The sequence below is a fragment of the Pituophis catenifer genome, unplaced genomic scaffold, assembly GCF_029215685.1.
Source record: "Pituophis catenifer annectens isolate HBS135680 unplaced genomic scaffold, rPitCat1.0.hap2 SCAF_6, whole genome shotgun sequence".
NCBI classification, from domain to species: Eukaryota; Metazoa; Chordata; class Lepidosauria; order Squamata; family Colubridae; genus Pituophis; species Pituophis catenifer.
In genome coordinates, this window is record NW_027256886.1 from 59,692,631 (window position 1) to 59,836,809 (window position 144,179).

General features: G+C 37.0%; 1 protein-coding gene across 1 annotated transcript; it reads left to right on the forward strand.

The window, feature by feature from the left end:
* The first annotated feature begins 3,934 nt into the window (after positions 1-3,934).
* PTPRE (protein tyrosine phosphatase receptor type E) lies at positions 3,935-119,544 on the forward strand. The gene is given in 23 exon segments (XM_070946447.1): positions 3,935-4,029; positions 4,031-4,069; positions 4,071-4,179; positions 44,475-44,497; positions 71,562-71,668; positions 83,829-83,931; positions 84,255-84,328; positions 85,899-86,035; positions 91,389-91,479; positions 100,265-100,341; positions 100,459-100,495; positions 102,173-102,270; positions 103,204-103,323; positions 107,583-107,746; positions 109,078-109,213; positions 111,143-111,292; positions 112,278-112,371; positions 112,586-112,662; positions 113,859-113,993; positions 114,982-115,107; positions 116,797-116,948; positions 118,520-118,655; positions 119,459-119,544. Coding segments are annotated over 23 exon segments (2,355 nt in total). The 3' UTR covers positions 119,534-119,544.
* Positions 119,545-144,179: the final 24,635 nt, after the last annotated feature.

The following is a 144,179-nucleotide window of genomic DNA, read 5'->3' on the forward strand; positions in this document are numbered from 1 at the left end:
CCCACTCAGTCACATGACCTCCCCAGCCACACACACCCAGCCAGCTATTAGGGCAGAGAACCGGTTTTTAAAAAAATTGCAGCCCACCACTGCTCTCTCTCTCTCTCTCTCTCTCTCTCTCTCTCTCACACACACACACACACACACACACATTCACAGGTGCATATTTCAGCAAGCCAGAGTGCCAGATCTTTTCTAAAAAATTAATAACAGCCATTCTAGTTTTCTTTGTGAGTGAAATAAGAACACTGTAAAACTACACCTAAACATAATTAATTAATTATTTGGAAACTTTCCTAGCAATAATTATTGACAACAACAAAAAGAGACTAGATTCCTTCAGTCTGCAATTTTTAAAATGCTGATGAGCATGAAAATCCTATAGAACTTTTGAGAATGGTGTTCTGATTATGTTAAATATACTTGCAAATCATCCTATGGAGAACAGTAGGCCAGTTTGTTTTGCATCTGGTAGGATAAAATTAGTGCAAAATCCATCAAATTTATTCAAGCCAGAGGGCAAGGCAGTAATGTTCTCGAACAGAAAGAGAGATCCAAAACTGTGATAAATTGACTGAAAAATAAACGTGTTTTTACTGAGATGATACTACATCAGAATGTAAGCCATGAAATGAATAATGTGTTAATGAAATTATTTATTAAATGTCTCTAGTTTTTCTATTGCCAAATATTTGCACACACAAAACAAATTTTGATGGGTGTGCCTCGTGGAATAGTCTAAAGACATGCTATAGCCATGACCTATTTATAAACATTACACAATAAAAGTTAATATTTAATATAATTAATAATTAATGTATTGTTTTTTAAATGTATATTTATTGAGGATTTTTCACAAAATAAAAAGCTGATCTAAAGAAAATGATAGGAAAGAAAAAGAAAAAGCAAGAAGCAAAACTAGAGTTATGAAATAGAATGGCTTAAATTTCTCTTTAACAGATATTAACAAACTTGTCATCTCCCCAAGAAGTCTTAACTCTTCTAGAAATCTCTTCGACCCTTATTTAATTCTCATAGTAATTAATAACGGTGATTGTAAGCTACAGGCACAGTGATAAAGAAATAGCTCAACTGCTGAAAATACTCCATCCACTTTCAGTCCACCCTAAAAAGTAACTTAATGGGAAGAAGCAATTGATCTTTTCTCTACTTGTGAAGTAATTCTTGTCCAATATTTTTTTCCAATGAGTCCTCTTTTCTCATTTGGTGGCCAAAGTATTGGAAAAGACCAGTTGGATCATTGGAAAAGACCCTGATGTTGGAAAAGATTGAAGGCAAAAGAATAACAGAATAACACAGTTGGAAGGGACCTTTGAGGTCTTCCAGTCCAACCCCCTGCTCAAGGAGAACCTACACAATTTGAGACAAGTGGCTAGTCTCTTCTTAAATGTCTCCAGTGTTGGAGGACCACAACTTCTGAAAGCAAACCATTCCACTGGTTAATTGTTCTCACTGTCAAGAAATTTTTCCTTAGTTTTAGGTTGACAGAGAACGGAATGGCAGAGGATTACATGGTTAGATAGTGTCATTGGCACAATGAATATGAATTTGGAAAAACTCCAGTAGACAGTGGAGAACATGGCGGCTTGGCATACTTTGGTCCATGCGGTTGCAAAGAGTTGGATATGACTTAGCGACGAAACAAATAACAAAGTAATTCATTATGAAGAAAAAAAAAATGGACATAGAGAACTTTGTTCAGCTAAAAGAAATAAAAACGGAGTTGCAAAGTAACTTTAAAATTTGAAGTGGGGAATGGAGAAGAACATACTAAAAATAACCATAATTTTTAAGTAACTGTGGAAGGATAGAGTTAGATTGTGAGAAAGAACAACACTGATTATGCATTTCTAACCACAGTCCAACCTACTGTATCTTTAGATCTACACACAGGTAAAGGGTTTAAACATTACCTGATTTCTGTAACCATAGTTTTAAAATAGGCCACAAAGTCTATTTACAAAGCACAATATGTGAACTAAGCTGGGAGCATCAAAGCATAATTTGTTGGTTGTAGATCAAAAGATGCTTTTGATAAAACATTATTAATAGGGTTTGAAAAGATGTGTATGAGCGAATTTTTGACATGGAGATAGTTTCCCTAATTATTCTTTCCAATTTCCTTTTAACTTATATCCATGAATCTTGGCCAGAAGAAAGCCTAATTCATACAATAAGTAGACAAGAGGAAATTGCTTTTTTACAACATTCTGGATCACATGATCCGTATCCAGTGGGATGTAAAGATGTAAGAAAAATAACAGAAAATGAAACACACAAATTGGCTAAAGACAGTGTTTACATTAGAACTGTAAAAACAAGTTTATTATATACATGTACAGAATTCTTTGATCAAAGCAATAGACTAGATGATGGTTTGAATGATAGCTTACACAATCACTTATTGTCTAGAGCTGAAGTTGAGTATGACTCCAGGTGATATGCACGGTTTGACAGTGCTTTTTCCTCTGAATAATTTTCACCTTCCTAGTCTAGTCAATAATTCCTGATAGAGAAACTTGTCTGGGTTTGGAAGCTAAGTGGGGCTGAATTTTGTTAGTACTTTGAGGAGCAAATGCCAGAGCTGGATTGTCAAGTCAAATGAGCCTCTCAGAAGAAAGCCGTGGCAAATGACATCTGTTTCCTGTCAAGAAAACTCCATGAATGGAGTCAGCACCAGGAAATAAGCTAGGCCTTAATTTTTCCCATCCAACTGCTACCCAAACTTGACTTGGCGTCAGAAATCAGCCAAAGTCTTGCTGTCAGAGTAATGTAAAAATACAGGTAGTCCTTGACTTACAACAGTTCATTTAGTGACTGTTCGAAGTTACAACTACACTGAAAAAAGTGACTTATGACCATTTTCCCACACTTAGGACCATTGCAGCATCTCCATGGTCACGTGATTTATATTGGGATGCTTGACAACTGACTCACATTTATGACTGCTGCAGTGTCCTGGGATCATGTGATCACCTTTTGTAACATATTGATGAGCAAAGTCAATGGGGAAACCCGATTCACTTAACAATCATGTTACTAATTTAACAAGTGCAGGGATTCAGTTAACAAATGTGGCAAGAACAGCGGTAACAGGGGGCAAAATTCACTTGACTAATTTCTCACCTAGCAACATAAATTTTGGCCTCAGCTGTCATCAGTTGTAAATTGAGGACTCCCTTTAATAATTCTTTCTCCTCTTCTCTTTCATATCCCCTCCTTCATATTAGGCAGGGAAGCATTTTTAGATGAATATCAACACCCTCTAGTTATAGGAGAGAAACCTGTCCTTTTCCAGTGAGCCTTTGAAGTAGGGCCTGCCGCCGCCGTCTGTCTGTGCAGTCTCTTCCTGGCTATCCTGACACAGGTGCGAAAAGGCTGCTGCTGTTCTCCAGGTGCCTTCTTCCCAGGCAGAGCAGGTAAAGTATCTGCAGCTGCTGCTGCAACGGCGCCTCTCCGACAGCAGGCGGCTCCTCTGCTCCGCTGGCACCGCCTCTGAATTTCGGCTGCACACAGAGGCAGGCAGGCGGGCAAGCGAGGGAGAACGGAGGAAATTTCCTGCTTGGTTGCGAACAGGGTTCCTGCAGCCGCGTCGGGTAGGGTGAATGCCTGGGCGTCCCCTGCTTGCTGCCTCGGTTCGCAACCGGCGGGGTGAGGAGGGTATGAGGAGCCGGCGTGCCTCGACGAGCCGAGCTGGGCGAGTCCCTGGAAGGTAAGCGAAGCGAGCAGGCGGCGGGACACGAGGCCGGGTGGCCAAGCGGGGCAACGGGGTCTGGCTGGCCGCCGCCTAAGCTCTCCCCACAGCCGGGAGTAAGGCCAGCTCCGGCTGGTTTGTTTTTTTTTTTCCTCCAGCGCAGCCAGAGGTCGGGACGCGGAGCTGGTTTCTCCCACCAGCCCGGTGGCGCGCCAAGGCATGGACCGACTCGACCCCTCCTCCCCTTCGCCGCAAAGAGGCTCCGGCTGCCCCGGGGCAAAGCGTGCCCTGGCAGGGAGGCTGCTGAGGAGGCGAACGGGGAGAGGCTGGGGCGCCGTGCCCCGCGTTGCCTTTGCTTGCTTGCTTGGCTGGCTGCCCGCCCGAGGTGGGAGTGTGAGGAACGGAAATGGCATTTCCCTTGGCAAAGAAAGCGCCATGAAGGAGGGAAGCCAAGCAGTTCCCAGGCAGGTGGTGGCCGGGAAGGAAAGTCGAATGAATTCGACTGGTGAATTCGAATGAAAAGCGAGCCCAGTCAGCTGCCTAGGCAGCAGTGAGCTTGGGGGAGGGGGCTGGGGGGGGGAAGGACTGCCATGATAAATGGAAAGGTCTCCATCCCCCTCCCTTTTTTTTTCCAGGTCTGAAGGGTATGTTCTTGGTGTCCTTCTTGGTCTTAGCTGGCTTTACTTGAACAAAATTAAAGTTTTTAGGGATTTCAACAGGGTCACATCACATTCCTATGGACTCCTCCCTCCTGCTTTACCTCAGACCTGAGAAGAGGAATAAAAGCAAATTTGCATTTAAACTACAATGAGGGATATAATCTTTGGCATCCAGCTAGCATTTTGTTTCCCCATTTTGAGCGCTTAGCTGTTTGCATGCATCCATCAAACTATTGGTAGATAAGGTTAGGTAAAGGGCAGGGAAAAAATATTACAATCTTCTAAGGTAGTTCACTCCTGTCCACGTGATTGGCAGTGGTGTGAAATTGGAATGGAGACATTGACCCCACCATCCTATGCACACCATCCTATGCACACTTCTTCAGAAGTATATAGTTGTATTCTGTAGTGAAGTTTCCCTTTTAGGTGACTTGAAGATGGTACATCCATACGATTTTGGGCTGGGAAACTTAGCAACCTAATGCTTTCGGTCTCTGCACCTGAGATTTTGATGTGTGAATGCTGGCTCTAGTATGACACATTTTATAGAATGCTTTGCTTGCAGGCTAATTCTCGAGATTAATTAGTGTATTACTTTGAAATTTTTAGAGATTAACTACTGTACTACTGTGAGATGGCCAGGTTAACGGTGGCACCACATTTGATTAATAGCATATCTTGCATTTTGGCTAAACAAGGGAGCTTTGGGGACAGTTAACAAAGATACATTTGTAGTATGGCTTTTGGCCGAGGCTTTTTATTGGAGTTTTTAACTGTTATTCATCTCTTACATCCTAGGAAGGTATTTTTTTTAAATATATATTTTATTTTATTTTATTTTAGCCTATAGTTTAGCCTATTTGGTATAATGGAATCTGTGCTAAGCACCTATTTGATATGCTCTGATTGCATTTCTTTACTTGTTGTGGTATTGAACATAATGTGTAAAAATCTTTATATTGATTTGTGGAATTTATTTTCTCAGTACTTTTCTCTGGAATGGAGAAGCCTGTGTTTAGATGAGTAATGGCTGAGATTCAGTACTGTACTATTGTTCTGTTAGATCTTAGGTCTCCTGTATAGAGAGTCATTTAGATGGTTACAGGTTAATTTAATTGCCATTTTCAAATATATTCTGTGTTATAATAAATATATCTCACAAGACATTATGGATATATATTACCACATATCAAAAATCTAAAATTGAAGATGATTGACTTATAGACCAAACCTATTTATTTGTGATTATTAAATCTAGGTGTTTCTATATAGCATTATAGTACACAAGATATTCAGCCTTGAAGAATTCATGTAAGTTTATGAGTGTTTCGTACCTTATATTAAGGTTATTATATTATATGGCCATCCCCAAATGCTTAACAGGTTGGTGTGTGTTTTATAATTACAGCTTTGAGGGTTTAAAACAGTACAATAGCTATGTCATCAATATGGTCATTTTAAAGTTGCTGTTAAAAATCAGCAATATTTTAGCAGTGAATCTGAAGAAAAGGGAAAGGGAGCAACATGTAGTATTCAAGTTATTCAGTAACTCAGTTTCTGTCTGAACCCTATTTAACTCACCACCTCTTTAGGTAATTGTTTTTCATCTTTATTGTTGTTATAGTTAGGATTTTTTTTCTATGTGACCATCTTCAGGTACTTGAAAAACACTTTCATATTCTTCCTGGTTTTCTCAAGGCTAAGTATATTGAGCTGCTTCAGTCATAATTTCTAGTTTGCAAATGAGAAACTAAGAATCAATATAAATGTTTATGCCTGAAGCTGGCCATACTCACTGAAGTTTGTGTCATTCAGAGCTATAGACTTCTAAGACAGAATCCATACATTATGAAGAGTTTGGGACTGCCAATAATGAACATTTTTTTTAAAAAAATTATATTATTCTGTGCCATTTCCCCCAGAATCAGTGGTAAAAGTTACTTCTTATTAAATTTATATGCTACTCATCTCACTCTGAAAAGCAACCCAGTCTCTTGGCATGGTTTTGTACACTGCAGTATTGGAAGAAGCGAGTTGCATGGAATAGGATTAGACATGAGGATTGTGTGATGATGTAAAGAGATACATTTTGTAAGGTGAAAGATTTATATAACCTGATGAGAAACCAAAGTATTTAGTAAATGTCACATGGTGCTAGAAGTTGGCTTTCGAAGTAGTCATGTATTTTTTAATATTTAATAGTGGTCTGGGATTTAGGTCTGTCTTTTTGTAATATATTACAGAATACAGAAAATTGGTTTCAGGATTACAATATATGGAAAAAGTAAGATGCAACAATCTAGAATTATAGATACAATTGCCAACCTATGTGGCACTTTTGTCAGCCAATATAATATGTTCATGTACCACTGTTATGACTTGCTGTTGAAAATCAGGAATGATATTATATCAGCTTTCATCGTGTTCCAGGGCTGCTTAAATCTTTCAGTATAGAGCAATCTACTACTATCAGTTTTGAACAATCTGTTATAGTGTTACTTAATGAGTTTTTCTTGTGATTTATAAGAATTGTATGCTTGCAATACTTGCAAAGCTATCTATGGTCTGGATAGAAGTTGGTACAAAACTTGAAAGCTGGTAGCTATTTTTGCTAGATGCATGTTATGGGTTTCTAGTTAAAAGTGGGAGCAGTAATAAGTGGGAATCTACATGTTATGGTTTTTATGATATATTTGTATTTCTATCCTTTGTTTTATGCTGATTATTGTGAGCCCCTGACTCCATGATTGAGGTAACAAACAAGTGAATAAATAAAGGAACAAATTTAAAGTAACATTTTATCTTTATATTCATAAATTTTAAGAATGCTGTCCAATTAAGGAGCAATTTATAGTTCTGTGATTATTTTACAATCACATCTTGTAGAGCAAAATTAAGATTATTGTGTGGGTCACTGAAAGTGGAAATTGTTCATTGTTGCATTTCATTAATTCCTGGTATTTAAACTCCCTTAGTACTGCACTAAATAATCTTACCCTGTTGAGTACATAGCATATGATACTTAGGGGCAATAATGTGACAAATGAATTTAATTAAATCTAGTATCCTTGCTGGGTATGTCTAATATGTATACATATTTTTATGCTAGCATTACAGTTTTTTTCTTGGTTGGAAAAAAATAAGACAAGTTTATATTTACCAGTGTAACATTATTGTTTCATTTTGTTTATGGATCAAGTAACAGCAAGATTATAACTGACACAAATTTAAAAAGGTTTTTTTCTACCCCTTTATTATGCAAGCCATAGTATACTGTAGTGTAATAATAGAGTGTCATGAAGAATCTTGGTAAGAAAAAAAAATGCTTATAATCTCAGTATATATCTAGCCAATTCTGTTTTAGATAATCTTTTGTGTTTGTAAATAATTCCATTAAATATTTAATTCTAAGAGCTTTGCAGTACCTGGGCATAAATGAATAGTCAAATAGCAGCAGTAGCTACTTACAACTTCTTTAAGAAAAGCCCAAATCAATTATCTCATTGGTTCTGAATTTGAAATTTTCATGATTCATCTAGATCGGGGTATAAAACTAGCAGCTTGCAGGCCGGATGCCATGCCCGCCCAAGCTCTGCAAATGGGGAAAATGTCACATGACAGCAACGTGACAGGGCAAGTTTGACATCCATGATCTAGATTAAAAAGAATGGGATGGAGATGGGAAGATTGCTGTAAAACAATTACAGAGTTACATATTATTGTTCTGGAACATTTTTAAAAATTTGCATTGATTTCTGTTCTGTTCTTGGCATTCAAGTGTTATTAGTGCCAAATGAACAGATGGCTAAGAAGGGTAAAAAAGAAGCCCATGAATACATCCTTGTTGAGGTCCAGGGTTCTGATTATTTGAGCATAAATTCATTTCTCCATTTGATCTAGGACCCTAAAAAGCAAAGTCACAGTTTTCATGGAGAACAGATGAGTATATAATTCATTTTCAGCTTCAGCTAAATATATGCAGATTAGAAAAGAATTGCAGGACTATTCCCATAATCCCTTAGACAATATCCTCCATATGTTCAGCTGAACACCTAAACGGAATAATCCAGCCTTCTATAATATTAGGTCTACCAGGATATCCCCAAGTGCCAGGCAAGTATGTGCTTGTCAGTAAATTACAGTAGCTGGGTATGTATTTTATGCTGTTCTCTGTACTTCACACATTGTGATAATCTGAAGACTTTTGAAATTGCAAAAATCTTTCATATAGCAATAGCACTTTGACTTATATACCGCTTCACAGTGCTTTATAGCCCTCTCTTAGCAGTTTGTAAACTGCCTAGTCAACATATTGCCCCCAACAATCTGGGTCCTCATTTTACCGACCTTGTAAGGATGGAAGATTGAGTCAACCTTGAACTGCCGAACTGCAGGCAGCTCGCAGTCAGCAGAAGTAATAATACTGCATTCTAACTACTGTGCCACCACAGCTCTTATTTATTTATTTATTTGTTTGTTTGTTTGTTTGTTTGTCATATTTCTATGCCGCCCACTCTTCGAGGACTCTGGGCATCTTACACCAAAGACAGTATACTAAATTGCATATTGCCCCCAACAATCTGGGTCCTCATTTTACCCACTTTGGAAGGATGGAAGGCTGAGTCAATCTTGAGCCGGTGAGATTTGATCCACTGATCTGCTGAACTAGCAGTCAGCTGAAGTAGCTGCAGTACTGCACTCTAACCACTGTGCCACCTCGGCTCACTGCACTACCTTAATACCTATGCAGTATTAAGTCATAAACAATGGTTTCTAACATGCAATGTTTGGATCCACAAACATTGTTTAATAAAAGCCAAAGATCCCTGGTTTAGCTTAGAACAGAATGGGATAACTTAGTATATGTAAACAATCATGGTCCTTTGAATGGCATTTTAAGATTTTAAATAAATGCATAGTCTACTATAGGTAGTCCCAAAGGTGCTTTTGGAAGAGGCAACTGGATTTTGTGGTTTTTCTTTGAAGACGTTTTGCTTCTCATCCAAGAAGGATGAAAAGCGAAACGTCTTCAAAGAAAAACCACACAGTCCAGTTGCCTCTTCAAAAAGCACCTTTGGGACAACCATGACCTGGATGACTGAGAATCTCTATAGATACCTACTGTAGGTAGTTCTTCAGTTATGACTGGTCGCTTAAGCGACTGTTCAAGGTTATGACCAACCATCCAAAAGGAATTTATGACCCTATTACGAAATTCTGACATTGCTATCTCCCCAATTGCATGACCAATTGTTTGGCACTCAGCTCAAAAAGAACCTTTGTGGCGCAGCAGACTAATGCACTGTTAAAGTAACACCAGCTGCCTGCAATTACTGCAAGTTCAAATCTCACCAGGCTCAAGATTGACTCAGCCTTCCATCCTTTCGAGGTAGGTAAAATGAGGACCCGGTTTGTGGGGGCAATAAGCTAACTTTGTATAAAAAAGAACATCGCTTAGGGGGGAGCCGAAAGCCCTACTAAGCAGGTATATACAAAAGTATGAAGGCTATTGCTTAACACATTGTAAGCTGCCCTGAGTCTCCGGAAAAGGGCGGCATATAAATCAAACCAATAAATAAATAAATAAATAACTGGACTCCCTTTATGGCTGTTTGCAGCATCCTGCAATCACATGACCATGATTTACAATGGATTGCAATATTTTACGGTTCCCCACAAAAACTGCCACATATAAAAATGGGTTTGCTTAAGAACTGAGGGATTCACTTAATGATTGCTGCGATAAAGGTTGTAAAATCAGATCTAGTCGCATGATGACCTGCTTTACAATCATCATGACTTATGACTGTAATTGCCAGGTTCAGATATGATTGTAAGTTGAGGACTGCCTGCACTGTGCATGTTTGATTAGAAATGAGTGTCACTGAACTAGCTATCTTAAATGTAGGTAATGATGGATCACAACCTTGATTTCCAGATCTTATGTGGGGAAGAACTCAGAATGTAGACAAGGCTGAAGAAATATGATATTCTATTCTATATATTTATACTATTTTTAATTCTGTATGTGTGTTTTCATCTCATGGTCGCAACAATGAGGATTGGGTAAAATTTTGAATTTGAATATTGACTGTAATCTTTGGTGTATAATATATATATATTAAGCTATAATAATCAGTGCAGCTACTTTATGAGCTGTTCTGAATACTAAATGTCATTTTTTTTAAAAAAAATTGATTTATATGCCGCCCTTCTCCGGAGACTCAGGGCGGCTTACATATGCTTATGTTCTCAGGTTAACTACTATGGAAATCTTTCATTCTGTATTTATCAAAAGAAGAGAAATGCTCAGGGTTTTGTAGCAAATAAGCCAATACTTCACAGTTACCACAATATAATTGTTATTTTAAAGGAATCTGTCAAGTGTGTAATATTGCTTCTTTTCCTGTTTCGAAAGACGACTCAATTAGCCAGCTTGTGATTATAGGAGGAATAAAACAAGTTTACTATCACATTGGGTTCATTTTGGGAACAGATGTATTCTTGCATAGTGGTTGCTATCATAAAAACACTTCTGCTATTAGAATGGGAGGAAAAAAAAGATTAAGAAATTTAGGATGTAAATTTTAGCAGTTTGAATGTATAAGATTATAATGGGCTGAAATCTGATCAAAAATTATTTGAATTCAAGTGGCATAAAACCAGATATTATTCTGGTCAGCTAAATGGTTGCAGCCTGTAAATGATAAAAAAATTCAAATATAAAGAAATGTCACTATTTTAAAATGAAGCATTTAAATATAGTTTGAGAACTGTTTGAGTGATAGACAAATGCTCTTACATAATGGCAGCAACAGGGGGTGAGGCAAGCACAAAATTCCTATTTCTCATAAGATAAAATGCCAAGTTAAAGAAAAACAATTTGCAAGGAAGTCAAGATGAAAATCTGTTGTGCATTGTTCTTTCCACCTCTGGATGTGTTTTTTTTAGCATGCTAATGATGAGTGTTTAACCTCCAGAACTTAGCCAGGACATTTTTAATCACAGCTTAAGCAAAATGTCATGTTACCTTTGCTTGTTCCAGTAATTGGCCCCATTTGCAAAATTCTTCAGTACAGTCGCAAATCCACACAATCTGCCAGCTAGACTAGCACTTCCAATAACTCAAGCATTTATGGTCAGCCTGTTTAGCTTCTTCTGAGAAGTGTCAAAGTAGGTGTTAACTAATTGTCATCTTAACAATGGCTATATAAACCAAAAGCATAGAAAAAGTAATTAAAATAAAGTAGCTGCGACTAAAGCGAATTCATGACTTACAAAAGCTCTTAATAATTTGTTAGCAGGTTAATAGCCTAGACTATCATAATTGTAACCTATGGACTCCTTGGTGCTCCCCGAGCTTGTTTGTTTTCTTGCAGATGTTTTGTTACTTGATTAGATACAATCTTCAATGCATTCAGGGCAGTGCAATGCTAGCTAGTCTGGCTCTAAAATTATTCTTATCACTCTTTCTCTGATGGTAGAAGTATATCTAAACATGGAATCTGCGACTCCCTCATCTGTAATTCCCAAATTCCTCTTTTTAATGTTACACTTCTGCTGGAATAAAATCTAGAGCTGATATTGCCATCCTTTGAGTTCCTTTTCGCAATCATCATACCCCATCAACATGCTTCTCCTTTGTACCGCTCCAGATTTCCTCTTTAAGAGTGGGAAACTCTGCACATAGGTCAAAATAAAGTACTGGGATGTAGTCACTTTAGAATATTCTAGAATATCTCCAAAGCTCAGGTGAGTCAACAAGGAAATAAAATAGTTTCTAGACCTGTAGGCTGGTACTTTTGCATCAGGTCAACCTCCTAGCTCAGGGGGGTCAAACTCATGTCGTCACATTGTCGTCACGTGACGTATTGTGACTTTCCTGTTCGCTAAATTGGAGTGGGCGTGGCCAGCACATGACACATCCGGCCCACAGACTGACATCCCTGTCCTGGCTGATTAAAAAACAATAATAAACACTAAAAATGAGAGGGATGGGGATCTTGTAGGAGATAAGAGCTTTACCTTATGAGTACCACATTGTAAACTCCAGTGGATTGAATATTAGAAATGTGTGCTTAATACCTTTGGTATTAAAAGAGACATGTCTAATGGATTCCAGTAGGGATGCATTCAGTGCACGTAAGCATGAATAATGAGGACAGTTAACACATGCTTTACACATTTAACAATATACTGCCTACAGCTGGAGGATGCACACATAATAATAGTAATAAACTAAACATGGTCTTGCATTGAATTGCATTTGTTAAAATATATAAACAACTCACTGATTCTTTGCTGGAATGGCAATAGGTGGGCAACATGAAACCTTTTTTCTACTGCTATGATTTTGAAAGAAATCTATTATCCAAAATGGATATTGGCCTAGGGAGGAAAACCAATTCAATTAAAAAAAAAAAGTATCTCCAGATATACTTATTTTAGAACTAGGAAATGAAAATGTTGCAATCCCTTTTGATCTAAGCACTGCAATCCAAATTATTTTTTACCTATCCCTAAATATATGCTAACACTTTTTAAAATCCTCCATGTTAAAAGAAATGTATGAATCTACTCAGAAAGGCCTTTTGGTTGTTGAACGGGTCTTGGTCTTATTCCAAGAAAAGTCTGTGTAGGATTGCAGGCTAAATGTCACATCTAGTTTAACCCTGATGGGTGTTACTTAATAGAATGTGTTTGAAAAATAAATAGTTGTCCCCTGCGTATATTTGATTACAGGGCTCTTATATTCCTTGCCCCCAGGGGTTACATATTGACACAAGGCAGCTTGCTTGCAGATTCTTATACAGAGTATAAAATATGTCCTGTGGGGAATATGGCTTTTTGCATCTGCCTGTATCTTGTTTCTGTGGTACACAAAGAGCCTTTTGAGGATCATTTGTAGCTAAATGTGAAAGATTTCATTTGTGGTGAACAAACCATTGTTCTTTGGTCACAGTTCTCCTATTGATTTCAAAAATTCTGCAAGGCTAGATTAAAGTTAGCTGCCTTTTTATGTCTCATAAATGAAACATACTATTTTAAAGCACTGTGTTTTATTTTCTGTTTATAATAAAGGTGTTTATTTGTCCAAGGCCAGTGTTATTATACTAACTGCATTTTGTTTTAATGCCAATATTGTATAAACTGATTTCTTTTACAAAACCAGTTTCCTTACTATTATTTCTATAAAATATAAACTTGGTTGATTTATAGAGGTTTGTTACTGAATATCCCATATATTTTATGGTTATTATAAATTCTAATCATGCTACATTTATAGAGAAAAAGAAAACTAATTTCTACGTTAAATGTGGACTTGTTATGACTTGAGGCTAAGGGTATCAGTCAAACTGTAATCAGTTTCTTAATTATTTTAACTAGTTAGACTAAATAGCCAAACATGTTTGTTCCAAGCTGAATCTGTACCATCAGGAAAAACAATTAGATTGTGTTTTAAATTTCATGAAATACTCCCACTTTCTAAACAGTGCAAACCAATTCATACTTGAAACAAACATGAAACTTTTTTAATGCTAATGTTGTATTCAAATGCAAAATATATTTAAGATAAAGTTCTATCCTTGAGGTTTTTTTTCAGCCTCAATAATGAATTTATTTTAATTTACTGATGTTATTTGTCCTGTTGAATTTTGCATATTTTAAGTCCAATGTTATCATCTAAATATGTGTATATATCAGAATTTAAAGTGATCATAGGTACAAATGCAGTTTACACTTAATAAATATAACTCTGATATTAGTCAGAGTTAATAAATATAATTCTGATATTAGTCCTTTATTGCATTTGTTACAATATCTATGTTCTCCAATTTTCTCAATGACTGAATTGCCAAAGTATATATATACATACTTGTGCATATCTATATATAGGTAGGATAATACTATATAGAATATAGAATTAGAGTATAGATATAGATATAGAAACTGAAACATGCTACGATAACGGTAGAATTCATGGTGAATGCCCAGACTTGGTAGCATTTATATCTTTAAAAAAATCCTCTTCTATTTAGTGAAATATGTAGCCATATATACAATATATTACATGTAGTCAGGGCATGCCCAAACATCAGACCCCGATAGAGAATTTATTTCAGTTATAGATCACAGTGCTCATATAGTATAGTGTGTACTATATTCCTGCATTCCTGCGTATCTCTTTCTGAAGCCTCATCACACGTCTCTCACACCCTCATGCACACACTCCAACTCTCACCATGGCAGCCTCTTGCATGTCCTTGCAACCTCCCCCAATTGGCAGCAGCCACTTGCCTGCCCCTTGGCCTGTTTGCAAGCCACCTGGGATTGACAACTTCCAGCTTTCCCATTAAGTTGGTTGGGAAGCCAGCAGGAATTTGCATCATCTAATGATGGTGGAATTTGATCCATAACAACAACGATTGTGGAATTTGTAGTTTTGAGGCATATAGTTGCATTTTCTGACCACATTACTTAGTGACAAAAATTACTTTTCCAAATTGCCATCATAAATCTGTACTTGTGGTTTTAATATTTTTAAAATTGTAAATAGGTCTTTTTTCTTTTGGTTATGAGCCATCCAGCATTTGGTACAAGATAAGTGGCTATATAAATGCTTTAAATAAATAAATACATATTCTCATGAATGGGATGAAATAGCTTTCTCTCTGTCTGTATGTCTGTACTTGTAGACTTGATAGGGAACATTTTCGCTACCAAGTACAGTGTTCTGTTCTCTGTAAAATAGTTAGCTGATAGCTTCTGCTTGAATAAATCCAGTGAAGGTTCAACTATGTAGATAATTGGTTCTACTATCAAACTACTTTTACTGTTAAGAATTTTTTCCTAACATGTAGTTGGACTATTCCATGTCTTGCACTTTGAGCAATAGAGAATGTATTTTGAACTTTTTGTTTTTTTTCAAGTACCGGGATTAAGGAATGTCATTCTGTGTTTTTCATTGAAAGCTAAAGTTTCTTCAATTTTTTTCAATTGATTTTCAATCTCTAATTTTTCGGTTAGTCAGCAGAAAGATTGGGTGCTGAGCTGATTGTGCTTATCCTGAACCAGCTATATGAAAATCTTATTTAATTTTGACTGAAACTTAACTGACTGATAAGAATAATTGTTAAAGGCAAAGGAATAAAACAGTGGTGAAATCCAATTTTTTTTACTACCGGTTCTGTGGGAGTGGCGTGGTGGGCGTAGTGTGGCTTGGTGGGCATGGCAGGGGAAGAATATTGCAAAATGCCCATTCCCTTCCCACTTTGGGGGAAGGATATTGCAAAATCTCCATTCCCACCCCACTCTGGGGCCAGCCAGAGGTGGTATTTGCCGGTTCTCTGAACCGCTCAAAATTTCTGCTACCGGTTCTCCAGAACTTGTCAGAACCTGCTGGATTTCACCCCTGGAATAAAAGTGTGAATGAATGATTAAAGAGAGTTGAAGCAGCACCCCTTCCAGTAACAAAAAATAAGAAATGGAGGTGGAATAGGAGGATCTCCAGAAAGTACAATACAATTAAAATCCAAATACCATTCTCACTGAAATTGGATATTGATCTAATATAACAATTCAATGTACAATGGAACAAATTAAACAGGAATTAAAATTAGAATACTGTAAATCAATATGAGTAAAGACTTTTAAGGCATGTCTGGTTTATTAAAAAAACAGTTCAAGGTATGACTAAACAGATTTCAGATTGCTCAGATGCTAGCAAGTCTTATGACACTGCAGTAAAAATGAGAGATATTGGAACAATTTACAAAGTATTATAAACATGAAATTGGATTTGACCAATGTTCCTAATAGAAAACAGAAAGAACATTTTAAGGATTCAAGGTAGTGGGAAAATGCATAAAAGAATCACTTGTCAGTAAATTTACTGAGAAAGATGTGTGTGTCCATAGAATATACAGCTTTAGACTTATGAGAATAGAAAAAAAAACCCCACAAGATATTATTATACAATTTGTTAATACTCACATGAGATATTTGATTGGTGAGCTGGAGGCAATAAAATGGGTGGGCAAGAATACGATGCATCTTTTCCAGTATATAAGCTTAGCTATTCTACAAAGAGATTTCAAACTTTTACAAAAGAACTTAGAAAACAAGGAACATCTTTAACCCTCAAGGAAAGGAGATCTTTCTATTCACTCCGAAATAAACAGAAGCCCTTTGACAAAGTTGAAGTAAGCATCATAAAAAACAGCAGTATTGCTGCTTTTCATACCTGCATTTATTTTACAAGAAATGCTTTCTCATATGTTACTAAGTTCAGTCACTTTGATCATATTGAAAAGGTGCAAACACTTTCAATATAGAGTAGAATTCCGTCTTTTGTGATATTGTCTCTTTCAGTTTGAACACATTTGTTTTTTGATTGGTATTTTCTTAAGTTTGGAGGTTTCCAGTAAATCTGCACTAGGAATATACATGTGATGTATCTGTACATTTCAAAGAGAGGAAGAAATTACATGAAATTGTAAATCATAGCATGAAAAAAGTTAAAGAACTTTTTCAAAATTGATATTGAGATTTATGATGCATGGACTAAAGAATTGGAATATCTGATAAAGGAACATCACTGGTTGCATATTCTGAAGAATATTACACTACTTTCATTGACTTAAAATTAATGCATCCCAAAAAATTTGAGTTTTTTAGACACCCCAAGAATGCATTTGAAAGGATGGGTATCAGATTTTTTGGGTGACGTTATTAAAAAAACAGAGGTCTATAGTTTGGTCGTTAGGGTTATTGGACTCTTTTTGGAACATTCTTTAAGATGTTAAAATATTGTACTGTAGTTTGTACATTGATGACACTTTTAACATTAAAGACATTTAATCTTTAATGTTATGTTGAATAATGTTGCAAACTTTGGAATCTGTTTTTGAGGAACTGTGGCTATATTAGGACATGAGATAGGCAGCCATATAAATTAGGATAAATAATATAAATGGCTAAATAGATAAATGTTTAATGTTTACATCTTTCAAGCATAATTGTACTTCTTAAATAGAAATATAACTTGCTATATTCATTATGTTTGTTTTATCATTATAAGCTATCTAAGCATATGTAACTATGTTAATAACTAATATTAACTATGTCAGCATTTTTAATTTAAAGACAATATTATATTATTGCAAAATATAAAGTCATATAAATTGACTTTTATATGTTTCTTATGTAATAATAATAATAATAATTTAATAATAATGTAAACACACACACACACACACACAAACAAGACTTATCAGTTATACTACTATATACTGGTATTGAGTGCCAGTCGTATTTTGCGAAGAGCCTTCCATCCAATAGATTCTGTAAGGCATCTATGTATTTCCTGGATCATCTCTCCTGAACAAATTAGGTTATGCTATGTATTCTTTTTTTCTCATTGGAGGCCCTCATATTATGGAACATTTGAAATAAAAGGAGCTCATTTGTATGTTGCAACTCTATGGGCTTTTTTTTCAGAGATGTTGGATCTTCTAAAAGAGAACCATTCTTAAGGAAAAGTTGTGTAATAAATTTATGAAATGGATTGGTTTCATTTTGATATGTTAATTATCACTTTGATACTTTAACTGTTTTGCTCTGCAATGTTGTAGTCACAATAAGTTTCATACTATATTGGATATTATTGTTTTTTATTGAGTGAAACAAATATTTGTCCTTTATTTATTGAAATATTTTTATGTATTGAGGGTTTTTTCTTATTCTTATATTATCATTAAGAAATCGGGGTGAACAAATCTACGTTTCAAAAGCTTGGATCAGTACCCTGGTTTTCGCTTTGGATTGAAATGAAACCAGTGTTGACTTTTTAAAAGTGCATGATAAAATAGAATTACCACAGAGCGTCTTTTAGGAAAGGTTAATTGATGTGGAATTAATCAATTTTTTTTTCTGTATGGTCTGGTGCTGTTTAAGTCACTGAAATTAAACAATACACAAAAAACATATTGCATCAATACTCAATTCAATCTTTAACATATATTTCTTCTTTACATCTATTTTTATAATTATTTATGGATAAACAGGGCATTAATGGGAAATTCCATGTTAACAGAGAAAATTAAACAGATATGTAGGATGTTTATACTTTCCAAATTTTACGTTCTTCTGATCAGAATATATGTCACTTTCTACACTTTTAGCAGATCAGTGATATTACCTGTGCCATTTTAAAATTGTGCAGACCTTCAAGACAGAATGTAGGAGGAAGACTCGCAGAGCCAGGGAAGGAGTAAAAAGATGGATCAATTTAGAGTCATTACGTAGCCACAAACATACTAAGTTCAACCCCTTTGATGTTGACCTTATTGACCCTAACCTGGTTAAACCTAACCAAGTTCTAACCATTATAGATGGATAGATTTCTTGCAATAAATCAGTAAATTAATTTGAACCTTCATGTGTGAAACTGGTTTTTTCGCACCAGATTTTTTAAATTAATGAAAATTTGCTATTTTTTGGCAAATGTCCAAAATGTTTGATTATAAAGCTTGATTATATAATTTTGTTCCTGTTCCACTTTTCTTTTGCAAAAGTACGATCCTGATGGAAAGATGTGAAAATTAAATATTTGTTCAGTTAAATTGTTAAATTGTTATGGCTGCCAATCTCATTGTCATGACTATGAGTTAATTTAATCTCTAATGATCCAAAGACTAGGCATCATGGTGTAAAAGGTTCTCTTTCTAGGTCCCACAAGATGAATGGGACCCCTAGCATGCTCCTCCTTCTGCATTAGATGGAACAGATAGATATAATCTGGGAGGTTTCTCAAATAATCCTTTCTGATAATTTGAAAACAACAGGTTATATTCTACAGTTTGTGTTGACATTTTAAAATAATTTTGAATACTTTTACCAATATTGAAATATATGTGATAAAAATTAAGGAGGATTTGTTTATATTTTAAACAATATGCATTTAATGTAGCATGAGAGAAAGAGATGTAGTCAGTCATCTTTCGGATTTATGTCATTACATGGAACCGCTTTTTCTATTTTCTATTTTCTATTAATTTAGCTGGCTTTGTTCATTCCTTGAAACAAAGCTTTTCAGTCTGATAAGCCAGAGAAATGAGAATTTATTGGGTCTGAAATAACTGGGGCAGTGTTTAGACAATGAAAAATAATGTTGCAATATTTTATTATAAACCATAAGTTTCATATAGGATGAAAATAGAAACACAGATAAGGATAATTTTAGATGGTGTACTAATTTAAAATAACAGCAACAACAACAAAGAATGCAAATTGTTTAATTTAACTCTGACAATACGATTCCTCTTTATCCAGGGTTCTGCAGTCTTCAGCTCATACAAAAGTAATATAGCTGTGTCACCCATAAGAAAAGCGAATTAGAACAATACTTTTAGTAGGCCATCTCAAGGTCACAACATAATATACAAGATAGCCAATTACCTAGTCTTTTCTCCTGCTACTATTTTTGAGTCCATCTGATTATCACAATAATAGAACAAAGGTGAAAGATTTGAGAAGAGAATATGCAGTGTATTAGTAAAAAGTGCCTTACTGAATTTAAAAGAAACACCATTTACTTTAAGGCATTCCTGTCTTAATTCTGGATCCGTTATACCTTATTTAAGAAAACTCTTTCTGTAAATTTAAGAAAACTCTTTCTGTAAATTAACACATAGATTAAATACATATTATCTCTCTAGTTTTTTAGCCCAAATTACTATTGTTAATTGTTAATAAAGTAGAAAATTGATTATTAGACATAAGATATTTCAATGAACAGATTCATCAGTATATATGATTAAAACTGTAAATGACCATAGTATAGTAATAGTAAACCTGTTGTTATGAGATAATGTTCTATGAGATATTTCAGAAGATTACAAAGACATATGCACTGGGGAGCACTTTCTTTCAAATTAATATGTATGAAGTTATTACAGTAGGTCAAGAAAGGTAGTATTTTTAATTGGAGAACATATTGCATAATGTGTTGACAAGAGTTTTGACATTTGATTCATTGTGTAAATTGGCTTTTATTTGCTTTCCAACTATTAAACTATTTGTTTTTGAATTTAGATGTATCTTAGCTTACATGCAGTATATTATGTGTTATTAATAATTAAGTAAACACTGGACATATTCCTGTGTGATAACCTATTTTAACATACAAAATGAATTTTGTCCCTAATTTTCTGGTAGGAAAGCTTTTGTCAAAATAATTATGTATCCATAGGCAACCACTAACTTGAAAGAGAGAGAAAAAAATGAAGGGTCTTGAATTCTTCACAGTTTTCATATTGCTGATATGTACTATGCTTGTTAAAACTGGATCTTGCAAAATTCAAATAGGAAACAGATTTTAAGAAATAGAATGCTTGAAGATGAGGTAATTCAGATTGTGACATGCAAAACAATATAAACAAAAATAAAATAATGCAATTTCTATTCATAGATTGAAGTGTTGTGCTATTGTCTGAAACTTTACCAATATTCAGTGTTGTGTTTTATGTAGTCTTTATACATTACAGGTGATCCTTGACTTACAACCACAATTGAGCCCAAAATTCCTGTTGATAAGCAAGACAATTGTTAAATGACTTGTGCCCTGATTTATGACCTTTCTTGCTACAGTTACTAAGTGGAACACTGCAATTGTTAATAACATGGTTGTAAAGTGAAATTTTACTTATCAGGTCACTGTGATGACCAAGACTACAGCACAGAGATAACAAAACAGTTGGCATTCAAAAGCCCCTTTATTGCTCCAAAGCTCCCCAAACGTTCCCATGTTTCTGGCAAGTCCCAGAGCAGAATGAGAACAAACCCCCACACAAACCTCAAGCAGCCTCTGCCTGTAATTAGTCCAGCCCAGCGCTGTCTGTATCAAGGCTGCATAGCAATAAATCCCAAATGTATTTGGCAAAACAAGAGCCAAGCAAAGAGTTCAGGGAGCAAAAGATCCAGATAATTAGTTCAGAACGCCAACAAGGAATGCAAGGTTCAAATGTTGGCACACAACACTCAGGAAATCAGTGTTTGTTCACGACAAATGCCCCTCCCCATGTCGTGTCCTTAAGTCTCATTCTCCAGGTGTGCCTGGTGAAGCTGGGCGGGGCACTGTCCTCGTGTGTGGCCTGCTCCGTCTGCACGGATCATGCCTTCTCTGTACTCTTCGAGGCTTTGGATCAGGAGAGGTTGGTGCTTGCTCTTCGTCTGAGCTCTGCCTCTTCTCCTGCTAATTCCTAACAGCCTTGCCTGGACTGACTCTGCCCTTCCCCAGTTTCCTCCAAGGCCAATGGAGCTGCCCTCTCACTCGCTGTCAGTTCTTGTTCCAGCTCATCTTCCGCCACAGATTCAGAAAGTAATCACATGACTCCACAACACTGCAGCCATCATAAATGCATGCCAATCATCAAGTGTCCAAATTTTGATCACAGGGATGCTGCAAAGGTCATGTGAAAAACAGTCATAAATCACTTTACTGGTCACTAAATAAATGGTTGTAAGTCAAGGTCTACAACGGATTGTTGACAGGCAGTGGAACATATTTCTCTCTGAAGAAGTAAGTCCGTAGACAAGGCATATTTTTAGATATATTTTAAAATTATCACTAACATAGCCTTAGAACTTAATTGATGGAATAGTTAATGGAATTTTAAAGAAAATGGAAATTGTGCTCTTATATCTATTCATTTATATATTTTGGATTAGCATAATGGTATTCATCTTTTATTGTTATGATAGTAGATCCTTTAACATATTGTGTAATGCGATAAAATATACTATTAATTTGGCACAGATACTGTGTAACAATATCTCTTAACGAATTAAATCATGTCATTCTTCTGAATGCCATATGTAGGTTATAGTAAATATTACTAGGGGAGTTCAAGCTGTTTTGAATCTGAAATATTTTGAACTCAAAATACTTCACCTTAAAATCTGGATAGTTGTTCCAACCATTCGGGTAGAATTTTGAAACTTATCAAGAAACTCAAAGTGATTCTTCAAATTGAAAATAAAATCAAACTGGTCTAGAAAAGACTGGAGATTTTGTGTTTTGGACATGAACAATACAAACTTAAAGATTATGCCTTAAATAATAATTGATAACAATCAAATGAAAACTGTAAATAATTCTATTGTTCAAGATGCTTATAAAGTGGGCAATTCTAAAAAAAATGTCCACTGCAATTATGTTTGACTTTTAAAGAATAATTTAAAAGAATTGTTTAGGTTTTTTTAAAGGATCAAGTCCAGGTTGCAAGAAAACATTATGAAAAATAGCATTAATATATTTGGAACAAGAAAGTGAAATGAAATGAAATGAGAAATCTAATTAACAACTTTAAAATAAATATATTTTTGAATACAGTTGGTATCCACCTGAAAATTCTCGATGATATTGTAGAAGTTTTGAGGATGTCAATAAACATTGCAAATAGGCAAGATCCAACACACATTGTTTGGACTTTTAATGAACTTTTGACAAAGTCTGTCCCCAATGATCTTTGAGAAAACTTGGCAATTGTGGAATAAGGCAACACGTGCTTCATGGATCAATAATTTGCTGACGAAGAGAATTAAATGTCAATTTTTGAAGTGGAAAAAACACTCAAAGTAGAGCACTCAAGGATGAGTGCTTTTAATTTGTTTATACAATCTAGGTTTAAGGAAGAGTAAGACAATTTGCAGATGATACAAAGTGTTTAGGGTAATAAAATTAAAAAGTTAATGTATTTATTTATGGAATTTATATCTAGGAATTTATATCAATCTAGGCTATTAAACACAGATTCCTATAATTATAGTCCAATCTTAGCAAATACAGCAGGCTCTATTAATAACCTGACCCCAACCCCAGTGGGAAAAGCCAGGTTTTCAAGGCTTTCCAGAAGGCTAACGGGGTTAGGTCTATCCAGGTCTTGGGATGATGTTTTTTAAGACAGCCATAGAGGCAGAGAAAGCACATTTCCTAGGTCTAGCTAGATGATATTATCATAGGAACATAATTGTAACTATGGGTGTTATTTTGTGATGCCACTCTTCTAATGTGCTTCAAACGCACAGGAGACAAGATTGATAAAAGTTGAAGCAAGAATCTGTATAGCTTCCTGAAATCTTTGGCTAAAACTTATTTTTTTCTCTCAGGGCCTTACATAATTAATCCTCTATGCTAAATGCTACTCTTCATGAATCAAGGCTGTTGAGTCCAATCTTGTTAAACTAGGCTTTTCTCCATCCTCAATACTTTTGAGGATGTTATCAGGCAAAACAAACCCTGAGACAAAGGGTTTGATATTGGAAAGCCTTTTTGCTTGCACAATGCCATATGCTTCCATCAGCTATCCTGGATAGCAAATGTAAAGGGATACTACTGGTTGAAAGGCTCCATCCCTGTCATTCTCCATCGTAGTGGAGACAGCATCCAGGAATGGGTTGTCCTTGTCTACTAGCCAATAGGACTGAGATTGTCAAAGCTGCGAGGACACACCTACACCAACACCCAGCTTTTGTCTCAATCCTAACTGAAGACAGAGATGTGTTTTGCATAGGGCAATCTATTTCTGGATTTCTGACAGTTGTTTGTGTTTGACTGTGGCAGCTATATCACCACCGTACTGCTGTGCCACCGTTAATCCCAGTGTGAAGAGCTTTTAGCTCGAGCCCGCTGAAGGGCGCCCTGCGGCAAGTCAGGTCACTGGCTGGTGACTGCTGGGCAGCCAGTTGAGCAGCGCTGACCCGAGATCCTGAGGACAAGGCTCCGAAGCATTCTGGCTTGGCGGTAAGCTTAGCGCTCCGCTTCTGGCCTAAGGACAGCCAGGCTGATAGGTAAGCCTGGGCTGTCAGTGACGGCCGCTGCCGCGTCAGACCACGCTCAAAGGGTCCCTGCCCGCTATGGGTATACTCAAGGGGAGCCGGCAAGAGCCCTCGGACGTGGGCACAATTCCCGAGCCTCTGCTTGCCTGAGCATGCTCGGAAGAACCTCAGGGCTCCGTTTGCTTGCGGCAGAAAACTGCATCAGCGGGAATTTGCCTGTCACTTTGGCTACCTCAGAGCTTGGCATTTTGGGAGGAAAGCATGCGGAGACCTCGGGATTGAGGTCTGCAATCAGAAAAGTGGCTGCAAAGATCTCCAAGAGATCGAAGAAGCTCCCTAAGCCATCCAAAGCGGCACAGAGAGACGCGGCTAGGAGACAGAAAGCGACTGATAAGGAGGTACATAAATTCTGTCAGTAGAAGCCCTCCTGGAGGGCTGTGAACAAGCTTCAGGGACACATTCTTCCTGCCATTATGCAGAACGGAAATTTATTCTGCCTCAGGATTCTGACAGCAGGCCTAACTGCTCTCTGTCACCAGATGGCGCTGTGAACAGCCTTTAGCAGGCAATCTTCCCAGCAACAGGGAAACCTTGTATGGCTTCTTCCTAGATCCCTTTTCTGCCTCTACAGCTTGGCAACAGCCTGTCAGATCTAAGGTTTTACCTGCAAAGGCCACATTTACCCCAATTGCATCGGAAATACAATGTTCAGTCTGATTGGCTTAGCAGGGCCACAATTGACCATGCAGAGTGGTGCCTGCATCCGGATTTGTTTCAGGAGCTGACGGAGCACTTTGGACAGCCAACTGTGGACCTCTTTGCCACCCCGGACAACACTCACTTGACCAGGTTCTTCATGAGGTTTGCAGTTCTGGGAGCGGAGAGAGTCGATGCGCTTCACAGCCCTTGGCAAAACTGCTCTACGCTTTTCCACCTTTTCCCCTAATCCCGAGGGTGGTAAGAAAGATCCTTGCAGAACGAGCGGAGGTGATCCTTCTGGCTCTGAACTGGCCAAGGAGGTCTTGGTTTGCCGTCTTGGTCGCCCTTTCAGTGGCCAGGCCTTGGAGGATACCGCTGGACAGAGTCTACCTCAGCCAGGGGGCTTTACTTCACTCGGACCCTCAGTGGTTCCAATTGACCGCCTGGCCTTTGAGCAGCGGGCTCTGAGCCAGGACAACTATTCCTCCAAGGTCATTGATACCATCCAGACCTCCAGGAGGGCTTCTACTGACAAAATTTATGATGCCACCAGGCGAGCCTTTTGCTCTTGGTGTTTCGAGTTGGACTTGGACCCAGCGTTTGTTTTGGATAGTCGCTTTCTTGCAGGCAGGGCTGGACAAGGGGCTGGCACCTAACACAATACGTCGATAGGTGGCAGCTTTGTCATCGGATTTTTCCTACAGGGGTCTGGACTCCCGGCGCCACCCAAACATTTGCAGGTTCATCAGGTGCCACGAACCTTAGGCCTCTGGTGGTTCACTGTTTTCTGACTTGGGACCTCACCAAGGTCCTGCAGACACTGACTGGGGAACTCTTTGAGCCATTGAGAGGGACCTCCTTACGCTTCCTTTCTTGCAAGGTGGCGTTCCTGGTGGCCATAACTTCGGCCAGGAGGATTTTGGAGTTGGCAGCCCTTTCTGTCCGTCTGGACCTATGTGTTTTTCATGCCAACAGGGTGGTGTTACGTTTGGACCATTCTTTCATTCCGAAAGTTAATTCGTGGTTTCACAGAGCACAAGAGCTGGTGCTCCCAAATTTTTGTCCCACTCCAGTACATGTGCTGGAGCGGAAATGGCACATGTTAGACATGCGGATAGCACTCTGGATATATATAAAATGAACTTCTTCCTTCAGGAAGACGGAGTCTCTCTTTGTCTCATTCCAGCCGGCCTCCTTGGGGGCCAAGGTCACTCCATCGATTGTGGGCGTGTATCACCAGATTTTATGAGATGGAAGCCATTCCATTGCCCAAGAGTATTACGGCACACTCCACTCAGAGTGCGGCCACAAGTGGGCGTGGGCAACGCAGGCCTCTCTGGAAGAGGTTTGCCGAGTGGCTACCTGGTCCTCTCCATCACCATTCATCAGGCACTATAAATTGGATACACATATGCCTCGGCTGAGGCGGCATTTGGGAGACGGGTCCTCCAACGGGTGCATACTGATGAGGGGACCTAGGGCCAGGCTGTGACCACCCGTGAGGACAGAACCGCTTTGGTATGTCCCATTCCTGGATGCTGCCTCCACTACAATGGAGAAAGAACGTTGGTCTTACCTAATACGATCCTTCTCATTAAGTGGAGGCATCATCCAGCCCCACCCTTGTTCTGGGCTGGCCCTTAGTCCTTTGGGGGGGGAGTTTTCTTTTTTTACAGTTCACACGTCGAGGCTATTTCTATTCCTTTGTCAAAAGCTGGAGACCGTTGGTGTAGGCGTGTCCTCGCAGCTTTGACAGTCTCAGTCCTATTGGCTAGCAGATAAGGACAACCCATTCCTGGATGCTGCCTCTACTCAACGAGAAGGATCGTATCAGGTAAGACCAACGTTCCTTCTTGAGACATGGAAAAACCTCTGGACACATCCGTCTTTACTGGTCTTTTTATAGAGACATTTGAACAAAATTTATCTTTCCAATAATTAATAGGTATCCTGGCTGTTCCAACACGGTTTACTTTATCTTCAGTGTTTGCTTAAAGATAAATAGATAGTAGTCCCAGCACAGGTAGCTAGATTCTGCACAGCAGCACTAAAGATTCATTGGAACCTGATGAATAATCAATTATAGCTATTTTATACAATTATCTGCACTACATATTTTGGTATTATCACCTTGTTGCATTTAGTATCTAATGAATATAGACCCTCACAACTTAAGGACTTGTTTACATGCAGATGACATATAGGGTACCAAATTATGATTTTAACATAGACTTTATTGGTAATTTTTTTAATTTTAGAATTTTTAATTAGATATTCCTTGAGTATTTTTAATTGTAGTGGTCTTTGACTGTAAAAAGCATTTGAATGGATTGACTTTTTTTTTTCTGTGGCTGTCTTCAAGACTGGTGAAGGCTTCATAACACAGGTCCTGTAGTGGTTTATGGTAGCAGCTGCAGCTCCTAGTTTCTTTGGCCAATATCAAAGTGGCATAGGATTTCTTTCACTGCATCTTTGTGATTCTTGTGTGGTCAATCTCAGGGTCTCTTCTCAGAGTCCAATACACTATAGAGCAAGTGATAAGGCATACGGCAGTGATCCATTGTGATGACATTCCTGCCCATTTCATCTGGGCTTTGATAAGGAGGGACTCAATACTGATGGACTTTCAAGTTGGGCACATGAATGTTGAGTGGAAAGGCACATGAGAATTTTTTTCCTGATGTGTGATGTGCCTTTGGTACAGAGTTCAATACTCACATTCATATAGGAGGGAAGATATAAACCACAGCTCTGTAGATTTAGCTTTGTGGATTTACAGATGATGTGTTGATTGAGCACTCTAATATTCAGCTATCCCAGTATCAGGCTGGCCTTGCTGATCATGGAATCAATTTCTTTGCCAAAGAAATTGCTCAAGCTAATGCTGTCCAAAGCATTAAAAGCTGTTTACATTTATCAACTGGGTCTCATCAACAGTGATTTTTCATTCTACCCACTTGGCATTTGGCACAATTTTAGACCCATATTTATTAGTCAAATAGTCATTTTAGATGACAGGGTGATAATTCAGACATAAATAAAATAGATAAAACAAAAAATCACTAAAATAAATGAAATTAAAGTATAACTTATGTATAACTTATGTTTCCTATATTCAGCAGTAGGGCTGTGGACATGTCAGACTAGTAGTCAAATTTTTGGAGAAGCATTGCTCTGTTATCATAAAGCAGCTTATTTCTAAGATTTAAGTTTCAAAAGTATTTTTAATTATTTGTTAGCTCAAAAATATTGTTTTGATGATTAGTATATGGATTATTGAAATAATGCAGACAAATGTTAACTTTAGAATAAGAGTTTGCTGAGTTCTTATATCTATATCTGTACCAAAGAATATTTTTTCCTATTTTCCTTACTTTTTTCTTTTCTGCACGTCTTCTACATTTTTGAAGCCTTTTTCTTTTTCCTATTTCTGCTTACCTTTTATCTTTTTTAAAAAATAGTTATAAAAAAATTAACGTAAAGCATCCAGTTCTATTTTAGACACTGTTGTTTCATAAACCATTCTTTCAATTTTTAGTTTGACTGATGATTTGCAATGCCTCATTTAAAGCCTTTCAGTTCACAAAAACTTTGGTAAATTCACTTTTTAAATCATAATACTTTTCTACTTATTTGAATTATGTATTTAGAACCACTTTTAACTAAAAGGAATAGTTCTGTTTATTCTTGACATTTTCTTTCCTGGGCAAATGAGACTACTCCAAAGAAAGTACTGGGTTTCACTTATCCTGTATGTATATTTTTAAGGAAACCTTACGACATCCATTTAAATTCTTAATAAATTTTTGGAAACTAAGTCGGTACTGAAATCTGGCACTTAGTTTTGCAGCGGGGCTGTGAAATAGAGTCATTTGGTAAAAGACCCTTTCAGTAGCTCGTTAAACCAAATGCATCTTTTCAGATCATTTTGCTGTAGTTGCAGAAGGGAACAACATGTTTGTGAGAAAAAAATGTTTAGTTTAAGGAGTTATAGAAAGGTGCTACATTTATGCTTCTATGCACTCCAAAGTATCTTTTCATCCTTTGAATCTAAAATGCTCTGCAGTCCTAGCAGTCCTAGCTTGCTGCACATTTATTTGTAGTTTTGAGATTTTTTTAATTAAAATATACATATAAAAACTTCAGATGGGAATTAAATGCAAGGTACCTATAGGATATTGGCAACCTTGAAAATCATCTTATGGATGTCAGTTTTAATAAGAATATAAATATGTGCCTATTACTGTTTATATAGTTCTTAACACTGAGAAAACCTAGAGTAGTAAAGTGAGATTATTGAATGTAATTTGTACGTTTATTGGAGAATCAATTTCATGTATTACTGAAATGTGTTTTGTGATAAATGTTCCTAGTAAAAGAACTATATAGTATATTGATTATTTTATTGATAAATAATTGGAAAACAGAAAATATCTCTAAGAGTTTTGGAGTACAAATACAAAAAGGAGACTGATCTTTTAACTAGTTTATAACTAGCTTATAAACTAGAGATAATATTGTATACAGGTCTGTGAACAGTTGGTTGCACCCTTGAAATGGAAAATATGTAGAAAACAAAGAAGTTGCAGAACTTTTCTGTAAACAAAATTTATTAAAACTTTAATTTTTTAAAAGTTGAAAAGATGAGCAAGATATACAGATGTATGAACGGTCTGAAGAAAGCTTAGAAGGTTTATTGTCTCTTGGTAACAAACTTCATTGAATTAAAATAAATAATAGGACATTCTATCATAAGCCAAACTATAATATCTACCATGGTTATTTATGTAGAAAATACTAGCCTTTATTGAAATAGAATATAAAGGAAGTGCATACTTACCTTTGTCATATATACTGTATGTTCTTTCCAATACATGCACAGCTTGCTTAAAACAGGGGTGTCAAACTGGCGACCTGCAGAGTGGATGTGTCATAAGCAGGCCACGCTCATCCCAGCTCCGTGAATGGGAAAAATGTGAAACATCATGTGATGGCCACGTGGCATCAAACGTGGCGAGTTTGACACTCATGACTTCAAATGTAGATGCTTGCTTTAACCATTTAAGAACAAAAGTAGAATGCACTCTTGAATGACTACTACAAATTTACAAATATATATTTATGAAAGGAAAAATGTTTTGATGTATGAAATGACAATTGCCACTGATATAATGTTAAAACAGTTAAGACAACTTTTAGACAGTATTTAACATATTCATATTTACAGTGCTATCTCTATTAATATCCTGTGATAATTCAGAAACGTTTTGTAGTACTGTGCCCAGTATTTGAATGGTGCTTCATTCACAAAGTAGGCTGGTGCTAACATAACAACCAAATGTTAAAGACACTGCATCCTTTGGACAGATTGCATGGCTTTCAGTGCTTCTGTGTGTGGCATGCGCACACAGATTCCCATGGAAGTGTTGTCTGTACATGGCCACACGCATGCAAATGATCATGCTCAGCCTTGAAGCAGGCCCATGAGCCTTCCAGAAAACCTGGTTGTATTAACATTCCAAGAAAAGATGCTTTGTTTATGCTAACATGCCTTTTGAAGCACGTCTTTAAAATGCTTCCACAAACCTAAAGTTTAGCATGTCACAAAAGCACTGGAGATTTACTTCAACAAGTGCTTGACCTTTCCAGATAGCGTTCCTTCCATTTTTAACATTACCCTTTTGTTGGACTGATAACCCAACGAAGTGAAGAGCAGCATACTTTCCTACAGTGGTGTTTTTGTTTTATAAATGAATACAGCTGTGTTATTTCATGTGGAGGAAGCATTCATGTTGAGTTCACAGAAGTTTCTCAGAAGGCAGCGGGGTGGAGGATAAAAAGATGCTTACATTAACTGTTGACATGAAAACAGGCTTATTTATCTGTTTAAGTTGCTGGTTTTTTTCAAAAGCCGTAGTTGAATAAGGGATGTACGTGTAATGTTTTCAATTTAGAAAGTTGTTAGGCCATATATGATCAAGACTTTTTTTTAAAAAAATAGATTTTGCAAGTGCTGTGGAAATGTGGAGCCATACCTAGCTATCTTGTTATTTAAAATTATATTATATGAAAATAATCCTTTTTTTTTTTACCTTATTTGCTTTTGATTTACTATCTCCTGTTAATATAATAGGCTTTCTTGCCTTTGATACTGAGACTGGATTTTGTATCTTTCTCTTGCATGCAAAAAAACTTATATTGGGAAATAAATACACATAGAGTAGTTCAGCTCACAGATTTCGCTAAACTATCCTTCAGCTATGCTTTCTTGAATAAGATAAAGTTGCAAATAATACCAAATTCATCCTGGTCATAGTGAACTGGCTTCATGTTTATTCCCTAAAAACCAACATATTATTGATTTTTATGGAAGGAGAAATCCAAGATTAGATGTGTACACACACACACACACACACACACACACACACACAGAGAGAGAGAGAGAGAGAGAGAGAGAGAGAGAGAGAGAGAGAGAGAGAGAGGTACCTTATTTCAGCCAGTGGTGAGTTTCAAATTTTTTTACTACTGGTTCTGTGGGTGTGTCTTGGTAGGCATGGCATGGCTTGGTGTGCATGGCTTGGTGGGCGTGGCAGGGGAAAAGTACTGTAAAATCTCCATTCCCACCCCAATCCCGGGGAAGGTTACTGCAAAATCCCCATTTCCTCCCAATCAGATGGAATTTGGGAGGCAGAGAATACATGGGGGCAGAACCAGTCAGAATTTTTACTACCAGTTCTCCAAACCACTCAAAATTTCTGCTACTGGTTCTCCAGGGTTTCCTGCTGAAACTCACCTCTGATTTCAGCCCAAGAATCCTGAATATCCCAAAGCTTCATCTTTCCATATTCATGCTCAGCCATAGCAACAGATGCTTAATTCACCAACTAACCAAGCAACAGGTACCCAAATTAATTCTGACAAAACAGATATAATAGTACAACTACAGTGCTGACTGTCTCACAGGCAATATTACATTTTAAGCATCACTTTTCCCCAGGAGATAGAAAAATACTTACATCCTACCGTATTAAAAGTCAAGTCTCAACCATTTTAAAAATTTAAATTAAATATACTCAGCAAAGAAGCATATTTCTTCTTTTACTTCTTATGCTCATCAAAGAAATACTTTTGAATTCCTGCATTTTTGAAAGTATTAAAGTATTGATTTCAAATATTTTGTTCAATACATGAACTTAGTCTATGGTAATCATGTTATTACTGTACATATATTGCGATACTACTTTTTATTTTGAATCTCTGCTATTGCTTAATGCGCTACATTTAATTATTTTACTAGGCATTATAAATGGTTTCTTATAGGCTTGAGCTATTTTTATTCTTGATTGACTGATTATGGGTCAACAAGCCAGTGTCAACTCTTAGCAATCACTTATATTTTTCATGATGATTGATTACATACACTAAAGTCATTATTGACTCTATGCAACTACATAGATTTTCTCCATTATGGCCTTTACTATGGTCTGTCCCTAGCTTGATACTTCAGATCTTCTAAGCATGCACTCATCACCACTACAACTGAGTCCATCCTCCTTGCTGATGATAATCTTCTCTTGTCTTCCACTTTCCCCAGTATTAAGTGCCTTTTCCAGAGAGCTAGGTCTTTGTATAATGTGTCCAAAATAGGTCATTATGCCTTAAAGGAGAACTCTGAATTTATTTGTTCAATGATCTATTTGGTTTTTTGGCTGCCCATGGTATTCCTAGTAGTTATCTCCAGCACAATATTTCAAAAGCATCAATACTCTTTCTAGCTTACTTCTTCAGAATCCAAATTTGAGTTCCTAAGAGTGTCACAGGGAATACCATTGTTTGCACCTTCTGAACTTAGTCTTAAATTAACTTCTCTTCAAATACAATGTTAATACTTGGAAATAAGAACGTTGTCAAGGTAGGATGTGTATTGAAATAAATCTGAACAATTCATTAAAAATAAGTCTTTATATTAAAATGTAGTAAAGTAATAGCTTTGTCTTGATTCATTAGCTAAGAAAGGGTGTAATTCCTCTAGCCTATTTATCTGTAGTGGGAACCACACTGTATTTGTGCTTTTGAATACTTTGCCATCTGCATAGAATTCAATGTGTATCATCACTTCAGCCAAGATGCCAGCAAAATGACAACATCTACTGTACTTTGGTCACAAACTATGCCAGATGTGTTTATACTTGTAGTTTCAATTGTTGCTGCTCGTTTTTCTTTTTTATATATATATATCAGTCAAATTTAAGCAGCAATCGAAACCATGTGTACTTGGAAGTAGGCTGCACTGAAATTCAAAATGAGTAAGATTTGGTTACTAACAAATTGAAAATAATCCTTAGCTTCAAATAGTGCTGATATGGTGTATCTATGATTTGCAAAATAAAGATATTTTTATTTAGACATTTTAAACAGCTTTTGTGACTAAAGAAATAATTTGTTGAAGAACGCTGAAAATAAATATAACAAACAATAAAAATACATTTTGTAAATTTTTTAAAAGAATGTTCCTCTCCAGTTTCGTCTCTTTTACGTCATAACTTATGTGATGAATTCGTTTAAAACACTAATGTAAATTAAGAAGTAGTTCATGGTATGAGATTATAGATATGTTCATTAAAAAGAATAATAATCAGTGATCAATATTTCAGGCACTTTTGTATATACTTCAAGTAAGTTTTTTTTCCTAATTCAACAAAAAATGTTAGGACTATTGAGAGGTATCAAGAAATTGAACATGATGGATATGATGACAAATTAAGCTGAAGCAATAGAAATAAAATTCATAGAATAGTAAATAACATGAATAACTGACCTTGAAATACAAAAGGGGGGTTCATATTGATTAAATAATGCTTAGTGGAATAATATAGAAAGATATGAAAACATCAGAAGGTAAATTAATTGCAACATAACTTGCAGATAGCAGTTAAGTTAAGAATATTATAGACGACAGCTTCAATTTTTAAAGCTAGGAAGGAAAATGAAATGTCATAGTTTTTGTTGTTGAAAAAATCTGATTTTTTTTGTACAGCAAGTAGAGAGACTTAATTCAGGTATTCTCAAATTTTAGAATATCACAACATTCTAAAAAAGTTAAAGTGGATTTGAACCCTTCCCGTATGAATAAAATTTAATGTCATTGAAATTAGATTTGGGTAAGAAATAAATATATATATATTTAATTTTGATTTATATGCCGCCCTTCTCCAGAGACTCAGGGTGGCTTATAAGGCGTTAAGCAATAGCCTTCATACTTTTGTATATTTTATACAAAGTCAGCTTATTGCCCCTACAAACCGGGTCCTCATTTTACCTACCTTAGAAAGGATGGAAGGCTGAGTCAACCTTGAGCCTGGTGAGAATTGAACTCGCATTAATTGCAGGCAGCTGGAAGCTAAATACTACCTTTAACAGCATTAGTCTGCTGCACCACTCAGGCTCCTAAAATATGCCACTTAAATGTTAATTTAAATATTAAATAAGACAATACACTTTATAACATTATAAAAAATTCTTCACTAGAAATAAGCAGACAGATAAAATAAAACCATATTGTTAATTGGAAAGTATAACCTTATTTGCTTTTGCATAATTCCTGAAATCTGGATTTCATTATGAAGGCAGACATTTTCATTCACAAAGTTAAAGGATCTTTTCCTATCTTAAATCAACTTATCTTAAACCACACTTAAGCTTGCAAAACACAAACAAGCTGTATGTTACCTTTGCCATTCCCTGCCAGTAGAGCTGAATTGACATAAAAGCCACAGTCTATTGCTTCTTTCCTTTCTAGACTGATGCTTGTAAATCCTTTTGCTCTTCCAATTATCTACCAGCTGCATCCTCATAGTCTTTTCCCCTTCTCTGCAGAGGGAGTGCCAGATAGGATAGTCATAGTTTTGCATAGAAATTGTATGGCCTCCAGCCATGATTAATCTCCCTTTCACAAGGAAATACAATGCACATAAAATAACAACAAAACCTCACACTGTTCAGGCTTCATATAGGGCACTGGAGCCAATATGTTTCTTTATATTTAGCATACCTTTGCATAAAACTAGCAAGCCTGCTAGAAGAGGACTTTCAAGAAGCATTTTCTGATGACCCTCATTCCCTTGTCTCACAGCTCTCTAGAAGGTGAAACATACACTTCAAGGACTGTTGCCCATAACTTGTTAATACAACGTATGTTTTAAATTCAAAATTCCCAGAACTTGTCTTTGGCTTGTATAACTCTGGAATTTTGTCATGTAAGTATAGAAGCTTTAATTGTTTCATGGAACTTTTTAGTCCTATTAGTGTAAACTGCCAATCAGAAGAGGAAAATTATCTGCAACGAAGGATATGCTTCCAGAAGATATAGCTTTGGTATTTAATATAATCTTTAGCCCATCTCACTGGAGACTTGGGCAGGAACAATAATCCTGTTTTATATTCTGTTTACCAGATAGTGAAGACAAAATAATAGTTCTGCTCAAGACAACTATGATTTTGCAGGATCCAATCTGGGTCAGTCACCGGGACCAGAGCTTTTCTCTTCCAAACTTTCGGACTTGTGCTGGAGTCCATCTTCAGGGCTATAAGTTTTGATATGACTTTGTTCTTATACTCTTTCAAATTAATGAATATTTGGCACTGAAGCAGACTAGTTGTTTAAAACAATTTCTAGAACTGTTGATTCCTAGTTCAAATCATGCACATGTAGATTTCATCTCTAAAAAGTCCAACTGTGCCTAGTTTAATTTGCTTCATGACACTATCTAGATACTGTAAAGGAAATGTAGAATTTCATATTTCAGAACCGTAGCAAGACATTCTAGAAACCTCATAGAAATCTCATTGCCTTTTGTATAGCTCATGGTCTTTAATTTCTTCTTTCCCCATGCCTTTAAGTCAGTGTGGAATCTTGGCAACTGTCTGGACAAATCCCTGCAGTTTTCTTGATTCATTTCAGCATTTCACCTTGCCATTGCTTTCTTCATACAATCACTCTTGCGTACTTGCAAAAATTGCAGGAGTGTGGCGGAGGGAAAAAGGAGAAAATACTATTAAAAATGTACCATATTTCTTATAATATTTAAAAGAATGTATGGTCTTTTTTATACAATGTGAGTTTGGAATAAAATACAGTGGGGTTTTTTTGGTTAAAGCTATGTAACATTTTGGGTTCATTTCTGAAAATGCTTTTTTTAGCTTTTTATTTTTCTATGTGCAGAGGGAAACATTTTTATTTATCTTGTTCAGATTACTTTTTTATATCTAAAGAACAAAAGGAGCTGGTGTAATGTAAAATTACTGCAAAATGAATAGGTACAATTATTTTTTGCCTGTTTAAAATTCCCTTTAAATGTGTTGCATTTTGCTTGGCCTTGATAACCTTCATCATGAACAGTTCCCCAATTATGCAATTAATTAAAATTAATTTATTTCAGAATTGAAATGCATATGTGGAAAGATCCATAAAAGAAATGCTTTTACCAATGCATTTGCATTATAGCTTTGATGTATCATCAAAATAAATAATTTGGTTTCTTAAAAAAATCTGAGTTTACCTGCTATATTTAGCAATTGGATATTAACAGTTTCCCAATTTTTTGTTTCTGAAATCGTGTTTGTAGGTATTTTGTTAATGTGTTTATTTGGCAGGGAAAATGGAGTGGGGGGGGGAGTTAGTGATGCTTAGGTAATTCAGAGTTGTCAACCTGTACTTTATATTTGGAACAGATAATCATGGGTGTTCCATTTCCCCTTCCCCATTATTTGCATAATACATTGTCATTGGTAGGTTCTTTGCTTGTCTAGAAAAACGTGAAAATCTTATAAACTGTGTTTTAAGAATAAAACGAGAGACACATGAATTTTTTGCTATGGATTTTTGTTATTGCTTCCTGGTAGTTTTGGCAAGCAACTGATCTGCGATGATTCATTTTTATTTATAAAATATGACTTACACCTTTGTTATTTTATGACTTGCCGTATGTCTCTGAGTAACTATTTTGTGACTAAGCCATTCATTTTCTCCATGATTATCATCTTGGGAAGTTTTAGGGACCCTTTAAAAATATTATGTTTGGTTCACAGCACATAACTTTATGTAATATTAAATTTTATATCTCTTGAAATTAACCCTTACATAGATTAATATTTCTTAGTGAGAGAAGACCAGAGATTAGAGAGACCCATTACACAAATAAAGACCAAGTGACTCTTATGTTGAATAAAACAGTGGCTAAAATCAAAAAAGCCAGGAGAAACATCCTCAAAAATTTAAAAGCTGGAGCAAAAAATGTAAATGATGTTGCCTAAAACCTACATGAAGGCTTTGACTTACCATATTTTTCGGAGTATAAGATGCACCTTTTTCCCCCCTAAAAGGGGGTGAAAATTTAGGTGCGTCTTATACAATGAATGTAGCTCCGCCCACCCTCTGGCCCCCAACCTTTGGCTTCTGCCTCGCAGAAGTTACCTCCTTGCAAGCAAACAGCAAGAAAAAACAGCTCCTTTCAGCTTCAGCACAGCCTAATTAGCACAAGTTGATTGAATCGGCCTCCCGACTCTCAGCTGATTTGCTCTCAGCTGTTTTGCGCAGGCTCTGCTGCTTGCTGCAAAGAGGAAATTGCTGGAGCAGATTTTTTTTTCCTTGTGCTAATCAAGCTATGCTGAAAACGAAAATGAAAGCAAAGCAGGCTGTTTGCTGTTTCTTGTAACGAGGCAGAATTGCTCAGAGGCAAAGGGAGATTTATTTTTCTTCTTTTCCTCACCAAAAAAGGTAGGTGCGTCTTATACTCCAAAAAATACGGTATGTGTAACACAATGGATATATCTTCTATAGCTTTATTCTTCTCTGCAATTTTAAAAAAAATACAACCATGTTGTTTCTGTGAACCTTTTTCTGAAGAAGCCAGTGAATAAAAATTATATATATGAATATAATTATAATTATATATTTATTACTTATTAAATTTCTATGCCACCCATCTCTCCCCTTCCAAGGTGACTCTGGCAGGCTGAAAAGTTATAAAACAAGTAAAAGTGATTAATACATTAACATATTAAAATTACACAAATTAAAATATTAAAAACTCTATTAAAGTTATAAATTTAGTATAATTATTATAATTAATGTTATAAGAATATGGGATCAGTTTGCAGGGCTGACATTCCTGTAATGTCAAGTCGGAAGTGATTTATATGTTCACTAGTGCCATCAGTACAGTGGGGCAGGCTAGAGACTAGTAATAAACATGGCCAAGAAGATAGCTACAGTGTTTATTTGTCTGTTTCTGGTAATTATAAGCACAATCTTATGACCTCTTGCTGGCTGTTTTCAGAAACTCTAGAAATACAGTTTTCCACTGTTCCTTCCTGATCCTGAAATAATTCCTTTGAGACTTAGGTAGCTAAGCCACACTATTATATTGGAGGGGGAGGGGAAGAATTTAAGGTGGAAGAGATTTTAAAGTTTCAACTCAGGAGGGTCAGGAATTATGTTGCCAGATATCTGAAAATGCAAAGGACGACATGGATAATTGGAGGGGAGGGGGGAAAGGACTTGGCATCCTTAACAAAAATTATAGTGAAAAACTGCTCCCCCGTGTACTTAAATCTACATTTAGATGAATTATTTTTCCCCTAGCATCAGAAAGGCTGTTTTTTTCAATAGTGCTTGAGCTGGTTAAGAGGCAAAAATCTTAAATGTATAACTGATTGAGGTCTTGTCAGTTTCAGGCAGAGTTAAACCAGTGGGAGGGTACTAAATTAACAAATTATGGTCACAGAGTTGAGCTTCTTAATTTGCACTTAGAATTTATTAGGGGAATGCTCAGCACCAGGAGAAAAAAACTGCTCAAGAAGAGATAGTTTGTAGATACTAAATAAGTCAGATGATACTTGATTTTAAGCTATCATTACCACATGGAGAACATTACCACATGTTCATCTTTTTCCAGGCTTCTGTAATCCTAATCAGGAGAGCCAGCATGGTATAGTGGATAGAATGCTGGGGGGGGGGGGGAGGGAGGGGGGGATGAGAAGAACCAAGTTCTAGTCTTCCCACAAAGCCAGCTGAGTAACTATGGGTCAGTCATTCCCTCTCAGTCATGCTCATTACCGGGTTTTGCAACAAGCTTCCTGATCAACAAAACTCACTGTATCATGTACTGATTGTTTTGCTGTAGATCTGGGCGGGTACAGAGCAAAAACAAGAGGACCTTGCAAACATACAAGAAAAATGATGAGCAAAAACAAAATTGTGTCAGATTGGATTATTTTATTCTTTAAAAGGCTACTCAAGTGTTCGCTGGTAGTAGGACCAATGTCATATATATGCCACATTTCCTTCAACAGTTCTATTTGCAGTAACCTCACAAGCCCAAGCTATTGAATGAGATCAGACTTCAATGCCTGCAAGTACTTTGGACTCTGTAAAGAATGAGGATGCTTGAGGGAATATTTTTTTTTTTTTTTTATGAAGGAATGATTGAAGTCACCCCACTTGAAGACTAGAGGGATAATTCTGGAATGGGGGATTGGGTTTATTTGTAAATAGCTGGCTTTAAGTATAATTATGAAATTTCAGAATTTATTTGTAGTGAACTGAAATTCATATGTTTATATAAGATCTAAGGAACATGTATCCATAGAACACTGTAACCATATTTTACCAGGTTAAGTTCTTACCTATATAGCTACTTATATGCCATCATGACTCGGTGCACGTTACTGTTCCAGGAAACATCTGCTTGGAATCAGGAAGTTTAGTAATTACTTCCTTTCTTTCTTTCTGACCTCTGTATGTGTATGTTTGAGAAAGGGACACAGGGTAGAAAAGATATGGAACGTTGTATAGAATGTGTAATTCTCCAAGATAAAGTATTAAACAGCTGAGCTTATTTTTGATGATCTTGTAAGTCAAGAGAACTCTGTAAATTTATACATGCAAAATTTCATTTTTAGTATCACCCTATATAAACCAAATAATGTAAGATTGTAGAACATAATTTTTACTATGTTGTTCCAAGGCAATATTAACAAAAATCTTTCTGTAAAACTGAATATTTCCTTGCATATTTTCCCAATTTTAGAAATAAAGGCTAGTTTTGATATCAATACATCAGGGATAACTTTTCTTCCTTATTCCACTTAAGCCTAATTGCTAACCTGTCAGTTCTTATCTGATGATATGTCAAATCCCTGTATCCCCATAATACTTTAAATTGCAGAATTAGAGATCAAAAGACAACATTATTGGTGATTTCTTTTGTACTTCAAAGAATAAGAAAAAAGAATACAACTGGCTTCATACCTAGTGCAGGAATAGAACTCAGTCTCCTGGTTTCTATACTAGGACCACACCAAAGTGGCTCTCATCTACCACCAGTGGCACTGATAAATGGACAGAGGACGGCTGGTTTGAAAGAGGTCATTTATGTCAAAATTGACCAGTCCTCTCTCAACAAAAGGGGAGGGATGCAACACCATCTATCTCCAGTCTACAACTGGAAATTTGATTTATATTGCTGCATGCTATAAAAGGACCATTAGCAGGCATCTAGGATTTCTAGTCTACTTTTATTTATTTATTTTTGTCAAGCATGTATGAGAAAATAAGTATAAATGTATAAACATATAAGTATAAGTATAAACAGGTATAAGTATAAACATAAGAAATTAGTACAAATAAATGGGAACAGTAGGCCAGGGATGGTAGGCATGCTGGTGCGCTTATGCACGCCCCCTTACAGACCTCTTAGGAATGGGGTGAGGTCCATGGTAGACAGTTTAAGGTTAAAGTTATGGGGGTTTGAGGATATAACAAAAGAGTCAGGTAATGCATTCCAGGCGTTGACCACTCTGTTGCTGAAGTCGTATTTTCTGAAATCGAGTTTGGAGTGGTTTATTATGAGTTTGTATGACTGGTAGGACGTTGTGGCAGACAATTTTGTGTACTAAGCTTAGGTCAGACCGTAGACGGCAGCGTTCTAGATTGTCCAGGCCCAAAATTTCAAGCCCGGTGGCATAAGGTATTCTATTGCGAGAAGAGGAGTGGAGTACTCTTCTCGTGAAATACCTCTGGACTCGTTCAATTGTATTAATGTCTGATATACCTATTAAAATATTAATAGAAATAGTGGAATGAAAAATGGACTATTGCAATTTATTTTCACTTGAGATATTAAGCAATATTTTTTATAGAAATGTTCTTTATATATTGCATAACAATCAACTGTAATTACACGGTTGTATACCTAAATGATTTGGCCTGTAGAAATTGCCTTCATAATTGTATATGTGGGACATTTGCTTCTTTCAAATTGAAGGTTAGTCACTCAGAGGTTTAGCAAAGGGATGAGAGCATGTTGGGACTTCAGAGAATACTATAGGTAATGAGGGCAGCTGTGTTAGAGGAAGGGAAGAGCTAATCAATTTCATTCAATTCACCAGTTACTGGAACTATTTTCAGCTTGTTAAACTTCATAATACAGAATGATTGCTAAATGAGCTTTAGCTCTGTGTCTTTTGGTGTGCTGCAAATGCAGCTGAAATTACTGAATCAGGTGTCCTGCAGAGTAACAACCTCCAAAATAGATAAATTCTGTAAGATTCATAATAAAGTAGATACATTGCTACAGATTATATTAGTGTTCAGATTTGTATCATCCTAGTTCCACAGACCTCTGTGACTTAATTTCTTGGCCTATTTTCTGTAGAAAGAGGAAAAAGGAGGATTAGATAATTTTAAAAACTTGTGGGTTTTGTACAGATTTTGTTGGAGTTATAAGGGAAGGAAGGAAGGATAATGTAATTAGAGATTACATTAGATTGAAAAAAAAATTCTTTGCTACTCTTTCGCACATAAAACCAGATCTGGATATACGAAGGAAAATGGTGTGCATAAAATCCTTCTGTCAAACAATGTTTTGAAAGTTTTTCTACTAGCGTAGGTAGATAAAAATCTAGAGTATTATGTCCATGAAAAATAAATGGACAAATAAATCCTGAAGGCTGCATTTTGGAGAAGCACACAAACATTCTTAAAACAACAACAACAACAACCAAAAACCTGAATCAGATATAACATCTGTATAGTCAATTATTTTGTCTCGTGGAGATTATTTAGATACTATTGGTAAACTCACAGTAAGATATGTGAAAATGGAATCTTCCTTGTATCTTTGATCAAATAACATTGAGAATCACATGCCTTCAGATTCTGGAACCAACTTAAACTCTGTGACTTTGATAGCTTCATCTATCAATTTTAAACCCTTGTGGTTGGTGCCATTGCTTCAGCTAACACTGCATTCCTACTGCCAGGAGTTCGATCCTGACCGACTCAATATTGATTCAGCCTTCCATCCTTCTGAGGTCGGTAAAATGAGGATTCAGATTGTTGAGGGCAATATGCTGATTCTGTAAACATAGCTTTACAACTCTCTGTAAAGAGGACTATAAAGCACTATGAAGTGGTACATAAGCCTATTGCTAACTTTTCACAAGGCATTAAGAAATGAAGGGAAATTAAGGGCCGTAGCTTTTGAAAACTACAAGGGATATTTTTTAGAGTTTTATATTCTAAAGGGTATTTAGAGTTGTATCTGTGAATAGCTTAGTTCACATGTACTGGTACTACCTTTTGTTTAGTGACCATTCAAAGTTACAACTGCACAGAAAAAAGTGACTTTTGACCATTTATCACAAATACAACCATTGCAGCATCTTCATGATCATGTGATCAAAATTTGGAATCTTGGCATCTGGCATGTATTCATGATAGTTGCTATGTCCCTGAGTCATGTGATCATCTTTTGCGACCTTCTGACAAGCAGTGTCAGTGAGAAGCCAGATTCACTTAACAACCATGTCACCAACTAAATAAGTGAAGCAATTCATTTAACAATTGTAACAAAGGTTGTAAAATGTGGCAAATTTCACTTAACTGTCTTGCTTAGCAACAGAAATTTTGGGCTCAGCTGCGGTCATAAGTTGAGGACTACCTGTATATTGTTCATATCGTCATGGTAGGCTAGGGATCTTGGAAGAAAGGGGGTAAATTTATATTTTTAGACCAAGTTTATAGTTGTTTATTATTGATACAATTCATCTACCCAATCTATTCATCATAGTTTGTTGTTGTGGGGAAAATAGGTGTTGGATATGTTTTCTGCTTTGAGTTATTTGTAAATACTGGTGCTCTATGGCTGCTTTTAGGAATATTATAGTCTATTCTTTAAAAGAAGGTATAAGCTTGCTTACGTAAAATAATTCCACATTTCCAATATCTGTCATGGATCAGACATCATAGTTATTCCTGCTTTAGAACATTAGGAACTAGTGGGTTCCATAGGACAGAAAAAATGTTGATTTTCCTCTTCCTTTGTATATTAGATTTTTTTTTTTTTGCATACCACATTACTTTTCATACTCTTATCATGAAGCACTTATTTTGAGAAGTGTAACTCCAAATATTTCTTAGTGCATGCAATTAGGTGTGGTATCCTTTGGATTCAGGTAGGATAATTTCTTGGCCTAGGTTTGTTATGTGTTCATTAAAAGTCAGACTTGTCTTGCTTGGGTAAGCAACAGACCACAGCAGAAGATTTCAATGGCTGGGCACAAAAACTCTATTAAGCAGATTTATTGTAAAAAAATAAATAAATAAAAGAAAAACCTAAAAGAGGTCATTAGGAAAAAAAAAATTCCAACAACCACTCTGCATCAGAATGGAAGTCTATTTATAGTGAAATAAGTTCCAATCTTTTTCCTACCTACACAGTCTAACAGACTAATAGCTACTTTCTTGTAAGTGGAAGAGAGAGTTTCTATCTGTACCTTGTTTTGCTAAAAGTCCATCTGATATCAAGACTGTTTCCTGGTGTCTATGTATGAACATCATCCACATCAATATACCTAACCCAATCTCCATATGTTCATCTGACCTGCCCTATGTTGTGGTAACCAAGAGGAGGTGAAAAAGATTAGTCAACATGCTGGTAAACAATCTGAGTAGAAAAGGATGGGAGATATGCACCAGTCTTGCCCTATTTGTTCTGTAAGATTGCGCATCAAAATGTGTTTCAACTGAAACGCAAAACAACAAAAATGCTTCAGATCTCAGTGTAGCTGAACTGAGAACTTCTCGGTTTATCTATTAGTAAACAAAACACATCTACCATTTTAAGTTCAGCCCCAGTGGTCTGCAATTTTGTGAGATTAGGAAAGGGGCTGATATATGCAATCTCAATTTCTTCCTTTCATCATGTGATCACCCCTACCTGAACAACTCTTTTGTCAATTTATGTTTGCTGTTCATTCAGCCAAATATATATCTCCTTGTTAATTAGTACCTTTAACTGTTTCAAATTTCATGGTGAGGTGTTCTTATTTCTTTCTGGGTTGCACAAATAAAAAAGCATATTAACTGTTTCTTCTAATTAAGTTGAAGATAAACACTTGCATGTATAATTAATGGTATGCATAATGAGTTTAAAACAATTTTGTATTTTAAATGGGAGAAAGCAATAACATTTTAAACTATTCTCTCTTTCTTTTTGCAGCCTATAGCATTGTCTTCCATTAGGTGAGTACATTGTTCAATTTAACAATTACAAATTAATCACCTGTACTTTCAAATGTGTTTTTCTTTTTTTAAGACATCTCATATTGCTATGTAAAGTTAACAGCTTGGAGCTATATTTATATACAGCAGTTTGGCTATATTTAAATTTTGTAGATCAGCACACGTGGAGATAGTATTCATTAAGCTAGATTCTGCAGTATTGAGTTTTCTTGAGATGTGAATTCTGAGGATAAACACACATATGCACGCACACCCCAAGCATGCAACAGGATATACTGAAAAATAAAAGTGTTATATATCTCAGCTGAGGATCTGAAGCCCATTTCTCTCTCTCTCTCTCTCTCTCTCTCTCTTTCTTTCTCTCTCCCTCCCTCCCTCTCTCTCTCTCTCTGTATAAAAATATGATATGACACAGATGAAGTATCATCACTATGTTGGTGACGCCAGGTGTATATCTCCATCTTGGAGAAAGTAAGTGATATTGTGGATATCCCTTCACAATAGCTGGAACAACAGGCTTCAACTGAACTCTGGACAGAGTGGCTGTGGGTAGAAATCTTCTCTGTATCCAGGAGCTTACCATCTTTACCATCTCTACCATCACTACTGCCCTTTGGACCATTTTACCCCTAAGGGGGAGGCAGATCTAATCTGTTATGTGATGCTTAGTTGTACATCCCTGTCCCAGACTGTCCAAGTAATGCTTTCATGGTGCCTGAAGTCAGTAAAGTATTTTGGGGAAGAATCAGCTTTTGTTCAAATAAGTGGCTATGGATTTTAGAGACTATCTAGTGATTTGCCATCTTTAACTCTGGCTGGGATGCACACACACCCAGTCAGAATTAATCTTATCAGTTCTGGACTCAAGGCTCCTGTTTCATGAGCAAGTGGTAGACATAGTCATGAAATTTGCACAAATACATTTTGGCAACCAGTTCCTCTGTTTCCTAGATCAGGATGTACTGTTTGTGCTCACTCATGCCTTAGTCACTTCCCAACTGGACTATTGCAACAGGCTCTACATAGATCTTTCTTTGAAAAATGTACACCAATATAGGACAACCACTGGAGAATCAGTGGGCTTTTGAATGCAATTCTAGGAGCTGCTTATCACCTTTGAAGTCCTTCTTGTAAGGCTAAATTGCTTATGGGACTAGTTATTCCAATAGTTTCTTTTTAACCCAATAGATCTGGCACAGTGGGCATGCTGTGGCTCTTGCCTAACTTTGAAGTGTAGCCTATCTTATGCTTCTGTGCTTGGTTTATGCATTTTTAAAGGCCCTGAAGACATGGCTCTTCATCCTTCCTTTGGAATTATATATGACCCCAACCCAGCTGGTCTTTAGGAAAGCAATTAAGACCACCACCACCACCCCTCAATGTGGGCACTGGAAACAAGGTATTGATGGAGCTGGCATCATTAATATTATGGCTGGTTGCATAGTCAGCCAGATGTTTAAACTGGATTTGGCATTTTTATCCATGTATTGAAACCTTTCCAAGGAACTGGATATGCAGATGTTGGTGTTAAAGATATTGTCACAGAATGTAAACTGCTCCAAATAAAACTGCCTTTTGCAATTGACTGATAATTATTTGTTACTGATGGTATTATCATGCTGCTACAGAGAAGGCCTACTTTTGTAGTTCCAATAAATGGCATTGTGTAATTGAAGAAATATGGAACTCTGCCAATAGTGTGGTGACATTTATTGGAGCTTCAGTGTGTATTTTTTGTTTTGGTGATAAATTTGATAATTGTATTTTGTTTGTTTTTTTCTTATTTGCAACTCAGAATTTCCTTTAGTAGGTGGGTTGAGAATACTCATTCTGACTCTAACATAAGCTTTAATGCATTCCAGATGTTTGGGACTACAATCCCAGAACTCCTGAATCATTCGATAAGCTTTCTGTTTGGTTTTCTGATAATTGTAGTTAAGTTTCCAGGATTTTAAGGAAACTGTTTGAAAGCCTAAAGCATAGAAAATTCAAGTGATGAACTGGACTTCAGAATCTTGCCTGAGGTTTTAAGAAGGAGAGTTAATACTCTTATTCTGAAGAATAAAATTATTAAAACCTCTTATTAAGCTTTGTTCATTCTCCCTTTGAAAAGACAAATAAATAATTGAGGAACCTTTCTGTGCTTAGAGATACATAAGAAAGCTGAATGATATATTCCATTCAGAGCAGCATGTTCCATGCAGAGTACATGCTGCTGTTTGCATCAAAATATTTGTTTTAGTAAACTACTATGTTACAGTAGTTTAAAATTTGATCATGCTGTTAAGCTAGTCAAGTACGAAGTGATTGTTGGGAAAAAGTGATGTACACATTTCAGGGTTAAAATAAAAGTGACAAGAACTGTTGCAAAGCGGCTAGCCGTGTTTGAAAAATATCGAAGATCTGAATTTTTGTCCTTGTAATTCAAATAGTATATTGTATTTCTAGAGCACTCATTCTCTCCTGCCTTTCTTGACTCAAGACATTTCTTAATACTTTTTTTTTAAAGAGTAAGAATTGCATAGAATCTGCAGCTGCATGGAAGAGACTGTGAGCTGCAAAGCTAGTAATTTTTAAATCACTGATCATAATGAAGACTTCCTATTCCTGTAAGGCGAGGAAATATTTTACACTAAAAAAGAACAGCCCTTTCCTTTCCTCTTAAGCTGTTTGATTGTTTATCACATGACAAAGCAACTATTACAGGGTGCAGAAATCAAGATTTCCATTTATAAGAACGGAATTGGGTGGAAATCAGAAATCAAGATTTCCATTTATAAGTACGGAATTGGGTGGGAAAAGGATGAAAAAAGGAGGTGGGGAAACTAGTACTCTGCCTTTTAAAAAGAACTCTATTGCATATTGGCCAGAATTTCCTGAAAAACAGTTTGCTGGTAAGCAGTTACTTCCAGATTAGAAGCAAAATGGACTTCAGGCTGTTATTCATAAGAATTTTCATTAATGAAAAGGAGGTAAATATAGTAGTTTGATTTAATTTTATATGATAAAATAGTATGTAATAGTTTCTAAGTTTAAAGTTAACAGAACACAAGAAAAGTATCCAAGAAGCAAATAATTTAATAGATTATTCTGCATATTTATATATTAACTCATACTTAATATTTCAAGGTTTATGCCTGTTCTTTTACTATGGTACATGGTGTAATTGTTCACATTTTTTTTATGTATGCCTTTAGCATAAGGAATATTAAAGTTAGATGTAGTTTATTCTTAAATGTATAAATGAGTTTTTCTTAGGTTGCAATCTCGGATTGAAGATCGTTTGAGACATGGTTACAGTTTTGAAAAGACTTAAAATGTGAGTTTTTTAATATGTTATCCTATATGTTATAGGGTATCCTGTGTAATCTATGGTTCCTTAAATCTGGTTGAAAATTCAAAAGTCAATAGAAAGATACTACCTATGGTAAACTATGTTTTAGCACTTAGTTTGTTATTTAATATCTATTCGTGAATATTGGCTCTGATTCAAAATATAGTGCACCTGATGTTATGTTTGGTGATAATTCAAGGGTGCTAAACAGATTATTAGCACATGTAGATACCTTCACCTAATAGGTGCTGTAAGAATTGGGAACACTAATAAATTTTGAACAAGGAAAATTATAAATAAAGCTCACCTATTTTTTCCTAGTATCCATTACTCTATTTATTAATTGATCTGAGCTGGGAAATAATAATGTTTAACATAGAGTTCAGTGGTGGGTTTCAAAAATTTTTACTACCGGTTCTGTGGGCATGGCTTGCTGGGCGTGGCATGGCTTGCTGGGCGTGGCAGGGGAAGGATACTGTAAAATCTCCATTCCCACCCCACTCCAGGGGAAGGTTACTGCAAAATCCCCATTTCCTCTGGATCAGCTGGGACTTGGGAGGCAGAGAATAGATGGGGCAGGGCCAGTCAGAGGTGGTATTTACCAGTTCTCCGAATTACTCAAAATTTCCGCTACCGGTTCTCCAAAACTTGTCAGAACCTGCTGAAACCCATCTCTGATAGAGTTGGACAATCAAGTGGCCCATACCTGCATGTGGTTTCCAGTTTCCAGGAATAATAATTGCTGCTGAAATTTGGAAACAAATGGCCAGAATTTGGTAGTGTACCTTTAGGATCATCTGCTAAAATCTGCAATGCTTAAAACAGAATAGGAGTGAAGATTGTATGTTTTTGTGCTGTTCAGCCAGTATTACAAGTGTATTGTCCTTGGGGGTATCAACTGCCACCGCGGCTATAACGTTGAGCAGCTCGGGCAGGGCTGCCGCCACGTGGCAGGGAGCCAGGTACGTGATCAGCACGCCCATCTGTACCCCATGACCCCACTTCACAAGGAGGGACTCACATCCAGCAGTCGGAGGCACAGTGACCTCCCTCGGCCCAAGACCTTCTTTAATGACAACCGCCACCCCCCCCGCCCCTCCCATGTGACCTTGGCTGATGAAATGCACGAAAACCAGGTGGGCACATTTCAACAAGGGGGACCCTACCTCCTGGCCCAACCAGGTCTCCGTAATACCCGCCAGGTCCGCTCCCCCCTCCTGAAAGAGATCGCAAATGAGGGGGGCTTTATTTACCACAGACCTGGTGTTGCATAACATCAGCCGAAGGCCCAGGCCCTGAGGATCTGTGCTCCTTTTATTTATTTATTTTTATTTTATTCATTTATTTATCCTAAAACTGATGCATAACAGTGGAATGGTTTAAAAGATGCTAAAAGCACAGCAGTTGTTGCTGTAAAAGTACAGGAAAGAACTGTAATGCAGTGGGGGAAATGACAACACCAAAGCAAGCCAATATATTAACAGATAAAGTTTAGTAAATAATCAAAAAGGAGAAATATACTGTGGAAGAGAGAGAATAGCAATGGCCACTACGGAAAGGTATATATGCAGATCATGCAGAGATTATAAAAATTGCCAAATGAAAATCTTTATTTTTTTAAAGGATGCTAAAAGAACAAAAAGGGTTACTTTAGAATGTTCAGTCTAAAAGGAAAATAAAGAATAATTTTGTCACCTGCTCAGTCAGGATAGCAGAATGCCTACAGGTAAATAAAGAAAAGGCAGAGTTATTCAAAACTCCCAAAATCAAATTGAAGTAGGAATGAAACCTGATTTTATTTGAAAGAGAGCAACGATGTTAATATGTTAATTTCTTAAGGTTCATTTTCACTTTAATGTTTTCCTTTTTGTTTGTTTTGGTATTACAATTTCATTACTAATTACAGGTAGTGTTCAATTTATAACAATTTGCTTAGTCATTTAGTTACAGTGGCACTGAAAAAAGTGACTTCTGAACGTTTTTCATAGTTACGACCTTTGCTGCATCCCCATTATCATGTGATCAAAATTCCGATAGTTGGCAACTGGTTCATATTTATGATGGTTGCTGTGTCCCAAGGTCATGTGATCGTCTTTTGCTACCTTTTGACAAGTAAAGTCAATGGGGAAGCCAGATTCACTTAACAGCAGTGTTACTAACTTATCAACTGCAGTGTTTCACTTAACAACTGAGACAAGAAAGGTCACAAAATGAGACAAAACTCACTTAAAAAATATCTCAACAGAAATTATAGTCTCAATTATGGTTGTAAGTCGAGAACTACCTGTAATGTGTTGGATAATTGCTTTTATTTTTTAAATTTATATTTTTCTATATTTCTCTTTTTCACACTGCAATTTGTTTAAAAGAAAGTTTGCAGGTTCTATGTCTGTATTCACAATTTTTATCTGCATTTCTCTCCAATGGTGGAGACTGAGCTTTAAATGTCATTATGATTGTAAGATAAAGTTTGCCAAACTAAGCAGAGTGAAGAATGTCAAATTACTGGCTTTAGGAGACTTAGTTGTGTGTAGATGCTTCCAACAAAGGCTAGAACGTGTTTGATTGATCTTAGTCCACCAAAACAAAAGAGTATCCTGAAACTTAATATTATTCTGTGGGAAGCATCAGAAGAACAATGATTAAAATGTACTTCAGCTCAGCTTGACTGATTAGTGGGAACACATCCTTGACTAGATTGGCATTATTAATATTTAAATTTATGTACTATTTAATAAGATGTCTCTGGAAGATTTATTTGTCATGCTGAGATAGTGAATTAAGAATCATATTGATTCTTGTCTCTTTCAGAACAATTTAAAACTATTTAGGACTGCAAGATTGATCTTTTCATCAACACATATTCTTAAGACTCAGAGTTTTTATCCTTTAACTGCACTTCGAAGAATCATTTGGAAAACTATATTAAAGTCCAAATGTTACATTTGTTCCCCAAATAGGGGCAAACAAGATGCCTTCATATATCCTATTTTAATGATTTTCCTTGTTGACTTGTATCTTGGTATAAACCAGAGTTCTCCAAAGAAACCAGGGTCAATGAAACTATCCATTATTGTTGCTATTATTTGCAGCACTGTTAAAATCATATAAAATTATTTTTATCTAATAAATCTTTGGTGGTCGATGAAAAATCAAACTTCATGAAGGGGTTGAGAGCTGAAGAGTTAGACCGCCCTTGGTTCAAACTGAGTGCAATGGCATTAATGTTGCTATTCAGAACATTTATTCAGGCTTTGTTGTGTAACTGAAGTTTTTCATTTTAAACTAGTACCTAACTGTCTCTGTCAGGGGTCCCCAAACTTGGCAGCTTTAAGACTTGTGGACTTCAGCTCCCAGAATTCTACAGCCAGTATAGCATACCTGGCTGGAGAATTCTGGGAGCTGAAGTCCACAAGTCTTAAAGCTGCCAAGTTTGAAGACCTCTGGTGTATGTAATTTTCCTCTGTCTGATCTTCTTCATTCACATTCTTTGTCAGTATTGTCATCTTTTATTTGTTTATTTCAAACCCTCCATTTCTCCAAATGTTTTAAGCGTCCTTATAGCATGTTCAATATTCTCCAGTGGATGTTAAGAAATCAAAACCAAGTCATTGGCAAAAGCATGAAATTTATACTTAAGTGCCTTGATTTGTAATCCTTTTAATTTATTGTTCTTGTCTGATGTCCCTGTTTAGTAATTTCAATACCAAGATTATTTATAAAGGACATCCCTGTCTTGTTCCTTTCTGAATTTCACATAGTTTTGTCAAATATCCATTCCCCATGATCCCAGCTTTCTGGAATGTGCAAATGGACTTCAATCCCTGTAAAAAACAGAGTCCAAAATCCATCTTTTCAGCTACTTTAAACATAAAATCCCTGTTCAAAATATCAAAGACTTTTTCTGCATTCCAAAAAATTTACAAAGCTGTATGTCACTGTGTTGTTGTAAATGTTCATTTATGTCCAATACTACTCTAACATAGTCCTTTCATTTTCTTCTGGGTAGAAAACCACATCCATGTATGTACTTCAGAAAATCTTGTTTAAATCTCTCACCTAAAATTGTGATTTATACAATTTATTATCTCTATGAAGAAGAGAAATAGGCCTGCAATTTTTCACAGGGGTTAAATCCTGTCCCTCTTTGGATATCAAAGACTTATAGGCTTCTTTCCATGAATCAGGCATGGATTTTTTTTTTAAATCAAACTACCTGTGGAATATCATGGAGAAGTATCAAAAATATACATATGCAATTTCTGGATCTAATTTAGCTCACCTAGTATGTGCAGTACAAGGAATAATTGTAACTGCTAGTTTATAATCCAGACGATTGGAGAGATTTTTTTTCCCTAGACAACGCTTGGAATTAGTAGCTACATAGTCAAATCCTGCTACGTGATGTAATGGAAGCGGAGGACAATGGTTAACTGATTTTGGAGAGAACAAAGTGTCTTCAGATTCAAAGGAAGAGATTTCAAGATGTTCAAAATTCAGATGGTCATATTTCTCACATGATATATATGCAGGAATTAGCTACTCTCTTTTTATTGAATGACCTCTCCTGCCAAGCATCTTGGCTGTTTAGCTGTTAATGCTCTGTTAAAGAGCTTGTAGATTTGGCTCTGCCAATCATTGGCTTGGGGCAGCAATGGGAAAATATCATCCTGGTAGTGCTTGATGGACCAAAAGACCTCCTCCCCTCTGCACATCCTATTTCATCCCTCCCCATCTTTTCCTTATAATTTAATTATAATTTGTATTTTTATTGTTATTAAAAACATTTATTTTAATGGTTTTATTGCTTTTAGTGTTGTAAGATGCTCAGAGTCACCTTATGGAGAGATAAGTGGCAAACAAATGTAATGCATACATACCTACATACATATCTACATATATACATTGTAGGATTGTATCAAAGGCAAAATGTTTAGTCCCAGAAATGTTTGAACTAGGCTTCCTCAACTTCCTGATTGTCTTAGTACTGCAATTCCTAAAAATTCAACTACTATCAAAATTCTGAGAATTCCAAGGATTTCTCAATATAATGCAAGGGCTAAAAATGTTCTTTTAAAAATACATAATTTTTTTTAGAACATGTTTATCTGTAATTCAGTGCTTCTACAATAAGGTAATTAAATGCAGTGACAATTACATATTTATTCATTTTAGGCATGAGTTTTCTTTATATAATAATATTTTATTTAAATAGAAATAGTAAGTAATAGGAATTTTAATTCTCTTTCAAAAGTTATGGTTAACTTGATAGCAGCTCTAGAGAGTACAGCTGAAAGACTTGAATATGTGCTTGATTAAACAAAAGCTCTTGGCTATGATCAGTGCTAAATATTATGAATATATTTCCTTTGCCATTAGGATAATGCAAATTTTATTGTGTGTTTTTTTTTTTAGTATTTTAGTACAAATGCTAACTTTGTAACATTTATAGTTTTTAATATTATTATTATTAAAGTATCTGCGTGGCTGGATTTAACAGATTAAAGATAGAACACATTACCACCTTCCCTGAAACAAATACTAATGTTTTTATGTATGTTGGGAGTTTAGTCATTAGCTCAGGATGTACATAAGCTAGCTCTTCCTAAGTGTTCTTAGGAGTCCTATTTATAGAACTTTATGGTGCTTTGTGGGGTGAGATCTATTTTCATAATATGTACTGTGCACTTGTTGAGCTATTATTATTTTAAAGTCAATGGTTTGGGAAAGATTGTTTTAGTGTATTTATGATGTTTGTAGATTAATTAGTACATTGTACAACCTCATCTACCACTTCTCTGTATTTAGGAGTTGAAGATGGTAATATATATCTCCATTTTGTTCACAGCTTCTGTTCAGTGCAAGGTCAGCTGTTTATTATTTTATGCGATGAATCCATTCTATTTATGATGAATCCTCTTTAGTTGGAAAACTGCTAGTTATTCTGTTTTCTCAGCTGGTTTTAGAAATATATTTGGAGTTCACATGGGGACTAAAGTGCTAATAGTGTTTTTAGTCTATGAATGATAGATTAGTCTGCAGGCCTTGGATATTGTCTATATGGCTCACAAAATGCTACTTTATTTTGCAATAATATGTTACCTGGAGTATTATTGGAGTATTGTTGAAGTATTATTGGAAGTATGGAGTATTATTGAAAAGAACAGGAGGGAATTGGCTATCTCAATGAAGTTTGTTGTCTTGAAGCAAGGAAATAAAATAATAGACAAAACTATTGTATTTGCATACTAAGGTGGGAGATGATAAGACTTATTTGTTCTATGATCTTGATTGGAAGAGGAAGGTTTGATTTAGATTCCCTCTAGTGCTCTTGATCAAGACTGCAGGAGAATAGTAATTTCACTGATAACTTTGCTTGATTCATATCTCTGTATTTAAGTCAGCCAACTTAACCTTGTCCAACTTTCTACCTGTAGGGTCTTTCTACCTACAAAATATGTCCTTTCTGCTCTTCATATTACTGTTGCCATTAAAACTGCCCAAGCCATATTACTAGTTCCTTAACATTTTCTTGCTCATTGTCTGCTAGCTGTTATTTTCTTTCCTCTACCAAAGTGCTCGTCCTTCAATAAATGTTAGGAATAGTCTATCAGTTAATTTCATTTAATGCCAATATTTTTAGAAAAATATAGCAGAGAAAGAATTTGCAGAGAACTTAGGCTTTTCTATTATTCAAGTATGTTCTACTCTTGCAGTGAGAAAATGATTTATTTATTTACTTTTGTAACTTATATTCTACATTTGGAATGTAGTAAATGTTAATGTTAATGCCTTTTTGTGTAAGGTAAACTTGTTTAGCCAGAATAAGCCCTTGAAGGATTTTTGCTGCTGCCTCAGTTCATTTCTCATGGGAAATAATCCTTGCAATCTAGTAACTTGAATTATGTCAATTTAAAAATCAATCAGCAATGAGGCTGATATCTCTATAATGAGTTATCTTATAAAAAGAGAAGCTAATGTCAGCTTGACTAGCTTGTAAAATTAAAGGTTGCTTGTGTAAAAGTTTATTTATTTGCTTTTTTAAAAATCAGGAAACAAAAGAACCCCAGAATTCTTTCAGGACTAAACTCTATTCAATACAACCTTTTTCCTGTTACACATATGAGTTATGTATGTGGAAAACCTACTGTGTCTGAATATTCTAAAAATTGCAGAATTGTTTGGTGAGAACTCTGCCCTCTCTCTGCAATTAGGCACAGTACCTGACAAACCACTTTAGTTTCTTTTTCACTTGTTGGCATATTTGCCCTTGAGTTCTGATTGTCCCTGAGTAGTCTTCTGTTTAAATTATCTCATTTGATTTGTTGTATTTTCTTTTATGTTCAAAGACATCTAAGAGGTCTGCCTTGCCCAATTTGTAGCATGTTGCCTTACTGATTTGGAGTGCCTGGAGTCTTGACTTCCTTAGCATTTTGGGCTTTTTTGCTATGTCCATTTTCCTGCTGGCGGGCCCATTTTAATCCATGCTGTTCAGTATTGAAGGGAAGATACTTTCCAAATACACATTTCTCGTTTCTCAATTATAGTTTTTGTGTGGTGGTGGTATAATTTGTGTATATTTCCAACAGATAAAGTGGCTAACTACACATATAGTTTACACAATAGATAGACCATTTCAAATGGAGCTTTTCAGAAGTCTCTTTTATCTGTTTCATTCCATCCTTCCTTGATTCACACAACTTCTCACAATTCTTTCACTACTGGATTAGGGAGAAATAGGTGGTAGAAGAAGAATAAGTATTTTCTAGGCCGCTTTGATTCCAACATCTTCGACTAGATATCGTCAGTGATTTCCAAAATCACTGCTTTTCAAAAGTTGCAGCCTTCTCCATCAGTCAGGCCTCTCAGCAGTTTAGTCTCTTCTTTGGATCCTGGTGGCTTCTGCTGGGTCTCCAACTGCAGATTCATCCTCCACCAGCTTTTTGATAAACCCAGTATCTCCTGTTCACAAAACCAAATCCAGAAATATCCGGTAGCCATATCTATTGCTTAATTCTTCATCCTTTTATAAATGTTCAGCTATAGAGCACACATGTCTGCATATAGTAATATCAATTGATATTTTTCAGTGTCTAGTGATCCTAAGGTATTGATGCATTTAGGAACTTGTTTCTTAAATTAAGTGGATAAAGTTTTGATACATTATATTGATAAAGCTTCATAATTATGAAGACAACACTTTATGAAAGAGTCTGTTTGTGGCCTATTGTGGATCAGCTTTTTAAGGTTAACACACATTTCCATTACCTACCTACCTACCTACCTACCTACCTACCTACCTACCTACCTACTTACCTATCTACCTTCCTTCCTTCCTTCCTTCTTCCCTCCCTCCCTCCCTCCCTCCCTCCATTCATCATGATTTCCTTCCTCCCTCCCTCCCATCTGCCCGCTCTACCTCCCTTGGATTCCCTGCTCTATTTTATTTTCTTTTAATTGAAGTTTTCTAAACTTTTTTCGTATTAAAATCACTAAGTCAATTTACAATATTCCCAGATGAAATATGTGACCTCATTTTAAACATTCTGGCTGTCTTGCTTTGTCAGCATAGATAAAGCTGTGTAAAATGGATGTTTTTCAACAATTATGTTTTTTGCATGTTGCATTTTATGAGTTATATTCTAGAAGTACCTTAGCATTTTACCTATGTATTTGCAAAAGACCTAACTATAATTTTTTTCAAATTAAAATGTCTTATTACAGATAAACTTCCCTATTTTTGCCATTCTGTTCCCTTCCTTTTCCTTTTGTCATTTCCTTTATCACAATGCAAGCAGAGATTCAGTTAAAAATAATATTTCCCCCCTGTGGCTTGGATATTTGTATTTTAGAAGTGTGATGAGACAATAAGCAGTATCACACTGATTGGACTCCTCACCCATCCAGTCCAGCAATTTGTTCTCACAATGGCACAAGGAAGCCTGTTAGTCTCCCAGCAGATGGCCTTCAGAAACAGTCACACTGCCATTAAGGCTAATACTCATTTTTCCCTATGATTTACATGAATTGGTCAATTTCTTTTTTGAAGCCAGCCACGCTAGAAAGGAATATCGCATCTGGTGTAGCAAACTCCAAAGCTACAATTGGTTTTGAAAAAAAGATCCTTTTATCTGTCTTAATGCTTCAAAATTCAGTTTCATTTGGTGACCTGACCTCCGGTTCTAGTATTTTGGGATAGCTTTTCCTTGTCTATTAATCCACATCATGCATAGTTTTATACATCTTAACAATGTCCTCTCACTTGCCTCTTTCCCCACATGTTGCAACTTTTCCTTACAGGGAAGTTGCTCCAGCCCTTTGATAATCTCAGCTGCCCTCTTCTAAATCTTTTCTTTCTCCACTATTATTGTCTTTACCACTCTGTGCAATTTAGTGTCCTCAGCAAACATGGGTATTCCACTGGTCAAGCCCATTTCCAGATCATTTATAAATACGTTTAAAAGCATCAGTGCTAGGACAGAAATCTGGGGAACCTTTATTTTATTAAAGGTCAATTTAGTCTTGCTCTCTTTTTTTTTTCTATTTTTTTTTTTTTTTTTTTTGGGTCAGTTCCTTATTCACAAGGGGACCTGCCTTTGTATTTCATGGCTGTTAAGTTTATGGAAAAGTCTTTGGTGAGGGACTTTATCAAAGGCTCTTTGAAGATCTTATTTGATGATGTCTGCTGGTTCATCCTTATCCACGTGTTTGTTAACACCTTTTTAAAAATTCTAGTAGATTAGTTAAACAGGACTTCCCTTAGTGAACCCATGCTTGGTATCCTTGAGAAAGACCTGTATCTCCAGATGTTTGGCAATTATATCTTTCATAACAGCTGCCATTATCTTTCTCAGCCCAGATGTTAAGCTGATAGGCCTATAAATTCCTGGATTCCCCGTGAACCTTTCTTAAAAATTGGACTCTTAAATGCTGGACTTAACATTTACTTCAGTGATTACTCATTAAATATTACATTACAAACATTACAAACCCAGCTACTATTTTGTCTATCCTAATCTTGTATCCCAAGGCCATGGTTGAGTAGTTGGAAATTTAACCGATTGAAGCTGAATCAGGACATCTCAGGAATCCATATTAACCCATACTAATGAGAAATTTAATATTCTCTGCCAATATCCTTATGCCATAGAGAAGATCTGAGATAGAGGGAAAATTACTGACTTGTTCTATTTAAAATGAAAATTTTGCTCTATTTAAAATGAGGATTTTCTTTCTGATGTAGCCTGAATCCCCACTGTCAATGGAAGGTAAAACAAATCTAATCAATCAATCAATCAATCTTATTTTGTGTTGCAGCTGACTAAGGTTTAGCCTGCATTTTAAAATATTTTCGTATTGTGCCAAATGCCCAAATCCTCTAGGCAGAATAGTGTATAAAAAATACCATACAAGTAAATGTTTTCCCAATTCAGTCAATTCAGTCATTTCTGACTGTAGTGAGTGGTGCTTGACTGTTTCTTAGCTGAGGGAGCCAGTGTCGTCTGAAGACATTTCCATGATCATATGGCCAGCATGACTATATGCCAAGGTTCACAGAGAGCTGTTATCATGCCACAAAAGTGGTACCTATTTATCTAGTCACATTTGCATGCTTTGGGATTGCTAGGTGGGCAGGAGCTGGTCAGGAACGGGAGCTCATCCTGTTTCATGGCCCTTGGGTCTTGAACCCAGGCTGTCAGCTTTAACTGCTGAGCCATCGCCCTGCACCCCCTGACTATGAGTTCTAGTCCCACCTTAAGCATAAAAGCTGGCTAGCTGACCTTGGCCAGTACACACACTCAGACCAACTCACCTCACAGGATTGTTGTTGTGGGGATAATAGGAGGAAGGAGGTGTAATTGATATGTTCACCATCTTGAATGAATGAATGAATGAACATACAGGTAGTCCTTGACTTATGACCATAATGAAGCTAGGAATTTCAGTTGTAAATCATGACGATCATTAGTCAAGGCACTTACATGGTATTTTGATAAGCAAACATAGCCATTGTAAAGTGAATGCCATGGTTGGTAACAGCAACAGAGTTGGAAGGGACCTTGGAGGTCATCTAGTTCAACCCCCTGCTCATGCAGGAGACCTATACTAGGGATTTGAACCGCCAACCTTTCTGGATCAGCAAGCTCAGCATCTTAGCCACTTTGCTACCTAGGGAGCCGCCATGTTGTTAAAGCAAACCCATTATTACCAATGGGCATTTTTTGCTGGAAAGTAGAAGTAAATGTAAGTTTCCAGCAAAAGAATGTTGTAAATTATGGTCATGTGACTGTGGGACAATACAACAGGCATAAATGTGGGCCAGTTGCTGAGTGCCCAAAATGCATTCACATAGCCACGGGGTGGGGTGCAAAACTTCAAATTCGGATTGAGAATAACTTTTTTCATTTGAATGGTCGCTAAGTGACCAATTGTAAGTCAAGGATTACCTCTATTGCCATTATCTATATTTTTCCAAAAAATTACTCACCAAGAACAATTTATAAAGATATTGTATTCTGAGAACTGATTTACCTAACTATTAATCTTAAATATCTCTGCTTAACCATATGGTGTTATGAAATTATAAGATTATAAGAAGCCATTTAGCCCTTAAATCCAAAACCACTATTTAGTGCAGGAATTCAGATTTAAGCATCTCCAATAAATGACTATCTAGGTTTTCAGACATTATTATAGTATGTATCGGTAAACAGACTCATTTTTTAATCATACTTACAACAAATGGGATTTTTCTTCGTACTGGTTGGTGTTCTACTCATCACTCAAGTCACTTCATCGCTTCAGTTGGTCAAGATACCAAATGCCACCATCTCCTTACTCGGGTTAAAGACTAAAATCTCAGGAGAATTGCTGTCTAAATTTCAGAGAATATGGAACAGTGATAGCTTTAATCTACAATCTGTTCTGGGAATCAAGCACAGGATTATTGTCTCTGTGGTTTGTGTTGTTTCAGTGACTTGATAATCCTATCTGATGGCAGTGGAATTTAGAGATAATTACAATGGCACAAATTCTTCCCACAGGACATATTGGGTGACTCCTGGTTGTTGGCCTAACATTCTTCGTATTTCCATCTTGTTCTATATGATCTTGAATTTATGCATTAAGCCACTAATGCATTAAGACAGTATCCAGAGATTATTATCCATATATGTAACAATATAATTTTTTCCATCTAAATTCAGAGCAGCTCTTGAAATTCTGCATTGGCCTCTAACGTCAGTAATAAATTGAGAAAGGCCAAGAAAGGGAACCTACACTCAATTGAAACAGAAATCCTTTCTTGTCAGTAAAAAAAAAAAAAAAAGATCAAAGAGAAGAAATTCATTTTGCGTTGGATGATGTGAAATTCCTAGAAGTGTATTTATAAAGTTAAAGGTTATTCAGTAGCCATGCCATTACTGGAGAAATTAGATCTAACCTCAATAACACCTACTTTAATTGTTTCCTGTCTGGACAACTTAATATAGTCTAAGTAGTGTTACCTTGGAAAGGTATTCAAAACCTTTTGGCAGTTCAAAGCATAATAAGCAAGCTATTGAATGAAGCAAGTAATAAGCATGAATATCCCTTGTTAAAATAAATTCATTGGCTTGGCATAACTCAAAGTACTGGTTATGCTTTATAAAGTGACTTGGGATCAGGCTATTTTTTAAAAGTGTTTTTTCCCTTTATGAAGTTGTGTGGGCTCCAATACCTTCAAGAGAAGATCCTGTGAAGATCAGATGATTTCCTCTGTTTCCTTCCTGCTGGTTTGCAAGAACTTTTTTGTTCAAATAACCTTTGACATATAAGTTGCTTAGTTGATAAGCTGAAAACATTTTGTTACATTTTGTTAATGTGTTTCTAAATAATGTTTTAAGCTGAACTTTTAGTTTTTTAATGCCTTAATTGTAATCTGTTGATATGAAACAAATCACTAAATAATCTTCAATAATAATGCCTTGTATTTGTTATATAGAAATCACCATTATTTTAAAAAATGATTTATTTAGTATTTAGCTAGAAAGTGAATTTGCTAACAAGATACCATGTTTTTCAGACTATAAAACGCTCTGGACTATAAAATGCACCTAGCTTTTGGGGAGGAAAACAAGAAACAAAAATCTGCTTCTGCCTCCCAACAGTTTGCCTCCTTGCAGCAAACAGCAAAGAGCCTGATCAGATTCAGCACAGCCTGATTTACCACGAGTAGCTGATTGGCGGTTGGATCTGCCTCCCGGAATACCGCCTATCAGCTGTTCCAGTCTGCGAGGATCGCCGCCGCCACCCATTGACGTCCATCGCCGTCACCACCAATCACCGCCTCTATGTGCCCCATTTTCGGTCTCTGCGTGCCTCATTTTTGGTGTCCACATGCCCCATTTTTGCCTGTTCCAGGCGGTGGGGATAAGCGGTGGTGGGGATTGCCGCTGCCTGGAATGGGCCGAAAACGGGATGTGTAAAGGCCGAAAATGGGGCACGCAGAGACCAAAAATGGGGCATGAAGAGGTGGCGATAGGCGGCGGCAATGGTGGTAACAGCGGTGGTGATACCCGCAGCCTGGAAAAGCTGATAGGCGGTGTTCCGGGAGGCAGATCCAATCACCAATCAGCTGCTCGTGCTAAATCAGGCTGTGCTGAAGCTGACCAAGCTGTTTGCTCTTTGCTGCAAGGAGGAAAATTGCTGGGAGGCAGTGGCCGAAGGGTGGGGGCTGGCAGGTGGGCAGAGCTTTAGCAATATTCGCTCTATAAGACACACAGACATTTCCACCCACTTTTTTTTGGGGGGGGGGAGTGCGTCTTATACACCTAAAAATATGGTATCCATGTTTTGAAACATGGATAACTGTGTATTTATCTGTAAAATAAACCATATCCTTTTGAATTTAAATTATTGTTTGAGCTAATTCTTTATTTTTTAACAATTTGAATTATTATTAGAGTTAAGTGCTATTCCGTTGCAGGTTAGAATTATATACTATCATCCAATATTCATTAATGCAAAACTTAAACCTGTAGGATTAAATCACCATAGTTCTGGAAACTAACATTTGTTTCTATGTGTTTCATAGATATGAAAATTTATGTTTGTGTGACTGGAGAATGCTAGTGACACTAGTTATGTATGTGAGAAAATATCATTTACAACTCTTGTTTTCTCGTTAACTAAACCAATATGTACTTTGATCCTTTTAACTATTGTAGAGCAAAGGAAATTTGCCACTTAGCCCATCTAGTTTCTTTATTTTAATGTCTGGACGCCATGCACTTCTAGTTTCCTGTCCCCTAATTTTACTTTTGTTTTTAATATTAACTTATCTCTAAGTTAAAAATCTTGGATTGTCTTATATTTCTATACTGTATTAGACTTTGATAAAGAAGTTTAGCCAGTTTATGAAAGGAAGGTATAAAGTATATGAATATTTTAATCACACCCGAAATGTCTGAAAGCATTTTAGGGCCATAAAGATTGTTTATTTAAAGACTACTATGATATATTTCATGTAGTTGCTGTATATGGAGAAAGTGGGTGAAATATATTTTGCTAAACCAAATTCTCTCATGGAGGCCATATTTGTTTGTACATTTGCGAACTCAGAGTTCTATTTGAGTTATCACTGTAGTTTCAGATATAATTGAACTAAATATAATTATTGGCTTAGTTCTCAAGTTGAGTAATTTTTATTGATTTTCTGATGCATATTTATACAGAATGTACAAGAACTTCTAAAAAGTTTTACATATACGTATACTGTATATGTTAAATTATATAAATTATATTATATTAAGCTGCCATAGCGTGGGGATAACGCGAAGGAGAAGAAGATACTGTATATATTAAATGCGTTTTGCTTAATAAATGGACTTCTGCAAGCAGTCATCCAATGCATTCTTGTATATTGTGTTTGATAATAAAGATTTTTGTGTTTGTGTTAATTTTTCTATGTTTGTTATTTAAGTAGTAACCTGTACCCTATATTCAAAGATTATAAATATTAGAATAATAACTTTATTTAATTGGAACTGCAAGTTGAAGCTTTCGGGATAAAACAGGAACTGGAATAGGAGGAGGGCTGGTAAATATTGCCTCACCCTCCATATAAACAGCAAAAAAGCTCTGTTGAAATCAGAAACTTTCAAAGTTTCTTTCCTACTTCTGTTTACAGAAGGCTTATGCTGGATCAAAACTCATATATTAAGTAGGGCTGAAATTTATATCAAGAATCAGGACGAACCTTATCCTTTAGAATATGTATTCCAGCCAACCATCTGCATTTAATTTTGATTAAAATAAGGGTGGTTTCCTGAAAATGAAACTTGGATACACTTCTAAGATATGCTGTACAGTATATATTTATCTTACAGATTATTCTAATTATTGTTAGAAATGTTCTGGGAGGTGTTGCCTGTTCCATTAGCACTATTTTTTAAATTCAAGTTGATGGTGATCCTTTTTTTTTTTCTACTTCTCAAAAAATCTTCAGGAAAAGCAGGAAATCAATATTTGGTTTAACTCAAAATATGTTAGATGGTGCAGACATAGCGCCATCTGCTGGGCAACAATAAAAAAGCTTTGATGAGGGAACAATAGTACACACACACACACACACACACACACACAGCTATTTACAACCAGATTCAAAGTTCCAATGGCCAATTTCCCTTTGGGTGGGTGTTCAGCAACTAGCCTGTATTCACAACCATTTGCAGTATCTCACATTCAAATTAACATAATTTATAACTTTTTTTTGTTGTCAGAAACCAGTGTTTACTTTTGTTTCAGCAACAAATGCCCATTGCAGAAAATGGTTTTGCTTAATGCCTGCTACAAAAGAGTAAGATCAGTATGTGGTGCCCTCCTTAATTACCTGTAATCTTATGATTGTAATTCAGGATCAATTCCTATCATAAATTGAGGTCTACCTACAATTTTCTACAGATTTTCATAAACAATTATTTTAAATTTGTGCTATGCATTGGTATAATTGAACAGGCAATGTAGGTATTTATACTTTTGATGTTTATCATTTTTAGAAACTGCATCTGAAGTGACAGAAGCATATCTATCCAATTTTAATTTAGTGCATTTATATTCAGAAATTGATGTAGAGACATCCAGACTATTTGTGAAAGTAATCACTGTTCCAGAATTCATTTTGTACAGTTACCGTATTTTCCGGCGTATAAGACGACTTTTTAACACATGAAAATCTTCTCAAAAGTCGAGGGTCGTCTTATACTCCGGGTGTCGTTTTCCTGTAACCAGGCAGACCAGCCCGAAAGGCTCTGACAAGCCTTAAATGGCTCTGACGATCCAAGCCCTGACGATCTGCTAATCAGGCAACTCCACTGGGATCGCCAGAGCCATGAAGAAGGGAAAAACTTTTCTCCTTTCACATGGCTCTGACGATCCAAGCCCTGATGATCTGCTAATCAGGCAACTCAGCTGGGATCGCCAGAGCCATGGAGAAGGAAAAAAGTTTTCCCCCTCCAGCTTGCTTACCTTAGCTTACCTTACCTTCCATCAGCAAGCAACTCCCTGCCTGCAATCAAGCAGGCAGGGAGTTGTGGACTTCAACTCCCAGAATTCCTCAGCCAGCAAAACAAAGCTGGCTGAGGAATTCTGGGAGTTGAAGTCTACAAGTCTTAAAGTTGCCAAGGTTGGAGACCCCTGTTCTATTGGGTAAGTTTTTTTCCTCTTTGGGATCTTTAAAAAAAATAGTTAATTGGGGTTTTTTTTAGTTGTTCTTTTTTAGACCTAGCCATTTAAAGTTTAGGAAGTTTTAAATTTAGCTTTCATATAAAAATAAAAATAAAATAAAATAATATTTGTGCAGCTTTCTGAGATTTAGTATGTTTTTGTAGTGTTTCACTCTAACTATACAAACACACAAAATCTCACAAAGCTGTATGTGGAATTTTGTGTGTGTAAAGTGTGAAAGTTGGGTTTTTGAGCCTTTTGTGGCTGTGTGAGGTTCCTGCTTGTTTCAGGCGCCATTTTGAGTCTAGCACAGCTGCTTTTACATTGTGGGTGAGCCAGTTGATGTTTTTTAATTTTTATTTGATGTGCATTGGAAGAGGGGTAGTCTTATACGGCGAGTATAGCCCAAACCCTATATTTTAACAGGAAAATTCGGGGGTCGTCTTATACGCCCAGTCGTCTTATACGCTGGAAAATACGGTAAATGTTGTTATATTGATGGGTGAGTAAAATCAGATTAGTTTTAAGTGTTTAGGACTTTATATAATATAGCAAGTTATTTAATGACAGACATTAATGGAGCCAGTTTGGTCTAGTGGATAAAGCAACAGGCTAGAAACCTGGAGACTGAGTTTTGTTCTGCCAACTGAAAGCCAACTGAGTGATTTAGGATCAGTCACTCTGTCCTAGGACAACTCACCTCACAGGGTTGTTGTGGGAAAAATAGAAGGTGGAAGGAGTACTAGGTATGTTTACCACCTTGAATTATTTATAAAAATAAGCATATAAATTAATTTATAACACAGAGATACATATACATATACATATACATACACATATACATACATACATACATACATACATACATATGCGAAAACCACCCACACATTAATCATGAAATCTCCAGAACCGTAAAGCCTACAAACTTGAAATTTGCCACATATGTTCCTCTTGGCTTCTAGTGCTCACTAAGAAAGGATTTTTCGAAATGACCATCAGAGTATTAGTATTTCCTATTATTATAACATGCTCTGGTGCTAATTAGTTAGACTTCTACTTCCCCTCCGAACTTGAAAATAACTCTGGAGAGAATGGGATAGCATATGACAGGCTTCTGTGGGGCAAGCCTCATGGAGAGAAGGGGCTAGAAAGCCTGAGGGAGAAAAGGGGATAGGATAGGAGAGAATCTATGGGGCCAGCCTGAGGAGAGAAAGGGATAGGAGAGGATCTATGGAGCCAAGCCTGAAGGAGAGAAGGGGATAGGAGAGGATCTGTGGAGCCAGCCTGAGGGAGAGAAGGGGAGAGGAGAGAGTCTATGGGGCCAGCCTGAGGTAAAGAAGAGGGTAGGATAAGAGAGGCTTCTGTGGAGCCAGCCTGAGGGAGAGGAGAGGAGGGGAGAGGAGAGGCTTTTGTGGGGACAGCCTGAGGGAGAGAAGGGGAGAGGAAAGGATCTATGGGGCAAGCCTGAGGGAGAGAAGGGGATAGAGAGGAGAGACCGATTGTAACTACTCATTAATTTTCAAACTCTTAAGTGTCGATTTATCAAGCCCGATCACATAGTTCCATAGTGAAGCATGGGTATATTATTTTCCATAATGTCCTTCAAAATACCCTCTCTTCTCCTTTCAGATTTAAAAATAAATCAATTTTTATAAAAACAAAAAATCTCCCTTTAAAGACTGCTTTTATATATTCTGGTCAGGTATTGCATGTCTTTGTGTTTGCCGTATTTTTTCTCTAAGAAAAAACTCTAAGGACCAGGACAACTGGGTTCCCCTTCCCCCCATTTGCAGGATAACTTTTGCTTTATTATTGAGCGATACAATTCTCTTTACTCTTAACTCTTATTTTAAGGGTTTAGGCAAGAGTCATGAAAAAGAGGCATAATCCATCCATTGTCTGTAAGAACTAGTAGGCATAGAAACCTACTTGTATAGAAATCACTTCCCATAAGTCCATATATTTAGGTAAGAAACAATGAAATTCAAAAATAAAATCCTTTGTATTGTCAACTGTTAGGAATTAGTCATACTAAAATAGCACGTGGCTAGGAAGTTTGGCTGATAATGGCACGTAAGCAAACAAGGACAGGAAGGGGATTAATGTATTCTTAATAGGCGCCTCGGATTAGTTGTAACCCCAGAGGACCTATCCAATGGAACCAAAGGGGAGGGAATGGGACGCGCGTTAGGGTGTATAAAATGTCTTGCTTTTAAATTCAGGGGTGTGGCTTTTGGCTTAGAACTTCCTATTGAAGTTTCCCGCCAAGACGCACCGCACTTTGCAAACTGCCTTTTTTTATTTTACGTATTTATTTTTTGATAAATAAAATTCTCTTCTTACCGATCCAAGTTTTTGTGTGTGTGCGGAATCATTTCCAACATTTATGATATGATTTTTTAAAAATGTGGTTGGGGTGTGCCAAGGCTTTTCATTTCCCAAATGGATATATTGACGGCTGGGAATATGGAGTAAATAGTCGAAAACATTGGTCTATTTTACTCTGTGCCACCAGTAGAGAGCCTGTAAGCCAATGTTTTTCAGTTTCAGCAGCTTTAAGATATTGAAATCGCTGATACTGAGAAACACTGGGCTAGCTCATCAATCTTCAGGCTTCAGTCTGAAGGCTTGCAAACTGTGCCATTCTATATCCCCATTAATCAATGCCTATATGTCCTCTGACCTCAGAACTAATTGGTCTTACATAAGCCAAGGAAGACATTGAGTATGCTTTAGTTAATCAGAAAGTACTAGATCTACTGTATCTTTAGTGTATTCTTTAATTTTTGACAGGGATTAGTTGTTGATGTTGTTCAGTTGCCTAAATCAATATCCATCTCTGAGACTGCATGGATCACAGCTCACCAGGCCCTTCTGTTCTCCATTGTCTCCTGGAGTTTGCTGAAATTCATGTTCATTGCATCGATGACACTATTGAACCATATCATCATCTGTTGTCACTTCTCCTTTTGCCTTCAATCTTTCCCAATATCAGGGTTATTTTCTGGATAGGGCTACAGTTGCCCAAATGAAACCAGTTTCATGAAGCAGCAGGTGGAGAGAGCTTATGCTCAAATGTGGCTGGTGCACCAGATACAGCCATTCTTTGAATAGATGTTGAAAGATATAACCTAGATTAATATAATTTATTTATTTATTAGTTCAATTTATATGCCGCTCTCCTCCGAAGACTCAGGGTGGCTTACAATGCACTTATAGCAATAGCCTTCACTCTTTTGTATATATCTGCTTATTAGGGCTTTTGGCCCCCCATAAGCGGTGTTTCTACAAAGTCAGCTTATTGCCCCCACAATCCAGGTCCTCAATTTATCTACCTTGGAAGGATGGAAGGCTGAGTCAACCTTGAGCCTGGTGAGATTTGAACTCGCACTAATTGCAGGCAGTGGCAGCTAAGTGCTACATAACAGCACTTAGTCCGCTGCACCATCAAGGCTCCCTATAATGCACTTTACTTGGGGGGTGTCTACTCAAGATCTCCAAGTGCCTGATTGCAAATAGGTCAGGCCCAGTTTAGCAGAATTATGCTCAGCTTGAGTACAGGTAGCCCTCAACTTACAACTATTCATTTAGTCACTGTTTGAAGTTACAATGGTTTTGAAAAAAGTGACTTATGACCATTTTTCATACAACCATTACAGCATCTCCACAGTCATGTGATCAGAATTTGGACTCTTGGCAACTGGCTTGAATTTATAACTGTTGCAGTGTCCCGGGGTCATGTGATCACCTTTGGCAACCTTCTGACCAGGGGTGGGTTCTACTTACCTTTACTACTGGTTTGTAGCGGGGCCACGCGTGTGCGCTCTTCTGCACAAGCGCAGAAGCTTCTGCGCATGCGCAGAAGCATTTTGATGACGTTGGGGGTCAGTGGGCGGAGCCTTCCGCCGGTTTTATTACCGGTTCTATAGAACAGGTGCAAACCAGGGGCAACCCACCTCTGCTTCTGACCAGCAAAGTCAATGGGGAAGCCAGGTTCACTTAACCATGTTAATTATCTTAACAACTGCAGAGATTCACTTACCAACTATGGCAAGAAAGGTGGTAAAATGGGGCAAAATTCACTTAACAAGTGTCTTGCTTAGCATTGGAAATTTTGAACTCAATTGTGGTCGTAAGTCTAGGACTACATTGAGGGCTATTAAGTTTTCAGATACTACTCAAAGGACTTGTTATTATAAATCCTGACATAACTCCAGTTTTTGATTCTAAAAGAACTGCCTTCTCCAAGTATGCTGACTGGGAAATTCTGGGCCTCAAAGTCCCCCACATCTTTAAATTGTTATAGATGACAAACGCTTTAGGGAAGGTCTGCTAGTGATCCTTTGTTCCCGGATTGACTGAGAAATGGCAGTATAGAAGCAAGGTTTCTCTGTAGGTGTGCTGACTTTGTTCTTTTCCTTTTGAAGTAAATCTTTGGAAAATAGGTTGAAGGAAGGTTAGCTGCTGTTGTCCCTGAAGATATATAATTTTATGCTTTAGCTATTAGGTGATTGACTGGCTGAATAATTTTATGTTGATTTTATAGTTAGAGTTTATTGATGTGATTCTGTAAGCCACCCAGAGTCTGGTGGAAAGGATGGCATATCAATGAGTAAAAATGAATGTAAGTTGCATTCTGAATAAGGTAAGAAGCACATTTGTAATCACAACCACTTTTGGTTGTGACTCTCCTTTTGATTGACTTTGCTTCATTGTTTGCTATACTGTTAAACTGAGGGATAATGGAAACATGGACACATGCTCCTTCAACATATAGATGCTGTGATTTAGTGGATAAATATATGTTGAAAATAGGACATGTAGACTTAATTATGAATGAAAAGGCTAAAATATAGCACAAGGTATGAATTGGCATTAATTAGATTACTTGGATATGTATGAAAGAAGGAAGTGGTAATGAGTTTTGAGAAAATAGCAACACTCTTGAGTATATGCATTCCAGAGGGGGGAAAATTGAATTAGGTGAAATGAATGGATGTGTGCCATAGAGATGGGAAAGTACACAAAAATTGATTGGCCATCCAAGAACAAATAAAAATGGAAACTAGTTTTCATTATTTTCCTCGGAAAATATATTTTACATACAGCAAATACTGTTTCACTTTCCAAACAGCCCTCTGATGCTAAGGAGTTCTACTCCCCCTCCCCACCTGAAAAGAAATCTGTTCCAAATGCAAAACACAAGCAGAGGAGAGGAGTTTCAGTTTCAATTTTACTTTCACAGCAGCGTATAGGATAGGGGAGGCTTCTGTGGGGCAAGCCTGAGGGAGAGAAGGGGATAAGATAGGAGACATTTCTGTGAGCAAGGCTGAGGGAGAGAAGGGGAGAGGAGAAGACCGATCATAACTACTCATTAATTTTCAAGCTATAAGTGTTGATTTATCAAGCCCCATCACATAGTTTTGTAGAGAAGCACGGGTATCCAGCTAATTTAGTAATAAAAAGGTATAAAAGTGAAAAAAGTGAAAAAAGAGGGACAAGGTGGCTCTGTGGCTAAGACGCTGAGCTTGTCGATCGATAGGTCAGCAGTTCAGCAGTTCAAATCCCTAGTGCCGTGTAATGGGGTGAGCTCCTGTTACTTATCCCAGCTTCTGCCAACCTAGCAGTTCGAAAGCACGTAAAAAATGCAAGTAGAAAAATAGGGACCACCTTTGGTGGGAAGGTAACAGCATTCTGTACGCCTTTGGCATTTAGTCATGCCAGCCACATGATCATGGAGACGTCTTTAGATGGCGCTGGCTCTTCGGCTTTGAAACGGAGATGAGCACCGCACCCTAGAGTCACGAACGACTAGCATATATGTGCGAGGGGAACCTTTACCTTTATAAAAGTGAAAGACTGAGTAGAATAATTTCCCAACAGAATGAATGAATGCAAAGTGGATGTAAAAAAAAAGGATACAGATGGTGTTTGGAATAGAATGATTAATTACAGAGTACCAGAGAATTGTCTAAGCTTATGCTATAATAAGAAGTAAGAAAAAAGATGCTTAATGGTATTAATGAAGTGAAAGAGACTACAGATCTGTTTGCATGTGTTATATGTTTGTGGTATATGTTTACAAAAAATGAGAATAAATTAGCAAAAGATTCCAACACTAAGCAGGGACTATGACAAGGATTTGACTATTAAATGTTTGTATGTATACATATAAAAGCAATGCTTGGGATAAATTTAGGAATTTGGAGTTATCTGTATACTTACCTACTGCATATGGATAATCCCTTTGTCAAGGGAACTTGAATTGTTTCTAGAGAATATTACATATCTTGAATGAAGCAGTGTAGAGCAGTGGCCTCCAGACTTGTGAGCACCAAGGACTGGTTCTGTGGAGAGAGGTTTTTCCGTGAACCGGAGGGGGTGTGGTTTCATGTGCTGCCTGCATCCTGCGGATGGGGCTTTGCTTGTTTGCGCTGCCCGGTTTTTGGCATCCTGCGGCCTGGCACTGGTCTACGGACTGGGTGTTGAGGACCCCTGGTGTAGAGTGTCATATTTAATGTATCAAATAATTATGTTGGAGAGAAAAGTGAAGATGGGAAAATATTTTTTTCATGAACAAATACTGGTAGAACGATGGAGGGTAGGATATGAAATGTTCTAAGGAAGAAGTATGTTGATGTGATTATGTGATAAACAGAATGATTAGAAACAAATCAAAGAAATACATGAAAGAAGAGCAAGACAATGAGAAGTCTGAGAAAGTTGTGTTTTACTGATGAAAAAGAGAGAAATGAGATGTTTAAAGAAAAAGCATCAACTAAGTAGCATCAAAAAAGCATTTTCTCTTACAGATATTTTCATGAAACAACACAAGTCTTTAGATCTGGCAGATGAACTAGCAATTAGACAAAAGTAAAAAGACCACCGGAGACAGAGTAAATTTTTATTCTAATAGTAAATTAAATTAAGTTCTCTGATAGATGTGAGGAAATTATACTGTTAATATGACTTTTAAAATATTTGTTTCAGATTTATTTATTTATTTACTTATTGTTTCTTTGGCAGATCCAAGATGGAATATTTTTGTTCAATATTACTAATTTCCATTAGTTTTCTACATTCTGAAGCATTACATGACAATGGAACTGCATCACATAATGAAACAACAACAGGTAGGGAAAACTTCAGTTTTGGTGATTTGACATGGTGTTAATCTATATATTTTTCTTTCCAAACTTACTTTAATTTCCATGTTTTCTAGCAAGCATAAACATTCAGCTATGTACTACTAGAGTTTTTAACGATAATACATCTCATTTAATATTAATACACAAAGAAACAGAACTTAGGTCATATGTGTGAGTATATATAAAATGCAATTAGAGAATGAACAAAATGCTTTAAACACAAAGTTACTATTAATTATTATCAATGACTAATTGGTCTCAATAATGAGTATGCTAAATTAGAGTATCTAAAGAGCTGAAAATAGTATTATGATAAAGTTTTAGCTATTTTAGAGCCACTCTGTTCTGCCAATTTATCTTTACTGGGAAGAAAGTCTCAGACATATGATTTAGATTTCATCAAATAGTCTTCATAATTCAGAAAATATTAATTTCTAAAGCTCCAGTGAAGAATATGAGAATCTAACCCATATTCAAGTCATGGTTTGATCAAGATTGTGTTATGGCCAATCTAGGTTAGTTAACATTACAGAGCTTATTTAGCCAATAATGATGATTAGTTCAAAAATTAGGACTTGGTTTTTTAAAAAAGTTATAATTCTATTTTAAAATGGAGAAAAAACAAAAGCCGTACTATAATTGGTACAATAGGTCAAATAGTCATGATTATGAACCTCTCAATATGAGAATCTATTCTTTTCTAAAGGGTTAAGTTGCATCTAGGTCAATTATTTTAAAGCTCGATCATTTAGAAGCATTTCCTCATTCAGTGATTAACTGAATTCAGTCCTTCTAAAGCTATCCTAAAGGCAGATTGGTCCTTCATAATCCTTGCAGACATTCACTCTGATCCTCCAGTTGTAAGGAACGGGTGTCAAACTTGCAACGTCACGTTGCCGTCACATGACATATTGCGATGTTTTTCCGCTTTGCGGAGCTGGGGTGGGCATGGCTTGCATGTGACGCATATAGCCTGCAGGCCGCCAGTTTGACACCCCTGTAATAATAATAAGGCGTTCAGAAAAGATTTGTTTGTGGCTGAATTACTAAAGGCAAATCCCAGCTCGTGGGCCTGCTGTTTACTCATATAGGTTGTGCTTACTAGATCTTGAAGAATTGGTTTCATTTAAAAAAAAAAGTTAATCTTTGATCCAGCTAATTACTACTCAGTTATTTTTCTAATTACAGTTAGTAAACTGTATTCTATGTGCCTACATTTGAAATTGCTTGACTGGCTGGCTCATAATAAGATTCAGATTAAGGAGTCACCTGTATTTTAACAGATAGATTCATTTTTGATCACCCCATAATTCTACTACATTTCATGGGGAAAATATGCATATCATCCAAAAGGAGACTGATATAACACTGTTTTTCATCACTGTTAAAGTGATGTTTGATTTATTTCTGAGTGATGGACTTTGCATCTTTCTGGCAGCCTCTGATTGAATGGAAGCATATGAAAATATGTTCCAGGATGTCTCTTGGTGCTAATTCCCAATGAAAAATGAGTGAAGAATGGTTATCTGTTTCTTCCTCTCCTTTTTAATTTTTACATACTCCATAATCCAAGCTGTAAAACACACTGAATTCCGTCCACTCAAATTGGATGAACCTTTCTCGGTTCTCCATTTTCCAGATTTGCTCCACACTCAAGTTAACCTAAGTAACTTTCAGATTACATTGCATTGCATTTTGAAGAGGGAAGACTTGCTGTAATTATTCTGGTCTTCAGTAAAAGGCATTGTTATAAAATAAACAGTACTAGTATTCAGCAAGCTAAGATTTTTAAATTTCTAGGAATAACCCTTCAGGCATTTGCAATTTTGGAAGGAATAATGAAAAGCTCCTAGCTCATGAACCTGCCAGCGCAATCCTGTATTTTGCAGGAAGTAGAGGTTGAAAGTAACTATGTGCCCACTGCTCTTAATATGTATAGAGCTAAAATTATTATCTTTCTATAGTATAATGGCTCCCAGATTTGCTTTGATAAAGATCTCATGTCCACTAAAGGAGTCCAGTAGAAAAATTAATATCTATTTTCTGAGCATCCTAGAACATTCCCAAATCTTTGTTGTCTGTGGAGTGAGGCCTTACTTCAACAAGTAAGGCCTCACTCCACAGTGAGCATAGTTTATTTCTATTGAAATAAACTATATTTATTTCAATAGAAAGCTCTTTGGCTGTTCTGACTCTCCTGGGTAGTTTTTACTTAGCTTGAAAAAAAGACAATGAACTCAATTTAGAAAACATGGCCTCTCTGTTCAATAGTTAAATTAATCAAGATTAGAGCAGCCACCCTAGAATTGAAAGCCAATGTTTCTGATATTGACCTTCACAATGACTGGAATATATCCCTGGTTCATACAGGGTTGGTATAGATGGAAGACCTTTTACCCCAGCAGATTATGTGACAAATATTCTGACTGTATCACAGCAAAGAACTTCCTCTTTGGAAAAGCCTATGTCCCTCCCTTCTGTTCTATCTGAAGGGTGCTGCTTAATCCAAGATTGACTACAACTTGCCAGCAGGGTGAAATGGAGTCTGTTACTTGTTTTTTATTGTGTTGCCTTTTTGATACAGCTTGACATTTAGATTTAATAGTCCTCTGTTGTCAAATTGTTCTGGCTAGTCTACAGAAAAAAACTGTCCTTCCTTTACCTGATGTGCATTCAGAGGCACTCAAGAGAATAAGCTAGTTTTGTGGATTTGTTAGTATCATTAGAACGCCAATGGTTTAGATATTAAACAATTGAATATTATCTTCTGGGTAAAATCGATTTGCTTTGATTGTTGTATGGTTTGGACATATTTTGTTCTTTGTTTTTATCATTGCATTATTTTACTGTTCTGTGTGGTTTATCTGTGAACTAAAGTTGCTGGGAGTTGAGTGGTATATAACAATGCATAATAACATAACATCACTTTCCAGACTCACTTTCTTTATGCCACTGATAAATCAATAGATATCTTATTTCATCTATTTTTTTAACATTCTTATTGGCCTTTTTCATTTTTTTGTTCTTTTCTCTTTAGTTATTACTAATTACCAATAAATTATTCCTATCAGTAAAGGAAACAATGCCAAAATAGAAATGCATTTAAAAACAACTCACACTTACAAACTCCTCCATACCAAAGTAGCAATCTAACGCTCCATAAGAGGAGCTGGGTAAGAACATCATTCAGACAAATACAAACTCACTACAGAACTCAGAATACCAGAAAAAGGAAACAAACCACCTATCCATTCCAACAAAATAATAATAATAATAATAATAATAATAATAATAATAATAATAATAATAATAATAATAATAATAATTTTATTTCTATACCGCCCTTCTCCCGAAGGACAGCCAATTTAAAAACACAGGACACAACAATAATTAAAAATTAAAATAATTAAATAGATTTGGCCGATTTAAAACCCCAAAAATTTTAAATACCCCAATTTAAAATTATTATGTTGATAGCCCTGCCTGGCGGAACAACAGGGTCTTCAGTGCGCAGCAAAACACCCGGAGGTCGGAGATCTTACGTATTTCCGGGGGCAGTTCATTCCACAGGGCTGGGGCTCCCACAGAGAAGGCCCTCCCCCTGGGTGTCGCCAGCCGACATAACTTGGCTGATGGCACCCTGAGGAGACCCTCTCTATGGGAACGGACTGGTCGGTGGGAGGCTATTGGTGGCAGAAGACGGTCTCGAAGGTACCCGGGTCCTATGCCATGGAGCGCTTTAAAGGTGGTAACCAACACCTTGAATTGCACCCGGAAGACCACTGGAAGCCAGTGCAGCTCGCGCAGGAGGGGTGTCACGCGGGCACAATTAGTTGCGCCCATAACCACCCGCGCGGCGGCATTCTGGACCAGTTGGAGCCTCCGAGTGCTCTTCAAGGGGAGCCCCATGTAGAGAGCATTACAATAGTCCAGCCGGGAGGTGACAAGGGCATGAGTGACCGTGCGCAAGGCGTCCCGGTCCAGAAAGGGCTGCAAGTGGCGGATCAGGCGAACCTGATAAAAGCCCCCCCCGGCCACGGCCGTCATATGCTCTTCTAAAGACAGCCGTGCGTCCAGGAGGACACCCAGATTGCGAGTCCTCTCTGTGGGGGGCAAAGATTCACCCCCCAATAGTCAGCGATGGCACCTGCTGACTATATCGGGACGCCGGCAGCCACAGCCACTCAGTCTTGGACAGGTTGAGTCTGAGCCTGTTCCTCCCCATCCAGACCCGCACGGCCTCCAGGCAGCGAGACATCACATCAAGGGCATCGTTGGGGAGGTCTGGGGTGGAGATGTACAGCTGAGTATCATCAGCGTACAGATGACACTTCACCCCAAAACCACGGATGATCTCACCCAGCGGATTCACATAAATGTTGAACAGAAGAGGCGAGAGGACCGACCCTTGTGGCACTCCCCATGTGAGATGCCTCGAGGTCGACCTCTGCCCCCCTGCCAACACGAACTGCGAGCGGTCGGAGAGGAAGGAGGAGAACCACCGCAGAATGGTGCCCCCTATTCCTAACCCTCTCAACCACTGCAGCATGATACCATGGTCGATGGTATCAAAAGCCGCTGAGAGATCTAATAGGACTAGGACAGAGGAGCAAGCCCTGTCCCGAGCCCTCCAGAGATCATACACCAACGCGACCAATGCCGTTTCTGTGCTGTGCCCCTGCCTGAAGCCCGACTGGTACGGGTCTAGATAGATAGCTTCATCCAGGTGCCTGGGCAGTTGTCGTGCCACCATACTCTCAACAACCTTCGCCACAAAACGAAGGTTGGAGACCGGACGGTAGTTAGCTAATTCAGCCGGGTCCAGGGAAGGCTTCTTGAGGAGGGGCCTCACCACCACCTCTTTCAAGGCGGCGGGAAAGGCACCCTCACTCAGAGAAGCAGTTATAATCCCCAGCCTCGTGTAACCTCCCGGGAGGCCAGTACCAACCAGGAGGGACACGGGTCCAATAAACATGTGGCGGCACTAATCCTACCCAGAACCCTGTCCACATCCTCGGGAGCCACAGGATCAAACTCCTCCCAGGTAATATTCTCAAGACCTACCCTCGTCTCCTCCCCCGGACTCACCCAGTCGGAGTCCAAGCCTTCCCGAATCCGAGCGACTTTATCGTGCAGGAATTGCACAAAATCCTCAGCTCGACCCTGCAAGGGATCTTCCCGCACTCCCCCCCGAAGAAGGGGGTGGGTCACCCTAAACAGGGCGGCTGGGCGGTTCTCTGCAGATGAGAGTTTGGCGGCCGAGTGCATCCAAGAACCGGGAAAGGGTGAAACATCATCTGGCTGAAGTTCCATAGAATAGTCTATGGATACCTATGCAACTTTATAAAAAAAAAACTGCCTGACCACTCAATCAACTGCAGCACAACCAACATGACATATGGAATGGATAATATTACCATGCATCAAAAATTTCTTGTAAATAACAGATGATTACAACCATACAACATCACCATAGCACCCAACTATTATACACTGCCCAAAGCCCCATTCTGAGGGAGATGGGCTGGTTAGGCCCCATGAGAGCCCTCCCCCCACCTGTATTAACAACTCATCCCCATCTTGGAACTTCCATCTTTTTGAAATGTTATGATGTTTTTTTATAATTTTTTAAAAAAATAATCCTAAATTATTCTTTTTCTAATGCTTAATTTTATTGATTAAATTGTACATCTCCCAGACCCCCTTTCTGAGGGAGATGGGTAGTTAAGAAATATGAAATATAAATAAAGTAAAAAGGAAGCAGACCTGCACACATCCTCTCCAGCAGCCAGATAAGCATAATAAGCATAAACACCAGACAAATAAACTATCTGAAAACACTATTCTAATCAAGGAACTATTAAAGAAAAAAAATCATACCCCACCAAAATTGGCAAGGCAAATTACTGTAAACAAAGAGGGAACTGATTCCACTCTTACTCACATGATGGTACCAGTATTACCTATGGTAGTTGGGTAATGAAATGTCTGCAAACAAGCTCAAAGAGTACCAAGAACTCCATGGGACAGAAAGGTGCTACCAGATAATACCATCATGTGAGTGTGAAAGGAACTTTTTAAATTTTGTGCCTAATTTTTTATTATTTCTTTTTTAAAAAACTTAGTTTTCCAAATGGCAGAGATAAAATATGGAAAGATTTGAGCAATTTCATGGAATCTCAATCTATCAGTGACTATCGGGTTTGTGACTAGAATGGAATATTGCATACATAAGAACATTCCAGTTTCCCTCAACTTCATGCTCTGTTTATGTTGATGATTCCTGAATTTGCTAGTACCTTAAGGAATTGATGTTTCCGGTTCATTACTTCTAAAACTTCAAAACCAAATTCTTATTTTCTTCCTCCTTGAGTGGATTGTACTCCACTGATTTATGGAAGCATTAGCTATTTATTATGGAAGATAGCTTTCTTCCAGAGGGACTATAATGTAAGAATTAATTAGGTTTTCTCTGTCACTTTGTGGAGGAAAGCCCTAGGCAGCAGACAATGGCAAACCACTTCTGAAAAATCTTGACCAAAACTGCAAGAGCTAGTTCAGGCAATTGCCAGGAGTGAACAATTGACTCAAAGGGACAAAAAAAATGCGTTGAGACTACAATTGCAGGAGTATGTCCTGCTTTTCAGTAAGCCTATTGCTGATACGCAGCTCTGCTTCATCTGGTAAAGAAAACTATTTTTTTAAAAAACTGGAATTTCTTAGAAAAAGGGAACAATAACTTGGCTTACTGAATATCTCCTTGTATAACTTCTCAGGTAAAAGTCCCTAGACCTATCAACCACAAGCTGGACACGATACTTCCTCTTCCTTCTAATGTTTCATCTCCTGACTAGGTCCTTTACACTTGATTTCTCTTAGGCTCCTTGCATTCAGAGCATTATTCAATATATTAATTAAAATATTTGAGCTTGGTCATGTGTTAATTACTCTAGGGACTTTGGACTTAAGCTATATAATGTCTTCTATATCCAGGGGTGGGTTCCACTTATCTTTGCTACCAGGAGCGCATGCACACTTGTGCTTGCTTTGCTCACGCGCAACACTTCTGCGCATGTGCAGAAGTTTTTGTGCATGTGCAGAGTGTCCGTGATGACGTCTGGGCGGGTGGGCGGAGCCTTCCGCTGCCATTACTACCAGTTCGGAAGATCTGGACCGAACCGGTAGCAACCCACAACTGTCTATATCAAATATAAATGATGTAGCAGAAATTCCTATAATGTTTAATAAATACATATATTGTTATATTTACGACTCAATCAGTTTTATTTTTGTTTTTTTAAATACCTTGCTTTGTCCTATTTCCATAATATTAAGAATGTAATTTAAGTTTATATTCAGGTAGTCCTCGACCTACAACCGCAATTGAGTGCAAAATTTCTGTTGTCAAGTGAAACATTACGTGAGTTTTGCTCCATTTTGTGACCTTTCTTGGCACAGTTGTTAAGTGAATCATTGCAGTTGATAAAGTCAGTAACCTAGTTGTTAAGTGAATCCATTGACTTTGCTTGTCAGAAGGTCACAAAAGGTGATCACATGATCATGGGGATATACTGCAAAAGTCACAACTTTGAAAAATAGTCGTAAGTCACATTTTTCAGTGTTGTAACTTTGAACGGTCACTGAACAAACATAAGTTTAGGACAATCTGTATTGGGAACATGAACATATACTGTATATAATATATGTAATTTCAGTTCTGAAAAGCAATTACTGAGTGTAGTAAAATGTACAATAGAGCATTCTCAAATTTAGAGAAAGAAAAGCTCCTCTTCTTAGAATAGCATTAAAAGGAAGTATGAACTCTGAAGCATTTTATTGACTGATGTTGAAAAAGAAGCTGACTAATCTTACCCAAGGTTATTAAAGAAGTTCTTGATGATTCTCACTTAATTTCCACTTTACTGAATGCTAAATAAGACATTCAGTAACTAAATACATAGCTAAAAAACATCCCTGTGCATATGTTCCTGCTAATTACAGGCATGTTGCCAAGAAATCCTGATCAGAAAGAAAGAAGAGGGTATATCTTTATTGGCAGAACAAGGAGATTCCAAACTGATGGCACGTAGGGGGGATGGGGACAATGAAGACTAATCCTTCTGCAGAACAATGTAGACTAATTATTATGAGGAACAACTGTATAACTCCCATTCTGACACATGCTAGTTTTTGAATTAGAATCACTCCCAGCTATGTCCCAGTAAAATTATGTGGAACTGTTGATTGTAGTTGGTTTGGGCATTTTTACTTGGACATCTTTCTAAATCCAGTGAGGAAAATGGGAACGCTACACTTCTTCAAGGTATTTGAGTCTGTTTTTCTCTGCAGTCTAAGGTTGAATCTGATTTGAAAATATATTTTATGTGGTTTGAAATATTAGATCAAATTTTATAATGTATTATCTTGGTATTATCATAATTCCATTTTCCTGGGTTTTTGAATGATGAAGGAAATGATATGGACCTTCATCTTAAATTAATTTTTTAAAAATTATCTACAAGTTTTAACTGCAGTATTTGAGCAGTACAAAGACCAAGGAGATCCTTTACAAATATAAACTGATATTTTGGCATTCCCTTCTGAGCCTTATTGCAATATGAATAACTAGAATATGGAGTGATTTATCTTCTCCAGTCTATTGAAATAAACACTTGGCTGAATTCAGTGACAGTTTTATATCTCAGTGGTAGGAAATTTGGTAGATCCAAGGGCATATGATTAATTAAACAGGAAGTGTTGGACACAGCTTTAAGCACCATTCAGACTCCAGTCGCAGCCCTAGGATTGTCTCCTTGCCAATTTGTTAATCTGGTAAGAAACTTGAGTTATCCAGTGGAAAATCTCAAAAAAGCTGCTTTACAAGCATTTGATTTGCATAGAGATGGCAGCCGAAGGAGGTTGGTGAGCAGTAGGTTCAATTGGTTCATTATACCTTTTCCCTCTGGCCACGGGACTCTACTTCTGCTGATCACCGGCTGCCAGCAGTTTGGCAGATTGAATCTCACCAGGCTCAAGGTTGACGCAGCCTTTCATCCTTCCAAGGTCGGTAAAATGAGAACCCAGATTGGGGGGGGGCAATATGCTGACTCTGTAAACCGCTTAGAGAGGGCTGTAAATCACTATGAAGCAGTATATAAGTCTAAATGCTATTGCTATTGCTATTGTTTCTTTAAATGCTAGAGAGAAAAGCTTCATTAGGCAGCTGGGCCTTCCTTTTCTTTTACCTCTGGTTAGGAGCTAATGGCGAGTATTAATTTGTTGCCTCCTACCATGCTATGCCTGCCTTATCTCCATGCTAGCTAGCTTCAGGTAAGGTCAGGGATTGTGGTGGGAGAAGTTAAGGAATCCATGTTAGAAGCGGAGAGAGAAAGGCAAACAGTGGAAAAGAGGTAGACTCTCCTTCCTTGTTTCTGGCTTCTTCAGCTACAGCAGGCACAAACACCATCCTGCCCTCATATTGGCCTCATCTGGAAGGCATAGAAAAAGGACTTGGGAGTGGGCAGAAATTTCTGAGTTTGGTTCTGAGTTCAGTTCTTGGGAGCAGGACAAGAAGTAATGAGTGGAAGATCCTTAAAGAGTGATCCAACCTAGAACTAAGGAGAAATTTCCTGACAGCGAGAACAATTAATCAGTGCAATGGCTTGCCTCCAGAATTTGTGTGTGACTTGGAGTTACATTGTGTTGTTTAAGTGTTCCCTTTATTTTTTTGAGCAGTGTATATTTCTGCTCTTTGATTGATTTTCTCTTTCTGTTCCACTGGGTTATATAGTTTGCACTTTTATTTCAATTCATCTTTTGCTTCTTTTGATTTGAAGTCACACAACATAATTCTTAAATCTGATGGATCCCAATTCAACTGGGTAAATCTAGTTTTGTTTTAGTTAGAGTTGCTTTGTTACTATTCTTGTCTTTTGTATCTTGGCAAGAGATGAAGACTTGAAAATTGTAATTTTGAGAACACCATTCATTTCCTTATGTTGTATTACCTTTAAAACAGGAAGTCTATAAAGGCTAGTATGGGTTGGGAAATTTATGAATGCAAAGTTTGCATACAATTGGTAGATAATATATCTTTTTTCCAAATTTACGCTTAGCATATTTTCAGTGAAATAGCTGAACTGTGGCTGAGAGGTTGAATTATAAATCTCACAAAATCCCTACTCTACAAACATTTTTATGGGTATTTTTTCAATGCTGTTCAAAAAATGGTCAGAGGTATTTTATCTCAACATTTTCATTGAGCAAGATATTCTTTGTTGTTAGTAAAATCCTTATTAAACAATGTCAATTTTAACACAGATTTCTTTGTAGTATATAATTTACAATGGCTTGTGTAATTTGGCATAATGAGGAAAATCACAGAGTAAAGAAATTCACCACAGTAAACATCATTTAAGAAAGTTTATCCCCCCCAAACTGTGAAATTAGTGATTACGGACAAAATTACAGCCAAAATAAGACCTCTGCGAGGCAAGAGGGTTATCATCAGCATGCTCAGGAAAAACTTGACAATGCACTAAAACTTTTTTTCAACTTCATATTTAAGCTAAATTCTTCTAATAAGCATTATTTGTGGGATTGCTTAGGACAAAGATAAATAGAGGTTAAAACAATTCATTTTCTTCTGAACTTAAATATTTAGGTTGGGTTAAAAGTCCTGACATACTTTGGCACGAAGAGTATCTTCTGAGGATTACTGTATTTTGAAAACATGTTAATGTTGGTCAAATATGTGTTAGTATATACTGTTTTTTATTCCTTTTGCCATAGCTCATTTTTTGCTTTCTTCTTCTTGAGTTGCTGTTAATATCATGAGGGATTATTCACAATATTGAACCTGTTAAATGTTATACTACGGCAGTGGTGGGTTTCAAAATTTTTTACTACCGGTTCTGTGGGTGTGGCTTGGTGGGCCTGGTTTGGTGGGCCTGGCAGGGGAAGGATACCGTAAAATCTCCATTCCTTCCCCAATCCAGGGGAAGGTTACTGCAAAATCCCCATTTCCTTCCAATCAGCTGGGACTTGGGAGGCAAAGAATAGATGGGTGTGGGGCCAGTCAGAATTTTTACTACCGGTTCTTCGAACTAATCAAAATTTCTGCTACCGGTTCTCCAGAACTGGTCAGAACCTGCTGAAACCCACCTCTGTATTACGGTCTAGTTTTATGCCATATCTACTTTTGTTATCCTTTGTAGCAAAACCATGTATACCATACCATGATGTACCATACCATGATTTAGTATGATACTAGAAAGGAATATGTTCCCCCTTTTTTTTAATAATTTGCAGTTTGAGGTTAACTGATTATTTATAATTTTGATAAAATTGATATTTTATGGGCACTTGATTGAATGCTTGGCTCTTTATTTCAATCATTCAGAAACATGGCATAGGGAATTATTGTTGTGTTCCCTTTACACTCTAGTTCTTCACATTTCCTCAACTTCCTCAGCTTCGGCCTGCAATAAATAAAAACATATATTACATTGGATTGTTCAGATTTTACATGCATTCCAATAAAAGCAGTGGCAGAGTGACATCTGCCGTTGTACAGGTAATCCTTGATTTACAGCAGTTCATTTAGTGACTTAGTAAAGTTACAATGATGCAGAAAAAAGTGACTTCTGACCATTTTTCAGACGATTGGCAACTGACTCATATTTATGATGGTTGCAGTGTCCTGGGGTCATGCGATCTCATTTTGCAACCTTCTGACAAGCAAAGTCAATGGGGAATCCAGATTCACTTACTAATTTAACTGCAGTGATTCACATAACAACCATGGCAAGAAAGGTTGTAAAATGTGATAGAATTTACTTAACAACTGTCTCACTTAGCAACAGGAATTTTGGGCCCAATTGTGGTCATAAGTCAAGGACTACCTACATATACAATACACATAAGTACCAATGAGAAAAAAAGCTTCAAAATATTTCTGTGCTTTAACTTGTTTCTTTAAAATATTTAAAATAATCTTCATCATAATAAATTTTCTTTATATCTGGTAGCGACAGAAAAATATTACTTACAAAACGCTGTATAAGTCATATGCTTCTGCTTTGCTAATTATTTGTTATCAATGGGTGATTTAGCACCATCTCATGTTTCTGTTTTTAATTTTTAGATCCTCCAAGAGAAAATGGTCAGCCATCGCATTTACTGACTTCAGTGCTGATCCTGATTTTAGTGTTCATAATTTTAATTATTTTAGCTGGCTATTTCTTTAGGTATGTATGAATCAGACTCTTGATGTGAAACTAGTTGTTTCTTGTTATTACCATGTGATCTCATAAGGAAATGAAAGTTGCATAGCCGCAGCTGTGCTGTCTGTAGTTTCCCACATTAATCAGTGTAGTGGATGGAGGATGTTACACACCGTTTCTGTGCATCAGCTACAATATAACATTTATAACTGGAAAAAACAATGATTAGAAGAACCTTCTCCAGAGTTACTTGGTTTGTGAGCCATAATATAGAATATTTTTTGTAATTTATTTAGTCTCATGAGACCTATACTGTGGCCTTCTAAATGGTTCTTATATTTATTAAGGTTCCGAAGACACAGAAAAGCGGTTGTAAATTCCACTGATAAAAAAATGCCAAATGGAATCTTAGAAGAGCAAGGTAATTATTTCTTTATTTAATCGTATATAAAGATATACTTTTTTTAAAACAATGTAATGTTGAAAAGGGAAGCAAATAGATTTCACAGGGTTGGTTATTCAGTTGTTAATGTATCTGAGAACTGTTACTCTTTAGAGAAGATTTGTTCACCTATTATGTTCACTTATTTTTTTTCACATATTAACATTTACATTTACATTACAATTTGGTTCAGAAAGATCTTTTTTAAAACATTGCATTGTATCAAGTTATAATTTCAGGAATTCCATTTAAATATGTGTTAGATGTAAAACTAATTTTATATATAAATTTTCATGGAATCAATTTTGAACTGCATGCATAATTATTTTAAATAAGGAACTAAATGACAAACATGACAAACAGAACTGTAAAAAATATGAATTAACATGTAAAGGAGGAAGGTCAAAAGAAATTTGAGTTTCTGTACATGCTGAACACCCAAATAACTTCCTAATGTAACAAATACAGTACAATAACACATACATTTCTTGCATTAACAGTTTCAGTACTTTAAGACACTCCTTTTGTAAATCCAGAATAAGAAAGCTTTCTAAATCATTCTTCTGATTTATTAGTATGTGCTCCTTAGTTATTGAGACATTAACTGGTTTTAGATGTAAATCCATTACATCATTCTTGCAGTCAGAATTCATTTTTCAGAAAAATGGATTTGATAGGACTGTAAAGCTAGTAATTCTTGTGAAGTTTTCCATTTATGTTAGCATTTATGTTAACAGATGTGGCCTTAATTTTAAGTTTTTATTTTAAATGAGAAATGGAAGTAAAAGTATGTTGCTTTTTGGCTGTGCATATAGTACAGCCAGCTGGATTATTGCAATGCATTCTATGTAGGGCTACCCTTGAAAAATATCGGAAGCTTTAACTGCTACAGAATGAAGCCGCGTGAGCCATATTGGGTACCCAATGAAGGGCAAACATAACATCCTTGCTCCATGAATTGCACTGGGTGCCAGTTTGCTTCCAGGTACAGTTCAAGTTGTTGATCATCACCTGGCATAGGCGCCAGGCTACCTATAGAATTTACTTCACCCCATCAAATCAGTCCATCCCACTCAATAAAACATGGAGGGTACTGCAGATCTATCAGTCAAAGGATTTTGGCTAGTTGGATCTGGGAAGAGAGCCTTTCTGGTATTACCGCTGCATTATGAACATCGGCCCCCAGAGGTGAGGCAATGCCCCACTCTCCTGGCCTTCTGCAAAGGAGTCAAAACTTGGCTCTATGGCTTTGCCAGGGATGGGGCACAGAAAACCATGCGCCTGTGTGGCAGGCCAGCCAGACCCATGAGGTTCCCCCCTGCCTGTATTAACTAATGGAGTGGCCATCTTGGAATTTATAATGTTGTAATCTTATAATTAAAAATAATATTAAATTAATTTTAACACTTTAATGTTAATTTTATACATTGCCTATATGTTGATTATACTGGACACAATACAGAGCCCCCTCTGAGAGAGGTAGGTGGTTTAGAAATATGAAATATAAATACATAAATGCATACTGTGTGCTTTCATTTCCTTTTCACAGAACAGCAGAGGGTGATGCTTCTCAGACAGTCTCCTTCTGGACCAAAGAAGTATTTTCCTATTCCAGTAGAGTTCTTGGAAGAAGAAATCCGGATAAGAGCAGCTGATGATGGGAAGTTGTTTCGGGAAGAGTTTAATGTAAGTTGCCCTTATTTTGTTACTTCATTTTGGTTTTCTTAAATGAAAGATTGCAAATAAAATGAACAAAATTTTAAGTGAACAATAAAAATTGCTTTTGTATTTATCACTTTCATGTTTTCGGATTGTTCAGATATTGTATGCTCCTATGCTGTGTAAACTCTTATTATATCTATTATTAACAAAATCAGAGTTTAAAGGCGTCTCTACCTTTTTTTGGAAATGAGATTTCCAATCTTATATCTTGCTGCTGTTCAGCTAAGTCAACAGTGTCAAACTTGTGTTGTCATGGTGGAATTACGTGATGTATCGGGACTTTTTTCACCTTCGCTAAACCGGGCATGGGCATGGCCAGCACATGACGCATCCGGCCCATGGGCCACGAGTTTGACAGCCCTGAGCTAAGTGGCAAATTTGTTGACATTTTTCTAGATGTTTTACATTATCATGAGTAATAATCTATATTAATACTATCTGTAATAATATATGATGCCTGACTCCCAGCAATTCTTACATCTTACAGAATCCTTAAGTTTTAGCCGTGGGAATTAGGGTTATGTGAACTTCATAACGATTCCAAAATATTTAAAACCAGGTGACAATGGAAAGATTCATATACTAAAATAATAATGAAACATGACTGCTTCTTTCTTAATGTGTTATTTGGACCCAAACATTCTGGTTTTAAAACCATGGTTTTAAACCTAACCTTTGTGGTTTATTTCAATAAAACATGGATGTTTTATTGAGCCACGGTGACAAAGTGGTTAGAACTGCAGGCTACTTTGCTGATCACCGGCTGCCAGTAGTTTGGCAGATCGAATCTCACCAGGTTTAAGGTTGACTTAGCCTTCCATCCTTCTGAGGTTGGCAAAATGAGGACCCAAATTGTTAGGGGCAATATGGTGACTCTGTAAACCGCTTAGAGAGGGCTGTAAAAGCACTGTGAAGCCGTATATAAGTCTAAGTGCTATGGCTATGTTAGCTCATCATGTGACGTTAGTCTCTCCTTCATGTTGCTTCTTTCATACTTATAGATCCTTCTTCTTTCCAGAATTATAAACCCTGCCTTTTAAAAGCCATCCAGTTTTTAAAGCTGTGGCAGAACATTTGATAAGTGCCTCTCACCAGCCCTAGCTAGAGAGGCCAAGCAATTGTAGGAATTGTGATTTTTTACCTTCTTATAGGATTTTTTTTTAAAGAAAAAAATGGATAGTAAGAACGAAGAGAGATAATCATAACAGGTATCCCATTTCAATTTCCCTCTCATTGAGGCTGGAAATAGTGATGTTGAAGACCCACAAATCTCAAGGGCACCAAGTTAAGAAGGATTGCTTTAAAACTAAATATAGTGTCTCACTTTAGAGTTCAGAATATATTTTTTGCTTCCTGCTGCATTGTGGTTGCATGGGTTGTTGGGCTGGCGAATAGTTGATAGATAATCTCTCCCTAGCTTCTGAAAGCCAGATGCATTAAAATGAACTTACCTTCAGTTCTGGTTGGGTTTCAGCAGTTCTCTGATGTAGCTATGATGATCACATGTTTACATTCATTTTAAGTTTAAGTGAAAAAGTTGCCACTTAAACTCCCAGGAGTGGAATCATGCCCTTTAGAGTGTAGCTTTGTAATTGGCAGACTGTATGTCAGCCATTATGATTACGTATTTAAAACTTGCCTTTTCAAGTCTGAAATAATGTGGGTATATTGAGTTGTGTGGTTAAATATGTTAGGAAAAGACAACAATACGAATCTCCAATGAAAATGGTCATGCTTAAAGCGGGTATAAAAGTTGATTTTATGCTTGTTCTGTGTTTGTTTCTCAAGCGGCTTTCTGGAGAAATACTGAAATAGAAACAAGTCTTTTAAAAAAAACTCCCTTGCCCCACATAACAAAGGGAAGTTCAGTTTTCCAGTTTTACACAATTTGTCTGATTATGCAAAGAAGATGAAAATAGTCAAAGGGCAAAATAATTTTTTAAAAAGCTTCCATAAAAGCTCACTTCTTTCTTTTATTTTTGCCAAATATATTGAAGTGAAATTAAAAAAAACCAGAGTATCAAAAATAATATATATAGTATATTTAGTTTATAGTATTCATGGTCAGTTTTCAGTTACTTATGTTCCTGTTTTGTTTGTTTGTGTGTGTGTGTGAGAGAGAGAGAGGGGTCGGGTGGGGTGGGGAGGTGGGAGAGTGATGTTCTGTTTGAAGAAAAAAGTTACAAAGCCAAAGCAAGCGTACATATTGAAGCAACAAATATGACACATTTATGTTGTGGCAACAGAATGTAACCTACACAAGAGACTTCCTTATTAGCTAGTAAACACTTGTTTAACCTGGTTTTTGCTAGTTTTCAAAGAAAAATCTTCAGAGTGCACATCTGATTTAAACTCAGTAATGATTAAGACCATAATGTATTTATTTATGTATCAATCAAACTCTTAACTGTCCATCTTCCTCACAGAGGGGATCTATATGTATAAGTTATAAGCTTTGCTCCCCTTATTATTTTCTTAGGGTTTTCAAGCATCCATATACACCCACTTTTGTTACTTGTCAAAAGGCTGATCTTCCTTCATATTGCAAATAGCATATGATCAGTAGAGACAGCTTCTGATCAGTTTAGCAGTAATGCCAACGGGTTAAAGTAGATTAATGTAAGTCTCCATCCAAATAACAATAGCACTTAGACTTATATACAGTTTCATAGTGTTTTACAGCCCTCTCTAAGCGGTTTACAGAGTCAACATATTGCCCCCAACAATTTGAGCCCTCGTTTTACCCCCCTCAGAAGGATAGAAGGCTGAGTCAATCTTGAGCCGCTCAGAATCGAACTCCTGGAGTGAGCAGTGAGTTAGCCTGCAGTACTAAACCTACTGTAACTTCTTTTAAAATCAGTTGTAGAAATACAACATTTATTTGTAAATTAAAATGTACTAGTTGTAGAAATACAACATAAATTCTGCCCTTTCTAATTTGGAAATATGCAATTCAAAAGGTATATTCTCTCCCTGTGAGATATATATATAATAATAGAGTAAGTAGTTGTGAGGTGCAATTTATTCCATTCAACAACCAAGAAGTATTTATAGAACTTGATCCTCATCTGCAGTTTATCCTAAGCTCTCGCTGAGCGAAATAGCTGTAATTTATAATTAGATGTCTCAGATTTAAAGTTAACACTCTCTTGCTGCAGCTTCAAGATGTGCAAAATGTGTAAGGTCAGCTGACTTATTGTGGGTGTCATTAGAGTTGCATTTGGGAAGGGACGGGCATGTTAATTCATCCTACCACCACTATCCAGCTTCAGATCAGCTATTTTTTTCTCTCAGAATTTGCTGCTTTCATTAACATTTTCTTTCTGAGTCCCTTTCATAATCATCCATACCTCCTCCTATTTTTTTTTTTATCAGTTTCTCTCCAGGCTTCAACAGAAAGACAGCAGAGCTCCATTATTTTATCTCATGAAGAAAAAGAATCTGTGAAATATCTCTCTCTCTCTCTCTCTCTCTCTCTCTCTCTCTCTCTCTCCTCCCCCCTCCCTCCCTTCCTTCCTCCCTCCCCCTTTCTCTCTTTCTGTCTCTCTCCCCCCTAGTTATACTGAGTGGTCTGTGTGTTTGCTCAGATCTGGATATAGGGATTGACCAGGACTATATTAGATGCAAATTAAAACTGAAATTATACACAGTAGTTTTCTGACAGAATTGCCTTTGTTGTTTATTAGTTTCAAGTCTTCAAGTTATCAGTTTTAGTTCTCTCACTTTATAAGACCTAACCAGATGCAGAATCTTGGAAATATCTTTTTCTTCTTTTGAGGGATATTTCTGCTTTGGTATCTTTCTGTGTGATTTTGAATTAATTGAATTAATGTTGAATTTTTGAAAATGAACTGAACTAATTCTCAGAGGGGGTCTGTGCTGAGGAGCAGACAAATAACCCTCCAAAGAAAGCCAGTCAGAATTGAGAAATCAGCCCTCCCTCGTTCTGGTTTCAGTGTTATGATTGGTTGATGTTTTTCCTGTTGCCTGGTGGTGACATGGATTGGCAGTAAATCAAAAGATAAAGCCAGTTCTCTTGTCTATGAAGTCTGGATTGGCTTCATTCAGGACAACACCAGTCAGCAGTGATTTGGAACTAAAGGCAAGATAAAGATTGCAGTGGCTACAGACTGCATGGATCATGGGTAGCTCTTTAACATAGTAGTGGGAAAAGCCAGTTTGTGTAGTGGTTAAGGCATAACACTAGAAACTGTGAAAGTGTGAGTTCTAGTCCCACCTTAGACACAAAGCCATCTGGGTGACCTTGGGCGGGTCACTTCCTCCTAGCCCTAGAAAGCAATCAATGACAAACTGTTTCTGAAAAACCTTGTCAAAAAAACTACAGGGACTTGTCCATATGATTGTATAGGGAAAAATATATAAACTGGGAAATTTTATCATTCCACCTTATACTGTATAGATCTGATCCCTCAAGTGTCCAATCTTGTTCTGGGCATCACACTTTTAATATTTCCAAAAACATGAACAGAGAAGACCAGTGATGTTTATCAGAGAATAAGATGCTAAGTCCTTTGAAAAATGGTCTGAAAATGGAGCCACTATCCACAAATGATGGATTCCCTTCACTAGATGTGCTCAAGATGGGGTTAGACTGTCATCTGTAAATTTATATTCAGCACTGTTTGCAACTTCCATTTATATACGTGATGCTGTACCTCTTTTGCACCTGCATCAACACCAAACATACAGTATGTGTAAAGGCATAAGGCTTCAATTGTGTGATTCCTATTTTTTTGACTTTACTGAGTGTGCAATTAAGGTGCATTGTGGAAAAACCAAAGCTTTGCACAGCCTTACTAATTTCCACTTTTATCAGAGTCACACAGACACGATTGGCTCATTCTCTTGTGCATTTGTAATTTCTTATTTTCAATGCATGCCATTAAGAAGTTGAATTCTATAGTTATTACTGTTAACTCTGCTTTCAGTTATATTTTATATTTACCAATATGAATACTTACAAGCCTAAGCAAGAAGGTTATTTAACAATTTTAAGTAAAAATAGACAGCTCTTATTCAGGATAGATTTATGATATCCATAATACATAAGTCATTTTCAGATAAGAGGTTTATATCACACAAGAAAAAATAACACAAAAAAATCTAGTTTAGGAATAGAGCTTGTTCTTGCTTGGTGCATTCAATAATTTTGCAGATGACTTTAAGGATGAATGTATGACAATTAATATTCTGATATAGATAATATAAAATTTCATAAAGTATCAAAATGTATTTTAACCATCCATTTTTTGTTATTGATTGCTGTTTTAAGTCATACAATTTATATTTTCTGTAGTCATTACCACCTGGATATTTGCAAGGAACACTTGAGATGGCAAACAAAGAGGAAAATAGAGAAAAAAACAGATACCCCAACATATTACCTTGTAAGTATTGCTAATATATATATTTCAAAATTCTAAATAGTCCAGTATGACCAGGCAGCTGGTCATGTTAAAAACAGCTAACAAAGATAGGCAACTGTCTTATGAGATCAAGGCTAATAAATTTAAGGTGATATAAACATCTGTTTGTTTGTTTATTTAATAATATTTATAAGTCACCTCAATCCTTTTAGTCAGCATTCAGGTCTGAATATGGGATGAAAATAGCATTAGTAATGCTTTTTGGTAGCAAGAGCTGGACAGGAGTGGCTAAGTATCCTCTTAGCAGCTTTTGATGGGTTCTTCTGGACTAGCTCTGGAAATTGGGGATGGGCAGCACACTATTGTGCTTGTTCTCTTCCTTCCTCTGGGGTTGATGCTAGTTGGTGATGATTGGGCGGAGGGAGAAATCCTGCCCTCTGCTTTTATTATGCAAGTACCACAGATTCAGTGCTCTATTCTCTCCTATTCAGTATCTACATGAAACTGCTGAGTGAACTCACCTGTCACCCTCTGGTGAGGTATTATCAGTACACTGATGATATCCAATTATACATGTCTGCCCCTTAAGCAAATTAATCAGTGTTGTTGATGTCATATCCCAGTGCCTGGAGGCTATGGGATCCTCAAATCCTGATTGTGTCAACAGGCCAGTGGGTCACAAGGGAGTGGTGATCTGATGAGGTTGTTCCATTGCTTGTAGTATCTGATAGTATCTCCTAAGCTTTTTAATAACAATTTTAATTTTTCTATTTGTTCAATTTTTTAAAAAATGGCTTTTATTGTTTGATAGTATACTACCCAGAATCACATTTAATGAGATGGGTGACCATAGAAATATGATACATATATATGCACAATTGCACATCATCATCCATCCATCCGTACATACATACATACATACATACATACCTACATACATGTATGCATGCATACATGCATACTTAACCCTGGGAAGTTTGCAATTCAAAATGTAATATATTATAACAAAAGTCCCAAAGGTGCTTTTTCAAGAGGCAACTGGATTTTCTGCTTTTTCTGGAAGCTTCTTGGATGAGAAGCAAAACGTCTTCAAAGAAAAATCAGAAAATCCAGTTGCCTCTTGAAAAAGCACCTTTGGAACAACCATGACCTGGATGACTAAGAATCTCCATAGACATTATAACAAAAGAATTAAAATAATAACATTCTCACTTATATATCTGACCCAGGCCAATATACATATATTTGCATATTTAGTAAGAGATAAATTATCAACAGTTTGACATAAAAGTAACAACTACAGTTACTATGAAATTAGAGGAAACCTCAGAATCCCATTCTCCTGGCCTAGCCATCAATTCCCTAATCAAACTGTTTTATAATATTGCTTTTATAAGTTGTATCTGATGATACCTGCTTTTTCTCATCTTTGGTGTCAGCAAATGAACAAACCAGTTCACTTGCAGAAATTACATATTATTTTAAATGTAATCTATCTATATAAAAGTAAAAACCACTCACGCATTAATCACGAAATCTCCAGAACCGTAAAGCCTACAAACTTGAAATTTGCCACATATGTTCCTCTTGGCTTCTAGGTGCTCACTAAGAAAGGATTTTTCAAAATGACCATCAGAGCATTAGTATTTCTTATATTATTATAACACACTCTGATGCTAATTAGTTAGACGTTCTACTCCCCCTATCCCAAACTAATCCAAACGTTTCCACAGAATGGAAACGTTTCTGTGGGGCAAGGCTGAGGGGGACAAGGGAGAGGCTTCTGTGGGGCCAGCCTGAGGGAGAGAAGGGGAAAGGATAGGCCGATCGTAACTACTCATTAATTTTTAAACTCTGTGTCGATTTATCAAGCCCGATCATATAGTTTCGTAGCGGAGCATGGGTATTCAGCTTGTCATTCATATTAATATAAGCCAATAAAATCATGTATTGCTTTAAGAGTGTATACAATCAAAAAGAGCACTAAACTGTTAAGGGAATGTGTCTGTTGCTTTTCTAAAAGGTTGTCATGTTGTATGCCACATAGCTGGTAATTTCACACTTTTGAAAGATCATTTCTTTTAAAATTCTAATCTGCTGCTGAGGTCTTCTTGGCTGGTTGCCCAGCAACTTAATTCATTAGTTTCTGGAGATTATATAGGAAATAAAACTGCCAGAAACTTCTTGTAGAATTAAGTGAAGTTTTCCAATTACAGACAAAAGGAAGTAGTTTTTCACAAATTCTAATACCTGGATAGATTCCAGAGGGATCTTGGGGTTTTCTCTGAGGATATGGTTGTAGTTCAACTGAAATAGGTAGATAGCTGAGGTGGATTGGATTGCTCCTTTGCAGTTTCTTATATGTACCCCTCCTGCAGTGCACCTCAGTTTTCCAAGGAGCTGCAGGAGATGAAATTCCAGAAGAGGTGCCTAAAACACTAGTGGTGAAAGATTAGGAGCAAGTCGGATTAAACCTGAATAAGAATCACTGTGCTGTTTTAAGGACTATTCTTGCTGTCTGGCGGATAAAATAATTCAAATTTATTCAGAGTTGGACTCCAGTTGGATAGGTCCAGTGAAAATATTTAGATAGAGTTCTATAGGATTTCTGTGACTGCTGATGAAGTGGACAGAGTCCCTGGAACTCTGAGCACAGCTATCTATCTTAATTAGATTCATATTTTTCCTGGTTGGTCAAAGGCCTAGGAGGTAACATGCAATTGGGTCCATGTAGTGATACTTGCTCCTTTGAGAGAGAAGGTCTTTCTGTGGTATGTCTTTTTCCTCAAGAAACCATCAAAGCCCTGGACAGATTCTGTCCAGTCTCCAGCTTTTAATTTTTCATCATTACTGCTTCAAGCATCTTTTCTGGCACTTCATCTCCTGCAGCTCTTTGGAGAACCAAGGTATACTTGGTAGTGGGGCTTCAGCTCCAGAGGATCCAGGAAGAGACAGATTGTCTGGGCCCTTTTCAGGCAGGTTACAGCACAAAAATAGCTTTGGACATGCTTGTTGATGCTTGTTGATGGCCTGTGGCAAGGTTGGGTAGGGGTAGTGCAATCATCCTTCTGTTTCTTAATTTCTTATTAGTTTTTGATACAGGTGATCATGGTATTTTTTTAGACTGGCTGCAAAGTTTGAGTCGGGGCACTGTTTTGCTATGCTTTTCTTTGTGGTTAGTTCAGTCAGTCCATGGCATCTCAAAATGTTACCCTTTTATTTAACATCTACGTAGAAGTGCTACATGAGGTCGTCTGTCAGTTCAGAGCAAAATATCATCAGTGCATCAGTGTAGTACAAGGGTGTCAAACTCAAGGCCCAGGGGCCATATCCAGCCCACGGGGTGCTTAGATCTGGACCACAGGGCTGCCCAGGAAAGAGCGAATGGCTGGCCTGCGGTGCCTCTGCCAGTGAAAACGAGCTCCTGAGCTCTGCTTTTGCTGGCAGAGGGTTTCAGGAGGCCGTCGCAGCAAAAAATGGAGCCCATTTTCCCTGGCAGAGCGCTCAGGCTACCACAGGCACCCTGACACGAGTGATGTTGAGCTGGCCACCCCCAACCTGGCCCCCCCGAGGTCAAACACAACACTGATGCGGCCCTCAATGAAATTGAGTTTGACACCTGGTGTAGTACATATACCAAAATATGCATCTGAATTCTAGGAGAAGCAAGTGATGCTGTCAGGCTTCTGTCCCAGTATATGGAAGTTGTGCACAACTGGAACACAATTTGGTTAAATCCTGTCCCAAGCCTTTGTAGCCCCTAGGCCTGGGGATCTTCCATCTTTGATTTGGGATGGGACTGGACTTGTTCATCAAGACTGGTATGTAATCTGAGGGTCATCTTGAATTTACAGTTCCTGCTTGAAGAGCAAATGGAAGCTATAGCTAAGTGGATCCTTCCACAGATACATCTAGTATGCCAGTTGTACCCTTTCCTGGACTAGGACGCCATTCAGATAGTCACTCATGCCTTAATCATTTCACAATTGGATTCCTTTAACATGCTGTATATGGCTCACCCTTGAAAACCACTCAGAAGCTACAGCTCATTGAGAATGCAATGGCATGGGTAGTAAGAGGCATGCCTTGATATGCTCAGGTGACCCAATGGTTTCATAAGCTGTACTGATTACTGATTGACTTACAAGTACAATTCAAGGTCCTGGTTATCAGCTATAAAGCCCTTCATGGGCTTGGGTCTGGTTGTTGTCTGTGGGGTTGCCTATTTCCCGTTCTTTTTGTCCATCCAGTGGTATCAGGCACATACAATATGCTTTGGATCCCATCATTATGTATGGTCTACTGGGACCCAGAAACCATGCCTTCTGTGCTGCGGTAGCTGCCTTCGATAATTGCAGAGGTCTGGATGGTTCCACCATGAGGTCATGCAAGAAATTATTACATACTTAGCTGTACTCTCAGGCTTTGGGACAGGGTGATGGTTAGATGATTTTCAAAAAGTATTTTTTGTCAGGTGGTTTATGATTTATTTTTGGTTGCTTTTTTTTTCTTCTTATGACCTGCTCAGAGTTTCTGGGAATCAGGTGGATTCTATACTATATGTATGTGTTCATAGACAGGTAGCCCTTGACTTAACGACCATAGTTGGGACAGGATTGCCACCATAAGTTCATTGTGGCTGTAAAGCAAGCTGTCATATGACTACTTTGCTTAGCAACAACAATCTTGACAATTAAATGAATTTCATCAATCATTAGCCAAGAATGTACCCCAATCCAAGCCATTCCAGGCTTGGTCTCTTCCCGTCCCAAGCTTCAGTAATGTAGCGGGCTGCTTCCAACTTCCTGCACTTCTCTTTCTTCCCCTCCCATCTTTGGCCCTTTTCTGCTCTGCACTCTTCCTGCACTGCAAGGTAGCAAATACCCCCAAAACTGTCTAGCTGGAAAGCCTCAATCCTTTCAGCTCATCTTCATCAGTTTTTTCTTTTCTTTTATTCTTGCTGCTTTAGAAGGAGTGCCTGGCCTGACTAGCTGGGGTGGACTGGGTTTTGTCTGCAGGGAGAAAAAAAAAGTCAAAAGGAGTCCCTGAATGGTAGCATGCCAAAATGCGTCTTTTTCAAAAACCTAGATCACAGTGTGCCAGGGTGGGCACAACTCATCAGGAGTGACAGCAAAAAACAAACAAACACTGTAGATGAGATAGGGCAGCTGTGGCTTCCCGGGATATAACAGAACAGAATAACAGAGTTGGAAGGGACCTTGGAGGTCTTCTAGTCCAACCTCCTGCTTAGGCAGGAAACTATACACCACTTCAGACAAATGGTTATCCAGTATCTTCTTAAAAACTATGGAGCATTCATAACTTCTAAAAGCAAGTTGTTCCACTGATTAATTGTTCTGTTAGGAAATTTCTCCTTAGTTCTAAATTGCTTCTCTCCTTGATTAGTTTCCACCCATTGCTTCTTATCCTACCCTCAGGTGCTTGATTCCCTCTTCTTTGTGGTAGCCTGTTCTGTCCCCGTCTCACACACGCACACAAACAGACAGCCGGGGGTTAAATAAACTGGCAGACAACCAATTCTTTCGATAAGAGAATTGGCAGCAACCCAGTAGCTGCTTGCCAAGAACTTTACTTATAAACAAGATACACACAGTTCACGAATTGTCAAGTCCAGTCCGTAATTAAATCCAAGGCAGATAATGTTGTTTCCAAAGATGCAGTGTGACTCGATAGTAGTTAGTTTTGTCCATCACAGAATCTGAATGGCCACCTCACCCCCTTATATCCCCTGTGGGGTGTTGTCCAGTGACTCAGCTTAATCTCTGGCACGCCTTCTTTTCTGTTGCGTGCGCTTGTCTCTCTGACGCTGGCGTGGATCCAGCCAAGACTTATCCCCTTCACTGTCCGACTGTGAGGAAATACCTGGCTCCTGGCCAATCTCTTCTCTTACGGGAGACACCTGAGGCATTGCCAGAGAGGAGGGTCCTGGAGAGGGAGGCCTGGCCAACTCCTCTCCTTCACGTTCGGAGCCTTCTCCCTCCGATAAGTCGGCCTCGGGGGTCGGAGCCACAACACAGCCCCTGAGATATTGGAACACTGCTATCATGTCTCCCCTAATCCTTCTTTTCATTAAACTAGAAATACCCAGTTCCTGCAACCGTTCTTTATATGTTTTAGCCTCCAGTCTCCTAATCATCTTCGTTGCTCTTCTCTGCACTCTTTCTAGAGTCTCCACATCTTTTTTACATTGTGGCACCCAAAACTGAATGCAGTATTCCAAGCGTGGCCTTATCAAGGCATTATAAAGTGATATTAACCCTTCACGTGATCTTGATTCTATCCCTCTGTTTATGCAGCCTAGAACTGTGTTCGCTTTTTTGGCATATGACAAATAACCCCAGAGCCGTGTAATGGTGCTGCTGCTTGTCATCCTGCAACAGAGAGTTGCAGGACAGCCAAAGGACAGAGATGTGGGGAGATAAGTGAAGGGGAGGAGTTGGCGCGCCCCTGTGGTCATTAGTGCAGGCAGACTGCCAAGCACCCAAATTCTGATGTTACCTTGGAGGTGCTGGAACAGCATAGATTGTAAGTTCAGTTTTTCAGCACAGTTGTAACTTTGAACAGTTGCTGAATTAAGGGTCACAAGTCAAGAACTACCTGTATGTATGAATAAATCAGTAAATAAACTGATAAACCATGGAATTTTCTACCATGAATATACGGTGTTAATTATTGATGTTTTTCTCCCTGTGTTGAACCAAGATGATAGATAATCTTATTTTGTTGTGAAAGTATTTGTTATACTCTGTCTCAGCTATATTTCTGTTTTGTTGTATTGACTTTATTTTATATTTTACTTGTTATTGTTTTTGATTTTAATGATGAAGATTGGAATATTAGTGTCTGTGATCCCTTCTCCAAACTGAAAACTATACAGCACCTCTCAGGGTGGATCTTCACTGAGGTTCTTTACTGGAGGTGCTTCTGATTGATTTACACAGATCATAGAAAATAAATAATAATATATGTATATCCTATGCATTTACACCAAGCACAGGGATGATAGGTATATCATATCAACTTGTCTATCTGACCTTGCCAAGAACACGAAGTTTTTCTTGACAGATTTCAGTTAGCAGTGTCAAAATAAAGCCACACTAAAGGCAAGAAATGTCTTGTTTATACCAGATGGTTCTAGTTAAAAATAGAGAGGGTCACGCTACTGTACACAAGCGTTTCATGCCAAGGATGAGCAAGATATTAAATAGAATGTTTAAGATTAGCTGATGTAGTGCACTAAATATTTGGATACATTTCACAATGTACCTGAAATAGAGACTTCTATGTATTTAAGGGAAAGAGGGACATTCTACTGTCCATTTCCTCTTTCCGTAACGTCTTGTAGGACCACCACCTCTGTAAAAGCTTCCTATATGAACAGTCTGTGTGCTGTGGACAAATCTGATGTAGGTTGGTGATTTACAGGTTTTCATCTATCTTACTTCAGATCATTCCTTTCAGTCAGCCATAAATTCTGTGCTTCCGTGGCCATTTCTGCCTTGGCTGTTGAAAGTAAGTCTTGCCTGCAGCCTTTTTAGTGATCTAATGGAAAACCTTCCACAAGATTAATACTTTTAATGGAAAGTAGTAAGTGACGATTATATTCCAGTGATAACATCCAGAATATAATCCAGTAGTATTTATAGGTATTTGTAAGGTAATCTGGAAATCTTCCAATGGAGGAAGGCAACAAATTTAAATAAATTTAAATGTAATTAATTATATTAATTTGGGCACAATTAAAAGCTGCTTTATCTTTATTTGTCTCCCTTATGGGAGGGTCTTACCAGATGATACTATCTGAGATGGTGACAAGATTCTCCTAGAAGTATTAAACAATAATATTATTTCTGATCCTGAGATTCCAAAGCAGATTCAGTAATGACCAAATTGACAAGGTTTTTGTCTACATTAGAAGCTATGCCCAATTAGAAAGGCCATGTGCGGCCAGGGAGTAGGGAAGGGTGGCATCAGTTGGTGCAATGATTCAGCCTGGGTACCACAGATGGGTAACTGGGTCTGAAGGATGTAGACTCCCCAATATTGAGCTCCCACTTCTAGTCATCCTGCCATCTTCTCTCTTCACGAGAGTTACAAGGTTATAATCTGCACCACCAACTTCTCAGGGTACCAATGTTGCTGGCTTTATTTCAATAGAGCATCAAAAGAAATGCCACGGGAACAGCAGCTTTTCATGTCATATATTTTCCTTCTGTTTCAGAGACCTGAGATAACATATCATTCATGGGGTGAGAAAGAGTCCTTAGATAATTGTAAAAGGAATTAGATACATTCATGAGACCAGTTGCTAATTCTGATATCTACTAATTATTTCTAGGAGAATAACATCAACAGGGGAGTGTTGTGTGAGGACATCAGAACTTTATTATGTTTGTAATCCGGGAATCACTATCAGAAAAAAGAGTGTCATAGCTTTATTTGTAAAGAGGTTGTCCCTAAATTACTTGGTCTATGTCCATTTGTAGTGGTAAAATTAATGCTATTAATTGTTATTAATCATTCTTTCTTTCTTTCTAAGATTTTGCATTTATGTTCATGATACATTGCTAAATTGATGCTTTAAAAATCATTATTTTAGTAGGATGAGTGCATGGTGTTATTCAGTATAGAAGCTATAATACAGTATTTAGAAATCGTCATACATTGCTGTATCAACTTTTTTTAGGTTAGCTTTTTTTCCCAGAAGGAAATTACACATTTAGAGCTTTATCCACATTTCATCCATGTTAGAAATATATAGTTCTAACTGTGTTCCTTTTTACAGATGATCATTCCAGAGTAACTTTAATGCAAATAGATGGATTTCAGTGTTCAGACTATATTAATGCTTCATATATAGATGTAAGTGAAATCCTTTTCTTTTTCAATTACTTATTTTCTCAAAATAACTACATGTTTTTAAAAGCATCTTTAATGTATATTCTTGTAAAAATAACACACATTTTTATTTTCTCATAGGGCTTCAAGGAAAAGAATAAATTTATAGCGGCTCAAGGTATCTTTTGATTTCTATTGTTTGACAATTTAACAATTTCAGAAATATTTAGTTTTGTCTAAACTGAAGTAAGATTTTAAGAATTTTGTAGATTGGTTTTATTTAGTCTAAGGTTAATGAGTGTGCCAAAACACCTAAGTGATTTTTCTGAAGAGTCTTTAGATTGAATAACAAGTTACCAAGAACTGATTTGGAGAAACAGTGGTGCATTGTATCAGAGGAAAAGGGAGAAGTGGGCAATCTGTCTTGACGTAACTCTTTATATGACATTGGCATAAAAATTAGATATATACAGAACCAAGGGAGAGTTAGTAGAGATCAGTTTATGTCAGTGGTGGGTTGCCCCCGGTTCGCACTGGGGCAACCCGGTATAGAACCGGTAGTAAAACCGGCGGGAGGCTCCACCCACCAACCCCGACGTCATCAGGACGCTTTTGTGCATGTGCAGAAGAGAGAGTGCGTGCGCGGCCCCATTGCAAACGGGTAGTAAAAGTAAGTAGAACCCACCCCTGGTTTATGTGTGTGTGTGTGTACCTTCACATCAATGTTGACTCACTGGTGACTGCCTAGACAAGTCACTGCAGTTTTCTGGCTTCCTGTTGAAAATACGACTAAAACCCAGTCTCTCAGTTTCTAGCCTGTTTCGTTAACTACTAACAAACTGGCTCTTAATAGTAATCATTAGAAAGTAAAAATGAAAAGTTTAGATTAGGGTTAAAGTTTAACATGGCAAATATAATTTCATCACCATTTCATTTATCAAAGTTATATTTTGCATGAAAACAATGAAGATGTAGACTTTTTTGGGGGCGGGGGAGGTCCTAGATAAATAGGAAAATGGCAACATATATATATATTTTTAATTTGATTTATATGCCGCCCTTCTCCGAAGACTCAGGGCGGCTTACAATGTGCTCAGCAATATTTGAATATTTAATGCAATTTATATAATAAATTGTCTATGGAGTGTCACTTTTGGTAATTGTGCGTGCGCGTGTGTATTTAATCCAATTTTCCAATTTGAAAATATGTACACAAGGGATTGATGTGGTCCATGAACTGTTGAGGATTATATAAATATATTTATAGTAGATGTCAAAATCTCTTTAATTCTACTGTTTCTGTTTCATTTTATTTTTTGAGCGAGAATAGGCAAGTAACTGTCCAATTACGCTAGTGTATAGATTTTTCTATCAAGATGCAAGAAGAGTGCAGTGGAACGCAAGCATGAATTGTGGTTTGCTTGAGCCAATTAAACTTTATATTTCTAAGGAATAAAGGATTAGGGAGATATGTTTTTACAATTAAAATTTTATTGTGATATATTCACCTCACTAGCAAGAATAAACTTTGGATTCAGGGCCACTGCACAATTTTTTATACCTCAGCCTGAAGCTTCAGGAGGAATGTGTTTTAAATTAACAAACATAGTGTAGAGTTTCTGTTGCTAAAAAGAGGGATAGTTTATTTGATGGAGATAGTGAAACATTTTTATTGTCAAATCCCAATCCCAGTTTGCCTGTTTATTTCAATTTTAATATGTATTTTTTAAATTGGTTTCTTTTCTTTGGACTTTCTGAATGTTGTAAATCTGATATTCTTTTCAATAGATAGGATGAGAAACATGTTTCTGTGCTTTGTATAGCTGTTAATTCTGTAGTTGTTTTCTATATCTAGGTCCTAAACAGGACACAGTAAATGATTTCTGGAGGATGATATGGGAACAGAAGTCTGCAACTATTGTTATGTTAACAAATGTGAAAGAGAGAAAAGAGGTAAGACATTTTAAAGTTTATTTCCCTCCAACAGGTTTAGAGTAGTCCAATAGCCCACAAAACTATTAGTAACATAACCACTTCCTGTATCATCTTGTCAGTAAAATGTCAGTGTCTTTGATACTGTACAGCTCTGCAGTAATTTTAATACCTGACCATAACATAATTTTTCTCACATTGCTCACATCTTCTCTGTCTCTTTTCTGAATCTTTCCCCATTCAGACAAGATATATATAAGTTTAATAATTGATGTGTTATATGAACAAATGATCTGAAATTACTTGACTGCATTTTTCTTTGTCTGATTTCCTGGCATTGTTTGAGAGACAAAATTTACAATTTCATAGCTCCAAAAAGTATTAGTAGTACATTTAAGGTCCAACTTTCCTTCTACCATTATTATTGCATTGATTAAATTCAATATGAAAATTGCATCCTGCAGCACACCTATAAAAGTAAGTAGCAGTAGCTAGTGAATGCTGATTTGCGATAAATGAAGCATGATTTTTTTTTGTTGCTCAAGGATGACCTCTCCTAGCACATAAATTGAGGAAAAAAGAGTATATGTAGGCTATATTTTTGAAAGAAATATGAAATTACCTGTCTGTGCTGACTTTAGTTCCAAACTATATTAAGTTATTTTACCTTCTAAATAGACCCAGACTTGAAGAAATGAGTCTGTAGAAAAATCAGACATAGTGGATGGTAAAATTGTATCTCAACAAATGTTAGTGCTATGATACCTCACAACTTATCCTGATCTTATTTTGAATATATTTTAAAGCTATATAGTTTTGTTTGGTTTCAATTTCAGAATTAGCCCTATCCTCCTTCCATATCATTGCAACACAATTGTATGTTTTTAACCTGTCCGTTTGGGTGAAACATGCAAAATGCTGATGTGCTATGTTTGTGTTTTAACATTTATATAGGACAAATGTTTCCAGTATTGGCCTGATCAAGGATGCTGGACCTATGGAAACATCCGAGTTTGTGTGGAGGACTGTATAGTTCTTGTAGATTACACCATTCGAAAGTTTTGTATTCATCCGGTATTTCATTTTCTCATATTATTCCTTTAAAATATGATTAACTGTTTTTTCACCCTCTTTTTAGAATAAGGAATATTTGGAATTACAGTATATGTTTTTGTTCAAGGATAAAAACTCCAGTTATTTAACTTTCAGTTATATTTTCTTGATACTATTATTTTAGAGCTCATACTGAGATTTTATTTGAAATTCTATGCGTACTTTGAGCCCAATGTTATACTAGCATCTTTTTTGGAGTCCCTTCTGGGAGTTCATGATTTCCAACAAATGTAATTGATTATAGATAGCTGTACTGAGTTAATACTTTCTATAAAATTCAAATTATGTTGACATCATAAGAAATGACAATATAAATTATGCCTCCTTCAATAGTAATGTTTTTAGAATGTTATAAACAATAAAATGTGAGGAATAGAATCAGATGCAATAGAATTTCAAAACTATGGGCAGATATTTTGACCTGCTCTGGAATTGTATGGTGGAAAGATTTTTGAATGGCTTTAATCAAACAAATTTGTAGAAATTTTATTGAATGTGATATACACCAGGGAGCCCTTGGTGGTACAGTGGTTAAAGTGCAGTATTGCAAGCAAACTCTGGCCATAGCTTGGAGTTCGATCCTGAGAGGGCTCAAAATTGACTCAGCCTTCCATCCTTCCAAGGTCAGTAAAATGAGGACCCAGATTGTTGGGGGCAATATGCAAATAATGCTTACATTTTAAGCTGCCCAGAGAGTGCTGCAAAGTGCTATTGGACAGTATATAAGCCAAAATGTTACTGCTATATTGCTATTGCTATACTGCATTTATAGCTCTCATATAATTAATTTCCTGTTGATATCTGGTTTGCTGCTCTGGGCACTTAGTTGTATTAGCTTGACTATTGGTCTGGTTCATTATCATGATTGTTTTGACAGTATATTAAAATGCAAAATTTCAGATGATTTTTTAAAACTCTGGGTATAATACTGGTGCCTGATAAATTGAACCCAGAGAATATTCCAGATTGGAATGTCATTGTGGAAAGATAAATCTGTTTATTGCACACCCTTCATCATGCTTTTGGTGCATGATTGATTTTATATCTGCTTTAATTCTTTTCTTTAATGTGGATCATAAAGAGGAAGGACCCGGGCCTTCGACTGATGTTGTGCAACGCCAGGTCCGTAGTAAATAAAGCCCCCCTCATTTGTGATCTGGTTCAGGAGGGGGGAGCGGACCTGGCGGGTATTACGGAGACCTGGTTGGGCCCGGAGGGAGGGGTCCCTCTGGTAGAAATGTGCCCACCAGGCTTCCTGGCATTCCATCAGCCGAGGTCACAGGGGAGGGGAGGGGGAGTAGCGGTTATTATTAGAGAAGGCCTTAGGCCGAGGGAGGCCACTGTTCCTCAGACGGCCGGTTGTGAGACCCTCCTTGTGAAGTGGGGTTATGGGGTCCAGAGGGGTTTGCTGATCACGTACCTGGCTCCCTGCCACGTGGCAGCAGCCCTGCCCGAGCTACTCAACATTATCGCCGCGATGGCGGTTGATACCCCCAGACTTATGGTCATGGGGGATTTCAACCTGCCGTCCGTGGGTGAGACGTCTGAGGTGGCTCGGGAGTTCATGGCTTCCATGACGGCTATGGATCTGACCCAGCTAATTCATGGCCCTACGCACACAGGGGGAAACACACTGGACTTGATTTTTGTCTCTGGACAGTGGCTGAGTGATCTCGAGATAGGGGACATAGTCATCGAGCCCTTGTCATGGTCGGATCACTCTCTCCTTCGCCTTGACCTTCGAACCGCTGCACCCCACCGCAGGGAGGCGGAACCGATGAGATGGTACCGCCCCAGGCGCCTGATGGAACCTGATAGGTTCCAGATGAAGCTTGGGCCAATTCCTGAGGTTCTGGCTCACGCCTCGGCTGGAGACCTAGTGGCCGCCTGGGATAGGGCGGCCACTGGAGCTCTGGATCGAGTCGTGCCTTTGCGGCCTCTGACCCGGCGCCGATCTCACCTGGCTCCTTTGTTTACTGAGGAGCTGAGGGAGATGAAGCACCGGAAAAGACGCCTAGAGAGTAGTTGGAGGGCCAGTCGTACTGAATCTGACTGGACACTGGTAAGATCCCATATTAAGAATTACCTAGTGGCAATAAAAGCAGCGAAATGTACTTATCTTGCTGCTCTTATTGCGTCATCAGATAACCGCCCGGCCACCCTGTTTAGGGTGACCCGCTCCCTGCTCCACCAGGAAGCGAGGGAGGACCCCTTGGAGGGAAGAGCCGAGGATTTTGTTCAGTATCTATATGACAAAATCACTCAGATTCAGGAAGATCTGGACTCCGACTGGGTAGATCCAGCGGGGATGACGGTGGCAGGTCCTGAGAATGTTATCTGGGATGAGTTTGATTCTGTGAGCCCTGAAGACGTGGACAGGATTCTGGATAGACTGAATGCGACCACATGTTTGTTGGAACCGTGCCCCTCCTGGTTAGTGCTGGCTTCCCGGGAGGTGACGCGAGGCTGGCTCCAGGGGATTATAAATGCTTCATTGGGCGAGGGTGTCTTTCCCGCCACCTTGAAAGAGGCGGTGGTGAGACCTCTCCTCAAGAAGCCTTCCTGGACCCAGCAACATTGGCTAACTATCGTCCAGTCTCCAACCTTCGCTTTGTGGAGAAGGTTGTTGAGAGTGTGGTTGCACGACAGCTTCCCCAGTACCTGGATGAAACGACGTATCTAGATCCGTTCCAGTCCGGCTTCAGGCCTGGGTACAGCATGGAAACGGCATTGGTCGCGTTGGTGGATGATCTCTGGAGGGCTCGGGACAGAGGTTGTTCCTCTGTCCTGGTCCTATTAGATCTCTCAGCGGCTTTTGATACCATCGACCATGGTATCATGCTGCACCGGTTGGAAGAGTTGGGGGTGGGAGGCACCGTATTACGGTGGTTCTCCTCCTTTCTCTCCGACCGGTCGCAGTCTGTGTTGACAGGGGGGCAGAGGTCGACCCCGAGGCCCCTTATATGTGGGGTGCCACAAGGATCGGTCCTCTCGCCCCTTTTGTTCAACATTTATGTGAAGCCGCTGGGCGAGATCATCCGTGGTTTCGGGGTGGAGTACCATCAGTACGCTGACGACACCCAGCTGTACATCTCCACCCCAGACCACCCCAACGATGCCCTTGAAGTGATGTCCCGGTGCCTGGAGGCCGTACAGATCTGGATGGGGAGGAACAGGCTCAGACTCAACCCATCCAAGACCGAGTGGCTGTGGTTTCCGACGTCCCGATATAGTCAGCTGGTGCCATCGCTGACTATTGGGGGCGAAGCATTGGCCCCCACGGAGAGGGATCGCAACTTGGGTGTCCTCCTGGATTCACGGCTGTCTTTAGAAGAGCACTTGACGGCCGTGACCGGGAGGATTTTTCATCAGGTCCGCCTGATCCGCCAGTTGTGTCCCTTTCTGGATCGGGACTCGTTACGCACGGTCACTCATGCCCTCGTCACCTCCCGTTTGGACTACTGTAACACTCTTTACATGGGGCTCCCCTTGAGGAGCACTCGGAGGCTCCAACTGGCGCAGAGTGCGGCCGCACGGGTGGTGATGGGAGCGACGTGGCGCTCCCATGTAACGCCTCTCCTGTGCGAGCTGCACTGGCTCCCGGTGGTCTTCCGAGTGCGCTTCAAGGTTTTGGTCATCACCTTCAGAGCGCTCCATGGCTTAGGACCTGGCTATTTACGGGACCGCCTGCTGCCACCAATAGCCTCCCACCGACCAGTACGCTCCCATAGAGAGGAGCTCCTCCGGGTGCCGTCGGCCAAACAATGTCGACTGGCGGCCCCCAGGGGGAGAGCTTTCTCTGTGGGGGCACCTACGATCTGGAACGAGCTCCCCCCCGGAGATACGGAGGATTCCGGATCTGCGTACCTTCCGTCGCGCACTTAAGACGTTCCTATTTCATCAAGCCGGCCTGACCTAAATTTTTCCTCTTTTTAAATGGAAATTTTAAATTTGGTTTTAATTTATTGGGGTTTTAAAATTGGTTCAGCCAAATTTATTTAATTTGTTTTATCTCTATTTTAAATTTTGTATCTATCTGTTTTATTTTATGGCTGTTCACCGCCCTGAGTCCTTCGGGAGTAGGGCGGTATACAAATTTAATAAAATGAAAATGAAAAAAAAATGAAATGAAAAAGTCAAGGAACAAGTAACTAAATTATTGGTTGACTTCATTCTAAAATGTAGTTGATTGTATTCATATTTTGTCTCTGGACCTTCAGCAGGTTTCTGATGGCTGTAAAGCACCGAGACTTGTCACTCAGCTTCATTTCACCAGCTGGCCTGATTTTGGAGTGCCTTTTACCCCTATTGGAATGCTTAAATTCCTAAAGAAAGTCAAATCATTGAATCCTGCACATGCTGGACCAATTGTGGTTCACTGTAGGTACGTATCTATGTGGAACTGGAGATGTTTATTTTTACCAGTGTCAGGGTGTGGGATTAATAGCGCTAATCCAAAAGATGCTCCATGGAACAAATGTTGGAAGGTGTGTAAAAGAGAAAGAGAAACTACCCTACTTTTTCATTCACAGAAATCTGGTGGTTCTAAGAGATATAGTTGAACACAACTTCAAGACAGTGAGCTTAGATATGATATAAAAATACAGGAAAAATAATACTTGGAAGTTATAGACTCCTGTAGACTAATTTTAGTAATTTATTCCACAGTCTTCTGCATAGTAATGTATAGAAAGAACATTGCAGGGAAGCTGAGCTTCAAAATTCAGAAATAAAAACATATCATTAATAAACTTTCAATAAAAAAATGAGCTGTGGCAGATTTAGAGGGAGAGAGGAAGTTGCAATGATATCATAAGCAAAAACAAGTAACCAATGTAACACATAGGAAAAGTCTCTGCCAAGCACAGGATGCCCTGCCTTTTTCTTTTCAAGGAAGGCTGAAGATTATTTGCCATGGCAATTTAAACAGCAATCTATGATAATTGTGCTCCCTCTTGTGGTTGTTCAGGAGGTTAAACAGGATTGTCTGTGAATGTAATGAGCTTTCAGTTAGCTTACAAAATCCAGTAAGTTAAGTAAGTTAATAAGTAAGTAAGTAAGTAAGTAAGTAAGTAAGTAAGTAAGTAAGTAAACTGCCAACTCACAAAATCAAAAAACAAACAAACAACAAACAAACAAACAGATTACTTACACATTAACAGGCAGTCTAGAATAAAACAACCAAAACAGTCATAGAAATATAACATGGGTTTTACAAATGTATCAATGAACCCACTGACCCCTAAATTGTGTACCTCCTCAACACCCTCATATGAAACCTTTCAGAAATGGGTCCAGAAATTGGTCCAGCTATTGGCAATATAATAAAGGCAAAGAAATAATGTTTTGCCACCGTTATTGCCACAATAGAGGCTCAAATATGGACTTTCACTTGTGTTTAGTTGGATTTTCACTTTGTCCAATGGTGCTTCAGGCATGATTTCATGTCTATCTGTTAGATGTCTGAACTTAGAGTTAAGAGACTTTGAATCTATATGTTTATACTTTTTTGTTTTGAGTTTTACCTCCCAGTGAACTAGATATTCATGCTTCTATCACTGCTGCTGGTATTCTTACTATTAATTTAAGAGGTAGGTGCTGTAGAATATAAAGAAAAACCAATAATATTGGAAGTAAGCTATATTGTTGCAGTGTGTAGTAAGATGCATTATTCCACTGTGGTTTGTTTAGTTGCAACTGTGTTTTTTTCCCAAGTGCTGGTGTGGGTCGTACAGGCACATTCATAGTAATAGATGCCATGATTGACATGATGCATGCTGAACAAAAAGTTGATGTTTTCGAGTTTGTGGCAAGAATTCGTAGCCAACGTCCACAGATGGTTCAGACAGATGTAAGTAATCATACATACATACATACATACATACATATTATTTCCAGTAAATATAGGAAGCCTTTTTCTATATGAATCTTTTGCATGTACATCAATAAAAGTTATTTTTTATTGGTGAACATTTTCTTCTTCTCACTGTTAAAATCTTGGAAATGACAGAGAAACAAAAAGAATTTGCATAGCAACTTAATTTGATATTGTATTCTGTCTCAAATACATCAGGCATTCTTGTTCCCTAAAGCAGTTGTATTTATTCACAGCGAGATTGTCACATATCTCATTTTCTCACTGCTGACATGATGAGATCCTAGTGTTTAGAAGAATCACCATCTATTTAAATGATGTTAAAACAGGAGCTAGCTGTTCATAGCAAATAGGACGGGTTTTTTTTTAAAAAAAGTCAGAGGACAGCACTTTTTCTCACTGAAAATATTTTCCACAAAAGAATTGATACAATCCTCTGTATATGCTCTTGTTTCTAAGATTATCAAATGGGAAATGGGAGAGATTCATTTCTTCGTTAGATTTTTGCAGCTTTTACCATATCACCTGACCTTCTTTTTTATTGTTTTTGTTACGAGAACATTCATGCTATTTTGTAATAAGTAGGTACCACTCTCCGTCTTTAAGTCTCAGGTGTAGCATTTAAGACTTCAGGCTACCAAGTGACCTCTGAAAGGTTTGAGTTTAACCTCTTTTAACTTTTACAGAAAATTCAGCTCCTCAAACAGCAGCTTGGACAGTACATTTCACCAATGTGCACTAGGACTGTGGGCGTGCATGAAATATGTAGGTTGAAAACTGCCCATACCTTCAGGGCAATTAAAAATACTCTTGACATATCAGTCCTGTCAATGAGAATATATCTATCCTGCACTTGTTGCATTGGTTGCCAATAGGTTCCTGGCTCAATTCAAAGTGTGAATTATCAGCTTAAAAACCTGTTGCAGCATAATACTGGACTACATCAGGCAATATCTAATGAAAATGGAAATATATTCATCTGTTTCAGTTCTATAGAGAGACCCTTTTCCAGGTCTCACCTCCTCATAAAGTTCATAGATTGTAGGCCAGATGGCAGGCTTCTAGGGGGCAGCCCCATTTGATGTAATTCCCCTTTGAATTACAAATAACCCCTATTCTAGAGGCATTTTGAAAATTAGTGAAAGCAGTGCTGTTTAGTTGAATGTCACCACTAATGAATCAGAATTATATGTTGAATTTTACTGCCTAAATATGATTGTAATGCCCTGTTCTCAGCTTTATTTTATTATTTCCAAATCCAGAGTATTTTTGGACTGGGGGAGGCTATACACATAGTTCTCGACTAACAACAATTCATTTAGTTACTGCTTGAAGTTACAAGGGCACTGAAAAAAAATGACTTATGACTGTTTTTCACATTTACGACCTTTGCAGCATCCCCATGGCCATGTGATCAAAGTGCTTTCCGTGTTTCCCTGAAAATAAGACCCTGTCTTATATTTTTTTGAACCCTGAAATAAGCGCTTGTCCTTATTGCCATGCGCTCAAAAGCCCGATTGGGCTTATTATCAGGGGATGTCTTATTTTGGGGGAAACAGGGTATATTTATCACGATTGCAGTGTCCCAGGGTCATGTGATCACCTTCTGCGACCTACTGACAAGCAAAATCAATGGGGAAGCCAGATTCATTTAACAACTATGTTACTAAATTAACAACTGCAATGATTCATTTTAACAACTGTGGCAAGAAAGGTCGTAAAATGGGACAAAATTCACTTAACAAATGTTTCACTTAGTAATATAAATTTTGGACTCAATTGTGGTCATTGCTGTACACATTGTAAAAATAAGTGAAATCTTTAATTGTAAAACAATGTTGTTGAATTCTATTTAACTACAAATGTTTCAAAGGTTGTGATGTAGAGTATTCTGTTTCTTTACAGATGCAGTATTCCTTCATATATCAAGCCTTACTTGAATACTACCTCTATGGTGACACAGAACTGGATGTATCCTCCTTAGAAAAACACCTGCAGCCATCAAATAGCACCACACCAAATCTTGTTAAGATAGGATTGGAAGAAGAGTTTAAAGTAAGCCTTTAAAAATGTTATAAAATATGAAACAAAATACATTTTTAAAATGTAATTTGGTGATTGACCTAATACTTTTTTAATACATTAATTATTTCCTCCTAAAATATTTGATTTTTTTTTTTTGCAATATCTGTCATGTTATTTATACCTAAAATATCAAGTTATGTAAAATTTTAAAATTAAAAGTTTTTTTTATTTCTAGGCTTTTAATTTTTTTATTGAAACTAAGTGCTATGGAAATGAAAGCAGGATCATAAAGAAAATATTAAAACAAAAACCTCACCCAAGCAAATATTTGAAAAAGAAAAAAATGATTGGGAGTACATAAGTACATTTATAGTGTTAAGTATGAAAAAATAGTCATGTTCAAAAATTCCTGTCCAAAAAAAAACTTGTATTGGTGAAGGAAAAATTACTCTGTTAACATAACTAACAAATAGTATTTCAATAAAACATTCTTTTAGATTCTTATAGATGTGTGAATTTTTCAGCTGATGCTATTTCATTAAAAAAAAGAAAACAATTTTTCTTTCTCTCTCCACCCGCCAAAGTACCGTAACCAGTATAATATACCCTGTTTTCCCCAAAATAAGACATCCCCTGATAATAAGCCCAATCAGATTTTTGAGGGCATGACATTAAGGCCAAGCGTTTATTTCATGGTTCAAAAAAATATAAGACAGGGTCTTATTTTTGGGGAAACATGGTAACAAACTGGTCCTTAACTTCCCATACAGCTTATAGACCAATCAACACTAAGTAGACATTATATGGTGGATATTATGAGTTTTAAAATTTCCTTATATAGAAGTATATAACAAAGTTTCTGTGCAAATGTAATTATATGATACATTGGTTTATCAAGCAGAATTTTTCAGAAGAAAATATGATTAAGACATTTTGGTTGAATTTGTTACTGTTCTCACATTGAGTTTTCATATTTTCATTTGTAGTCATTATCTAATTTTTACTTTTGTTTTAGAAATTAACAAATGTTCGAATAATGAAAGAAAACATGAGAACTGGTAATCTGCCAGCAAATATGAAGAAAGCCAGAGTTATCCAAATAATCCCTTGTAAGAAATTAAATTGCATATTCAAACAAATTGTATAATTTAATTGACAAAAACTTACCTAAGAGAATATTGTAATATTTTAGAAGCAACAGCAGGTGGCATTGCAAACTGAAATATAACTAAATTTTATAAAAGCCTGCTGACCATAATTTATGTTATTATTGATGATAAAATATTTAGAATTTTACAAAATCTACTTTTTTTTGTTCCCTAGATGACTTTAACAGAGTGATTCTTTCAATGAAACGAGGTCAGGAGTACACAGATTATATCAATGCTTCCTTTATAGATGTAAGTACTTTTCTGTACAGAAAATGCACATACTGTAAGAGATGTTAACATCTTTTCCGGAATATTTGTTTAAAATTCATCTAGAAAAGAGCATGACCTTCAGCATTACTATATGTTAATAACCTGTTAATTTTTTTAAAAGGAATCAGAGACTCATAATAACAATAAAAAATACCTTGTATTTAAAATATCAACATAAAGAAGCAAACATTTTTGCTTTTTTATTAGAACCAAGTTTAATTTACTTTTTACTGTGGCAGGATTTGTTTTATTTAATTGAGAATAGAAATAGATAACTTTCTTTGCTGCTGTCAAACTTTTCTCTATTTTGGTGAAGAATATGTTCTTTCTTGGTGTTTCAACAATAGATGAATGTCCATTACACAGTATTGAACTCATATAGTGCATTATTGTCAAAGTTGCATATGTTAAGCTTCATAAAAGTGTATGATGCTCAGAGTGCTTTGACTGAAGCCACAGATATCTCCAAAATTTGCCATCTAATTGTATTGTTAATAGGACAAAAAAAAATATTACAGACATGACTGAGAAATGATCATATTAACTATATTTAATTAATTTAAATACATGTAAATATACACGAGAGGAATCATTTACTGCCCTGGTCCCATCTATTCTATGATTCTGATCTCCTTCTCAAAGGTCAACTGTAGAAGAAGAGCCACACACATTGGTAGTAAACAATATCATTTCTTTGATTTTGACTTTTGTGAAACCAACCATTGTGTTTTGTAAACTGTGGCTTCCAACCATATCATCTAAATTTGGCCATTGTGGCTAGCTCAACAGACGATTGTGAGAAGAAGTTGCGTGTTTTCTTGGTTTAGTGAAGTAGTCAACATAATGGTATTCCTCTCACATCCTCCTTTCAGATGAAAGAGAGCTCATTATTTATTAACTTAACAAACCCTTGCCTTCTCTGGTGCCACCCTCCAACATGTCTTCTTTTCAGTCATTGTAACTGACAAAATACAAAAACCTCAGTGAAGACTTGGGCTAAATTTGCTTAACTAATTTCTTTGATTTGTGGATCAGAGTGAATGGGACTGGGAAGGACCTTTAGAATTTTAAAGAAAGCATCTATTCGGATAGATCTATTTAATATAAAATTCCTTTCAAACAGGGGAGAATCTAGATAACAATTGTCAAAGGATGAAATATTTCTTTATGTCCAGGGTTATCGCCAAAAGGATTACTTCATTGCAACTCAAGGACCTCTTCCTCATACTGTGGAAGACTTCTGGCGAATGGTATGGGAGTGGAAATGCCACACCATCGTTATGCTTACAGAAGTTCTGGAAAGGGAGCAAGTATGAGCATTTTGTACTGTATCTTGTAAATATTTTGTTATTAATATTTTTTTTAAAACAGAACAAGAGTATGGGAAACTCATTATACATCATTAACATTGATCTGTAAAATGTAGTGCCTCAAAGGCCTAGCATGAATTTGTCCTAGCAAATGTTTTGCAATCCTGAGGCTGTGGAACTACAATTGATGATTTTGTTATTGACCAGGATTTTAACTGTTCAATAAATCATGAAATCTCCTGTGAAGGAGCAAAACTGGATACTCTTGAATTGCTGCTGAGGCAAACACTTGTCTATAGCAGTAGCAATAGCACTTAGACTTATATACCACTTCACAGTGCTTTGCAGCCCTCTCTAAGCAGTTTGCAGAATCAGCCTATTGCCCCCAATAATCTGGCTCCTCATTTTACTGACCTCGGAAGGATGGAAGGCTGAGTCAACCTTGATCCAGTCAGACTCGAACTGCTGGCAGCCGGCAATCAGCAGAATTAGCCTGCAATACTGCATTCTAACCACTGTGCTACCATGACTCTATCACAGACAGACAGATGGTTTGCAAAAGCTTGAACTACTTTACAATCACATGTTTTCAGAAAATGTAGAATTCTAATTATCATACCTTGTGCCATAGCCAAAGTCCCAAAAAAGTCATCATAATTCAGAGGAAGATACAATCAAATGACAGGAAATTCAGTGGGAATTAAATGTGATTCTGTGCTCAGATTTTATTATGTTTAACACTTGCAATTTCCTTATAGTAACAATGCTGTATATTTGGTGTTATATTAATTGGGATATCAGAACCAGTTTGGTATGATTCTTTTCATTTCTCGGATTACATGGTACATATTGTTATGGTACAATATAAGTGGGTGGGGAAGATTGGAATTAATTTGTAAATCACCATTCCCAGAAATAATTAACATAGCTTAGATAGCAATAAGAAATCTAAAAGCACCATTTTTTTTTCTGTTTCTAAATTTTACAGGAAAAATGTTTTCAGTATTGGCCATCAGAAGGTTCTGTTTCTTATGGCGATATTACCATTGATATTAAGAATGACTTGCTTGTTGATACTATAAGCATAAGGGACTTTTTGATTACACACAACCAGGTATTCTTCATAATTTCCCTACTTCTTAAACTTCAGGTTTTTTCTTACTGTTTCTTACTGTCTTAAATATATTTTACTTCATATTTAGCAGACTGGTCAATATTTATGAATATCTTATTTTAACAAATGTATTCTATCAGGAATAAGCAAAGGAACAAATATCAGAACAGGGAAATTTTCACTGCTGAGAAATTTAATCCCACCCTTCTGTAATTGGCTAACAATGCAAGTTTCACAAGTTGACTTGGCTACAATTTGCAGACAAGAAAGAAGATGTATACTGCAGAACTCAGAAATCAAGTCATCTTTCATACATGCACATGCACATGCACTTACCACACATACATACATATATAAACACTTATATGTATATAAGTACAGTATATACCATACACACACACACACATATATACATATATGTTTGTATGCATGGTGTGGCAGCACCAAGGTTTAAATTGTAACCCTTTTCAAATCAACAGATCTGAATTATTGTTTCCTTGGCCTGAAGTGTGCAATATATTTCTTTCATTTGATTCTATTCAATCCTTAAATTAATGAAGAACTTATCTTCATCAATTTAGTGTTCAGATTACTGGAGAATGTTAAAAATGGAAATATGGGTACATATATATATTGTGTGTGTGTGCATATACCATATATATATAGTACCATGGTCCCGATACTCCCATGTTACACCCCTCCTGCGCGGTTTGCATTGGCTACCGGTTGCCCTCCGGGTGAGATTCAAGGTGCTGGTGTTGACCTATAAAGCCCTACATGGCTTAGGACCAGGATATTTGGCGGACCACCTACAGCCAGCAACAACATCCCATCGCCCGGTTCGCGCCCATAGAGAGGGCCTACTCAGGGTGCCGTCGGCTAGACAGTGGCGGCTGGCGGTCCCCAGGGGTAGAGCCTTCTCGGTTGGGGCGCCCACCCTCTGGAATCAACTCCCCTTGGAGCTCCGACTAGCGCCTGACCTTTGCACCTTCCGCCAGGAATTAAAAACTTGGCTTTTCAAATCCCTTGACCTGGTCTGATGACGGGGTTTTAAGGGTTTTAATGGGTTAATTTTAAATTTTTTAGATTTTAGTCTTTATTTTTATTGTGGCTTGTGTTTTATTGTTGTGAGCCGCCCTGAGTCCATTGTGAGATAGGGCGGCATATAAGCCGAATAAAATATATATATGACTGCTGACATAAGCCTGATATATAGATAGATAGATAGATAGATAGATAGATAGATAGATAGATAGAGCAAAATGACTGCTGACATAAGCCTGATGATGGCAGATGGGATTCTGCTGAAACGTCGCTTCTACCCTTTTAGGGATATATCCACAATTACACGGGAAGAAACCCGAAATATTAACTACACACACACACACACACACACACACACACACACACACACACACATATATTATTTTAAATATATTTTCTAATATTACATTGGGCAGTTAAGAGGAAAAGGTAGCTGATATAAATTGCATAATTTTTGTCACTACTTATAAAAATGTTGCAATATGTAATTCCGAAAGCCTTTATGAATCTATTTAAAAGTAAATCTTGCTATGTCTAATGGAATTACTCTCAGAAAAGCAGACGAGGCTTTGGTATTTAAAACTTACTTCTTTCTGTTACTAAAATTATTTTAAACTTGTGGATTTCTCACTTCTGAATAACCAGGAGAAGCAAGGCAGAGTTATTCGACAGTTTCATTTTCATGGATGGCCTGAGATAGGCATTCCGACTGAAGGGAAAGGTATGATTGACCTCATTGCAGCTGTTCAGAAACAGCAACAGCAGACAGGAAACCATCCCATTACAGTACACTGCAGGTAAACACATTCTTACATTTTTTTCTCCTCATATTCTTTTGCAGCTTTAAAGTTGAAAGCTAGCAAGGACTTTCACTCTGTAGTAGAGGCAGTAGATACCTGAAAGAACATTTCACATTGAGAAAGCTTTCTTCCAGCTTACTTTATTTACAGCTGCAGGATAGGAAAGCAGGTTTTGGCCAATGATGAAGATGAGTATAATGGCAAGTGTATACACAGACTGATGATGCTTCAGATAATTTGGTCCCAAGCCCTAAAAGACTATGAGATAAAAATAACCATCAGTGAATTGGTCCTAAAAACTGACAAGAGGGTCAATGGACTTAACAAAAAAGCACAATGTAATGTAACTTTTGATCTGGTTCCTACTTTGTGAACAATGTATAATTTCCATTTTTTTCCCCAGAGATGGTCTCACATGCACCATATTAAAACAGAGTAATCTGGCAGTTACTAGAGCATGGATAACTGACCCCACAAGCTTCTATTGCTGGTCAGAAATGAAAGAAGTGAATTGTAGAAAAAGAGCTATCATGGTATATATCATGCTATCACAGCATGAAATGCACATGATGTGGTGATGTAGTACTACACAATTCTATAGTTGTCTTAACAGATGATTCCATAAAGGATTCTGTAGGGCATGAGCCCCTAGCACGTGGAGCACTTGGAACTCCAGATGAATTTAAAAAATTATGTTGTTAACAAATCTTTAACATCCCTTTGCTTCTACTGGATAAATTGTTCAGATTCCTGAAGATGTGTTTCATTTAATCTTGTTCACTATAATTTATAATTCACGCTTTGCTTTAGGCTCATAAATTATCAATATTGAAATAAAGAATGGAAAAGATTTTTATTGTTAACAAAGTACTGTAATGTAACAGAATCTTGAAAGCTTGCCAAAGCAATTCTCCAGATCAGTTATAGCTAATGTAAATACAGTGGAGCTATTCTGAGCCTCTTTCTCATGCTTACGTTTCCCCTGGATGAAGGATTTCTGTTTGTGAGAGTCTTCTTTCCCTCTCCATCTTCCTGGGATCTAGTAAACATTCCATCACAGCAGTTTACACAAGCTAAATTGAGACACAATTGCAGAAGTGTATGAAAGTTGGCATTTTTTTCAAACTGCTCTGAAATATCCCAATGCCTAATTCTATATTGTTCTACAAAGTTGAAGAACACTCTGAATCAACACTGAAATAATTATTGTTTCCCCTTTTTTCAAGTGAAACTTCCTCTGGTTCTTGGTGGATGGATAAATTTATTCCAGAGGAAACTTTGTTTATAAGGAAGTAACTACAACATCAGCATTCATTCCCTGAATAGTTTTAAAGTTTAAATTTTTAAAAAGCTTATTTTTACAGTAACAGGAAGAAGGTTCTATAAAATCTATATACTGTTTGTATGACAAGCAAATCTGCAAAATGAACGCCATATCTGGTACTGCTGAAGAAGCAAAGAATTATAGAGGCTACTAAGCCTATTTATATTAGCAGAGGCTCAATTCTACATGTATGTTTTAATTTTTCTGCATATGATAGGCCAACTTATTTGTATTTTTCTTGTAGCGCTGGAGCTGGAAGAACAGGCACATTCATAGCACTCAGCAATATTTTGGAACGAGTCAAAGCTGAGGGGCTCTTAGATGTATTTCAAGCTGTGAAGAGTTTACGGCTGCAAAGACCTCATATGGTGCAAACACTGGTATGTTGCTTCACCACAATTGTTAATATGGCACTAATATTTTGAGAGTAAAATAGAGGCTTTATCTATATTCATACAATAGAATTGGTTTGGTCAAGCATAGTGACTGTGGGCCTCAGTTGATGATGGCAACCATGACTGCAGGGATTGCAAAGCAATGCTGTCACACATTATGACCATATCATTTAGTGACGGAAATTCCCAATGGCAGTTGTGAGTTGAGGAGTATCTATATAAATTTACTTCAAAATTCCTTCCCAATGGTAACAATACCCAGTTATAGAATGCCTAAGAGGATATGTTAGGTCCCCTTATTTTCAGGTCCCCTTATTTTGCTGGCATGCTCTAAAAGAGCTAGAAACCACTTATGAATAAGAGCATAGGGAAAAAAGAGAAAGGCAAAAGATTAAAACATCTACTCAGTTTTTATCTTGGCCAGCAGCAAAAATTAGAACTGGTCTTTTGTTTGTTCTATGAAAACTTTTTCTAAAGTGAGTACTGCATTAATAGACTCAAATGTAGGTCAATAAACTGAAAATGCGTTCATATTAATGAAAACATATAAAAGTACCAGGATTCATTTCCCATTCAAATAGTTCTTTAAAGGAAATAATTGTTTTGTTCATTGTTTTACACATAGTAGTCTTAGTCTAGGCAGTGTCACTTGATAGATAATTGTGCTGAAACATGTAACAAAAAGTGAAAAACATTTTATCTGTGTATTTTATCATGATTCTACAGTTCTGAAGTTAAATGTGGTTCAAGAGTTCAAACATAATAATGTCTCTTTTTTGCACCTGCAGGAACAGTATGAATTCTGCTACAAAGTGGTACAAGATTTCATTGATATATTTTCTGATTATGCCAATTTCAAGTGAAAATGCCTGCCATTTTTTTTAATTTAATCATCTGTACAAAGATTTGTAAATCATGTTAATTTATTTCCATTTTTTTAAAAAAAAATCTAAATGTACATATGATTATGTATGTTTTGCTTTGAATGTCTCTTCAGGTGTATGTATGATTCAAATAAGCTTCAACCCTGATCCAAAGGAGTATGCACAGACTCTTTTCATACAATAAAATAAACTTCTAGTCAGCTGTTTGGTGGCAAAAGGAAAAAGCTGATTTATGGGATTTGTATAGTTTTGAAAGGACTTAATATATTCACCCCAGCTGGTTGATAAAGGAGGAAAGTTGTATACACAGAATATAATTGCATGTTGGACTACTCATTCAGCTGAAGAAATATGTGCAAAAAACTGTGTCTGCATGTGTAACAACCCTATCTAGGTCATTGCTTTGTGTTTTTGTTGCGTTTAATTTTAAATAACTGAGGCCCATGTACAATATAGTGCAGTATATACTGTTGTGAATACAGGCACAATTCAGCCTATGTTAGGCATATTTAAGACTCACTGATTTCAGTGGGTTTAATAAGCATATGCTTAAATATTTCCCATTGAAATTAATGGGATTTTGAGTCCAGCTAAATGTTTGAAAGCACTGATTCTGAAATTAAACAGATCAGTGGCTTGGATGACAGCCCACTGATCACTCTGAGCCCATGTAAGAGCAAAATATATTAATAGAACTCCAAATCTCCTTAATTTTGGCTGAATCTTTCCCATATTTTGCCTAAATACATGAAAAATTGTGATTCATTATCTCTAATCTTAAATTTGAAATTATATATTTTTAATTTATTGTATATAGTCCCTATTATTTATATAAAAATAATAAGGAAAAGAGTACATTTTTAGAGCTAAAAAAATCATCTTGCTATTATTGAGCAACATTTTATTTAAAGCAAGCATCATTTAATGACTACACCACAAAGATATTATACCATCCAGACTGAAAGGAATGTGGGCTTTCTACAATAGACAGAAAAGTTATTGAGTCTTCATTTCAATAAGATTTACATCTGTTTCTTATTTTCTTATGTTGATGCTATTGTGATCATTAACATATTTGATCCTGATACAACATCACTAATATTAATGTGGAAAATTCACTGAAGTAGATAATATACAAAGTGTGCTAGAATATGAGAATATTCAAAATATTTATTTTTATTTTATCAATACCAATTAGAATCATTTGCCTTTTTGGTACTGTTTTGATCTTTATAGTTAAGCACAACTAGAATAGAGAGGAACACAAATCTTCCATAAGCAACAACATAAGATATCATTTTAACTTTTTTAAAAATGTATATTTTTAAAAATAGGACTCTAGGAAATTCTGTTTTAATGCAAGTTCTCAATTAATACCATAGTGTAAATATGGATTTCTTAAATTTACTTAAGTAGTATTAAAATATAATTTTATCATTTTATTGCATTAAGAGAAAATATATTTAATTTATAAACTAGCTGATCAATATTTGATACTATTTTGTATCAAGAAATTTTGTTTTGTTGTCATAAATAGCTATAAAGCCAGATACTACATTTATATAAAGAAAAAATGTATCTCTTTAGTAAGCAATCTAAATTAATTCATCACTTGCTAAGTTCTACTGAAGGTAATAAAACTTAATAAACAGCTATCATTTTTAAACCTAGTTGAATGTCAAATATTCAATATTCAATTCACAATAAAGCCCTTAATTATTTGAGTTATTTTGATACACAAGGCATATAAAAAATAATGATTCCTTGCACTGTATTCCCAAATATCCAGTTGCTCCTTCTCTCCAGAGTGCACATTTAGTTCCAAAATGAGCAAAGGTCTTTTTTCTATTGTAATGTGGCCTACATGAATCTAGAACTTAGAAGCCAGATACCAGAATATCTACAGGTGTTCTGGTTGAGCTATTCATGTGCAAACACTCATGTACTAAAAAGCACAAAACCCAATCATCTTGATAGTACTTGTGTTGCAATATTTTCAGGATCAGACTCAATAAAGATAATAGAAGTTGTAGGTTTAAATGTAATTCTCTTTAATCATAATAGGCATTCTATATTCGCTGAATATTCAAGATAGAAGCAAGGAAAATGGGGAGGATGGCTCCTTTTATATACAAGGGGCGGAGCCAGGAATGGGAGTGGTAAAATATGAATACATTAAAGCTCAAGTAATAAGTTAACCCCTGATGTTCCATATATACATTATTTACACATTAGAGAATAAGGCATTTACATCTGACAAATCCCCCTCTAAATGCCGGTTCGTTATACAACACCAGTTACATTCAGATTCAGGACAATATAATACATATAATTTAGAAGTTAAATATTTATGTTGTTTAGAAGGTAAGGGTTTTGTTAATATGTCAGCTAATTGTTCAGAAGTATCACAATGTATTGCTTTGATGAATCCGTCTTGAGATAGTTGTCTCACGTGCTTAAATTTTATATCAATATGCCTGGATCTTTGTCCAATTGCATCGGATCTAGAAATTTCAATGGCCGCTTTATTATCTTCATGCATAATAAATGGTAAAGTAGGTTTCTTCCAAACATCTGTGATCAAATCATTGAACCATACAAGGTTATTTGCAGCTTTAGACAAGCAAACATATTCTGCTTCTGTGGTAGAGGTGGCTACCAGTTCTTGTTTACCAGTATACCAGTAAACTGGACAATCGTTCAATAGAAAAACATAACCAGAGGTACTCTTTCTGCATGATGTATCACCAGCCCAATCTGCATCAGCATAACAAGTAATTTTTGGTTCTTTGTCATTATTGGGTTCCAATATTAAACAAAAATCTAATGTACTTTTCAGATATCTTAAAATTCTTTTGACAGCTTCCCAATGATACAAGGTTGGTTTGCTAACATATCTTGACAATAAATTGAGAGGTAATGCAATATCTGGCCTAGTCCAATTAGATATATAAAGGAGTGAACCTATAACTGATCTGTAAAATGTGTTGTCTTTAAACTCAGGGGAAGATTCATCATTGTTTCTAAGAAAATCAGTTTGCATAGGTGTGTCACATGTTTTGGCATTATTTAAGTTACATTTGTTTAGGAGTTCAATGATTTTATCTTTTTGAGTAAGTTTGAATCCCCTTTTTGTTTTGTTAATTTGTACACCAAGGTATTTATTCACTCTACCTAGTGATTTCAATGAGAAGTGTTCGTTTAACTTATTTACAAAGATTTCCCTGCTCTCTTTATGCTTTCCAATATATAAAATATCATCCACATAAATTAATACAAATTCAATATGATCATTACTCTTTTTTACAAAGAAACAGTTATCAGCAGTGGTGGCGTTGAAATCCATGGTCTTTAGTACTTTTACCAAACAATCGTACCATCTTTTGCCAGATTGCTTCAATCCGTACAGACTCTTATTTAGTAACCAAATTTCGTTCTTATTAGTGTATTGACTGTGTGGTGCTCTTACATATATTTCCTTATCTAATTTTGCATGTAAGTATGCAGTCTGTATGTCATATTGAAACACGTCTAGATTGAGTGCAGATGCTACTACAAGAGCTGTTTTGACACTCTCTGTTCTCACTGTGGGTGAATATGTGTCAGTATAGTCTTCTGGATATTTTTGTGCATAACCTTGTGCAACTAGTCTGGCCTTGTATAAGGTATTACCTCCTTCTAAATTCTTAATTTTATAAATCCACCTGGTACCTATAATTGTTTTATCCTTAGGTGCGATCGCAGGTGTGAATACATTTAATCCTTGTAAACTTTTCATTTCTTTTTCCATAGCTAGTTCCCATTTTTCTCTTTCTTCACGGGGAAGTTTCAATACTTCCTCATATGTATTAGGTGTTATTTGTTCTCCATCCATATGCATAATATAATCTTTGTATTTATTTGGTATTTGGTTTCTATTATTTCTAATATTTCTTTCAGGTTTGCTATGGTTGTCATGCAAATATCTGGCTTCCTTTTTTGTTAATGTGTCTGTCTTTATTTTATGCTGACTATTTGTCCAAGTTTTGGTTTTGTTCTTACTTTTGTTAATATTTTGATTTTCTGTTGTTCCTTCCTCGCAAGATATATTATCTTTGCTTTTATTAGGAAAAATTTCATTAAGGTGCAACTTAGACCAATTGGCCTGCTCATGAAACACAGCTGTTCTGGATACTATAAATTTGTTATTATTATCGATGAATCTGTACCCTTTGGTTCCAGTTTCGTATCCCATGAATCTTAATCTCCTGGATACGTTTTCTCCCTTTCTCCTCAATTGTTTAGGTATGTGCACGTCTGCAGTAACTCCAAATATGTGCATGTGTGCTAATTTAGGTTTTCTATTGTACATCACCTCATATGGTGTCTTATTCACAATACTGGACCATGTTCTATTTTGAGTGTAATTTGAATAATGTAAGGCTTCTGACCAAAATTGTTTGCCTAAACCAGCATCCTCTAATGTGCATCTAATCATGGTTTGTAGTGTGGAGTTCTTTCTCTCTGCAATCCCATTTTGAAAGGCAGAAAATGGATTGGACGTGAAATGTAGCATCCCTCTATCCTTTAACCATTGGGAGAATTCTTTAGACATGAATTCACATCCCCTATCTGTCATAATTTGTTTTATTCTGATATTATGTTGTGTTTCTATGCGTTTGTAGAATTCCTTAAATTTCTGAAAGGTTTCATCCTTGTGCTTTAATGTGTAAACAAAACCATAGCGACTGTAATCATCCACTATTGTTAGGAAGTAACGTTTTCTATAGGTAATTGATGGAGTTAATGGACCAACTAAGTCCATATGTACCAAATCAAAAATATTGTTAGTTGATCTGTTAGATTTTTTTGGTCTAGGACTGGTTTTTAGTTTGGTGGATTTACATACTGAGCATTCTAAATAATTTTCACAATTTTTTATTTTTACACCTTCTGCGTGTTCAGTCATTTTTTGTACTACAGGAAAGCTAGCATGTCCTAACTTCCTATGTAAGATATGAGCACACTCATCATGAATTGGTTTACCTATTTTTGGTTTCTTCTCATTGTGTGTATTTTTGTTATCATGAGTTAATTTACATTCATCATTGTCACTGTTACTGACATTTTCATCATCTGCTTCAATACAATCTTCCATATTTGAATCAATGTTATGTAACCATCTTTCTTTGGTTATCAGATAGGGTAGACCCCCTTTTATCATCACGGTGCCTACATTTGTTTTGTTCTTTTCTATAGTTGCTTTCCCCTTTGAGAAAACTATATTGATGTCAGATTCTCTGCTTAGTTTTATAGCACTTAGTATGTTGTGAGGTATTTCTGGGATTAATAATACCCCCTCTATTTTCCCTAAACCAGGCAAGGTCACATTTCCTCTGCCTAATACTTGAACCTTTTCTTGATTAGCTACCTTTATCACAAACTTATCTTCTGTAAATGAAGATAATATACTTTTGTTATTAGTGGTGTGATTTGTTGCACCAGAATCAATAAGCCAATTATTGTTCTCATCTTGTTGTGTTTTGGTGCTGTCTTGTTTATTTAGCCCATTTAGTGACCCAGATTTTCTCTCTTTTGAATTTTCTCTACCCCCTCTACTTTCTCTGTAGTTTGGTGGACTTCTATATTTGTGTCTATCTGTGGAAGATTGTCTGTAATTGTATTTGCTCCTATATTCTGGCCTATGTCTCTCCCTTGGAACTTTGGGACAGTCTCTTCTACTGTGTTCCCTGGATCCACAATTGTGGCATCTAAAGGCTTCATTATATTTATCTTGAAAGACTACTTTCCTAAAAGATTTGTGTTCTGTTTGGTTACTGGAACGATTTTTTCTTGAATTGTCTTCTGCTATCAATTTGTTAGATAGACTTTCTATTGATAAATATCCCAAATTAATGGTATCTAAGTGTGACATAAAGCTATCCCATGATGGATCAAGTGAATTGATAATAACACTTTTCATAGTTTGATCTGAAATCACTTCCCCCCTCAATTGCAGCTCAGCTCTTATTTTGTTTAGATTTATCAAATGTTCACTTATAGAAACCCCTGGTTTCACTCTAGAAGAAAAGAAATCCTTAGACATTCTTGTGGTTGTGGCTACGCTATCGCTGTGAAATAGATTAAACATGCATTGAATTATTTCTGATACAGTTAGGTTTGGTTTGATGCTATGATACATTGCAGGAGACACGCTAGAAATTATTATGAAAAATGCTCTATGATGTAAACAGTCTATTTTTAAAGTCCAAGGTCTTCTTGGAGGACTAGTTATAAAGAATAGTAAATTTTCTTTCATAAAAATAACCTGAAGCTGTTGGTACCACTCTTGTAAATTAATGCCATCAACTCTAAGTTTTGGGAAGTCACTGGGTAAGTTCCCCACATTATTTTGTCCATTACTTACAACCTGAGGCAGTCCGTGGTCTCTCAAGTGCAGGAAATTACAGAACGGCATTGGGATGCTTGTAACGAGTCTGCGCGGTTCTCTGGCCAGTTCAAGTCTTTCGGGGCCGTCTACGTAGTTTTGCACATGCGCGTTGCTCATTTCTTCCTTGGCGCCGTTGTGGAAGGTTCTCTCCATTTCAGCTCTCTCGATCCGCTCCTCTTCAGATGAGTCGGTCTCTGGCTCGGTTTTTGGAGCTTTGGTGATGGCGGCGGTTCTTCTCTTTCTCTTGTGTGTGCTGGCACTCGATTCTGTCTGCGGTGTAGGACGGAATCGGCATGGCTCTCTGGGCTCGGGTGTCGTCGTTTTCGAAGTCAGGATGGGAGCGTGCAGGTCTTGAGTTGTCGGTTTGATTTCTTGCTTCTTCGTCGATGTCTTGGAGATTTTCAATCTTGGCCCAAAAGCAGCAAAAAGCGTTTTCATTGCTGACTTTACTTGAGACTTTGTTAAATCGTCTTCACTTTCTGATTTTGGTTCATCTGAAGAGTTTGAGACTTCTTTTTCACTTTCTTCGTCTGATAGTGTTTTTCGCGCCAGAAATTTTGAACTGAGCGTTTTGATTGGCTCTGCTTCACTCTCTTTTGAAGTTCGTTGAAACCAAGATGGCTGCCGTTCAAAATTTCGCGCGGGGTCACATCTTTTCTTTTTTACAACTATTTTCTCAGTAGTCATTTCACTCACAGTTTTTTGATCTTTGGGTTTTTCTTTAATGACGTTTTTCTCTCTCGCTGCTCCGCTGTTCCTCAGCATCTCCTGGAGGTCCGCGATGAGGCTTTCATCATTCTTTTGGCTTTTTAGTATTTTTAATATTTCTGACCTGAGTTCGTTATTTTCTATCTCGATTTCTTCCTGGTCGTTATTTTCACTCATCAGTTCTTCTTCTTCAGTGGTGTATTCTTCGGATTCTCTCGAAATCGCATTAGTGGATTCGTTGATCATCTCTTGATCAGTTTCTATTTCTTTGCTGTAGGCCCTGGTGTTGGGCCTATCTTTCTTGGACATTTTTAATTACTTATTGAGTCAATTAACCATCCTCTGCTACCAGCTTGTTGCAATATTTTCAGGATCAGACTCAATAAAGATAATAGAAGTTGTAGGTTTAAATGTAATTCTCTTTAATCATAATAGGCATTCTATATTCGCTGAATATTCAAGATAGAAGCAAGGAAAATGGGGAGGATGGCTCCTTTTATATACAAGGGGCGGAGCCAGGAATGGGAGTGGTAAAATATGAATACATTAAAGCTCAAGTAATAAGTTAACCCCTGATGTTCCATATATACATTATTTACACATTAGAGAATAAGGCATTTACATCTGACAACTTGTATAGAAGTTGCACCATATAGTTCTATCTTATGGGCTGCTGCAAGATTTCAAAGTTCTTACAACAGAAGAAACATTTTCTTGATACCAGCACAGACAAACAATAAAAACAAAATAGCATAAACCTGGATTCAGGTATGATTAACTCCACTGTTTTCAGGAAATAGCAGAAGCTGTTACAAGAAGGAAGAGGATAAATTATTTTTATACTCTTTATCTTATAGTTTTTCACCCCCTCCATTCCCCATACATTTTTTAAATTATTCTGGAACAATGTAGGGAATAGTATAAGAATAAATATGGAAATATTCTTAGAAAAGTCCACCCATTCCTTCCTCTGTGGAGCAACTGATAAAAAACTTTGCTCTGCAGAAATATGGATCATACCTAAAGTCTGAACAAAACTAGGATGACAGTGAAGTAACAAAATAGACAGAACATTTTATTTCCCCATATTTTAAAAGGTATATATATCTAAAAGCACAAACATAATTTATATAAATTTATATACAAATGTCTATAGAATATGCAATATATCTGGCTTGCCTGGTTGTTTTATGAATTATAAATGCCTTATTAAAATTATGTAGACTGCAAAATGGTCTTTCTACTTTAGATCTTGTTCTTTTTAATTCTACATACATTTAAATTGTTTCTGAAAGGAGAAGAAAAATTAATACTTATTAACCCAGAAGATAACACAATTTCCATATCAGGCCAATTACTTTTAATTGCTAAACTATTTTATGTTAGCAATTTAGATATTGTTTTTAAGGACAACTGTTTACATCTTCTGGGGAAAAAATCCTATGTACATACAGTTGTATGCACATAGGGAATCATTTTATGAAGTGACTGATATTAACAATTCTAACCTCAAAAAAATGTTATGTTAAGAAATATTGAGTAAACTTTCTATACTAGAAAATTCTGATAGAATTTTTAAAAACTTTAGAAAAATAATTTTTTCAATTTGATATGGACAAAAATCCATTGAGTCCAAAAGTTGAACAATTTCCATAAACTGCTTTGGAAAATGCTGCTAGCAACCTTAGAAATATCAAACATTTTCTACATGAGTTAAGTAGAAATTAACCCTGGCAATTTTTTGTCCCAGCTGTTTTTCTATAAAAGGGTCATTTTATATAGATTGTGGATGGGATGCGGACCTGAGATTAACATCAGAAATTATGTTAAGCATCTTGAAATGTTGAACAAAATACATGTCTTTCATCTGTCTTGATTCCTCAGTTCCTTCCTAAGGATCTATCCAAATACAGTAGCAACTTTGCACTTTATATAAAACAATCACTAGTTTAATCCATATCCCTAGATAAATCCAGGGTACTACAACTGGCTGATGTTTATTCATCCATGCCCATAACAGTGAGGGGTGTCTGGTGGTCTCTGAGCTTGGTTGTTTTTGGGCAGACGCTTCATTACCCAAACTAGGTAACAACATCAGCGCTAGTAAGGGAGCCTTACTCTTACTAGTGCAGATGATACCTAATTTAAGTAATGAAACATCTGCAAGAAAACAACCATGCTCAGAGAGCACCAAAGACCCCTCATTCCAACCTGAGCTACAATATTCTTCTTTATCGGTACCATACCAGTGAGTTCTTGCTGCTTACTATATAAACTGGCACACCCAGATGTATAGTACTTTATCTCCTACTCAAAGATTAATGATTGTATCATTGTTGGAAAAATTATGGGACTCCAACACATTTGGAGGAAACTACATTTGGAAAGTTCTGTAAAGTAACTGCACCTATGTGAATCACTTAAGGGATAGCATTACACATTGTATTTAAATTACCCATCAAAAACCAAGAAAAATCCTGCTTGTTGTAGACATATGCCTCAATGTTAAAAACAAAACAAAACAGAACTGTTATTCTATAAAATAATAGAGAAACAAAACCTGTCAAAAATGCACATAAGGTCCATGAATGAAAAGGACTGATCTCAACTGAGCAGACTGTAGTTTAGGATTGAACTGTAAAGTCCTTGATGCTGTCTGAATTTAGTTGTGTGCTTGATGATGTTTCATTCTTTGACCACGTAGATAACATCTTCAGTGCTAGAAGGGAGTGGAGTTTCCCTGTTATACTGTTTACAGTAGCTTACCCAATCAGTGTTGGTAGGATTTTTCTTTTCTTTTCTTGTAGTTCTTTGATTAGGCTGTTTGCTGACTGAATTGGTAGTTCCTTGATTAGGGTATTTTTTTTTATTGCTTGATTGTTTATCTGGTTTTAATCCTGGTGTTTTCCTTGCTGATTGCTACTGAACTGTTCTGGTCTTTTTGTTTCTTTTTTATTGACTCTTTTGAATGGCAGGAAAACTACTGTATATAAGTAGAGAGCAAACCACTTATTCTAGAACTGAAGATGTTATCTAATCAGGTAACAAAACATCTGCAAGCAAACAGTTAAGCTATGAGAAATTCAGAAACCTGAATACTTGGAATTGGTGCAATATAACTAGTAATTCAAAATATAAATCAAAATAATCTTCTCCTAACATAACATTTCTTCTACAATAGCTGATTTTAAATAATTATGTTGGATTCTAGGAGAAAAAAACCCAAATATACTATACAGTATATTTGGTTCTGTGTAATTCCATTTGATGCTAATATTTGTTCTGTGTATAAAAAATTTAATTCTGAATCTAACAATACAGGTAGTCCTAGACTTACAACCACAATTGAGCCCAACATTTCTGTTGTTAAGTGAGACATTTGTTAAATGAGTTTTGGCTCATTTACGACCATTCTTGCCAGAGTTGTTAAGTGAATCACTGCAGTTGTTAAGTTAGTAGTAAGGTTATTAAATGAATCTGTCTTCCCCATTGACTATGCTTGTCAGAAGGTTGCTTGTCACATGACTGCAAGAGACTGTAATCATCATAAATATGAACCAGTTGCCAAGTGTCTAAATTTTGATCACATGACCACGGGGATGCTGCAACAGTTGTAAATATGAAAAATGGTCATAAGTCACTTTTTTCAGTGCCATTGTAACTTTGAACTGTGACTAAACAAATTGTTGTAAGTCCAGGACTACCAGTAATAGAAAGGTTACAGGGTTGAAGATTGAAGCATTAGAGAATTTAATTTGGGGTTCAGAAATTTTTAATCAGATCAGGCTACTTATTATACTTTATATAGCATACAATATTTTTCATGCTTTGTTTTACACTGAATGAAACATCATTAATAAATGCCAAATAAAGATTAGAAATTATATATTCTGATCTGCATAACAGTCACTATGTGATTGACTTTGTCTTATGCAGTAATAGACACTGATTACCAAAGTTTTAAGTTCCGGTTTAACTTGGAACACGTGAAAAACTAGAAATATTAAAGCCATTTCATTCAAACTATGTTTCTAGAAAAATCCTGCATTCATCAACAATATATCAGAAGTTCATTAAGGAGAAAATTATTAACTAAGCAATTAGCTAACCAAAATAAAAGATTATAAATTGCTTTTTATATTCCCTTTCAATGCAAAACACAGGAATTAGACATATTCTACATATGCCTGGGATGAGGGATGGGCAGTCTTGACTAACAGCTGCTATTTAGAAAACTGCTGAATAGCTCTCATAACACACATCTGTATGTAAACATGTTGGCATGATGCCAAAGGGACCCAGTTTTGAGCTACTACTTGGTTGCTTACAGATGTGCTTCAGATAAATATTGCCATGGGATTTGTACCCGTCAGCTACTAAATTAATTGAAGATTAAATTAGTCTGGATACTGTTGTGAGACTTGGATAGCCTAAATCTGTATTTGCCCTGCCTGTCCTCTTCCATTTTCCTATATAAAGGTGACTGTGCTTGGTAAGAGGTAGTTATGAGCTAACTACCTAAAGAGCTGCAGTGGCACAATGTTAGAATGCAGTACTGCAGGCTATTTCTGCTGGCTGCCTGCAATTTAGCAGTTAAAATCTCACCAGGCTCAAGGTTGACTCAGCCTTCCATCCTTCTGAGGTCAGTAAAATGAGGACCCAGATTGTTTGGGGGCAATATGTTGACTCTGAAAACCGCTTAGAGAGGGCTGTAAAGCACTGTGAAGCTGTATATAAGTCTAAATGCTATTGCTATTGCTAACTAGTCTCTTAGAGACAGCCCAACTCAGAGTTCACTTTAGCCAGTCAATTAATCACATTAAGCACATGTTTTCTCTTTAAGAAAGAAACTCTATTGGGTATTATTCCAAGTCACACTAGAAATGGTTTATGAAGAAGAAAGAGGATCAGTCTGGTGCATTGGCTAAGGCACCTAGCTAGAGACTGTGAATTCTAGGCCCATCTTAGGCAAAAAGCCAACTGCATAACTTTGGGCCAGTCACTTTCAGACCTAGGAAGAACACAGTAGCAAACCACTTCCAAAAGATGTTGCCAAGAAAACTACAGGGAATCAAGAATGAATGGAAGGCACCCTCCCCCATTCCAAAAAAGAAGAAAAAGGTTCTGTTGAATACTTTTGTCTTAAGGATAGCTTTGGCGCTTTGGCCTCTATTCCTAGCAGTCTCTGAGAGATTTTAAGTTCTTGCACTGATGGACATTTAATCTCTCTTCATAACTTTATCCTGAATTTGCAAAGGTTGCAGATTAATTTTTGAGTATCTCCATTATGCACTAGGTCTTATTTGGAGTAATGCCGGGAAAGGATTGGTAGAGCTATATGCAGGTATTTTTCAAAGTATAGGTAAAGTAAAAAATTTGGTGAGGACCATGGAAGTGTAAGCAAGTGCTACAGTATGCCTGCTTATCATATTGTAAGTGTATTTATCATCCTATCCAAAACTACATCTACAGCTTGTGAGTTGGATTATGACCAACATTGCAGAAAGTACTCAAAGCACATAAAATAGGCTTGCTTATCGCAGCATTTCAAATCACTGCATAACGCAAATGCATTTGGAAGCAGCAAAGTGCTTGAGGAAGTTGAAAATCATACATGCATATCAATTATATCATCATAGCTCTTCTGAACTGCAGTGAAATACCTGGATGGGGCTTTTCTATTTTTTGTGCTTGATGAGAATGTTTCACAATAATTACGTGTATCTATGGTTCTTTTATATTTATCTACAAGCCTACTGCCATCTGTGACACACAGCCCAGAAAATTCAGAGGACAGCCTTGGTTCAGTGGTATACATGCTTTATATAGGCTCATATCTACAGTAACCATTAGAAACTAACGTGAAAAAAGATTCTTGTTAATGGTTTCAAATACACTTAATACTTGAATTATAAAGGCTCTAAAGAAGAATGCCTATCATATCGATCATTTTGAAAAGGATGTTTATGAATCTGTTTTAAAAAGAGTTTGAATCTTTGTTCCAGGAGTTTGAAATGTTTACTTTAGGCATTGTAATTTGTAATGTATTGCTACTGAACCTTTTTTATGTACATGCTAAACCCTATTTAATTTATGTCAAGGACGTTTTACGTATGTAATATAGTGATATTTTCTTTTATTACATTTATAATTTGATCTCGCTGTACAGTATTTATAATTCCAGTGAATGTTGCTGAATTATTTGTATATGCAGACCACAAATCTAATAATTCCAATGCAAGAACAAAGGCTTCATTTTATTTTCAGGCTGTATTTCTTTCCTTAAATCTCTTAATTTAATTCCTCTCCTGTTTGCTCATTTAAACTAAATATTGCAATTTTATAAAGAATGTAAAACCCCTTATTTAAATTACTTTGCCAAACTGTTCAAATTCTGGTTATTTTACACAGACCTCTATTTTGACAAAAGAAAGAGTGTTAAATGAAGCACTTTAGGTATAATATTTAATGTAAAATGGTAGTTGAATAATTCATTCAGAACACACATACTTATTCTAAATCTGAATAAAAGTAATCATTTTTCTTAGTTATCCCAGTGGATTATGCAAATGCTAATGTAATCTTTCTGGGCAGTGTTTTTTTTTTTTTTTTTTGCAACAAACACCACACACCTAATGTTCCTCTAATGTTCCACTTATTTAAAATCCACAGCAGAATTCTACATATGGTCTTTTTTCCTGAAACGGTTGACCATTACACATTTTAAAGCACTGCTGTAAACTGCCCTGGGTGTTGCATCAACAGAAAGAGGGAAATCTAACTTGAATAAATAAATAATTCCTTGATTTTTGAGTTGATTTTATTTAGTGACAGACGTGTACAAAAAGCTGCCATTTAAGTTTTCAGCTTGTTTTTGTTTTGTTTTTTTTATCCCATTACTTGATTTCACCAAAACAGAGACCGGGGATTTATTCCCTTTTATTTAGCAAAGGATAGGCCTGATTCTCTTTGCCCTATCTCTGTTTGTGGGCCAAAGGCTCTCCATTCCTGTTGCAAATCATTTTTGATCGCCCCTCCTTGCAGCATTTTCAGTAACACTACAATCAAGCACTTAGTATTTCACCTGCAAACAGGCAGCCAGTGCAGTGCTTTTAACACAATACATTGTTCTTCCAGAGACAACGTGGTCCTAGGTTATGCACTAACTGTGATTTCTGGATCAGACCTTTCCCCATGTACTGTATTACTATAGTCAAACTTGGAGTTTACCAACACTTGTACCATAGAATTTAGGGTCATTTTCTTCCAGGAAGAAACATAGTTAATTTATCAGCCAAAGTTGTAAAAAAAAAAAAGTGCTTCTGGCCATTGTCTTGGGTTGGGAGATTCAGAAACATTCCCCAAACTGTATATCTGCTTTTTCTGGGACAGCATAAACCTATTCAGAACAGGAAGCTTTCTACTAGCTTTTTTGAACGGTAATCCTCCTTGCAAACACCTCTGCTTGGATTTTAATGCACTATAATTTATACTGTCGTGTGGTCATAGGCTTTCATTTCAAAAAGCATTGCATTACTATATACTACTAGTGTCACTATGTAATAGCTCTCTTTCTGAAAAACAACTATCCTTAACACCATCTCAAATCTGTTTGAGAGAAAAGGAAGCAAGCGGAGTCTCTTATTTGTAAATCACTCTAGAGATTCAGAAGGATGTGTCATAGTTGATAATGTCAAAAGACACCAGTTTGAAATGACTCAAGCTATAATGTTTCCTGCTTTCTCCAGATTGCTTGTTGCAGTGAAGCTCCCGTACTTTTGATTGTTTTATCTAATTATGGTAAATTACAATGGCTTGCCTAAGAGATCTGAAACTCTCCAAATTTTAGAAGAGTTTCAATCATTGCTTCCTTTAAACAAAAATCTTCAAAAAAATTGTAATATTATGATACTTATAATAACTTCCAAACTAGAATTAACAAGCCACATTGGGCAAGGAGTGAGGACCTCTGGTCAAATGTGGCTTCCCAAGCAGCTGATCCACTTCGTTGGGAGGAAATTATAAGGTATGTGTATAAGATTTTTTTCTGAGAAGTAATGTTATGAATCTTAGTTTGAAACCCTGACAGCCAGTTTGATATAGTGGTTAAGGCATCATACTATGAGTCTAGTCTCACCTTAGACGCCTTGGGCCAATCACTCTCAGTCCTCTACAAGCAATGACAAAACACTTCTGAAATATTGCCAAGAAAACTGACATTGCCCCCCCAAGAGCAGTCTTAATTAAATGATTGTTAACTATGACATAGTTCAAAAAGGTACATCACTCCATTATGGTTTACACCTACAGAACAGAATGATGGAATTATCCAAACTTTAAGTATTCAATGAATGAAATCTTATATGATAGAAATGATTGGGTTTGTTAATTTTAAATGTTACTTACTTTGCCCACAAATGAGTTATAATTTATTTTCAAAACAAATATGTCAGCAGTAACTTCTCCAGTAGGATATGATATATTAAAGTTAATTGGATTCTTTAAGTGAGTATATATTTGAAAACTCTAATTACTACAAAAAATCTCAGTCTGGGAATTTTCAAGCACTTAAGTATATAATTTTCTTACACTTCTGTTGGGAGAATGTTTCTTAAAAATCAATGGCATTTACTTCTGAGGAGATAGGCAGAGAGCTTTACAACATGCTTGTGTTGTAAAATTATTTTTTTCCCATTTGGGAGAATTAGTTTGAACACTGAGTATGCATTAACTCTGATCCCTACTGCATCATTCATGTGAAGATCAGGGAGATTAGAAGGAAAACTGCTTCTTTGAGCCTACTGAAGCATTCACCCTTGAAAATGACTTATGATTTAGATCAGTGTTTCTTAACTTCAACACCTTTAAGAAGTGTGATCTTGTGGAATTTGTGAACAGTTTGTGGAGTTGAAATCCATTTTAAAAGTGAGGTTGAGAAACATTGTATTAGGATTTTTTCTCACACTCACTCTCTCGCATACACAATAAATAGCAGGAAGTGATATCAAATGAAGACGGCAAATGTTCCCCAAGTGTGAATTGAAGTTAAGCAACAGGAGAAATTGAGGCAGTATAGAAGCAGAGAGCCCATTACCAACAGCAAAAGAAATGTCGGATAAACTTGGTTTGGAATCCTACTACCTTTGTCTAACTGAGGAAGCCTACCGAAAACAAATGTTTGCAGCTCAAATGAAAACTTACTTCCAGAAATGCACAAGAATGCAATATCCCAGAGGTCACAAGAGAAAAGAGAAAATAACCCACATTCAATTGTTAGGAGAATTTCTGGGTTCCTTGTGAGCTAAGAAACAAACGATGCAAAGGCTGGCTGCTTTTGGAAAGGAGGATGCTTTATTATTATTCAAAAAACAATATAAGGTTTGTTTTTGGAGGCAGCAGACCACAGATTGGCACATCAGTAAGGTTTTTATATCATTTTGAGCCCTTTGTGTAAGACATGAGATCACAAGAGTGAGTTTTCTGGCCACAGAGAAAAAGGAAACACGGGATACTTTTATGGCCAGAGAAACTTAGAAAATATTTTGTCTCTTATCTCCTTCATTAGGAAGGATCTTCCTGGCCAGGCAGAAGTATTAACTTTCAAAGGTTTTTAAATATTGATTGGCTCCAGCACCAGATTCCTGCCTGTCAGTGATTTATTGCCTTTAAGGAAACATTGCATTTTGTGAGAGATGGGCTTCTCTGACCTCAGATCAGAAGGCTGTTAAAAGAAGGGGGGGGAAGCAAATCAAAAGCTTTTTGATTTCTATCACAAGCATAAGACTCCAGATAGAGAACAGAATACATACCTGATTTTTAAAATTTTATTTGATATGCTAATATATAGCGCTGTGAGAGATTATTACTGTATATAAACTTTCTGATATTTGCTACAATGCCATCTCCTTTTTAAAGATATTACTTGGAAGAACTTTAAATCTCAATGCAATCTTTATATAGAACCCATTCATAAATGTATGCAAATATTTTCTCTCGTGATTAGACTTCTTCATTCTTATAAGTACAAAAATGTAAATATGAAATAGAGAAGGCGTGCCAGCAGACTTGCATAAAAATGTAATTATTGGAGTCTCAGAAGAAGGAACTATTGTTTACATTAATATATTTATAATTAATATTCATATCTTTGATACTAGATTTAATCCTGCCTGTCATTCATGAAATCAAGGTTCAATCAGGAAGTTCAATCTCTAGTCCAATATTTGAACTATACCATACTGCCTAGCTATCCTCATTAAAAAGAATGCCACTCATATTGAATTCTATTCTTTTTTAAAAAATATATGGTAAACAATTTTGACAATATTTGGAAGTCAATTCACTACTCTCTAGGCCAAAGAAATCAGTTTGTAAGAATGCATATAAATATTTTTGTTTTGATGTGATAACACTACAATTAACTTATCCCATAGATGTAGAAAAACTTTGAGTGTTTCATTTTGCATACTATTTGAATGCATAATTCAAACTTGCTTTGTATAACCAAAGTGATTCCGTCCCATAACATCTTCTGTTATGAATGACACACAGAGGTAAAATCTGACAGGTACCTCTTTGCCTTTGAATACTATATTTACTCTTCCTTCAAAAATATATTAGAAAATCAATTGAATTTATTTATTGTCCAAGTCCAAACACAATTAAAAGACTGAGAATACAATACCTGTAAAAAGGAAGTGAGAAAAGGGCAAGAAAATCCTAAAACAACAGTTAATAAGTGAGGAAGCAAACAGTTATAGCTAATAGATAGGAATTTTGAAGTCGTCTTAGTGGGAGCTCCTGGTTAAAATGGCAATTAGAGCTGTTAATTGGAAGCATTAAGCTTGATCATTTTTGGTCATACAGTTTTATTAACACGTCTGAGTAAGTTTTTATCTCCAAGTCTGAAAGAAAAGTAGTACAATTTTCATGTAAGAAATTCATATATGTAAATCCAAAACAAAAGTTTCCCATGTGTTCATATGTAAGATGTTAAAACAGTACACATTTGATTTATCATAATTTTATAGCTGTCCAACTCACAAAAATACAGAATGACTGGGTACTATACTAAAAGGGGGAAAATGTGTTAAAAACAAAAATAAAAACTACAAATACTATAACAAAAGCACAAAAGAAAGAAATGACTTTAACGGCAGTCAGCGAACCATTGCAAGATTTCTTGGAATTCCAGACCTGACAGCATAGTAGGGTTTTAAGAGACTTCTGAATGTTGAAAGGGCTGGAAGTAACCTCTCTTCCAGGGAAGAAAATTGCATAATGTGGACTTCACCCCTTGGCAAAGAAGCTCACCCAGAGGCCTCATGCAGACATTAAATAGAAGATAAGAGAGTACCAAATCCTGCAGTTCCCCACATAGATGGGCCAAAGGCAGCATCTATTCTCCCCAACTACTACCAACTGAAATCAGTGCTGAGAAAGGGGAAGACTATTTAAAAACATGGAGGGAAGAGTAACAATTGTGCTATAAAAGCGATAATCTAGAGTTGTGATGACGAACCTATGGCATGCGTGCCAGAGGTGACACAGCGCCCTCTCTGTGGGCACACGAGCCATTGTCCCAGTTCAGCTCTGCATGCATGCAGGCCTCCCGCTGAGCAGCAGGTCTTTGGGTCACTGCCATGCATGCACGGGGGAGGGGGGGCAGGGTGTGTGCAGGTAACCACGAGCACATGAGTAGGGGGAATGGGGCACATGAGGGGGCGTGTGCGCATGTGCGGAGGCAAGCAGGGGGTCACATGCACAGGGGTGCATGTGCATTGCATTTGGGGGGTTTGGCTGCGCTTTGGGCACTCGGTCCAGAAAAGGTTAGCCATCACTGATCTAGAGACTATAAAATTAGACTTTGAAGAAATCCATTTCCTCCTTTGCTGTAAATACCACCTCCCATGGTATTTAGTTTGTGATTTCACCATAGGATACCCATTCTAGGAAAATGTTATCTCGTTACCATGGGACTGGAAAAGACCAAAAGGGCTCCTTTAAATGTATTAATAGGAATACCTATGAGAGGATATTTTGAAACTCAGCTACACTAAAACTTACAGTAGCACTGGCATTTTTTAAAAAATACAATTGGTGCTCAAAAACTACTTATGTTTTCACTATCTAAAATGTAAACGTGGGGGCGCCAATACTCAGTATTATGCAATCCGGATAATATCTCTCTTTACTAATTGCTTCAGGGAATTTTTGTGGAGCATTCTTAACAAAAAAAAAGAATAGATTGCCACAATATGGAGTTTCTCGTTCAAAATAGTAAAAGTGTAACACCACGCAGGTAAGGGGGAAAAAAACCCCACTCAAGTCTATCCTACGGTATGTTTAAAAATTGAAGTCCGTCCGGACTCCCTCCCTATTGGATTACTTGTGCGCTGACATCACTATACAGTGACCAATCAGAGTCTGCCGACCGCTTTTGAAAAAAACAAATTCACAGGTGGTGATAGAAGCGCGATGCTTGCGCTTAAGCTCCAGGGCTGACCAAGCTCTGGATCTGCAAACGAGCGCGCGAGGATTCAGGTATTGCGGCCGGCCCCTCACAAAGAGGAAGGGAGAATTAACTGTCGGCCGCCCGGCGCAGTCTTGAGCGTCGGCGGAAGGATACACGTGAGGCTGCAGCGATCTCAGAGGGCGGGGGAGGAGTTGGCCGGTTTGAATGAGCGAAAAGGGACAGTTGGCGCGCGCGCACGGTGGTGCTGCTTCTGAGGCGAGAGGGGGTCCGGGTGTGCCGTTGACGGGGAACGCGCGGGGCAGGTGAGGGGCTCTTGTCCGGGTGAGTACGGCGCCTGTGCGAGGGAGGCTGTTGTCCGCGGTGGTGCTGAGGCTGGAGGGTGGTGGAAATAGACTGACGGGTGCAGGATATTTAAAGAAAGGGGGGGGGAGATAGTTGGTTCCTTGGTTTGTTTCGCGGAGCTTAGCTCGCACGTGGCGATTTAAATTGTTTTTTTTTAGCTTGTACGTTAGCAAAAGTAAATCTTTTTCTTGGGTACAGTCCAACATTTGCAGATGCCCAGTTCCATGGCCCATGGACGGGGCATCTGCAGATCTTAAGACTGTATCTAAGAAAAAGATTTATTTATTTTGCTAACGTACGATCTAAAAAAAGATAATTTAAATCGTGGCTTGAGACGAAAGCAGAAGAGGAACAACAAATGAACGAACTGGTTTTGTGCCTTTTGAGATTAATGGCGGTTATTCTTACTGTTCTTTGAATCATTCTGTTCGGTGAGCGCTGCGTTAGGAGGAGACGAGGTTTTGATGTAGGACAGTTTCTGTGATCTGGTATACGATTATTATGAAATTCTCCAGCAGAAATCGGCACCATAGCTTACAGAATGCCAGATGTAGCTTTAAACGGCTTTATCCTGGCTAGGGTTCGATTAAATCATAAAAACCTAATTTCCAATTAGCATTTCCAAGCTGAAACTGCCTGATTTCATATTCTAAGCTTAGTTTAATTTGCCTATATTGTAGAAAGTTTTACCCGGTCCTAATGCCGGTTTTATATCAACTCCGCATAAAATAAAACGACTAAGGATGTTTCAGGTGTTGCATTTGGCTTGTGAGTAAACAAGACATCTTTTTATATTTCTTGCTATGGAGAATTTAGAGCAACCTTCAGTTTATGGGTAAATGTGATGTTGTCTCCTTCAAAGTACATTTTCATGGTTCCCCCTTCCTCCCCATGGTCTAAATATGGAAAATGAAAAGTGCTGTTTATGCATTTTTAATATTGCTAATGAGGTTGATAGAGGTTTTGTTCTGAAAATAAAGCTACATGCTTGCTTTTGTACATTTTGGCAGGCCAGAAGATCCAACAAAAAAATGGCTTGGAACCCTGACACATTTGTTAACAAATTGCATATACTACTTTATCCTCAATTCAAGACAGTTATGCCGAATTGAATCTGAATTGATTTTTTTTACATTTGAAAGCTTGCATGGATGTCAGTGCTATAATACAAGAAACAGGACTGTATTGCAAGAGAGAAGGAATTCTTCCAACTATTCTTAAGCTCTGTCAGTGTAATTTAAATTGCTTTTTGCTGGGCTGTGTGTGGCTGTTGTGTTGAACATTTTAAACTTTCTTCCAAGTTGCCTATTTTTAAAAATCAAATTAAAACAAAAGTTTTATTAGAATGGAAGTGTATTCAATAGTAGTATCTGATCTACTGGTAAAGTCATAGCAGGGAGGCTTGTTTTAAGTTCACATTATTTGCTATGATGGAAAAATAAAATGTTTCTAGTGTTTATTTGCTTAGAATATTTATGACATTGAGGTTTTGTTCCAGTGGACTACACACACAAATATGAGGGTAAAATTTTTCTGTGTTTTAATTTTTCATACATGATGCAACTCTTGCAATTTCTTTCACAGTAGGAATATTTTCTGGCATAAAATGCTAAATTCTAGTCATTTCATAAATACATAATACATAATATAAACATGTTTTGAAATAAATTTGTTGTTTATGCCTTGATATAACCCTGTGGAAAACTAAAAACATAGACTGGGGAATGGTTGTGGGAGAGGGAGACAGCAATATTGATAATGGATTACTAACTTTAGATCTGCATGTTCCTTCTATTCATTCTTTGCTCAGTAGATTGCAAGGAATTTGGATAACATTTGAAGATGATACTTCAAATGATATTTGAAGGGCATCCACATCAGTAGGAACCAAGAATATGCAGAGTATAAAGTCACCTAAGGTTAGCTATTATAGAATATTTTTTGCATTTTTGAATGTGCTTGAAGAAGTCTTCATGAGCAAAAGAATGCGAAAGTAAGTAATGCAGAGTGTAAAGATAGATTAATGATAACACTGAAATCAAATGCTCCCAACAACTAACGACACTCTGCTTTTCAAATGACTTAAAAGTCAAAAAATTCACAATTGTTACGCCAGTATTTAGCAACAATAAGAGCATGTGTTTCACAATGTTCTATTTATTTATTCAATCAGTTTGTATATCACTCAGTTTTGAATACTCAAAAAGTTTTCCTAAAGCTGAAAAGGAACAAGGCTGAGTGAATCTCTGCTAGGAGGGAATACCTGGAGTCATGAGATTACTGAAAATACCAGCTTCCAAAGCTTTATTAGGTATACACAGATTAACAGACTTGGAACGGACCTTATAGGTCATTTAGTCCAACCCCCGCTCAAGGAGGAGACCCTACACCATTTCTGACAAGTGGCAGTTCAATCTTTTGAAAGTCTCAAGTGATGAAGCTCCCACAACTTCTGAAGGCAAGCTGTTCCATTGGTTGATTGTTCTCACTGTCAGAAAGTTCCTCCTCATTTCTAGGTTGAATCTTTCCTTGGTCAGTTTCCATCCATTATTCCTTGTCTGGCCTTCAGATGCTTTGGAAAACAGCTTGACCCCCTCCTCTCTGTGACAGCCCCTCAAATATTGGAAGACGGCTATCATGTCTCCCTGATCCTTCTCTTCACTAGACTAGTCATGCCCAGTTCCTGTAACTGTTCTTCATATGTTTTAGTCTCCTGTCCCCTAATCATCTTGGTTGTTCTCCTCTGCACTTTTTCTAGAGTCTCAACATCTTTTTTATAGTATGGTGATCAAAACTGGATGCAGTAGTCTAGGTGTGGTCTTACTAGGGCTTTATAGAGTGGTATTAGTACTTCACTTGATCTTGATTGTATCCCTCGGTTGATGCAGTTTAGGATTGGCTTTTTTGGCTGCTGCTACACACTGCTGGCTCATATTTAGCTGGTTGTCCACTAAGACTCCAAGATTCCTCTCATAGTCACTGCTATTAAGCCTGGTTTCACCCAGTTTATATGTGTGCTTTTGGTTTTTCTTACCTAAGTGTAGGACTTCACTTTTCTCTACATTGAATTTCATTTGTTAGATAGGGTCCAGTGTTCACATCTGTCAAAATCCATCTGGATCTTGAGCCTATCTTCTAGGGTGTTAGCTATTCTTGACAGCTTAGTATCATCTGCAAATTTGGTAAGTTTCCCTTCTATTATAATAATATAATTATATTAATTATAAGTGATAATCCTATAGGACTGGGACCTCAAAGTAGCTGACTATATTTGATTTAGTTGGACAGGTAGATGAATACAAGAGAAGGCAATATGTCAGATAATCTGAAAGGCTTTAAATGGTGATAACTACCTTGAATTGCATCCAGAAAACAAGGGCAAAGCCAGTGGTCACTGTCAAGGTTGCCACATTTTGGACCAGCTGTAGCTTTTCAAGGGCAGACCCATGTAAAGTGCGTTATGGTAATATAATAAACATGAGGTAAACTAGTACGTGTACAATTGTGAGTGGGGCTGCTCGATCAAATAATGGTTGCAATTAATGTATAAGATCTGTGTGAAAGATTTTAGCCATAACCACTATTGCTCTTGAAGTAGGTTCTATAAGCCAAGGAGACTGCCCAAATCATAGTCACTCCCAAATCCTCAGTCAAAAAGGCATTGATTACTGGTTGGATCCAACATTCTTCCACCCAATGAGAGGCCTTAATCATGTATGAAAGGATGAATCCAGCTGAGAACTGATGTTTGCTTTTGATAAGTTAAATGGACAGAGAAGAGGCTTAGTTACAAAGATACCTTAGCTAATATACATGGAGATGACTATAAGGACTGCTAGAGGAAACTGCTAAAGCAACAAGACAATTTCTGTAGGATAGAGAGAAGCTCAAGGAAAAGTTAGTTCCAGATTCCTATTACTATGCTGTAACTTTTACAATAGGATGTAAAACATCCAAGACTTAATGATAGTGCATGCTCTGGAACATTTTTTGTATGCTTTATTTGCTCAAATAAATCATGTTAATCCTATTCTGTATTAATTGGCTTTCACTACCATGTCGAAGAAGCCCTCTTGAGACAACAAAAATGGATGGTTGTGTCCAATAAGGGAAAGATAGTTTATTTCCTTAATGTCGCCAATATTCCGAATGACATTTTGGCCTTAATAACACAAGGCACTTTGCAATATCATATAACTCCGAGAGCAAGTAAGGCTGCCATAATACAACAGGAGTTACTATTGGATAAATTTAAATTTCATGGGCGTAACCCTCTAAAACAATAGCATCTGCCCATGCCGTATACCACCCGTCTTCTATCTTGTACGGTATGTTTAGAAATGGAAGTCCGTCCCAACTCCCTCATTGGATTACTTGTGCGCTTACGTCACTTTACAGTGACCAATCAGAGTCCGCCAACCGCTTTTGAAAAACCCAAATTCACAGGTGGTGATAGAAGTGCGATGCTTGCGCTTAAGCTCCAGGGCTGACCAAGCTTTGGATCTGTAAACGAGCGCGCGAGGTTTCAGGTAATGCGTCCCCTCACAGAGGAAGGGAGAATTAACTGTCGGCCGCCCGGCGCAGTCGTGAGTGTCGGCGGAAGGATACACGTGAGGCTGCAGCGACCTCAGAGGGCGGGGGAGGAGTTGGCCGGTTTGAATGAGCGGAAG